Source organism: Pan troglodytes, chromosome 6 (genome assembly GCF_028858775.2).
Source record: "Pan troglodytes isolate AG18354 chromosome 6, NHGRI_mPanTro3-v2.0_pri, whole genome shotgun sequence".
In the NCBI taxonomy this organism is placed as follows: domain Eukaryota; kingdom Metazoa; phylum Chordata; class Mammalia; order Primates; family Hominidae; genus Pan; species Pan troglodytes.
In genome coordinates, this window is record NC_072404.2 from 5,886,030 (window position 1) to 6,030,208 (window position 144,179).

Sequence of the window (144,179 nt, forward strand, 5' to 3'; positions counted from 1 at the left end):
CAAGTGTGCCATGTGTGATGGGGACAGCTTCCTCTTTGCCTGTACAGGTGGAGAAGCCGAGGACAGGCTCAGGGAACCGGAGACCGAGAAGGCGCTGTCCTCTTCACTGCACGTGCCCTGGACCAGTGCCGGCCCTGATCAAGCAGCTCTTCCAGACCCACTTCTTCTTCCTGTCCACTAGGCCACAGCCGCCCTCCACGCCCACTATGCACACATCTTCCCCTCCAAGGTTTGTTCTGCCCCTGCCCTGACTCCCAGCCCTGTGGGGGTCCTGACCGCACCTCACCTGGCTCAGACTCTTGATGCTGCCCTGGCTGCCCCACCACTGCCTCTGCCCGAGAGTCACGTGAGGCTGAGAGTAGGGGCAGGGGCAACAGTGGTGCCAGTTGGGGGGCGGTCCAGTGGGAGGAGCCTCAGCCTCTTGGGCTGCTCCGTGGGACTGATGACTGCATGATCTTCTGGGAACCTCACGGATCTTCAACTGCAGGTGAAACGGATGCTGGTGGTGGGTGCAGGGCCGCTGGGAGCTGCTGCATGGTTCCCAGAGGCTGGACTGGGGCAGGTGCCAACTGAAGCTGCTGGGGCAGCATGGGCAGGATGTTCTGCACACAAACCTTGGAGAAGATGATGTGTGCATAGCGGGTCCACTGCTGCTGCCCCTGCCCTGACTCCCAGCCCTGCCTGACCCCACCTCAACCTGCTCAGGCTCTGGCACAACCCTGGCTGCCCTGCCACTGCCTCTGCCCCAGAGTTGGGGCCTTGACAGCCTGGTTGGAAGGGGACACCCCAGCCCTGCCTCAACACCTGGGGGTCTCCATAACTACCACAGGCAGGTGGGCAACCCCAAAGATCCCAGGACTCACAGTACCCCCTGAGAATATGGACAGTATGTGGGGGTAGCAATGGAGGGCAGGATGGTTATCTTCTCCCAGGTAAAGCCATTTAATCCTTTCAGTTTGGGACGGAGTAAGGCCTGCCTCTTTTTTTTTTTTTTTTTTTTTTGAGACCGAGTCTTGCTCTGTCGCCCAGGCTGGAGTGCAGTGGTGCGATCTTGGCTCACTGCAACCGCTTCCCGCCGGGTTCACGCCATTCTCCTGCCTCAGCCTTCCGGGTAGCTAGGATTACAGGTGCACGCTACCACGTCCGGCTAATTTTTGTATTTTTAGTACAGACGGGGCTTCATCATCTTGGCCAGGCTGATTTCGATCTCCTGACATCGTGATCTGCCTGCCTCCCCCTCCCAAAGTGCTGGGATTACAGGTGTGAGCCACCACGCCTGGCCAAGGCCTGCTCCTCTTATCTATACCCCCTACCCCTGCAGCTGTGCCGGGGGAAAGCTGGGCAGTTTCCCTCCTCCGAGCCCCTGTACATACCATGAATTGTGGGACCTTCAGAGCTTTTCACTTTTCGGAAAATAGCTCCTGCTGGGGCCACAAGATGGAGTGTGAAGAGGGCCTTGGGCCACAGGGAGGCGCCTGTGGACTAGGGGGAGTTCATGCACCCCTTCTTTCCCCAGAGGGGCTGGACTCAGGTGAGTATGGGGGTGGGGGCTCCTGCACTTCGACACAGGCAGCGGGAGGGTTTTCTCCCCATTCCCTCTGCACTCCCAACTTGAGCTATACTTTTTAAGAAAGTGATTCACCCTGCCTTTGCCCCCTTCCCCAGAACAGAACACGTTGATCATGGGCGATATTTTTCATTGTGCCAAAAAGTTGCCATGACCGTCATTAAACCTGTTTAACACCAAATAATAAGGAAAATAAAATAAAAAATTCGGGCATGGTGCAGAAACTCACTCCAAATAAATTACCTACCAAAATATATAATGGTGGAAATATTCCAAAATTCAATATTTTGGGATTTATACACAAAAGATAAACAAATTAGAGGCCAGGAGGCTGCCGGAAGGGAAAAATGGGGCCTGGAAAGGCCGTTGTGAGGAATGAGCTGGGCCTAAGGAGGCCACTGGCAGGCAGTAGCTGGACCTGCCGAAGTAGCCAAAAGGCAGGAGCTTTGGAATGGGGAGGCCGCAGTGAGGCGAGAGCTAGCTGGGCGTGGAGAGTCCGCTGTGAGGCCGAGGCCGAGGCCGGGCCAGTGCAGGCCTTTGAGAGGCAGGAGGCCGGGCCTGCAAAGGCCGACTGGAGATCAAGTTCTGCGCCTGAAGAGGCTGCCAAAAGTCAAAAGCGGGGCCTGGGAAGGCCGCCGAGAGCCATGAGCTGGGCTGGGCCGAAAGAGGCCACTGGGAGGCAGGAGGAGCTGGGCCTGGAGAGGCTGACTCGAGGAAGTTTTGCACCTGGAGAGGCCGCCGAGAGGACGGAGCTGGGCCCGGGGAGGCCGACTTGCTGCTCTTCCAGGCCCTCTTCCAGGCCCACTTCCAGGCCGACTTGAGGACGACTTGGGCCTGCAGAGGCCGCCGGGAGGCCCAAGCTGGGCCTAGAAGAGCCCACCAACCGGAGGCCGTTTGGGGCCTGCAGATGCCATCGGAGGGCAGGAGCTGAGCCTGGAGAGGCCACCGTGAGGCCTGAGCTGGGCCTGGGGAGCTTGGCTTAGGGAAGTTGTGGGCCTACCAGGGCCGCTGGGAGCTGGGCAGGAGCTGAGTCCAAAGACGTTGTTGGGACCTGGAGTCGGCCCAGAGTCCGGCCTGGAGATGCAGCCAGGAGGAAGAGCTGGGCCCGGAGAGGATGCCGGGAGGCTGCAAGTGGGTCGAGAGACCAATTTGAGGAGGCCTGGCCTCCGCCTCCCGCATGGCCCAGCTGTTCCTCCTGGCTGCATCTCCCGCCTCCCAGCAAACAAGCTCTTTTGGCTCAGCTCCCGCCTGCGTTTGTAGACCCCGAAGTTTCTGCAACCAAGCTCTTCAGACCCACATCCCTTCTCCCAGTGACTGAACAGTCCCAGCTCCGGCTGGAGACGGGCGTCTGCAGACCCCGCTGTTGCCTCCCAGGGGAGTCTCCAGGCCCAGCTCTCGCCCCACCGCGACCTCCCGGGCCCAAGTCTCTGCCTACCTCCCAGCAGCCCGCGTGCGACCCTGCTATTCCCTCACGGTGGCCTGTTGAGGCAGGGGCTCACGCTGACCTCTCTCAGCGTGGGAGGGGCCGGTGTGAGGCAAGGGGCTCACGCTGACCTCTGTCCGCGTGGGAGGGGCCGGTGTGAGGCAAGGGCTCACACTGACCTCTGTGAGCGTGGGAGGGGCCGGTGTGAGGCAAGGGGCTCCCGCGGACCTACCAGCCTGGGAGGGGCTGGTGTGAGGCAAGGGCTCACGCTGACCTCTCAGCGTGGGACGGGCCCGTGCGAGGCAAGGGGCTCACGCTGACCTCTGTCCGCATGGGAGGGGCCGGTGTGAGGCAAGGGCTCACACTGATCTCTCTCAGCGTGGGAGGGGCCGGTGTGAGGCAAGGGCTCACGCTGACCTCTCTCAGCGTGGGAGGGGCCGGTGTGAGGCAAGGGGCTCACGCTGACCTCTGTCCGCGTGGGAGGGGCCGGTGTGAGGCAAGGGCTCACACTGATCTCTCTCAGCGTGGGAGGGGCTGGTGTGAGACAAGGGGCTCACGCTGACCTCTGTCCGCGTGGGAGGCGCCGGTGTGAGGCAAGGGCTCACGCTGACCTCTGTCCGCGTGGGAGGGGCCGGTGTGAGGCAAGGGGCTCACGCTGACCTCTGTCAGCATGGGAGGGGCCGGTGTGAGGCAAGGGGCTCACGCTGACCTCTGTCCGCGTGGGAGGGGCCGGTGTGAGGCAAGGGCTCACGCTGACCTCTGTCAGCGTGGCAGGGGCCGGTGTGAGGCAAGGGGCTCACGCTGACCTCTCTCAGCGTGGGAGGGGCCGGTGTGAGGCAAGGGCTTACGCTGACCTCTGTCCGCGTGGGAGGGGCCGGTGTGAGGCAAGGGCTCACACTGACCTCTCTCAGAGTGGGAGGAGCCAGTGTGAGGCAGGGGCTCACGCCTCTGGGCAGGGTGCCAGAGGCATGAGTTGGGCATCAACAGGCCACCGTGAGGGAGGAGCTGGGCCGCACGCGGGCTGCTGGGAGGCAGGCAGAGACTTGGCCCCAGGAGGCCGCCGTGGCGGCAAGAGCTGGGCCTGGAGAGGCCCCTGGGAGGCAAGGGCGGGGCCTGCAGAGGCTGTTCTCCAACCAGTGCTAGGCCCGTACAGGCCACCAGGAGGCAGGAAGTGGGCCCTCAGAGCTTGGCTGGAGAAAGTTCGGGGCCTACAAAGGCGGCTGGGAGCTGGGCAGGAGTTGAGCCAAAAGAGCTTGCTTACTTGCTCGGAGGCAGGGCCGGGAGAGGCCGACTTCAGGACAACTTGGGCCTGCGGCGGTCGCCGGGAGGCCCAAGCTTGGCGTGGAGGAGCCCACCGACCTGAGACCATTTGGGGCCTGGAGATGCCATCGGAGGACAGGAGCTCATCCTGGAGAGGCCACCGTGAGGCCTGACCTGGGCCTGGGGAGCTTGGCTTGAGGAAGCTGTGGGCCAACCAAGGCCGCCAGGAGATGGATAGGCACTGAGTCCAAAGAGGTTGTTGAGAGGCAGGAGTCGGGCCTGGAGAGGTCAACTTGAGGAGATTTTGGGCCTTCATAGGCCACCAGGAGGCAGCAGTTGGGACTAGAGAGTCTGACTTGAGTAAGTTTTGGGCCCGGAGATGACGTCCTGGGACAGGAGTTGGGCCTGGAGAGGCCACCGTGAGGCATAAGCTGGATGTAGAGAGGCCAGTGTGAGGCAAGACCTGGGCCTGTCTAGGCTGCTGGGAGACAGGCAGGAATCTGGCCAGGGAAGGTTGCCATGAGACAAAAGTTGGGCCTGGAAAGGCCCTTGTGAAGCATGAGCTTGGCCTAAAGAGGCCACTGGGTGGCAGGAGCTGGGTGTGTAGAGGCTGCTGAAAGGTTGGGAGCTTGGCTTGGGGGGTCCACAGTGAGGCAGATGCTGAGCGTGAAGAATCTGCTGTGAGGCAGATGTTGGGACTGTAGAGGCTGACGGGAGGTAGAGGCTGGGCCTGGAGGGGCCACCAAGATGCAGGAGCTGGGCCTGGAGAGGCTGCAAAGAAGCATGAGCTGGGCCTGGTGAGGTCGATTGAGAAAGTTCAGGGCCTGGAGAGAAGGCTGGGAGGCAGGAGCTGGGTCTAAAGAGGCCATTGTAACGATGGAGCTGTGCCTGTGGAGGCTGTTGTGAGGCAGTAGCCTCATCTGCGGAGACTGCCATGAGGTAGGGTATGGGCCTAAATAGGCCATGGTGAGTCACGAGCTTGGTCTGTAGAGGCTGACTGGAGAAAGCTCTGGGCCTGGAGAGGCTGCCGGGAGGTAGGAGCTGGGCCAAAAGATGTAAGCACATTTGCATTTATTAGGCACTTTATTTCCATTATTACACTGTAATATATTATAAAATAATTATAGAACTCACCATAATGTAGAATCAGTGGGCGTGTTAAGCTTGTTTTCCTGCAACTGGATGGTCCCACCTGAGCGTGATGGGAGAAAGTGACAGATCAATAGGTATTAGATTCTCATAAGGACAGCGCAACCTAGATCCCTCACATGCACGGTTCACAACAGGGTGCGTTCTCCTATGAGAATCTAATGCTGCTGCTCATCTGAGAAGGTGGAGCTCAGGCGGGAATGTGAGCAAAGGGGAGTGGCTGTAAATACAGATGAAGCTTCCCTCACTCCCTCACTCGACACCGCTCACCTCCTGCTGTGTGGCTCCTTGCGGCTCCATGGCTCAGGGGTTGGGGAACCCTGCTCAAGTGCATCCAAAGCGACCCTTCCCACACCAGTCTTCACAGTGGTCAAGGGCAGCAACCACTTAGCTCCCAAGGCAATGTGCCTCAGCTGGCATTTCATCACAATCAACAGTAAGTGGTAGCTTGAGTCACTGTGAGGTCACCTACTGGAAATCACCAGCATCCCATTTCCCACTGGCAAAGAGCTCAGCACTGCCCCCTGGGAAACCAAACCTATGCCCAAATCCCATCTGTGTGGGTTTATCTCCTGGGACCCTTCCTAACATATTAGTCAGAGTCCAATCAGTAAGCATAAACCACTCAACAGTTTAAAGTGGTAAAATTTAATACAGAGAATTATTCATTTTAACAGGTGAACAGCATAATGAGAGATTGGCTAGCACAAAGTAAAGAGAACTCTAGAGAATACTGGACAAGCCCAGGCCAGGCATGGTGGCTTATGCCTGAAATTCCAGTAATTTGAGAAGCTAATGCAGGAGGATTGCTTAAGGCCAGGAGCTAGAGACCGGTCTGGACAACACAGTGAGACCCTGTCTCTATCCAAAAGAAGAAAAAAGTTAGCTGGGAGTGGTGGTGCACACTTGTAGTCCCAGCTACTCGGAATGCAGAAGTTTGAGCCTGGGAGGTCAAGGCTGCAGTGAGGCATGATTATGCCACTACAGTCCAGCCTGGTGACAGAGCAAGACCCTGTCTCAAAGAACAAAACAACAACAACCGTTTACAGACAGAAAAGAAATAGAGCTAATAAGCTGAGGAAAGATGTTGAAATGTGACAAGTAAAGTAACATGAGGTCTTTTGTCTATTTAAAATAATCAAACAAAAAATGACTTACTAAATTATAATACCCTGTGCTGGCAAAGGTGCAGTGAAATGGGCACTTTCTTACACTATGAGGAGTGTTTAAATTGTGTATAAGCCTTCCCGGGTAAAGCCTGTCAATTTTTTAAAATAATGGAGACAGGGTCTCACCATACTGCCATACTGCCTCCTCCAACTCTTGGCCTCAAGCAATCCTCCTCTCTTAGCCTCCCAAAGTGCTAAGATTATAGCTGGGAGGCACCCAAAACCCTGTCGATTTACATCAACGGTAATGAGAATGTCCATTCACCATGACTCACAGTAATCTTACTTCTGGGGAGACAATTCAATCTAAACAAAAGGTCATCTGTACACACACAGTAAAAATCTGGGAGTAACTGAAGACAGAGTTGGTAAGTGAAATAAGAAACAGTTATAAGAAATTAAACTATGGTATCAATAGGCACCTGGTATAAAAGGTCAGTTGATGTTAGCTGCTACTTTTTTGTTGTTTTGAGACAGGGTCTCACTCTGTCACCCAGGCTGGAGTGCAGAGGCCTGATCATGACTCACTGCAGTCTCAGCCTCCCTGGGCTCAAGTGATCCTCCCACCTCAGCCTCCCAAGTAGCTGGGACTACAGGAACATGCCACCACACTAGGCTAATTCATGTGTTTTTCTGTAGGGATGGTGACTCCCCCTTTCTTTCCAAGGCCTATCACAAACTCTTGGCCTCAAGCCATCCTCCTGCCTCAGCCTCCCAAAGTGTTGCGATTACCAGTGTGAGCCACCACACCTGGCCAGCTGCTACTTTTATCAATATTATTATTATTCCACTCAATTAAAAATTATTATTTTCAAGGCTATGCAACAGTATGTATCCTACAGCGTAATTGTAAAAACATATACAGTCATCCCTCAGTATACAGAATTAGTTCCAGCCCCCCATCTCTGCATATACCAAAATCCATGCTTACTCACATTTCGCTGTCACCCCTCTGGAATCCACGTATACGAAAATTCCAAATATTAGTTGGGCATAGTGGCAAGCACCTGTAGTCTCAGCCACGTGGGAGGTTGAGATGGGAGGATCGCTTCAGCCTGGGAGGTTGAGGCTGCAGTCAGCTGCGATAGCGCTACTACACTCCAGCCTTGGACAACAGAGGGAGACCCTGTCTCAGAAAAAAAATAAATAAATAAAACAGGTTAGAAACTGTAATGAGGTCTGCTGGGCAAAATTCCATATAAGCAAGTATAAATTAATAAAGCAAATCATGATAAATTAGTACAATTGACCTTCTGGAGTTTCTGACAATAAAAGTAAGGAAAATACAGAACACAAAGACAGAGAGTAAAAAGAGAAATTAGGAAAGCATTCTACATGTTGAATAGGAAGACACTGGCCATGTTCGTGCAGCGGCAGTATGTCGTGACATGACATACCTTGGAGAGAAGTTAACAGATGAGGAAGTTGATAAAAATCATCAGAGAAGCAAAATACTGGTAGCGACACTCAAGTAAACCATGAAATTTCCATAACTTATGTCAGCAAAGTGGGAATATTGTACAGTGTGTGTTGAAGTTCCTATACAACATTGTTTATCTGCTTTTTGTTTGTTTGTAAGGAATGTCGATACTAAAAGTTCTTCTTGCTGTCAAAAGAATATGTGTGAATAAGTCATTTTAACTTATTCTTCTGTTTTTCTTTTATCTTCCTGCCATCATCCCACAGTCTTACTTTAGAAATTTTTTTTTTAGAAAATTGAACAAGTGCTCCTTGTGGTGGCACATACCTCGAGGATGGGAGGCAGGGGTGGAAGGGTCACTTGAGGCCATTAGTTTGACACCAGCCTGGCCAACAAAGTGAGACCCCATGTCTACCAATTTAAAAATTAGCCAAGTATCGTCATGTATACTTACAGTCCTAACTACTCAGGAGGCTCAGGTAGGAGGATCCTTAGCCCAGGAGTTCAAGGCTGCAGTGAGCTGTGATAGCACTACTGTACTCACGCCTGTGTGACAGGGTGAGACCCCGTCTCCTAAAATAAAAAGCAAAGAAAAAAAATAGTTCAAGTAGCAAGTTGTATGTGGCTTACTCTGAATATTTCTAAACTAGAAATTCTCAATCTTTTGGGGTCTAACATCCCTTTACATTTTTTAGCTTTATTGAAGATCTCTAAGACTATTTCTTTCTGCAGATAATTATATTAAAACTAGAAAATAAGACACAATTTTTAAAATTTATTCATCACATATTAAAGCCATTACATGTTGATATAATACAAGATTTTAAAAATATTTAATATTCATTACATATTAATAATAAAACCATTACATGTTGATATAATACTTTTTTTTTTCTTTGAGACAAAATCTTGTTCTTTTGCCCAGGCTGGAGTGAAGTGGCACAATCTCAGCTCATTCAACCTCCGCCCCGCAGGTTCAAGCGATTCTCCTACCTCAGCCTCCCAAGTAGCTGGGATTACAGGCGCCCACTACCATGTCCAGCTAATTATTGTATTTTCTTAGTAGAGAAGGAGTTTCGCCATGTTGGCAAGTCTGGTCTTGAACTCTTGACCTCAGGTGATCCACCCGCCTGGGTCTCCCTAATTGCTGGGATTACAGGTGTGAGCCACCGCGCCCACCCCAATTAATATATGTTTTAAAACACTCATTAATCAGGCAACACCACCAGGCAGGGGTCTCCTCATTCCCAGGGACGCAAACCCCACTGCACGGCTGAGGGGTTGCAAGGGCTGCAGAGCCAAAAGGCTCTGACTTGAGATATTATTTTACTTGTATTTTTATTTGTATTGTGAGACAGGTCCTGCTGTGTCACCCAGACTGGAGTGCAGCTGTGCACTTACAGCTCACTGCAGCCTCGACCTCCTGGGCTCAAGCCATCTTCCTGCCTCAGCTCCCCAGTAGCTGGTAGTACAGTTGAGTGTCACCATGCCTGGTTATTTTTTTAATTTTTTTGTAGAGTGAGGGGTCTTGCTATGTTGCCCAAGCTGGCCTCAAACTCCTGACCTCAAGAGATCTGCCCACTTCAGCCTCCTGAGTAGCTGAAACTACAAGTACACATCACCATGCCTAGCTACATTTATTTCATTTTGAAAAATATTTTTGTAAAGAGCAGATCTTGCTGTGTTGTCCAGGCTGGTCTTGAACACCTGCCCTTAAAAGATACTCGCACCTCTGCTTACCAAACAGCTGGGACTACAGGCATGAGCCACTGCAATGAGCCTGAAGAGATTTCTTTAATCTAGCATCCCATACTTGGTAGGATTGGGAAAGGCAGTAGTGTTTTTTAAAATTACTTAATAATTTCAGTAACAATCAAACTCAACCTTGACCCCTGCCTTCTCTCACACCCCATATCCAGTCTGTCAGGAAATCCTGTTGACTGTCTTCGACATGTACTAAAGATCCCCACCCAGCAACTCCCTGGCCTCCTCCCCTACTTCTCCCCTCTGACCATCTCTCAACACCACCATGACCCTGGTCAGGACCACCATCATCTCCCGCCTGGATGTTGCCAAAGCTTGGCCCCCATGCTTCTATCACATCTTCCCACAGTCTTTCTCAACTCAGCAGCCAGAGAATGCTTTTAAATCGGGAGACAGATCATGTCGCCTCTCTGCTCAGAACCCTCCCGCAGTTTCCATCTGAGTCAGAGTAAAAGCCAAAGCCCCAGCAATAACCTCCCAGGGCTTATGTGATCTGTACTGATCCCCACCCAGCAACTCCCTGGCTCCCTCCCCTAATTCTCTCCCTCTCTCCATCTGCTCCATGGGCCTCCTTCCAGAGCCTCAGACACACCTCAGACACTTTATTCTATTGTTTCTGCCTACAATCCTCTTCCCTCAGCACCTTGGCCACCTCCTTCCCCTCCTTCAAGTCTTTACTCAATTTTCACTTAGGAGGCCACCACTGACCATTCTACTTAACATTGCCATCTGTCCCCATGCCCACCATGCTCACTTCTTCTTTCTTTACTTTCTTCTTTCTTTTTTTCAAGATCTCACCATCACCAAGACTGGACTGCAGTGGCGAAATCACAGCTCACTGCAACCTCAAATTTCCAGGCTCAAGCGATCCTCCCACCTCAGCCTCCCGAGTAGCTGGGACTCCAGGTTCATGCCACCATGCCTGGCTAAATTTTTTAGTATTTTATTTTATTTTATTTTGAGACAAGAGTTTCACTCTTCTTGCCCAGGCTGTAGTGTAACGGTGCGATCCCGGCTCACTGCAACCTCCACCTCCCAGATTCAAGTGATTCTCCTGCCTCAGCCTTCCAAGTAGCTGGGATTACAGGTGCGTGCCACCACGCCCAGCTAATTTTTGTATTTTTAGTAGAGCCGGGGTTTCACAATGTTGGCCAGGCTGGTCTCGAACTCCTGACCTCAGGTAATCTGCCCGCTTCGGCCTCCCAAAGTGCTGCAATTACAGGCGTGAGCCACCACGCCTGGCCAGTTTTTTTATTTTTTGTAGAGACAAGGTCTTACTATGTTGCCCAGACTGGTCTTGAACTCCTGGCCTCAAGTGATCCTCCTGCCTAAATTCCTAAAGTGCTGGGATTACCGGCATGAGCCATCATGCCTGGCTTCATGTTCATTTCTTCTTGCTGCTGCAACATAGTTTGCAGTTTCCTACATTTAGTGGCTTAAAACACCACAAGTCTACCATCTTACAGTTCTAGGGGCCAGAAACCCAAACTAGGTCTATTAAGGCTAAAGTCAAGGTGTCAGCAGGGCTGCATTCCTTCTGGAGACTCTAATATGTTCCCTTGGCTTTTCCAGCTTCTAGAAGCCACCCCCATTCCTTGGATGATGGCCCCTGACTCCATCTTCAAAGCCAGAGGTGAAGCATCTTCAAATCTCCCTCTCTTACCTCTGCTTTCATCACCACATCTCCTGCTCCAATTCTGAATCTCCTACTCTCTTTCTTTTATAAAGACCCTTGTGATTGCTGGGCATGGTGGCTCCCACCCAGAATCCCAACACTTTGGGAGGTCAAGGCAGGAGGAACACTTGAGGCCCGAAGTTTGAAACTAGCATGAAAAACACAGTGAGACCCCCACCTCTAGAAAAAAATAAAAATAAATATTAGCCCGACATGGTGGTATGCGCCTGTAGTCCCAGCTACTTGAGAGGCTGAGGTGAGACAATCGATTTAGCCCAGGAGTTTGAGATCAGCCTGGACGACATAACTAAATCTCATCTCTACAAGGACGAGGTGGGAGGATCACTTGAGCCCAGGAATTTGTGGCCAGCCTGGGCAACAAAAGAAGACCCCATCTGGCCAACATGGCCAACCTGGCCACCATGGTGAAACTCTGACTCTACAAAAATGAGCTGGGCATGGGTGACATGCATGTGTAGTCCTAGCTACTTGGGAGGTTGAGATGGGAGGATTGCTTGATCTCAGGAGGCCAAAGCTATAGTGAGCTATGATCACATCACTGCACTCCAGCCTGGATGACACAGGGAGATTCTGTCTCAAAAAAAAGAAAAGAAATATATATTTAATCTCTGTCCCTGGTTCCTGGCACAGAGCTTCTAAAGCTCTTACAAAGACCTCAGTGATAGATGTGACAGGAACATCTTTTGTTTTAATATTTGGTCTTGGTCCCAGGTTTCTAACACAAGAGCCTCTAAGAACTCTGGGATCTCCAGCATGGTAAGAATGCATTTGGGGATGTTGTTGAGATGACCGGGTGACTGCAAGCTCCTAAATTTCTTCAAGAGGAGGGCTGATTACCATGCAACCACATGGTAAGAGGCTTGGAACTTTCAGCCTCATGCACTGAACTCCAGGGGGAAGAGGGGCTGGAGACTGACTTAATCACCAACAGCCAAAGATTTTATCAATCATGCTTGCATAATAAAGCCTCCATAAACACCCTGAAAGGGGTTTGCGGAGCTTTCAGGGTTGCTGGACACAGGAGATGCTGGGAGGGTCGCATGTTCAACAGAGGGCATGGGAGCTCTGTGCCCCTCCGAACTTAACTTGCCCTGGGTATCTTTCTTTTTTTTGAGACAGGATCAGGCTCTTTTGTCCAAGCTGGAGTGCAGTGGCACAATCTCAGCTTACTGTAACCTAAGCCTCCCCAGTCCCCAGCTCAAGGTATCCTCTCATCTCAGCTTCCCTAGTAGTTGGAACTCTAGGTGCACACCACCACACCGGTTATTATTATTATTTTTTAATTTTTTATAGAGACAGGTTTTCACCATGTTGCCCAGGCTGGTCTCAAACTCCTGAGTTTAAGCGATCCTCCCACCTTGGCCTCCCAAAGTGCTGAGATTATAGGCATGAGCCACTGCATCAAGCATGCACGTCTCTTTCATTGACTGAGATGTATCCTTCACAATGAACCAGTAATAGGAAATGAACTGGCCAGATGTGGTGGCTCACATCTGTAATCCCAGCACTTTCAGAGGTTGAGGCGGGAGGATCACTTGAGACCAGGAATTTGTGGCCAGCCTGGCCAACACAACAAGACCCCATCTATACAAAAAATAAAAGAAACTAGCCAGATGTGGTGGTGCAGGCATGTAGTCTCAGCTACTAGGGAGGCTGAGGTGGGAGAACCACTGGAACCCAGACAATCAAGGCTGCAATGAGCTATGACTGCACCATTGCACACCAGCCTGGGCAACAAAATAAGACCCTCTCTCTCAGAAAAAAAGAAAATAAACTGTTTTTCTGAGTTCCGTAAACTGTTCTAGCAAATTATTAAACCCAAGAAGACAGTTATGGGAACCCCCGATTGGTAACAGGTTGGTCAAAAGTATGGTGACAACTTAGGACTTGCCATTGGCATCTGAAGTGAGGATGGCCTCGTGGGACTGAGCCCCTAACTTGTGGGGTCTGTGCTAACTCCAGGTAGTGTCAGAATAAAGTCATGGGATACCCAGTTAATATCCAGAGCACTGAAGAATTTGGTGTAGAAACTCCATACATACATTCAGTCGGAAGTGTGTGAGTAGAGACAAACATTGGCTTTTCTGTCACCTACCTGCTTAACTGCATAGGAGAAGCAATATGTGGTGCTCATGAACAAAGCAAACATTAAAGTCAGACCAGACCCAACATTTGACTCAGTCTTAATATCCAGGTGAGCCTGCACAAATCATTCATTATTCCTAAGGCTTCATCACTCCATTCATAAAATGGGGATAACTGTGGCACCTACATGTGATTCTGTGAGAATTAATGAAATATTATGCTTGGGGTTATTGTGATCATTATACCTGTTCCAAACTATTTGACAAGGACAGTGATGGATGAAGACATCAAAAAAATCAGAAACTGCAATGAGGTCTCTCAGGCAAAATTCCATACAAGCAAATTACTGTGTCTATAAAGCATTCCTGCCACACTTAATTCACCATTCCCTGAACAAAATATGCCATCTTCGTTGTTCAGGTCTGTACAGTGCTGGTTTCCCTTCCCGGGCAGTTTGCGCTATCCCATCCTGGCCCATTCCCCATCCCTCCACCTCCCCCTTCCCTCCCCACTCTCATACAACTCTTCCTCATCTTTCAGGACTTGGCTTCAATGTCACCTTAACTGGAAGCTTCTCTCTCTCTCCAGAAGAGCTTCCCATTGCACTTGATGCATGCACTATTATTTGATCATTTTTAAGTTACAGTCCAAATCTTTTTGTACCTGAATAACATGTTGCCCAGTCAGTCTCTCTTCCTGGATTCAGAAGTCCTTCATGGTAGATCCAGCTGGAAGTGACAAAAAGACATCTTTTGACATAAAGGGATGACACAGACAGACATAAGTTCTTAAATGTCTTAAATGTTATGTGAAAAACAGAATTCAAAGACTTGTGGGGAACACTTAGGAAGTTACTGGGAATGTCATAAAGGGTTAATTTGTATTTTATTTTATTTTTTGAGACAGTCTCATTCTGTCACCTAGGCTGGAGTGCAGTGGTGCAATCAGGCTCACTGCAGCCTTGACCACCTGGGCTCAAGTAATCTCACTTAATTTTTATTTGGTTTAAGAAAGTCTTGGTTGAGGGTGGTGGCTTATGCCTGTAATCTCAGCACTTTGGGAGGCTGAGAGAGGTATATTACTTGAGGCCAGGAGTTTCAGATCAGCCTGGGCAATATATTAAGACCCTGCCTCTACCGAAAAACAGAGTGAATGTGTGGAAGACAATTTTTCCACAGACTGGGAGTGAGGGAATAATTTCAGGATGATTCAAGTGCATTACATATATTGTGCACTTTATTTCTACTATTACTACATAGTAATATATAATGAAATGATTCTACAACTCACTATAACGTAGACTCAGTGGGATCTCTGAGCTTGTTTTCCTGCAACTAGACTGTCCATCTGGAGTGATGGGAGACAGTAACAGAATATCAGGCATTAGATTCTCATAAGGAGTACACAACCTAGATCCCTCACATGCACACTTCACAACAGAGTTTGTGCTCCTATGAGAATCTAATGCTGCTGCTGATCTGACAGGACATGGAGCTCAGGTGGTCGTGCAAGCGATGGGAGGGGCTAGAAATACAGATGAAGTTTCCCTTCACTCGCCTGCTGCTCACCTCCAGCTCTGTGGCCCTGTGGTTGGAGACCACTGCTCAAGTGCATTGGAAAGGATCCATCCCACGCCATTCTTCAGAGTCATCTTTACTGCTGCAGTGGTCAACTGTAGCACCCCTAAGCTCGCAGGACATATGCTTCAACTGGCATTTCACAATCAACAGTATGTGGCAGCTTGAGTCACTCTGAGCTCACTTCCTGGAAATCACCAGCATCCCATATCCCATTAGCAAGGAGCTCAGCACTGCTCCTTGGATAACCAAACCTATTCCCAAACCCCATCTGTGTACGTCTATCTCCTGGTACCCTTCAGCATCAATTCTGTATTTGTAGGAGTCCAATCAGGAGACACAAACCACTCAAAAGTTTAAACTAGAATGAGCAAGATGGCTCACACCTGTAATCCCAGCACTCTGGGAGGCCAAGGTGGGTGGACTGCTTTGAGCTCAGGAGTTTGAGAACAGTCTGGGAAACACGGCGAAACCTCGTCTCTACAAAAAACACAAAAATCAGCTGGGTGTGGTGGCACTTACCTGTAATCCCAGCTACTCGGGAGGCTGAGGCAGGAGAATTGCTTGAGCCTGGCAGGTGGAGGCTGCAGTGAGCAGAGGTTGTGCCACTGTACTCCAGCCTGTGTGACAGTGTGAGACCCGGTATCAAAAAGAAAAAACATATATATATATATATATATATATATATATATATATATATGTAAATTTAATATAAAAAGTATTAATTTTGGCCAGGCAAAATGGCTCATGCCTGTAATCCCAGCACTTTGGGAGGCCAAGGCAGACAGATCACCTGAGGTCAGGAGTTCAAGACCAGCCTGACCAGCATAGAGAAACCCCATCTCTACTAAAAATACAAAATTAGCTAGGCATGGTGGCACATGCCTGTAATCCCAACTACTCGGGAGGCTGAGGCAGGAGAATCGCTTGAACCCGGCAGGTGGAGGTTGCGCTGAGCCGAGATAGCGCCATTGCACTCCAGCCTGGGCAACAAGAGTGAAACTCCATCTCAAAAAAAAAAAAAAAAGGTATTAATTTTTACAGAGGATCAGCACAATGAGGGACACACCAGCACAAAGTAAAGACAACTCTAGAGAATACGGAACTAGCAGAGGCCAGGCATTGTGGCTCATGCCTGTAATCCCAGCAATTTGGGAAGCCTAGGCAGGAGGACCGCTTGAGGCCAGGAGTTGGAGACCAATCAGTGCTAAATAGTGAGACTCTGTGTCTACCAAAAAAAAGAGACATTAGCCAGGTGTGGTGGTGGTGCACACCCGTAGTTCCAGCTACTTGGGAGTCTGGGGTGGGAGAAATCCCTTGAGCCTGGGAAGTCTACACTACAGTGAGCCAAGATTGTGCCACTGCACTCCAGCCTGGGCGACAGAGTGAGACCCTGTCTTAGAAAGAAAAAAGAAAAGAAAGTGTTAATCCCCCTAAGGGAATCTCCTCTTCTCCTGCCCTCTCTGGAACCTCACTTGTCGGTTCTTCCTCCCACTTTCCTGTATCTTTAACCTATCCCCCACTTTTAGCTCCTTCCCATCATCATTTAAATTACTCAAACTTCTTCTGTTTTAAAAACCTCTCCCTAAACTCAGGGAGAGGTCTCCTGCACACCCATTGAGCCATCTGCTCTCCCTGGTGCCTTCTCTATAGCAGCCTGAGCCATGTCTCTAATCCATGAATCTCATCATGTTACTCCCCCATTTACATCACTTCTCCTTGCCTCAGGGATTAAGTCCAAACTCCTTAACAGCCCCTGCTCTGCCCTGCCTTGCAAGGCAGCCTCACTGCTTGCCCCTCTCCATTTCATCTGCTATGGAGTCCAACTGAGCCTCATCTGCCCCTTGAACGCACACTCTTTCTCCTCTGGGAGTCTCTGAAGTGGGTAATATCCTCTGCTTATAATATGCTTCCCCTTAAACCTCTACTCTCTTCCTAGCTAGCTTCGACTCCTCTGTCACCTGTCCGCTTTGGCATCACCTCCTCATAGAAGACTTCTTTGACTCCCGAGATTCTCAGGAGCATGGCAGGTGAAGTGCTCCTCCCATGAATGGATGGAGATTAGGGAGTGTGTGTTATTCATGCTTAATTCACCAGTGCTTAGCTGAGTACCTGGCATAAAATAGTTACTGTGGTGGCCAAAGTGATAACCCCCACCACCACCAATTGCTCATGTCCTATGTTACATAGCACAATTACATAGGAAGGGGGAATTAAGAGTGCAGATAAAATTAATGTTGCTCATCAGCTGACCTTAAAACAAGATTATCCTGGAGTATCTAGGAGAGCCCATGTAATTACAAGCATTCTTTAAAACTGGAAGAGGGAGGCAGAAGGTTAAGAACCAGAGACGGTGGGCACAATGGCTCATGCCTGTAATACCAATACTTTGGGAGGCCAGGGCAGGAAAATCCCTTGAGTGCAGGAGTTCAAGGTCAGCCGTGGCAACATACTGAGGTCCCATCTCTACAACAAAATAAAAACAAAATTCACTGAGTGTCACGATGCTTACCTGTAGTCCCAGCTACTGGGAAGGCTGACATGGTAGGATTGCTTGAGCCTGGGAGTTTGAGGCTATAATGAGCCATGATAGGACCACTGAACTCCATCCTGAGTGACAGGGCAAGGTCCTGTTTCTGAAGAAAAAAAGGACATTGGAATCAGGGTCCTCTCCATCCTGAGGTGCCTACAAGGCATCTCTCTCTGCAAACGAGTAAACATCACCCTCCAACTCCTTACAGAGTGGAGCAACAGGAAAACTCCTTCACCTCATTTCTGTGCTGCTTGGGAGGCCTGGACAGCCCAATAACCAGCTCCTTGCTGATGAAGCAATCGGGAAATGGCTCGAGTTGAGCTAAGGAGAATTTGGGTCCTTCTTTTGGTTCTCAGTAGGCAGGGTAGGGGCCAGGCATGGTGGCTCATACCTGTAATCCTTGCACTGTGGGGGGCCAAGGTGAGAGGATTGCTTGAGGCCAGGAGCTCAAGACCAGCCTGGACAACATAGCAAGACCTGGGTGGCATACACCTGTTGTCCCTACTACTTGGTAGGATGAGGTGGGAGGATTGATCCTTGATCCCAGGAGTTTCAGGCTGCAGTGAGCCATGGTCACACCACTGCACTTCAGCCTGGGTGACAGAGCCAGACCATGTCACAAAAAGTTAGAAAGAAAAAAAAAAGAGAGGGAGAGAGACTATACACAGGCACCACCACATTTGGTTAATTTTTAAATATTCTGTAGAGACAAGGTCTTGCTATGTTGCCCAGGCTAGTCTAAAACTCCTGGCATCAGGCTGGGCATGGTGGCTCATGCTTGTAATCCCAGCACTTTGGGAAGCTAAGGCAGGCAAATCACCTGAAGTCTGGAGTTCGAGACCAGCCTGGCCAACATGGTAAAACTCTGACTCTATCAAAAATACAAAAATTAGCTGGGCAGTAGTGGCGTGTACCTGTAGTCTCACCTACTCGGGAGGCTGAGGCAGGAGAATCACTTGAACCCGGGAGGTGGAGGTTGCAGTGGACCCCATCACTGCACTCCACCCTGGGTGACAGAGCGAGACTCTGTCAAAAACAACAACAACAATAAAAACTCCTGGCATCAAGACATCTTCCTGTCTTAGCCTCCCAATGCCCTGGGATTATACTGTTTCCTATAATTGAAGACACTTGTTCTTATACTGCTTTAAGGTATAAAGGAAGAAAAAAAAACAGATAATGGCAAATGTTGGTGAAGGCCGGGCATGGTGGCAGCCTGTAATTCCAGAACGTAGGGAGGCTGAGGTGGGCAGATCACTTGAGGCCAGGAGTATGAGACCAGCCTGGGCAACATGGTAAAATCCCATCACTACAGAAAAATATAAAAATTAGCCAGGCATGGTGGCGTACACCTGTAATTTTCAGCTACTCAGGAGGCTGAGATGAGAGAATCACTTGTGCCTGGGAGGTCAAGGCTGCAGTGAACTGTGATGGCATCATTGCACTGTGGCCTGAGAGACAGAGCAAGCCCTTATCTAGAAAAAAAAAAATGTCAGTGAAGATGTGGAGGAATTGGAACCCACATACATTACTGGTGGGAACATAAAATTGTGTAACCATTTTGTTTGGGTATTTCTTTTCTTGTCATTTTAATTGGATTTTTAAAAAATCAAGACAGGGTTTCACTATCTTGCCCAGGCTGGTCTTGAATTCATGGGCTCAAGCCATCCTCCTAGCTGAGACTCCTGAGTAGCTGGGATTACAGGTGTGAGCCATTGCACCCAACTGGTATAGCCACATTAGAAAACAGTCTGGCAGTTTCTCAAAAGGCTAAATGTACAGTCATCCTATAATGCAACAATTTCACTCCTAGGCATATATCCCAGAAAAATAAAAATATATGTCCACACAAAAACTTGTACAACAATCTTCATAGCAGCATTATTCATAATGACCAATACATGGAATACATGGAAACAACCCAAATATCCACCAACTGATGAACAGATAAACAAAATGCAGTGTGTCTCTACCATGGAATACTGCCATAGAAGGAATGAAATATTGATACACACTATGACATAAAGGAACTTTGAAAACACTGTGCTAAGAGGGAAAAAAAGCCACAAAAGATCACATATTGTACAATTCTCTTTGTCCAGATTAGGCAAATCTATAGTGACAAAAAAATTAATCAATGGTTGCCTAAGGCTGGGGGCGAAGGTAGGTGGGGAGAGTAGGAGGTAGTGGCTAAGGGGTATGGATTTCTCTATAGGGTAATGAAAGGTTCTAAAAGTGACTGTGGTGATCGATGCACAGCTCTGTAAATATTCTAAAACCTACTGAATTGCAGATTTCAATAAATAAAGTGAATGGTATGTGAATATTTTAATAAAGCTATTATTTAAAATAATAATAATAGGGGGCTGGGCACAGGTGGTCATGCCTGCCTGTAATCCCAGCACTTTGGGAGGCTGAGGCAGGAGGATCACTTGAGGTCAGGAGTTTTGAGCCCAGTCGGAGCAACGTGGCAAGATCCCATCTCTATGATAAAAAATTAGCTGGACATGGTGGCACATGTCTGTAGTCCCAGCTACTTGGGAGACTGAAGTGAGAGAACCGCTTGAGCCCAGGAGTTTGAGGCTACAGTGAACCATGATCATGTCACTGTACTGTAGCCTGAGCAACAGAGCAAGATGCTGTCTCTGAAAAGGAAAGAAAACAAATGCAAGTTTTTATCACTTTGTGAGTGTAGCCAAGTTGGAGGAGAAATAGACAATAATAAAAGAGCACTGAATAATGACGGTGAGTGGCTGGTTAGGCTCAGTTGCTAGCTAAATGGTTTCTTAAAAAATTCAATAAAGTTACAGCTCTGGGGACAGTCATGTAGTCAAAGAATGAATGCTAAATTCATTACAATTGCCCATGGTCTTTATTTACATGCCTTCTAGTGAAAAATTCATAAGTGCCTAAACAGCAAGTCTGCAATGATAGCAGCTGTACCTTGTACATCTGTACTCCTTGAATTTTGGGAGGCTGAGGCAGGCAGATTGCCTGAGGTCAGGAGCTCCAGAGGAGCCTGGCCAACATGGTGAAACCCCATCTCTACTAAAAATACAAAAATTAGCTGGGTATGGTGGCGGGCGCCTGTAATCCCAGCTACTCGGGAGGCTGAGGCAGGAGAATTGCTTGAACCCAGAAGGTGAAGGTTGCAGTGAGCCACAATCGCACCATTGCACTCCAGCCTGGGTGACAAGAGAAAGACTCTTATCTTAAAAAAAAAAAAAGAAAAAAAAGAAATGGCATCTTCTTCAAGAATTACATCGTGTTTCATGATAAAGAAGCTCTAATTTTGCATTTGTTCAAGTATTGATGAGATTTACCCAATATGACACCCATCTTGGATAAAATGCAAACAACACAATTTCATTTTCTCATTAACAAAACCGATTAAGTAGTCTAATATAAATTCTGATCTTATTAAAAACTGATCAGATTTTAAAAATTATGGAATTATGGAGCCAATAAGATGTTACAACCTGTACCAAGGGGAATTCCAAAATCCACACATATCTGAGACTATCAAGTATGATGAAATATATTTGATTACTATATTGAAAAATAAACTGATTACATAGCCAACAATTGGACAGGGGTCTCCTCATCCATAGCCACACAAACCCGATCATGCAGCTATATGGTTACAAGGCCTACATAGCCTAGAAGGGACTGGTCTGACTTGAGATTTCATTTGTATTTGTATTTTGAGACAGGGTCCCACTCTGTCACCCAGGATGGAGTGCAGTGGTAAAATCATAGCTTACTGCAACCTTGACCAACTGGGCTCAAGAGATGCTCCTGCCTCAGCTGCCCCCATACCTGGGAATACAGGCAAGTACCACCATGTCAGGCATTTTTTTCATTTTTGTAGAGATAAGTCTTGCTATGTTGCCCAAGTTGGCCTCAAACTCCTAGAATCAAGAGATCTGCCCATCTCAGCCACATGAGTAACTGGGGCCATAGGTACATACCATCATGCCTGGCTATATTTATTTTATTTTATTAAATTTTTTTTTTATTTTTGTAGAGAGGAGGTCTTGCTGTGTTGCCCAGGCTGCTCTCAAACTCATGGCCTTAAAACATACTCCCATCTCTGCCTCTCAAACTGTTGGAACTATAGGTGTGAGCCACTGTACCTGGCCTGACTTGAGATTTCTTTTATCTAGCATCCTTTACTTGGTAGGATTGGGAAAGGCAGTAGTGTTTTTTAAAATTACTTAATAATTCAAACTCAACCTTGACCACTGCTTTCTCTCACAGCTCACATCCAGTCTGTCAGGAAATCCTACTGACTGACTTCAACATGTATCCAGGCTCTAACCATCTCTCACCACCACCGTGAACCCGGTCAGGATCACTATCATCTCCCACCGGGATGTTGCCACAGCTTGGCCCCCATGCTTCTACCCAAATCTTCCCATAGTCTTTCTCAACTTGGCAGCCAGGTCGTGCTTTTAAATCAGGAGACAGATCATGTCGCCTCTCTGCTCAGAAGCCCTCGGTGGTTCCCATTTTAGTCAGAGTAAAAGCCAAAGCCCCAGCAATAGCGTCCCAGGGCTTACACGATCTGTACCGATCCCAGCCCAGCAACTCCCTGGCCTCCTCGCTGACTTCGCTCCCTCTATCTCTTTGCTCCACTGGCCTCCTTCCAGAGCCTCAGACACACCAGAGAGTTTCCTCCTAATGCCTTTATCCTGTTGACTCAGCCTACAATGCTCTTCCCTCAGCACCTTGGCCAGCTCCATCACCTGCTTCAAACTTTTGCTCAATATTCACTTATGAGGCCAACCCTGATCACTCTACTTAACACTGCCATCTGTCCCCATTCCCACCATGCTCATTTCTTTCTTTCTTTTTGAAACAAGGTCTTGCTTTATTGCCCAGGCTGGAGTACACTGGTGCAATCACAGCTCACAGCAACTTCAACCTCCCAGGCTTAAACAATCCTCCCACCTCAGCCACCCTAGGAACTGAGACTACAGCTGCATGCCACAACACATGGCTTTTTTTTTTTTTTTTTTTTTTTGAGACGGAGTCTCGGTCGCCCAGGCTGAAGTGTAAGGGTGCGATCTTGGCTCACTGCAATGTCTGCCTTTTGGGTTCAAGTGATTCTCTGCCTCCCGAGTAGCTGGGATTACAGGCACCCACCACCACACCTGGCTAATGTTTGTATTTTTAGTAGAGATGGGGTTTCACCATCTTGGCTAGGCTGGTCTTGAACTTCTGACCTCGTGATCCACCCTCCTCGGCCTCCCAAAGTGCTGGGATTACAGGCGTGAGTCACTGCGCCTGGCCTTTTAAAAAATTTTTTTTTAGACATGAGGTCTCATTATGCTGCCCAGGCTGGTCTTAAGCTCCTGGGCTTAAGCGATCCTCCCACCTCAGCCTCCTAAAGTTCTGGGATTACAGGCATGAGCAACTGTAACATGAAGTCCCAGCTTCATGTTCATTTTTTGTCGTTGCTACAACAAAGTACCCTACATTTAGTGGCATCAAACACCACAAATCTACCATCTTACAGTTCTGGGGGCCAGAAGCCCAACTAGGTCTATTAAGGCTAAAGTCAAGGTGTCAGAGGGGCTTCATTCCTTCTGCGGGAGGCTCTAGACAGAATCTGCTCCTTTGCCTTTTCCAGCTTCTAGAAGCCACCCCCATTCCTTGACTTACCTCGTGACTCCATATTCAAGGCCAGAAGTGCAGCATCTTCAAATCTCCCTCTCACCTCTTCTTCCATTACCACATCACTTTCTCTAATTCTGACTCTCCTACATCCTTCTCTTATAAAGATCCTTGTGATTGGTGGGTATGGGGGCTCCCATCTGTAATCCCAACATTTTGGGAGGCCAAAGAGGAAGGATTGCTTGAGGCCAAGAGTTAGAGATCAGCCTGGGGAAAATAGGAAGACCCTGCCTTTACAAAATTAAAATTAAAATCAGTTGGACATGGTGATGCATGCCTGTAGTTCCAGCTACTGGAGAGGCTAAGGTGGGAGGATTGCTTTAGCCTAGGAGGTCAAGGCTGCAGTGAGCTATGATCACATCACTGCACTCCAGCCTCAGTGGCAGAGTGAGACTCTGTCTCCAATATAAGAAAAGAAATATACATTTGGTCTCTGCCCCTGGTTCCTGGCATAGAGCTTCCAAAGCTCTTATAAAGCCCTTCGTGACAGAGGTAATAGGAGCATTTTCTGTTTTGATATTTAGTCTTAGTCCTAGGTTCCTGACACAAGGGCCTCTAAGGTCTTTCAGATCTGCAGCATGGTAAGAATGCATGTGGGATGCTGTTGAGCTAACAGGGTGGCTGCAAGCTCCTAGACTGCTTCAGGAGGAGGGCTAGCTGCCAGAGAAAGCAACCACATTTTTTTGTTAAAACAGAGTTTGGCTCTTGTAGCCCAGGCTGGAGTGCAATGGCACAATCTCAGCTCACTACAACCTCCACCTCCCGGGTTCAAGCAATTCTCCTGCCTCGGCCTCCCAAGTAGCTGGAATTACAGGGATGTGCCACAATGCCTAGCTAACTGTTGTTATTTTTAGTAGAAACGGGGTTTCACCATGTTGGTCAGGCTGGTCTCAAACTCTTGACCTCAAGTGGTCCATGTGCCTCAGCCTTCCAAACTGCTAGGATTACAGGAGTGAGCCACCGCACCTGGCCCCAACCACATTTTTTGAGGCTTGGAACTTTCAGCCTCACCTGCTGAACTCCAGGAGGCAAAAGGAACTGGAGATTGACTTAACTACCAATGGCCAATGATTTTATCAATCGTGCCTCCATAAACACCCAAACAGCAGGGTTTGGAGAGCTTCTGTGTTGCTAAACACAAGGAGGTCCTGGGAGGGTAGTGTGCCCAACAGAGGGCATGGAAGCTCTGTGCCCCTCCCCACTTACCTTGTCCTGTGCATCTCTTTCATTGGCTGTTCCTGAGATGGAGCCATTACATTGAGGCAGTAATAGAAAATAAGGTGGCCAGATGCGCTGGCTCATGCCCGTAATCCCAGCACTTTGGGAGGCAGAGGTGGGCGGAATCACTTGAGCCTAGGAATTTGAGACCAACCTGGGCAACATAAGAAGACCCCATCTATACAAAAAATAAAAGAAATTAGCCAAATGTGGTGGTGGGAACCCTGTAATTCCAGCTACTTGAGAGGCTGAAGCAGGAGAATCACTTGAGCCCTGGAGGTTGAAGCTTCAATGAGCTATGATTGCACCACTGCACACCAGCTTGGACAACAGAGCGAGGCCCTGTCTCTTAAAAAGAAAAGAAAAAAAACCTGTTTTTCTAAGTTCTGTGAGTTGTTCTAGTAAATAATTAAACTCAAGAAGAGGGTCATGGGAAACCCCGATTTCTAACTGGTTGGTCAAAATACAGGTGACAACCTAGGACTTGCAACTGGCATCTGAAGTGAGGGTGGTCTTGTGGGACTGAGCCCCTAACCTGTGGGTTCTGCGCTAACTCTAGGTAGTGTCAGAATGGAATTGTGGGATACGCGGTTGGTATCCAGAGAGTTGGAGAACTGGTGTAGAAACTCTGCACGCACATTTGGTCAGAAGTCTGTGAGTAGAGAGAAACGTGTTGCGGGAAGTCAGGGACCCCAAACGGAGGGACTGGCTGAAGCCACGGCAGAAGAACATAAATTGTGAAGATTTCATGGACATTTATTAGTTCCCCAAATTAATACTTCTATAATTTCTTAGGCCTGTCATTACTGCAATCTCTGAACATAAATTGTGAAGATTTCATGGACACTTATCACTTCCCCAATCAATACCCTTGTGATTTTCTATGCCTGTCTTTACTTTAATCTCTTAATCCGGGCATCTTCGTAAGCTGACGATGAATGTCCCTGCAGGACCCTGTGATAATTGCGTTAACTGCACAAGTTGTTTAAACAATATGAAACCTGGGCACCTTGAAAAAAGAACAGGATAACAGCAATTTCAGGGAACAAGGGAGATAACCTTAAACTCTGGCTGCCTGTGGGCCGGGTGGAACAGAGCCATATTTCTCTTCTTTCAAAAGCAAATAGGAGAAGTATTGCTGAATTCTTTTTCTCAGCAAAGAACATCCCTGAGAAAGAGAATGCATCCCTAAGGGGAGGCCTCTGAAATGGCTGCTTTGGGGACGGCTGTCTTTTACAGTCATAGATAAGGGATGAAATAAGCCCTGGGTTCGCGTGGTGCTCCCAGGCTTATCAGGACAAGGAAATTCCCGCCTAATAAATTTTGGTCAGATGGGTTGTCTGCTCTCAAACCCTTTCTCCTGATAAGATGTTATCAATGACAATGCGTGCCCGAAACTTCATTAGCAATTTTAATTTCGCCCCGGTCCTGTGGTCCTGTGATCTTGCCCTGCCTCCACTTGCCTTGTGATATTTTATTACCTTGTGAAGCATGTGATCTCTGTGACCCACACCCTATTCGTACACTCCCTCACCTTTTGAAACTCACTAATAAAAACTTGTTGGTTTTGCGGCTTGGGGGGCATCACGGAACCTGCCGACGTGTGATGTCTCCCCTGGACATCCAGCTTTAAAATTTCTCTCTTTTGTACTGTTTCCCTTTATTTCTCAGACTGGATGACACTCAGGGAAAATAGAAAAGAACCTACATGAAATATCAGGGGTGAATTTCCCCCAATATCACACGGGCTCTTCTCTCACCTGTCTACCTGCTTAACTGCATAGGAGAGGCAATGCATGGTGCTCATGAACAAGGCAAGCATTAAAGTCAGACCACACTAACATTTGACTCAGTCCTAATATTCAGGTGAGCTTGGGCAAATCACTCATTAACCCCAAGTCTTCATCATTTTGTGCATATAATGGGGATAACTGTGTCATCCACCTGTTTTTGTGAGAATCAATGAAATATTATGCTTGATGTTATTGTGATCATGATACTATCTGACAAGGGCAGTGATGCATGATAACATCAAAAAATTAGAAACTGTAATGAGGTCTCTTGGGCAAAATTCCATACAAGCAAATTACTGTCTCTACAAAGCATTTCTGCCACACTTAATTCACCATTCCCTGAACAAAATGTGCCATCTTCATTGTTCAGGTCTGTATAGTGCTGGTTTCCCTGCCTGGGCAGCTCACTCCATCCCATCCCAGCCCAATCCCCATCCCTCCACCTCCCCCTTCCCTCCCCACTCTCATACAACTCTTCCTTATCTTACAGGACTTGGCTTCAATGTCACCTTAACTGGAAGCTTCTCTCCCTCTCCAGAAGAGCTTCCGATTGCACTTGATGCATGCACTATTATTTGATCATTTTTGAGTTACAGTCCAAGTCTTTTTGTACCTGAATAACATGTTGCCCAGTCAGTTTCTCTTCCTGGATTCAGAAGTCTTTCATGGTAGGTCCAGCTAGAAGTGACAAAAAGACATTTAAAAAAAAAAAAAAAAGAGGGATGACACAGAAAGACATCAGCACTTAAAAGTTATAAATGATATGTGAAAAACAAAATTTAAGGGCTTCTAGGAGAAATGTAGGAGGGAAGGTGTTACTGGGAAATATGATAGAAGGTTAATTTTTATTTTATTTTTAGAGAAAGGGTCTTGCTCTATCGCCTAGGCTGGACTGCAGTGGTGCAATCACAGTTAACTGCAGCCTCAACCTCCAGGGCTTGAGCAATATTCCCATCTAATTTTTATTTTGTTTAAGAAATGCAGTCTTGCTCTTAGCAAAGCTAAAGTGCAATGGTGTGATCATAGCTTACTGCAGCCTCAACCTTCTAGACTCAAGTGATCCTCCAGTCTTAGCCTCCCCAGTAGCTCGGACTACAGGTGTGCACTGCAACGTGTAGCTCATTTTTTTTTTTAATTTTTAGTAGAGACAAAGTGTCACTATGTTGACCAGGTTGGTGGTGATCTCCTACACTCAGGCAGTTCTCTCACCTCAGCCTTCAAAAATGCTGGGATTACAGGTGTGAGCTGCCACACCTGGCTGAGGGGGTTAATTTTTAATTATATAAAGAGCTCAAAGCAAATATTAGAAGGAGCCTAAATGCCTCCAGCAGTTGACTGGTACTGGTAAATTGTGATACATCCATATAATAAAATATTATGCAACCATGAAAAGGATTAAGATAGATCAATAGGTATTGGCACAAATGTCCACGAAATATGAAAATATGAAGTGATGTTCAATCACCATGTACGTATCTTGAAGGATATGGCCCATTTTCTCAACTGCAATTATTTCCTGAGATAAGATTATGGGTCTAAAGAGTGAAGGACATTTTTCACTTATTTAAAAGTATTTATTATTTTTATAATTTAATAAAAGATTAAACAGATCATTGAATTAGTAAAAGACAAAGTAACTCTATAAATAAATGGAAAAGACACAGATACCCCAGGCATGGTGGCTCATGCTTATAATACCAGTACTTTGGGAGGGGGTGGTGGGGGGATTGCTTGAGGCCAGGAGTTCCAGACCAGCCTAAGAAACAAAGCAAGACCTCCTCTCTAGTAAAAATAAAAAAATAAAAATAATTGGCCAGGCATAGTGGCATGTGCCTATAGTCCCAACTACTGAGGTGGAAGGATCACCTGAGCCTAGGAGGTCAAGGCTGCAGTGAGTTGAGACTGTGCCACTACACTGAAGCCTAGGAGACAGAGCAAGACTTCATCTCAAAAAAAAAAAAGGACAATAAAGAAATAAAGCTAATAAGCTAACATAAGGAAAGATAAAATATGTGACAAATAGGCTGGGCACATGGCTCACAGCTGTAATCAAGCACTTTGGGAGGCCAAGGCGGGTAGATCACGAGATCAGGAGTTCGAGACCAGCCTGATCAACATGGTGAAACCACGTTTCTACTAAAAGTACAAAAATTAGCCAGGCATGGTGGCATGTGCCTGTAATCCCAGCTACTCAGGAGGCTGAGGCAGGAGAATCGCTTGAACCTGGGAGGCACAGGTTGCAGTGAGCCGAGATCACACCACTGCACTCCAGCCTGGTCGACAGAGCGAGACTGTGTCTCAAAAAAGAAAAAAGAATGGGTGACAAAGTAATAATATGAGGTCTTTCATTTATCACACAGAAAATAGCTTGTTAAATTATAATACCTGTGTGGGCGAAGGTGCAGTGAAATGGCCATTTTCTTGTAGTATTAGTGGTGTTTAAAATGTATATAAGCCTTCCAGCATAAAGCTGGGAAATTTTTTTTAAATCATACAGACAGTGACTCATTATACTGCCTCCTCCAACTCCTGGCCTCAAGCAATCCTCCCACCTCAGCCTCCCAAAGTGCTGGAATTACAGGCTCACAGCCACCATGCCTGAAAGCTTTGCAATTTACATCGAGGGTAATAAGAATGCTCATGCCCTGTGACTCACAGTAATCTCACTTCTGGAAATTTCACCTTTGGATATAATTCAACCTAAACAAAAGGACATATGCACAAACACAGTGAAAATCTGGGAGTAATTTTTTTCTCTTTTTTTAAAAAAATATGGAATGCTTCACAAATTTGCATGTCATTCTTTCACAGAGGCCGTGCCAATCTCTCTATTGTTCCAACTTAAGTATGTGTGCTACTGAGGCAAGCATGAGTAATTTAAGATAGAGTGGTTAAGTGAAATAAGGAAGAATTATGGAGAATTTAAAAATCTATGCTATTTATAGGCACCTAGTAACAGCTCAGTAAATATTAGCTGCTACTATTATTATTTTTAAGGTAATTTCACTCAATTAAAAACTGTCATTAAAAATTACCATTGTCATGGAACGTAATGTCTCCTACTGTATAATTGTAAAAACAGATACAATTTGTCCCTTGGTATATGGGGGGATTAGTTCCAGCTCTCCCATTTCTGTGTATACCAAAATCCACGCATACTCAAGTTTTCGAAGTCAGTCCTGTGGAATCCACATATAACACAAATGGGAAAATTAGTGAGGTGTGGTGACAAGCACCTGTAGTCCCAGCTACTTGTGAGGCTAAGGCAGGAGGATTGCTTGAGCCCAGGAGGTTGAGGCTGCAGTGAGCCATAATTGCATCACTGCACTCCAGTCTGGGCAACAGAGTGAGACAGAAGGTTGACTTTTTAATAGAATTTTTCTGTTCACTTGAAGATATGGTCAGGATTGTGGCATATGAAAATTCTTCATAAAATAACTATCTAATCCAATTAATGCTGGAATTGGGAACAGCAGAAGTGTCATCTCAGAGCTACTCACAATGAAAGGTGATGTCTGGGGCTCAGGTGTGTTGAGGTCCCCATGCCTGGACTATGGGTGCTGAGTGGGATTTACTTGTCCATCCATTTTCTATATTCCAGCACTGGGAAACTAGGGTTTATCCATCTTGATAAGATGTCATTTAAATTCCACTTCGCAAGAACCACAAATGGAAGAAAGGCCATGAAACCGCAGGACAGTACTTGTTCTCAAGGGAATCTTCAGCTTAGGTGGCTCTGTAAAAGAGAAATTACATTGTTGAAAAATCATCGCAGGTCAGGTGAGGTGGCTCATACCTATAATCCCAGCCCACTGGGAGACTAAGGCAGGAGGATTCCGTGAGGCCAGGAGTTCAAGACCAGCCTGAGCAACACAGTGAAACCTCATCTCTACAAAAAATTAGAAAAGGAACTGGGTGCAGTAAAACATTCGTATAGTCCCAGCTACTCTGGAGGCTGAAATAGGAGGATCGCTTGAGCCCAGGAAGTGGAAGCTGCAGTGAGCTCTGATCTCACCACTGCACTCCAGCCTGGGTGACAGAGTGAGACCCTGTCTCAAGACACACACAAACACACACACAAACACACACACACACACACACCCCCCCCCCAATCTCAGTCTGTCCAGCCTTGACTAATCAAAAGGGCCTTCTGGTTACAGAAGAGGTATGCTCTTTTGTAGGACAGGGAGAGAGCAGCAAGCTTGTTCACAGACTTTTCCTCATCCTCTGCTAAGTTTTCCAAGAACCCTCACCGCGGAAATGGAGTCTCTGGGAAAATGACCTAAATCTTTGGGTTACCAGGGGAGAAATATGCCTCCTTTGTCAATTAATAAATGGAACATCTGCCTTAAAATCCAGGGAGTTCTGCTAGAATGAATCACTCCCTAAGACCCTGACCAATGCATGGAACATGAAAAACTGAAGTTTAACTGGGCGCGGTGGATCACGCCTGTAATCCCAGCACTTTGGGAGGCTGAGGCGGGCGGATCACCTGAGGTCAAAAGTTCTAGATCAGCCTGGCCAACATGGTGAAACCCCGTCTCTACTAAAAATACAAAAATTAGTTAGGCATGGTGGTGGACACCTGTAATCCCAGCTACTCGCGAGGCTGAGGCAGGAAAATCGCTTGAACCCGGAAGGCGGAGGTTGCAGTTACTTCTAGAAGAATTTTCATTAGCCCTTTGAAATCCTTCAACATTCATGAAGGCCAAAGAGTTTTCACCTAATTTAATCTGATGGGTATGTAACCAGAGTCTTTCTAGGGAATAGAGACTCCCAAACAGTTCAACTGGGAAGTGAGGAGAGAATTTATTACTCAAAATCAAAGGGAAATAAAAAGAGGCCAACATAGAATGTCGTTATTCTTTCTTGGCGGGGAATGGATTCCAGAGTCATTCTGTGACCTTTACATGACCTCCTTATTAGCATCTAAAAGCTTCCAGTGTAGGATGCAGCCAGCTAGGTTCTCTTCTAATGTAATAAAATTTGCTTCGGCAAATCTTATGCAGAGCCATCTCCAGGCTCCAGAAACAATAGGCTATAAATTACTGGATCTCCCATTTGATACAATGAAGCATGAGCACGGTCCTGAATGACTCCTCTACATACTACTCTGGGTGGCTTGAAGTGAATTTGATACAAGAACTGGAGCGAGCACAAAGCAGAGCTAGATCTAGGATTAATGTGCTTGGACCCAGCTCCTCACTACTCACCTATGAGTCTAGTTCCAGAACCCAAGTAGAGGATGGGGAAACAAGGCTCCTGACTTTTTTTCCCTAATGTCTGCATCTCTTTCACATTTCTTATCTCCTTGCAAAGAAACTAAACAGGCTCAACTGAAATAACTAAATGATTAAACCCTATACAGAGAATCTCCAAAGACTGACAAAATATCATTCAAGACTGTTACACAGACAACCTTGAGGATGACTTGATGTACCAGTGATCTACAATATTTGGGATCATTCCAAATTCCCATCAAGGATCTGCCTATATCAACAAAGGAGCCAAGGACCAACCATTCAAATGGGCCCTGCTGCCAAGCCTTTTTTTTTTTTTTTTTTTACAATGCCATCTCTTCATATTGTTCCATTTAACAAAACTGCAGCCCTTCATCTATCCTTAAGTCCCTTGGCCAATGGTACAGAGCCAGAGTATGCTACTCCCTAGCAGGAAATCAACAGGATGACCTACTAAACACCATTCAGAAGATGCTAAGACCCATGAATTGCAACAGGAAAGAAAAGACAGAGAATTAGTCAGACAGGTACATGCTGTGCCAAAAATGCACTACAGCCCCCACCCAATTCTGCCTAATCCTAGCTGGGCTGACACCAACCTGATGAGACAGGCCTATAAGATCTCAAACTAAAACAGAAACTCCTGAACTGGGTTCTTTCGAGCCCAGGAAGCAGCAGTAAATCATTAAAGAACAGATAAGTTCTTAAGGTGAGGGAGAGTTTCAGATAAATGGAATGCTGGTAGAACACAGGGCCCAAAGGAGCAAAAGTTAACCTAAGCCCAGGTAGAACCTTGTTTACTAGAGTATTAGGCATGGGTTGGGGCAACTATTCTAACCAGAGAAACTGGCTTCAGTGAGGGCAAGTTGGCAATCCAAGGTATAGCATGCATAGGGCTGGCAAAATTCAGGGTGACTGAAGCAAAAGCTTCAGAACCAGACAGACCACATCTGGGGGTAGAGCACAAAACTCTCAAGAGAAGAATCTTTGTAAGAGTGAGGCAGAACTATATAGCAGTTTTAGGAGATCTGTTGGTGCCCAGCAAGAGCTCCAAATGGGCTATATGCAGGGATGCAGGCTGTAGTCTCAGGAGAGGAGGTTCACAAAAGTCATTCAGTCCAAGACCTCTTCTCTACTAAAAGGAATCAAGGTTCCCTAGAGAAATGGCTGACTCCATGTATGGTGCAGTATATTGATCCTGGAACATCTTTTTTTGCCAGAAAGGAAGGAAGCCATCAAAGTCCAACAGGATCACGTCAAAAAGACATGAAAGTCAACCTGAAGAGATAATTATTAACCTAGATGAGACAATGTAAGCATCCAAAACAATAAAGACTGCAATGGCCTGAAATACATCAAATGCAAACAATAATCTATGAGTTCATAATGGTATTCAGAAAAAAAAAATACTGGTCATTAGAGGGAAGGTTACTAGGTCACTAATTTACTACTCTGAAAAGTGACTTAAGATGAGAGGTACGGTGGAGAATTAGCTATTTATTCCGTCTTTCCTGTACAAACATAAATTTTTAGGGAGATTGAAGCAGACGAAACAAATCTGGAAAAATGGAGGTAACTGCTTAATCTGCGGGTTGGGTGCATGGAGGGTCAACATATTTCTTTTGTGTATATTTGAACCCCCTACAAAAAAAGCACAAGACAGAATGTGAGCCAAGCAGCTTAGGGTTTAGGCAAGGCTTCTGCCTACAAGAGACACTAGGACATGAGGGGTAGTTTTAGCCCTAATGGGCTGAGCCAACTGGAGGTATATAGGGAAGTGCTAAATTGCACAGGTATCATGTTGCCCAGCACTTGATCAAATCCTAGATCCTAGGTCTGCTTGGTAGCATGCTTCCTAGGTAGTGGATCTGAGGCTACCTATAGAACTTCCTTTGCAGTCATAATTCGCTCAGAAACTACAAAAGTGCTTGCTCTTGAAAATGGAGTCTTTGTCCATTTCATGCTTCTATAAAAGAATACCACAGACTGCATAATTTATAAAAAGGAAAAAAGGAAGGAAAGAAAAAAGGAAGGAAGGAGGGAAGGAGGGAAAAAGGGAAGGAGGGAAGGAAAGGAAGGAAGGGAAAGAAGGAAAGGAAGGAAGGGAAAGAGAGAAAGAGGGAAGGAGGAAGGGAGGGAAGGAGGGAGGGAGGGAGAGAGAGAGGGAGGGAGGGGAAGGGAAGAAAATGGAAGAGAAGGGAACGGAGGAAGAAAAGGAAAGGAAAGGAATAAATTTTATTTCTTAACAGTTCTGGATGTTAGGAAGTCCAAGGTTGAGGGGCCTGCATCTGGTAAGGGTCTTCTTGCTGCATCATCCCACTACAGAAGGCAGAAGGAAAAGAGAGTGCAAGAAAGCAAGAGGGCAAAAGGGGCTGAACTCTGTTTTATAATAAGCCCACTCTGTGATTACTAATCTATTACCACAATAACAACATTAACTCATTCATGAAGGCTATTTTATTAGGCCCCATATCCCAACTGTTGCATTGAGGATTGAGTTTCCAGCACATAAACTTTGGGGGACACATTTAAACCATAGCAGAGCACTTAGGTTAATTCAACTAAGAGGAGCTGGGAAAATCAAAGGCATGAGAAAGACAGCAAAAGCTAGCAGAGAGAAATGCATAGGTTAAGGAAAAAAGTCACAGTGAATCCTGTAGTGCAAGCTACTTTATCAAAAGCACCTAAAAAAGATCTCATTAACTCCCCCAGCTCACCTCCACCCACATCTAAAGAGCCACACACAGCACCACCAAAGGCAGCACAATGAGAACAGCATTCTCCTCAACAGACAAGCTGGGAGTATCTAGACACCTGACCTCAATAGCTCCAGAACAGCCCTAAAACAGTTCCTCCCTAACCACCACTCAAGTCACCAGCTTGGAAAGTATTAAGAAAACCCAAATCCTGACACACCACTATGAAACAACTTAAAACAGCAAAGAACAACCCATTTAAACAGCAATGCCAGCTGTTGGTAAAAAAAGGAACAATGAGTAGAGGAGAAACAGACCTCTCGGGGCCCACCAAGACCCAGTCTCTCAGCTTCAGCACTTTTAAATGCAGAATCCATACCCCTCTGGGGCCTGTGGAGCTCCACAAGGCATGTCGTCCTCAAAGATAAATAAGCAGGCAAGCTGGCTAGAAAACCACTAAGGGTATTATTCTTTAAAGAATCTTTATAGGGTCAAAGAGGAATGGGTCTTAACTGGCTATGTGAACTCCCCACAGATTCTGAGGATGATGTCAGTATCCCTTTCCAGATGTGTTTAACACTTTGCAGTCACTTGTATTCCTGCCACTGAGTGCCAGTGCTTTGCTAATTTGAATTGATTCCAGCTCATGCTGACCCCAGCTCCCCGGATGTTACCATTAGCCAAGACTGTCACCCATACTGTACCCTTTCAAAGACTCCTAAAAACAGCTCTTCACCTACTCTTCCAAGACAAGTAAAAATGTCTGCCAAAGAAATGGGGAAAAAAGATTCAGAGAGTGAAAACAATTAATATACTAACAAGAGAGCAAAAAGCAAAGGGGGAGGAGAAACTAGGAAAATCATATATGGGCTCTCACCTATTTCCAAAGCTGGGCTAATGTCCTTTTGCTTGTGTCTGAATAAGGCACCAATTTTAAGCTGCTAATGAAAAAAAAAGAAAAAGAGAAAGAAGCAGGCCCAGACTGGGCGCAGTGGCTCATGCCTGTAATCCCAGCACTTTGGGAGGCCGAGGCGGGTGGATCACCCAAGGTCAGGAGTTCTAGACCAGCCTGGTCAACATGGTGAAACACCATCTCTACTAAAAATACAAAAAATTAGCCAGGCATGGTGGCGCATGCCTGTAAATCCAGCTACTAAGGAGGCTGAGGCAGGAGAATTGCTTGAACCTGGAAGGCAGAGAATGTGGTGACCTGAGATCACGTCATTGCCCTCAAGCCATGGCAATGAGAACAAAATTCGGTAAAAACAAAACAAAACAAAACAAAACAAAACCACCATAAAATAACTCAGACTTAATTAAATACAACCCTAGTGGTGAATGACTAAAGATGGATTACTCATAACACAGATAACAGTCCAATAAGAATCCAGGCATCTTACCTTTTAATAACAAAAAAATCCTTTCCTTCGAAAGTAACATCCTCTCAAGGCCAGGAATTCCATTAGTAGAAAGCCTTCCTAAAAACAAAATTCCTGGCCAGGCATGGGTTCACGTCTGTAATCTCAGCACTCTGGGAGGCCGAGGCGGGAAGATCACTTGATGTCAGGAGTCGAGGCGGGAAGATCACTTGACGTCAGGAGTTCGAGACTGGCCCGGCCAACATGGTGAAACCCCATCTCCACTAAAAATACAAAAATTAGCCTGGTGTGGTGGTGGGCACCTGTAATCCCAGCGACTTGGGAGGCTAAGGCAGGAGAATTTCTTGAACCCAGGAGGCAGAGGTTGCAGTGACCAGCAAGGTTGCGCCATTGCACCCCAGCCTGGGCGATAAGAGTGAAAACTCCATCTCAAAAAAAAAAAAAAAATTCCTTTGGGAAGGCCTTCTACATAAAAATCTTCAACATGAGACTGGAAAAAAGGGTATGGGATCATCACCGGACCTTTGGCTTTTACAGCTCGAGCTATAAGAACAAAAAGAAAAAGGGATATCATTTAAACACAGTATGTAGAAAAGAATAATTATTGAATCTGTACTGGTCTTTAACTTTTACACTTTGATCTTTAATTCTGTTATTGTGATTGAGTCCAAAGAAAAATAGTATGAGTAAAATAAAAAGAACACCAAAAATGCTAATATTCTGTTTACCAAAGTCTGTAGTGAAATATCCCATTAAATCCAAGTGCAGTGACACACCCATAATCCCAAGCACTTTGGGAGGCTGAGGCGGGTGAATCTCCTGAAGTCAGGAGTTCAAGGCCAGCCTGGCCAACATGGTGAAACCCCAACTCTACTACAAATACAAAAATTAGGCAGGCGTGGTGGCAGAGGCCTGTAATCCCAGCTACTTAGGAGGCTGAGGCAGGGAGAATTGCTTGAACCCAGGAGGTGAGCTTGCCATGAGCTGAGATCATACCACTGCACTCCAGCGTGGGTGACAGAACAAAACTTCAACCTCCAAAAAAAAAAAAAACAGCTAGCAGGTGACATTTGCTATGGGGAGACTAGGGATATGATCTTGCTGCAATCCTTCCATTTTAGTAAATCTAAACAGTGTGAATCCATTCTGTTTCATCCCCACTCCACTCCAGAGCCAAAACAAGAAAACCAATTATATTTCTAGTTCTTTAAAAACATATCTAACTAAATCATCTAATTAAAAGATAATATGCATGGTTCCATACTCTAAAAGAAAACTTATGTCCTGCATATCATGGACATTTGATGAATGCTTATTCAGTTGACTGGTGTAGACTTCAATAATAACCTGTTCAATGCATTATGCCAGATGAATCTTGCATCTCAAAAGTAGAACAAATATTGTCCTTTCAGTTTTGTCTACCCATAAATGCAATATTTACTAATAAAAAGAAAATGAGTTTATTGTTCTAGAGAGTATGAGAATTTTGACAACATCAATTCTCCTGTCCTAGGACATAATTAATACTTAGAGGCATACTATTTCATGGGGAAGCTACCATTAAATCAATGTTAAGTGTTAATTACCTCACATAATCTTCTAATCTGACTTAAGACTGAAGACGTACCTCACAAAGCTGATTTATCAAGTTGTAAACCTTCACCTGTTGAATTCATAAGTTCATGTCTGAAAGGTGAGAATAAATACTTAATATTCACTAGGCAATATTCAGCAAAGTAATATCCACTAGTACATATTTAATATTTCATCATGAACTGCGGGTGTGAAGAGAAAAGACAGGCTGGGCACAGTGGCTCACACCTGTAATCCCAGCAGTTTGGGAGGCCGAGGCAGGCAGATCATGAGGTCAGGAGTTCGAGACCAGCCTGGCCAACATGGTAAAACCCCGTCTGTACTAAAAGTACAATAATTAGCTGGGCATGGTGGCAGGCACCTGTAATCCCAGCTACTCGGGAGGCTGAGGCAGGAGAACTGCCTGAACCCAGGAGGTGGAGGTTGCAGAAACCATTATCACGCCACTGCATTCCAGCCTGGGCAAGAGAGCAAGATTCTGTCTCAATCAATCAATCAATAAAAATATAAGGAGGAAGCATTTACTGTGTATTTATATGTCTGGTATTATGTGAAGCACTTTACTATCTTATCAAATCTTCGGGACAGATCTTCAGTTCTCATGACCACAAAAGAGGATACTAAAGCTCAGACAGGAGAAGAGACGTGGCCAGCCTGTGTCCCCAGGGCCTATGGTCTTACCACTAGGTTACAGTGTTTCCAGATATCACATGTGGTGAGATTTTTGCTTTAAAATGAACCAAAAAAAAACCAAAGGTGAAAAAGGCATAAGCTATTAAAAAGTGGGAGAAACACTAAGAGAACCTTAAGCATGTAACTAAAAATATTATGGAAATGTTAATGAATTCATTAGCAAATTTAGTGCTAGGTTTTCATTGAGGAGTAGGTTATATTACTCATGATGAAGAAAAATGTTCATTTTAAGTATATTAACATAAATACCATCAATATTGTTTATCATGTTTAAATGTTCACTTAAAGCAATTCAGTTAAAATTCTGCATATCATACAATTTTATAGTTTGCTAGTAGGTTACAAGTAAATAGTCACCCAAATAAAAACATCATGTTTTCCACTGGTTGTTGCTCTTTTTTAGGTGAGTATTTGATGTATACCAACAGAGAGAGGATAATAACAAATCGCTAATTTCTTTCATCACTATATAAAGGTGGCTTCAGGATAGAATAGTATCAGGGCAATGATGAATTTGAAATCTAACATCAATTCAGTGATGCATCAAGATAAAAGTAGAGATAACAGGGGCACCTTGGTGAGTACTGAACATTTTATTTATTTATTTATTTTGAGATGGAGTTTTGCTCTTTTTGCCCAGGCTAGAGTGCAATGGTGCCAACCTCGCCTCACTGCAACCTCTGCCTCCTGGGTTCAAGCGATTCTCCTGCCTTGGCCTCCCGAATAGCTGGGATTACAGACATGCGCCACCACACCCGTCTAATTTTGTATTTTTAGTAGAGACGGGGTTTCTCCATGTTGGTCAGGCTGGTCTCGAACTCCCGACCTAGATATCTGCCTGCCTTGGCCTCCCAAAGTGCTGGGATTACAGGTGTGAGCCACCGCACCCAGATGAATTCCAAATTTAACAAAGCAGACTAAGAGAAACAATTCATTTAAAAAAATAATATTTGGCCAGGCATGGCGGCTCACACCTGTAATCCCAGCACTTTGGGAGGCTGAGGTGAGTGGATCAGGAGGTCAGCAGTTCAACACCAGCCTAGCCAAGATCATGAAACCCCGTCTCTACTAAAAATACAAAAATCAGCCAGGCGTGGTGGCTGGTGCCTGTAATCCTAGCTGCTCGGGAGGCTGAGGCAGAGAACTGCTTGAACCCGGGAGGCAGAGGTTGCAGTGAGCCGAGATCGTGCCACTGCACTCCAGCCTGGGCGACAGAGTGAGGCTCCATCTCAAAAAAAATAAATAAATAATTCAATGAAATTCCTAAGATCCAGGGCTTTCCAATAAATATGTAAATAAATTTCCAATCTCCATACTGAAAGTTTAAAAGAAATGCTAACTAATAACTAAAGAAATACAACTTTTCCTCAGCTTTGCAGCAATCTAGAAACAAAGTGTGTAGACACTACAAAGCACCTTACAAGGAGAAACGTGTAAGGATGGCATGACTCGCCGGCAGCCCTGGGCTTGTCCACGATATCCTCATGATGAACAGTAACTCCATTGTGTAAACGCCCATGAACATAAGATTACAGGACTTTTCCAGTTTAGACATACCATATTTTCTTTCAGACAATTCTTCAGTTTGTTTACGTAGATCAGCGATACGATGATTCCATTTCTCTGAAAATCAAGCAAAAGTTGCTTCTCAATAACATGTCCCTATATCAGAGCAGCACTAACGTATAATGACTGATTTCATATATTTTACATTCTAACAGTCCATATCATTTTACTGCTTTCAAGAAAAAATGTCCCCTTTTTGGTGGTTCTTAGAATTGGTTTAATGGGAGACTATTAGAGAAGCTGAAAAGCAGGAGGGCAGAAAAGTTCAATCAAAATAAACACAATGACAGGGAGGTCACAATGAGGCGGTCTCCAGGGGTCTTTTAGCAAACTTCCTAAAACATGTCTCAGCTGTGTGAAATAAGACTTTACAGCAGCCGGGTGCAGTGGTGCAGGCCTGTAATCCCAGCACTTTGGCAGCAGAGGCAGGTGGATCGCTTTGAGCTCAGGGCAACATAGCCAAAACCCCCCTCCCTAGCCCCACCCTCACCCCGACCCTACCAAAAATACAAAACAGCAGGGCATGGTGGCGGGCGCCTGTAGTCCCATCTACTCAGGAGGCTGAGGCAGGAGAATCACCTGAACCCAGGAGGCAGACATTGCAGTGAGCCAAGATCACGACACTGCAAGCCTGGATGACAGAGCAAGACTCCACCTCAAAAAAAAAAAAAACAAAAACACAAGGTTAAGAGGGACCCCCGACCTTACAGATACAAGTTTAAGAGGGACCCCTAAGCAAAAAATGCCAACCCTTTTTCTCCCAATCATTGAAACACCAGGAGGGTGTAACAGTTTTGCAGCCTAGCTGTAGCAGGCTGATGCCCACAAGATGCCCATATCCTAATCCCGGGAACTGGTGAACATGACCTTATATGGCAAAGGGGGCTTTGCAGATATAATGAAGTTAAGGGTCTTTGGCTTTTGGGGTTGATGTACTCACTCGGATCCTTGTAAGAGCAGAGCAGGTGATTAGCATTGGAAGCGATGGTGTGGACTAGGTCAGTGATAGGGCATGGTGTGGATATTATTACATTAGTATTGGAAGCGATGGTGTGGATTAGATCAGTGTTAGGGCATGATGTGGATATTATTACATTAGTATTGGAAGCGATGGTGTGGATTAAATCAGTGATAGGGCATGGTGTGGATATTATTACATTAGTACTGGAAGCGATGGTGTGGATTACATCAGTTATAGGGCATCGTGTGGATATTATTACATTAGTATTGGAAGCATGGTGTGGATTAGATCAGTGTTAGGTCATGATGTGGATATTATTACATTAGTATTGGAAGCGATGGTGTGGATTACATCAGTGATAGGGAATGGTGTGGATATTATTACATTAGTATTGGAAGCGATGGTGTGGATTGCATCAGTGATAGGGCATCGTGTGGATATTACTACATTAGCATTGGAAGCGATGCTGTGGATTAGATCAGTGATAGGGCATGGTGTGGATATTATTACATTAGTATTGGAAGCCAGGGTGTTGATTACATCAGTGATAGGGCACCGTGTGCATATTATCAGATTAGTATTGGACGCGATGGTATGGATTAGATCAGTGATATGGCATGGTGTGGATACTATTACATTAGTATTAGAAGCGATGGTGTGGACTAGATCAGTGATAGGGCATGGTGCGGATATTATTACATTAGTATTGGAAGCAATGGTGTGGATTAGATCAGTGATAGGGCATGGTGTGGATATTATTACATTAGTATTGGAAGCGATGGTGTGGATTACATCAGTGATAGGGCATGGTGTGGATATTATTACATTAGCATTGGAAGCGATAGAGTGGACTAGATCAGTGATAGGGCATCGTGTGGATATTACTACATTAGTATTGGAAGCAATGGTGTGGATTAGATCAGTGATAGGGCATGGTGTGGATATTATTACATTAGTATTGGAAGCGATGGCGTGGATTAGATCACTGTTAGGGCATGGTGTGGATATTATTACATTAGTATTGGAAGCGACGGTGTGGATTAGATCAGTGATAGGGCATGGTGTGGATATTATTACATTAGTATTGGAAGCGATGGTGTGGATTAGATCAGTGATAGGGCATGGTGTGGATATCATTACATTAGTATTGGAAGCGATGGTGTGGACTAGATCACCGTTAGGGCATGGTGTGGATATTATTACATTATTATTGGAAGAGATGGTGTGGATTAGATCAGTGATAGGGCATGGTGTGGATGTTATTACATTAGTATTGGAAGCGATGCTGTGGATTAGATCAATGATAGGGCATGGTGGGGATATTATTACATTAGTATTGGAAGCGATGGTGTGGACTAGATCAGTGATAGGGCATGGTGGGGATATTATTACATAAGTATTGGAAGCGATGGTATGGACTAGATCAGTGATAGGGCACGGTGTGGATATTATTACATTAGTATTGGAAGCGATGGTGTGGACTAGATCAGTGATAGGGCATGGTGTGGATATTACTACAATAGTATTGGAAGCGATGCTGTGGACTAGATGAGTGATAGGGCATGATGTGTATATTATTACATTAGTATTGGAAGCCATGGTGTTGATTACATCAGTGATAGGGCAACGTGTGGATATTATCAGATTAGTATTGGACGCGATGGTATGGATTAGATCAGTGATATGGCATGGTGTGGATACTATTACATTAGTATTAGAAGCGATGGTGTGGAATAGATCAGTGATAGGGCATGGTGCGGATATTATTACATTAGTATTGGAAGTAATGGTGTGGATTAGATCAGTGATAGGGCATGGTGTGGATATTATTACATTAGTATTGGAAGCGATGGTGTGGATTACATCAGTGATAGGGCATGGTGTGGATATTATTACATTAGCATTGGAAGCGATAGAGTGGACTAGATCAGTGATAGGGCATGGTGTGGATATTATTACATTAGTATTGGAAGCGATGGTGTGGACTAGATCAGTGATAGGGCATGGTGTGGATATTGTTACATTAGTAATGGAAGCGATGGTGTGGATTAGATCAGTGATAGGGCATGCTGTGGATATTATTACATTAGTATTAGAAGCGATGGTGTGGACTAGTTCAGTGATAGGGCATGGTGTGGATATTATTACATTAGTATTGGAAGCGATGGTGTGGACTAGATCAGTGATAGGGCATGGTGTGGATATTGTTACATTAGTATTTGAAGCGATGCTGTGGATTAGATCAGTGATAGGGCATGGTGTGGATATTATTACATTAGTATTGGAAGCGATGGTGTGGAGTAGATCAGTGATAGAGCATGGTGTGGATATTGTTACATTAGTATTTGAAACAATGCTGTGGATTAGATCAGTGATAGGGCATGGTATGGATATTATTACATTAGTATTGGAAGCGATGGTGTGGATTAGATCAGTGAAAGGGCATGGTGTGGATATTACTACATTAGTATTGGAAGCGATGGTGTGGATTAGATCAGTGATAGGGCATGGTGTGGATATTATTACATTAGCATTGGAAGCGATGGTGTGGACTAGGTCAGTGATAGGGCATGGTGTGGATATTATTACATTAGTATTGGAAGCGATGGTGTGGATTACATCAGTGATAGGGCATGGTGTGGATATTATTACATTAGTACTGGAAGCGATGGTGTGGATTACATCAGTTATAGGGCATGGTGTGGGTATTATTACATTAGTATTTGAAGCGATGGCGTGGATTAGATCAGTCTTAGGGCATGATGTGGATATTATTACATTGTTATTGGAAGCTATGGTGTGGACTAGATCAGTGATAGGGCATGGTGTGGATATTGTTACATTAGTATTGGAAGCGATGGTGTGGATTAGATCAGTGATAGGCCATGCTGTGGATATTATTACATTAGTATTAGAAGCGATGGTGTGGACTAGGTCAGTGATACGGCATGGTGTGGATATTATTACATTAGTATTGGAAGCGATGGTGTGGACTAGATCAGTGATAGGGCATGGTGTGGATATTGTTACATTAGTATATGTAGCGATGCTGTGGATTAGATCAGTGATAGGGCATGGTGTGGATATTATTACATTAGTATTGGAAGCGATGGTGTGGAGTAGATCAGTGATAGAGCACGGTGTGGATATTGTTACATTAGTATTTGAAACGATGCTGTGGATTAGATCAGTGATACGGCATGGTGTGGATATTATTACATTAGTATTGGAAGCGATGATGTGGATTAGATCAGTGAAAGGGCATGGTGTGGATATTACTACATTAGTATTGGAAGCGATGGTGTGGATTAGATCAGTGATAGGGCATGGTGTGGATATTATTACATTAGTATTGGAAGCGATCGTGAGGACTAGATCAGTGATAGGGCATGGTGTGGATATTATTACATTAGTATTGGAAGCGATGGTGTGGACTAGATCAGTGATAGGGCATGGTGTGGAATTATTACATTACTATTGGAAGCGATGGTGTGTATTAGATCAGTGATAGGGCATGGTGTGGATATTACTACATTAGTATTGGAAGCGATGGCGTGGATTAGATCAGTGTTAGGGCATGGTGTGGATATTATTACATTAGTATTGGAACCGACGGTGTGGATTAGATCAGTGATAGGGCATGGTGTGGATATTATTACATTAGTATTGGAAGCGATGGTGTGGATTACATCAGGGATAGGGCATGGTGTGGATATTATTACATTAGTATTGGAAGCGATGGTGTCGACTACATCACTGTTAGGGCATGGTGTGGATATTATTACATTATTATTGGAAGAGATGGTGTGGATAAATCAGTGATAGGGCATGGTGTGGATATTATTACATTAGTATTGGAAGCGATGCTGTGGATTAGATCAATGATAGGGCATGGTGGGGATATTATTACATTAGTATTGGAAGCGATGGTGTGGACTAGATCAGTGATAGGGCATGGTGTGGATATTATTACATAAGTATTGGAAGCGATGGTGTGGACTAGATCAGTGATAGGGCATGGTGTGGATATTATTACATTGGTATAGGAAGCGATGGTGTGGACTAGATCAGTGATAGGGCATGGTGTGGATATTACTACATTAGTATTGGAAGCGACGGTGTGGACTAGATCAGTGATAGGGCATGATGTGTATATTATTACATTAGCATTGGAAGCAATGGTGTGGATTACATCAGTGATAGGGCACCGTGTGGATATTATTACATTAGTATTGGAAGCGATGGTGTGGATTGGATCAGTGATATGGCATGGTGTGGATATTATTACATTAGTATTAGAAGCGATGGTGTCGACTAGATCAGTGATAGGGCATGGTGTGGATATTCTTACATTAGTATTGGAAGCAATGGTGTGGATTAGATCAGTGATAGGGCATGGTGTGTATATTCTTACATTAGTATTGGAAGCGATGGTGTGGATTACATCAGTGATAGGGCATGGTGTGGATATTATTACATTAGCATTGGAAGCGATAGTGTGGACTAGATCAGTGATAGGGCATGGTGTGGATATTATTACATTAGTATTGGAGGTGATGGTGTGGACTAGATCAGTGATAGGGCATGGTGTGGATATTGTTACATTAGTATTGGAAGCGATGGTGTGGACTAGATCAGTGATAGGGCATGGTGTGGAATTATTACACTACTATTGGAAGTGATGGTGTGGATTAGATCAGTGATAGGGCATGCTGTGGATATTATTACATTACCATTGGAAGCGATGGTGTGGATTAGATCAGTGACAGGGCATGGTTTGGATATTATTACATTACTATTGGAGGCGACGGTGTGGGCTAGATCAGTGATAGGGCATGGTGTGGATATTATTACATTAGTATTGGAAGCGATGGTGTGGACTAGATCAGTGATAGGGCATGGTGTGGACATTATTACATTGGTATAGGAAGCGATGGTGTGGACTAGATCAGTGATAGGGCATGGTGTGGATATTACTACATTAGTATTGGAAGCGACGGTGTGGACTAGATCAGTGATAGGGCATGATGTGTATATTATTACATTAGTATTGGAAGCAATGGTGTGGATTACATCAGTAATAGGGCACCGTGTGGATATTATTACATTAGTATTGGAAGCGATGGTGTGGATTGGATCAGTGATATGGCATGGTGTGGATATTATTACATTAGTATTAGAAGCGATGGTGTCGACTAGATCAGTGATAGGGCATGGTGTGGATATTAATACATTAGTATTGGAAGCAATGGTGTGGATTAGCTCAATGATAGGGTACGGTGTGGATATTACTACATTAGTATTGGAAGCGATGGTGTGGATGAGATCAGTGATAGGGGATGCTGTGGATATTATTACATTAGTATTGGAAGTGATGGTGTGGACTAGATCAGTGATAGGGCATGGTGTGGAATTATTACATTTGTATTGGAAGCGATGGTGTGGATTAGATCAGTGATAGGGCATACTGTGGATATTATTACATTACTATTGGAAGCGATGCTGTGTATTAGATCAGTGATAGGGCATGATTTGGATATAACTACATTACTATTGGAAGCGATGGTGTGGACTACATCAGTGATAGGGCATGGTGTCGATATTATTACATTAGTATTGGAAGCGATGGTGTGGACTAGAGCAGTGATAGGGCATGGTGTGGCTATTATTACATTACTATTGGAAGCGATGGTGTGGACTAGATCAGTGATAGGGCATGGCGTGGATATTGTTACATGAGTATTGGAAGCGATGGTGTGGATTAGATCAGTGTTAGGGCATGATGTGGATATTACTACATTAGTATTGGAAGCGATGGTGTGGATTACATCAGTGATAGGGCATGGTGTGGATATTATTACATTAGTACTGTAAGCGATGCTGTGGATTACATCAGTTATAGGGCAGGGTGTGGATATTATTACATTAGTATTGGAAGCAATGGTGTGGATTAGATCAGTGTTAGGGCATGATGTGGATATTATTACATTAGTATTGGAAGCGATGGTGTGGATTACATCAGTGATAGGGACTGGTGTGGATATTATTACATTAGTAGTGGAAGCGATGGTGTGGATTACATCAGTGATAGGGCATGGTGTGGATCTTATTACATTAGTATTGGAAGCGATGGTGTCGACTAGATCACTGTTAGGGCATGGTGTGGATATTATTACATTATTATTGGAAAAGATGTTGTGGATTGGATCAGTGATACGGCATGCTGTGGATAATATTACATTAGTATTCGAAGCGATGTTGTGGACTAGATCAGTGATAGGGCATGGCGTGGATATTGTTACATGAGTATTAGAAGCGATGGTGTGGATTAGATCAGTGATAGGGCCTGGTGTGGCTATTATTACATTAGCATTGGAAGCGATGGTGTGGACTAGGTCAGTGATAGGGCATGGTGTGGATATTATTACATTAGTAGTGGAAGCGATGGTGTGGATTACATCAGTGATAGGGCCTGGTGTGGATATTATTATATTAGTATTGGAAGCGATGGTGTGGATTACATCAGTGATAGGGCATGGTGTGGATATTATTACATTAGTATTGGAAGCGATGGTGTCGACTAGATCACTGTTAGGGCATGGTGTGGATATTCTTACATTATTATTGGAAAAGATGGTGTGGATTAGATCAGTGATAGGGCATGGTGTGGATATTATTACATTAGTATTGGAAGCGATGGTGTGGATTACATCAGTGATAGGGCCTGGTGTGGATATTATTACATTAGTATTGGAAGTGATGGTGTGGACTAGATCAGTGATAGGGCATGGTGTGGCTATTATTACATTAGTATTGGAAGCGATGGTGTGGACTAGATCAGTGATAGGGCATGGTATGGCTATTATTACATTAGTATTGGAAGCGATGGTGTGGAATAGATCAGTGATAGGGCATGGCGTGGATATTGTTACATGAGTATTAGAAGCGAAGGTGTGGATTAGATCAGTGATAGCGCATGTTGTATATATTATTACATTAGTATTGGAAGCGATGGTGTGGATTACATCAGGGATAGGGCATGGTGTGGATATTATTACATTAGTATTGGAAGCGATGGTGTCGATTACATCACTGTTAGGGCATGGTGTGGATATTATTACATTATTATTGGAAAAGATGGTGTGGATTAGATCAGTGATAGGGTATGGTGTGGATATTATTACATTAGTATTGGAAGCGATGTTGTGGACTAGATCAGTGATAGGGCATGGCGTGGATATTGTTACATGAGTATTAGAAGCGATGGTGTGGATTAGATCAGTGATACGGCATGGTGTGGATATTATTACATTAGCATTGGAAGCGATGGTGTGGACTAGGTCAGTGATAGGGCATGGTGTGGATATTATTACATTAGTATTGGAAGCGATGGTGTGGATTACATCAGTGAAAGGGCCTGGTGTGGATATTATTACATTAGTATTGGAAGCGATGGTGTGGATTACATCAGTGATAGGGCATGGTGTGGATATTATTACATTAGTATTGGAAGCGATGGTGTCGACTAGATCACTGTTAGGGCATGCTGTGGATATTATTACATTATTATTGGAAAAGATGGTGTGGATTAGATCAGTGACAGGGCATGGTGTGGATATTATTACATTAGTATTGGAAGCGATGGTGTGGATTACATCACTGATAGGGCATGGTGTGGATATTATTATATTAGTACTGGAAGCGATGGTGTGGACTAGATCAGTGATAGGGCATGGTGTGGATATTATTACATTAGTATTGGAAGCGATGGTGTGGACTAGATCAGTGATAGGGCATAGTGTGGATATTATTACATTAGTATTGGAAGCGATATTGTGGACTAGATCAGTGATAGGGCATGGTGTGGATATTGTTACATTATTATTAGAAGCGATGGTGTGGATTAGATCAGTAATAGGGCATGGTGTGCATATTATTACATTAGTATTGGAAGCAATGGTGTGGACTAGGTCAGTGATAGGGCATGGTGTGTATATTATTACATTAGTACTGGAAGCGATGGTGTGGCCTAGATCAGTGTAGGGCATCGTGTGGATATTATTACATTAGTATTGGAAGCGATGGTGTCGACTAGATCTCTGTTAGGGCATGGTGTGGATATTATTACATTATTATTGGAAAAGATGGTGTGGATTAGATCAGTGATAGGGCATGGTGTGGATATTATAACATTAGTATTGGAAGCGATGGTGTGGATTACATCAGTGATAGGGGATCGTGTGGATATTATTACATTAGTATTGGAAGCGATGGTGTGGATTAGATCAGTGATAGGGCATGGTGTGGATATTATTACATTAGTATTGGAAGCGATGGTGTGGATTAGATCAGTGTTAGGGTATGATGTGGATATTATTACATTAGTATTGGAAGCGATGGTGTGGATTATATCAGTGATATGGCATGGTGTCGATATTATTACGTTAGTATTGGAAGCGATGGTGTGGATTACATCAGTGATAGGGCATCGTGTGGATATTATTACATTAGTATTGGAAGCGATGGTGTCGACTAGATCAGTGTTAGGGCATGGTGTGGATATTACTACATTAGTATTGGAAGCGATTGTGTGGACTAGATCACTGTTAGGGCATGGTGTGGAGATCATTACATTAGTATTGGAAGCGATGGTGTGGACTAGATCAGTGATAGGGCATGTTGTGGATATTATTACATTAGTATTGGAAGTGATGGTGTGGATTAGATCAGTGATAGGGCATATTGTGTAATTATTACATTAGTATTGGAAGCAACGGTGTGGACTAGGTCAGTGATAGGGCACGGTGTGTATATTACTACATTAGTATTGGAAGCGATGGTGTGGACTAGATCAGTGTTAGGGCATGGTGTGGATATTATTACATTAGTATTGGAAGGGATGGTGTGGATTAGATCAGTGATAGGTCATGGTGTGGATATTATTACATTAGTATTGGAAGCGATGGTGTGGAATAGATCAGTGATAGGGCATGGTGTGGCTACTATTACATTTGTATTGGAAGCGATGGTGTGGATTAGATCAGTGATAGGGCATGGTGTGGATATTATTACATTGGTATTGGAAGCGATGGTGTGGATTAGATGAGTGTTAGGGCATGGTGTGGATATTATAACATTAGTATTCGAAGCGACGGAGTGGACTAGATCAGTGATACGGCATGGTGTGGATATTACTACATTAGTATTGGAAGCGATGGTGTGGATTATATCAGTGATAGGGCATGGTGTGGATATTACTACATTACTATTGGAAGCGATGGTGTGGATTAGATCAGTGATAGGGCATGGTGTGGATATTACTACATTACTACTGGAAGCGATGGTGTGGATTAGATCAGTGATAGGGCATGGTGTGGATACTACTACATTAGTGTTGGAAGCGATGGTGTGGATTAGATCAGTGATAGGGCATGGTGTGGATATTACTGCATTAGTATTGGCAGCGATGTTGTGGACTAGATCAGTGATAGGGCATGGTGTGGGTATTATTACATTAGTATTCGAAGCGATGGTGTGGACTAGATCAGTGATAGGGCATGGTGTGGATATTACTACATTAGTATTGGAAGCGATGGTGTGGACTAGATCAGTGATAGGGCATGTTGTGGATATTACTACATTAGCATTGGAAGCGATGGTGTGGACTAGATCAGTGATAGGGCCTGGTGTGGATATTATTACCTTAGTATTGGAAGCGATGGTGTGGAATAGATCAGTGTTAGGGCATGGTGTGGATATTATTACATTAGTAGTGGAAGCGATGGTGTGGATTAGATCAGTGATAGGGCATGGTGTGTATATTATTACATTAGTATTGGAAGCGATGCTGTTGACTTGATCACTGTTAGGCCATGGTGTGGATATTATTACATTAGTATTGGAAGCGATGGTGTGGATTAGATCCGTGACAGGGCATGGTGTGGATATTATTGCATTAGTATTGGAAGCGATGGTGTGGATTAGATGAGTGTTAGGCCATGGTGTGGATATTATTACATTACTATTGCAAGCGATGGTGTGGATTAGATCAGTGATACGGAATGGTGTGGATATTATTACATTAGTATTGGAAGCGATGGTGTGGACTAGAACACTGGTAGGGAATGGGGTGGATATTATTACATTAGTATTGGAAGCGATGGTGTGGATTAGATGAGTGTTATGGCATTGTGTGGATATTATTACATTACTATTGGAAGCGATGGTGTGGATTAGATGAGTGATAGGGCATGGTTGGATATTACTACATTAGTATTGGAAGCGATGGTGTGGATTAGATAAGTAATAGGGCATGGTGTGGATATTTTTACATTAGTATTAGAAGCGATGGTGGGGACTAGATCAGTGATAGGGCATGGTGTGGATATTATTACATTAGTACTGGAAGCGAAGGTGTGGACTAGATCAGTGATAGGGCATGGTGTGGATATTATTACATTAGCATTGGAAGAAATGGTGTGGATTAGATCAGTGATAGGGCATCGTGTGGATATTACTACATTAGTATAGGAAGCGATGGTGTGGATTACATCAGTGATAGGGCATGTTGTGGAATTATTACCTTAGTATTGGAAGCAATGGTGTGGACTAGATCAGTGATAGGGCACGGTGTGTATATTACTACATTAGTATTCGAAGCGATGCTGTGGACTTGATCAGTGTTAGGGCATGGTGTGGATATTATTACATTAGTATTGGAAGCGATGGTGTGGATTAGATCAGTGATAGGGCATGCTGTGGATATTATTACATTAGTATTGGAAGCGATGGTGTGGAATAGATCAGTGATAGGGCATGGTGTGGCTATTATTACATTAGTATTGGAAGCGATGGTGTGGATTAGATCAGTGATACGGCATGGTGTGGATATTATTACATTGGTATTGGAAGCGATGGTGTGGATTAGATGAGTGTTAGGGCATAGTGTGGATATTATCACATTAGTATTCGAAGCGACGGTGTGGACTAGATCAGTGATAGGGCATGGTGTGGATATTACTACATTAGTATTGGAAGGGATGGTGTGGATTATATCAGTGATAGGGCATGGTGTGGATATCATTACATTAGTATTGGAAGCGATGGTGTGGACTAGATCAGTGATAGGGCATGGTATGGATATTACTACATTAGTATTGGAAGCGATGGTGTGGATTAGATCAGTGAAAGGGCATGGTGTGGATACTACTACATTAGTGTTGGAAGCGATGGTGTGGATTAGATCAGTGATAGGGCATGGTGTGGATATTACTACATTAGTATTGGAAGCGATGGTGTGGACTAGATCAGTGATAGGGCATGGTGAGGATATTATTACATTAGTATTAGAAGCGATGGTGTGGACTAGATCAGTGATAGGGCATGGTGTGGATATTACTACATTAGTATTGGAAGCGATGGTGTGGACTAGATCAGTGATAGGGCATGTTGTGGATATTACTACATTAGCATTGGAAGCGATGGTGTGGACTAGATCAGTGATAGGGCATGGTGTGGATATTATTACCTTAGTATTGGAAGCGATGGTGTGGATTAGATCAATGTTAGGGCATGGTGTGGATATTATTACATTAGTAGTGGAAGCGATGGTGTCGACTTGATCACTGTTAGGCCATGGTGTGGATATTATTACATTAGTATTGGAAGCGATGGTGTGGATTAGATCGGTGACAGGGCATGGTGTGGATATTATTACATTAGTATTGGAAGCGATGGTGTGGATTAGGTGAGTGTTAGGCCATGGTGTGGATATTATTACATTACTATTGCAAGCGATGGTGTGGATTAGATCAGTGATACGGCATGGTGTGGATATTATTACATTAGTATTGGAAGCGATGGTGTGGACTAGATCAGTGGTAGGGAATGGGGTGGATATTATTACATTAGTATTGGAAGCGATGGTGTGGATTAGATGAGTGTTAGGGCATTGTGTGGATATTATTACATTACTATTGGAAGCGATGATGTGGATTAGATGAGTGATAGGGCATGGTTGGATATTACTACATTAGTATTGGAAGCGATGGTGTGGATTAGATCAGTGATAGGGCATGGTGTGGATATTTTTACATTAGTATTAGAAGCGATGGTGGGGACTAGATCAGTGATAGGGCATGGTGTGGATATTACTACATTAGTACTGGAGGCGAAGGTGTGGACTAGATCAGTGATAGGGCATGGTGTGGATATTATTACATTATTATTGGAAGCAATGGTGTGGATTAGATCAGTGATAGGGCATGGTGTGGATATTACTACATTACTATAGGAAGCGATGGTGTGGATTAGATCAGTGATAGGGCATGTTGTCGATATTATTACATTAGTATTGGAAGTAATGGTGTGGACTAGATCAGTGATAGGGCATGGTGTGGAATTATTACATTAGTATTGGAAGCAATGGTGTGGACTAGATCAGTGATAGGGCACGGTATGTATATTACTACATTAGTATTGGAAGCGATGGTGTGGACTAGATCAGTGTTACGGCATGGTGTGGATATTATTACATTAGTATTGGAAGCGATGGTGTGAATTAGATCAGTGATAGGGCATGGTGTGGATATTATTACATTAGTATTGGAAGCGATGGTGTGGAATAGATCAGTGATAGGGCATTGTGTGGATATTATTACATTAGTATTGGAAGCGTTGGTGTGGATTAGATCAGTGATAGGGCATGGTGTGGATATTATTACATTGGTATTGGAAGCGATGGTGTGGATTAGATGAGTGTTAGGGCATGTTGTGGATATTATTACATTAGTATTCAAAGCGACGCTGTGGACTAGATCAGTGATAGGGCATGGAGTGGATATTACTACATTAGTATTGGAAGCGATGGTGTGGATTATATCAGTGATAGGGCATGGTGTGGATATTACTACATTACCATTGGAAGCGATGGTGTGGATTTGATCAGTGATAGGGCATGGTGTGGATATTACTACATTAGTATTGGAAGCGATGGTGTGCATTAGATCAGTGATAGGGCATGGTGTGGATACTACTACATTAGTGTTGGAAGCGATGGTGTGGATTAGATCAGTGATAGGGCATGGTGTGGATATTACTACATTAGTATTGGAAGCGATGGTGTGGACTAGATCAGTGATAGGGCATGGTGTGGATATTATTACATTAGTATTGGAAGCGATGGTGTGGACTTGATCAGTGATAGGGCATGGTGTGGATATTACTACATTAGTATTGGAAGCGATGCTGTGGACTAGATCAGTGATAGGGCATGTTGTCTATATTACTACATTAGCATTGGAAGCGATGGTGTGGATTAGATCAGTGATAGGGCATGGTGTGGATATTACTACCTTAGTATTGGAAGCGATGGTGTGGATTACATCAGTGTTAGGGCATGGTGTGTATATTATTACATTAGTATTGGAAGCGATGGTGTGGATTAGATCAGTGATAGGGCACGGTGTGTATATTATTACATTAGTATTGGAAGCGATGGTGTCGACTTCATCACTGTTAGGCCATGGTGTGGATATTATTACATTAGTATTGGAAGCGATGGTGTGGATTAGATTAGTGTTAGGCCATGGTGTGGATATTATTACATTACTATTGCAAGCGATGGTGTGGATTAGATCAGTGATACGGCATCGTGTGGATATTATTACATTAGTATTGGAAGCGATGGTGTGGACTAGATCAGTGGTAGGGCATGAGGTGGATATTATTACATTAGCATTGGAAGCGATGGTGTGGATTAGATGAGTGTTAGGGCATTGTGTGGATATTACTACATTAGTAATGGAAGCGATGGTGTGGATTAGATCAGTGATAGGGCATGGTGTGGATATTTTTACATTAGTACTAGAAGCGATGGTGGGGACTAGATCAGTGATAGGGCATGGTGTGGATATTATTACATTAGTATTGGAAGCGAAGGTGTGGACTAGATCAGTGATAGGGCATGGTGTGGATATTATTACATTAGTATTGGAAGCAATGGTGTGGATTAGATCAGTGATAGGGCATGGTGTGGATATTATTACATTAGTATAGGAAGCGATGGTGTGGATTAGATCAGTGATAGGGCATTTTGTGGATATTATTACATTAGTATTGGAAGTGATGGTGTGGACTAGAGCAGTGATGGGGCATGGTGTGGAATTATTTCATTAGTATTGGAAGCGATGGTGTGGATTAGATCAGTGACAGGGCATGCTGTGGATATTATTACATTACTATTGGAAGCGATGCTGTGGATTAGATCAGTGATAGGGCATGGTTTGCATATTACTACATTACCATTGGAAGCGATGGTGTGGACTAGATCAGTGATAGGGCATGGTTTCGATATTATTACATTAGTATTGGAAGCGATGGTGTGGACAAGATCAGTGATAGGGCATGGTGTGGATATTATTACATGAGTATTAGAAGCGATGGTGTGGATTAGATAAGTGATAGGGCATGGTGTGGATATTATTACATGAACATTGGAAGCGATGGTGTGGACTAGGTCAGTGATAGGGCATGGTGTGGACATTATTACATTAGTATTGGTAGCGATGGTGTGGATTAGATCACTGTTAGGGCATGATGTGGATATTATTACATTAGTATTGGAAGCGATGGTGTGAATTACATCAGTGATAGGGCATGGTGTGGATATTATTAAATTAGTACTGTAAGCGATGTTTTGGATTACATTAGTTAAAAGGCATGGTGTGGATATTATTACATTAGTATTGGAAGCGATGGTGTGGACTAGATCAATGGTAGGGCATGGGGTGGATATTAGTACATTAGTATTGGAAGCAATGGTGTGGATTAGATCAGTGATAGGGGATGGTGTGGATATTTTTACATTAGTATTAGAAGCGATGGTGGGGACTAGATCAGTGATAGGGCATGGTGTGGATATTATTACATTAGTATTGGAAGCGATGGTGTGGAATAGATCAGTGATAGGGCATGGTGTGGCTATTATTACATTAGTATTGGAAGCGATGGTGTGGATTAGATCAGTGATACGGCATGGTGTGGATATTATTACATTGGTATTGGAAGCGATGGTGTGGATTAGATGAGTGTTAGGGCATGGTGTGGATATTATTACATTAGTATTCGAAGCGACGGTGTGGACTAGATCAGTGATAGGGCATGGTGTGGATATTACTACATTAGTATTGGAAGCGATGGTGTGTACTAGATCAGTGATAGGGCATGGTGTGGATATTATTACCTCAGTATTGGAAGCGATGGTGTGGACTAGATCAGTGATAGGGCATGGTGTGGATATTACTACATTAGTATTGGAAGCGATGGTGTGGACTAGATCAGTGATAGGGCATGTTGTGGATATTACTACATTAGCATTGGAAGCGATGGTGTGGACTAGATCAGTGATAGGGCATGCTGTGGATATTATTACCTTAGTATTGGAAGCGATGGTGTGGATTAGATCAGTGTTAGGGCATGGCGTGGATATTATTACATTAGTAGTGGAAGCGATGGTGTGCATTAGATCAGTGATAGGGCATGGTGTGTATATTATTACATTAGTATTGGAAGCGATGGTGTTGACTTGATCACTGTTAGGCCATGGTGTGGATATTATTACATTAGTATTGGAAGCGATGGTGTGGATTAGATCCGTGACAGGGCATGGTGTGGATATTATTACATTAGTATTGGAAGCGATGGTTTGGATTAGATGAGTGTTAGGCCATGGTGTGGATATTATTACATTACTATTGCAAGCGATGGTGTGGATTAGATCAGTGATACGGCATGGTGTGGATATTATTACATTAGTATTGGAAGCGATGGTGTGGACTAGAACAGTGGTAGGGAATGGGGTGGATATTATTACATTAGTATTGGAAGCGATGGTGTGGATTAGATGAGTGATAGGGCATGGTTGGATATTACTACATTAGTATTGGAAGCGATGGTGTGGATTAGATCAGTGATAGGGCATGGTGTGGATATTTTTACATTAGTATTAGAAGCGATGGTGGGGACTAGATCAGTGATAGGGCATGGTTTGGATATTATTACATTAGTACTGGAAGCGAAGGTGTGGACTAGATCAGTGATAGAGCATGGTGTGGATATTATTACATTAGTATTGGAAGCAATGGTGTGGATTAGATCAGTGATAGGGCATGGTGTGGATATTACTACATTAGTATAGGAAGTGATGGTGTGGATTAAATCAGTGATAGGGCATGGTGTGGATATTATTACATTAGTATTGGAAGCGATGGTGTGGACTAGATCAGTGATAGGGCATGGTGTGGATATTATTACATTAGTATTGGAAGCAATGGTGTGGATTAGATCAGTGATAGGGCATGGTGTGGATATTACTACATTAGTATAGGAAGCGATGGTGTGGATTAAATCAGTGATAGGGCATGTTGTGGATATTATTACATTAGTATTGGAAGTGATGGTGTAGACTAGATCAGTGATAGGGCATGGTGTGGAATTATTACATTAGTATTGGAAGCAATGGTGTGGACTAGATCAGTGATAGGGCACGGTGTGTATATTACTACATTAGTATTGGAAGCGATGGTGTGGACTAGATCAGTGTTAGGGCATGGTGTGGATATTATTACATTAGTATTGGAAGCGATGGTGTGGATTAGATGAGTGATAGGGCATGGTGTGGATATTATTACATTAGTATTGGAAGCGATGGTGTGGAATAGATAAGTGATAGGGCATGGTGTGGATATTATTACATTAGCATTGGGAGCGATGGTGTGGATTAGATCAGTGATAGGGCATGGTGTGGATATTATTACATTGGTATTGGAAGCGATGGTGTGGATTAGATGAGTGTTAGGGCATGGTGTGGATATTATTACATTAGTATTCGAAGCGACGGTGTGGACTAGATCAGTGATAGGGCATGGTGTGGATATTACTACATTAGTATTGGAAGAGATGGTGTGGATTAGATCAGTGATAGGGCATGGTGTGGATATTACTATATTAATATTGGAAGCGATGGTGTGGATTAGATCAGTGATAGGGCATGGTGTGGATATTACTACATTAGTATTGGAAGCGATGGTGTGGATTAGATCAGTGATAGGGCATGGTGTGGATACTACTACATTAGTGTTGGAAGCGATGGTGTGGATTAGATCAGTGATAGGGCATGGTGTGGATATTACTACATTACTGTTGGAAGCGATGGTGCGGACTAGATCAGTGATAGGGCATGGTGTGGATATTATTACATTAGTATTGGAAGCGATGGTGTGGACTAGATCAGTGATAGGGCATGGTGTGTATATTACTACATTAGTATTGGAAGCGATGGTGTGGACTAGATCAGTGATAGGGCATGTTGTGGATATTACTACATTAGCATTGGAAGCGATGGTGTGGATTAGATCAGTGATAGGGCATGGTGTGGATATTATTACCTTAGTATTGGAAGCGATGGTGTGGATTAGATCAGTGTTAGGGCATGGTGTGGATATTATTACATTAGTATTGGAAGCGATGGTGTGGATTAGATCAGTGATAGGGCATGGTGTGTATATTATTTCATTAGTATTGGAAGCGATGGTGTCGACTTCATCACTGTTAGGCCATGGTGTGGATATTATTACATTAGTATTGGAAGCGATGGTGTGGATTAGATCCGTGACAGGGCATGGTGTGGATATTATTACATTAGTATTGGAAGCGATGGTGTGGATTAGATTAGTGTTAGGCCATGGTGTGGATATTATTACATTAGTATTGGAAGCGTTGGTGTGGATTAGATCAGTGATAGGGCATGGTGTGGATATTATTACACTAGTATTGGAAGCGATGGTGTGGATTAGATGAGTGATAGGGCATGGTGTGGATATTATTACACTAGTATTGGAAGCGATGGTGTGGATTAGATGAGTGTTAGGGCATGGTGTGGATATTATTACATTAGTATTGGAAGCGACGGTGTGGACTAGATCAGTGATAGGGCATGGTGTGGATATTACTACATTAGTATTGGAAGCGATGGTGTGGACTAGATCAGTGATAGGGCATGGTGTGGATATTACTACATTAGTATTGGAAGCGATGGTGTGGACTAGTTCAGTGACAGGGCATGTTGTGGATATTACTACATTAGCATTGGAAGCGATGGTGTGGACTAGATCAGTGATAGGGCATGGTGTGGATATTATTACCTTAGTATTGGAAGCGATCGTGTGGATTAGATCAGTGTTAGGGCATGGTGTGGATATTATTACATTAGTATTGGAAGTGATGGTGTGGATTAGATCAGTGATAGGGCATGGTGTGTATATAATTACATTAGTATTGGAAGCGATGGTGTGGACTAGGTCAGTGATAGCGCATGGTGTGCATATCATTACATTAGTATTGGAAGCGATGGTGTAGATTACATCAGTGTTAGGGCATGGTGTGGACTTTATTACATTAGTATTGGAAGCAATGGTGTGGATTACATCAGTGTTAGGGCATGGTGTGGATATTATTACATTAGTATTGGAAGCGATGGTGTGGACTAGATCAGTGATAAGGCATGGTGTGGATATTATTACATTAGTATTGGAAGCGATGGTGTGGACTAGATCAGTGATAGGGCATGGTGTGGATATTACTACATTAGTATTGGAAGCGATGGTGTGGATTAGATCAGTGATAGCGCATGGTGTGGATATTATTACATTAGTATTGGAAGCGATGGTGTGGACTAGATCAGTGATAGGGCATGGTGTGGATATTACTACATTAGTATTGGAAGCGATGGTTTGGATTAGATGAGTGTTAGGGCATGGTGTGGATATTACTACATTAGTATTGGAAGCGATGGTGTGGATTAGATGAGTGTTAGGCCATGGTGTGGATATTATTACATTAGTATTGGAAGCGATGGTGTGGACTAGATCAGTGATAGGGCATGGTGTGGATATTATTACATTAGTATTGGAAGCGATGGTGTGGACTAGATCAGTGATAGGGCATGGTGTGGATATTATTACATTAGTATTGGAAGCGATGGTGTAGATTACATCAGTGTTAGGGCATGGTGTGGATATTATTACATTAGTATTGGAAGCGATGGTGTGGATTAGATCAGTGATAGGGCATGGTGTGGATATTATTACATTAGTATTGGAAGCGATGGTGTGGACTAGATCAGTGATAAGGCATCGTGTGGATATTACTACATTAGTATTGGAAGCGATGGTGTGGATTAGATCAGTGATAGGGCATGGTGTGGATATTATTACATTAGTATTCGAAGCGATGGTGTGGACTAGATCAGTGATAGGGCATGATGTGGATATTACTACATTAGTATTGGAAGCGATGGTGTGGATTAGATGAGTGTTAGGGCATGGTGTGGATATTACTACATTAGTATTGGAAGCGATGGTGTGGATTAGATGAGTGTTAGGGCATGGTGTGGATATTATTACATTAGTATTGGAAGCGATGGTGTGGACTAGATCAGTGATAGGGCATGGTGTGGATATTATTACATTAGTATTGGAAGCGATGGTGTGGACTAGATCAGTGATAGGGCATGGTGTGGATATTATTACATTAGTATTGGAAGCTATGGTGTGGACTAGATCAGTGATAGGGCATGGTGTGGATATTATTACATTAGTATTGTAAGCGATGGTGTAGATTACATCAGTGTTAGGGCATGGTGTGGATATTATTACATTAGTATTGGAAGCGATGGTGTGGATTAGATCAGTGATAGGGCATGATGTGGATATTACTACATTAGTATTGGAAGCGATGGTGTGGATTAGATCAGTGATAGGGCATGGTGTGGTTATTATTACATTAGTATTGGAAGCGATGGTGTGGATTAGATCAGTGATAGGGCATGGTGTGGATATTATTACATTAGTATTGGAAGCGATGGTGTGGACCAGATCAGTGATAGGGCATGGTCTGGATATTATTACATTAGTATTGGAAGCAATGGTGTGGACTAGATCAGAGATAGGGCATGGTGTGGATATTACTACATTAGTATTGGAAGCGATGGTGTGGACTAGATCAGTGATAGGGCATGGTGTGGATATTACTACATTAGTATTGGAAGCGATGGTGTGGACTAGATCAGTGCTAGGGCATGGTGTGTATATTATTTCATTAGTATTGGAAGCGATGGTGTCGACTTCATCACTGTTAGGCCATGGTGTGGATATTATTACATTAGTATTGGAAGCGATGGTGTGGATTAGATCCGTGACAGGGCATGGTGTGGATATTATTACATTAGTATTGGAAGCGATGGTGTGGATTAGATTAGTGTTAGGCCATGGTGTGGATATTATTACATTAGTATTGGAAGCGTTGGTGTGGATTAGATCAGTGATAGGGCATGGTGTGGATATTATTACACTAGTATTGGAAGCGATGGTGTGGATTAGATGAGTGATAGGGCATGGTGTGGATATTATTACACTAGTATTGGAAGCGATGGTGTGGATTAGATGAGTGTTAGGGCATGGTGTGGATATTATTACATTAGTATTGGAAGCGACGGTGTGGACTAGATCAGTGATAGGGCATGGTGTGGATATTACTACATTAGTATTGGAAGCGATGGTGTGGACTAGATCAGTGATAGGGCATGGTGTGGATATTACTACATTAGTATTGGAAGCGATGGTGTGGACTAGTTCAGTGACAGGGCATGTTGTGGATATTACTACATTAGCATTGGAAGCGATGGTGTGGACTAGATCAGTGATAGGGCATGGTGTGGATATTATTACCTTAGTATTGGAAGCGATCGTGTGGATTAGATCAGTGTTAGGGCATGGTGTGGATATTATTACATTAGTATTGGAAGTGATGGTGTGGATTAGATCAGTGATAGGGCATGGTGTGTATATAATTACATTAGTATTGGAAGCGATGGTGTGGACTAGGTCAGTGATAGCGCATGGTGTGCATATCATTACATTAGTATTGGAAGCGATGGTGTAGATTACATCAGTGTTAGGGCATGGTGTGGACTTTATTACATTAGTATTGGAAGCAATGGTGTGGATTACATCAGTGTTAGGGCATGGTGTGGATATTATTACATTAGTATTGGAAGCGATGGTGTGGACTAGATCAGTGATAAGGCATGGTGTGGATATTATTACATTAGTATTGGAAGCGATGGTGTGGACTAGATCAGTGATAGGGCATGGTGTGGATATTACTACATTAGTATTGGAAGCGATGGTGTGGATTAGATCAGTGATAGCGCATGGTGTGGATATTATTACATTAGTATTGGAAGCGATGGTGTGGACTAGATCAGTGATAGGGCATGGTGTGGATATTACTACATTAGTATTGGAAGCGATGGTTTGGATTAGATGAGTGTTAGGGCATGGTGTGGATATTACTACATTAGTATTGGAAACGATGGTGTGGATTAGATGAGTGTTAGGCCATGGTGTGGATATTATTACATTAGTATTGGAAGCGATGGTGTGGACTAGATCAGTGATAGGGCATGGTGTGGATATTATTACATTAGTATTGGAAGCGATGGTGTGGACTAGATCAGTGATAGGGCATGGTGTGGATATTATTACATTAGTATTGGAAGCGATGGTGTAGATTACATCAGTGTTAGGGCATGGTGTGGATATTATTACATTAGTATTGGAAGCGATGGTGTGGATTAGATCAGTGATAGGGCATGGTGTGGATATTATTACATTAGTATTGGAAGCGATGGTGTGGACTAGATCAGTGATAAGGCATCGTGTGGATATTACTACATTAGTATTGGAAGCGATGGTGTGGATTAGATCAGTGATAGGGCATGGTGTGGATATTATTACATTAGTATTCGAAGCGATGGTGTGGACTAGATCAGTGATAGGGCATGATGTGGATATTACTACATTAGTATTGGAAGCGATGGTGTGGATTAGATGAGTGTTAGGGCATGGTGTGGATATTACTACATTAGTATTGGAAGCGATGGTGTGGATTAGATGAGTGTTAGGGCATGGTGTGGATATTATTACATTAGTATTGGAAGCGATGGTGTGGACTAGATCAGTGATAGGGCATGGTGTGGATATTATTACATTAGTATTGGAAGCGATGGTGTGGACTAGATCAGTGATAGGGCATGGTGTGGATATTATTACATTAGTATTGGAAGCTATGGTGTGGACTAGATCAGTGATAGGGCATGGTGTGGATATTATTACATTAGTATTGTAAGCGATGGTGTAGATTACATCAGTGTTAGGGCATGGTGTGGATATTATTACATTAGTATTGGAAGCGATGGTGTGGATTAGATCAGTGATAGGGCATGATGTGGATATTACTACATTAGTATTGGAAGCGATGGTGTGGATTAGATCAGTGATAGGGCATGGTGTGGTTATTATTACATTAGTATTGGAAGCGATGGTGTGGATTAGATCAGTGATAGGGCATGGTGTGGATATTATTACATTAGTATTGGAAGCGATGGTGTGGACCAGATCAGTGATAGGGCATGGTCTGGATATTATTACATTAGTATTGGAAGCAATGGTGTGGACTAGATCAGAGATAGGGCATGGTGTGGATATTACTACATTAGTATTGGAAGCGATGGTGTGGACTAGATCAGTGATAGGGCATGGTGTGGATATTACTACATTAGTATTGGAAGCGATGGTGTGGACTAGATCAGTGCTAGGGCATGGTGTGGATATTATTACATTAGTATTGGAAGCGATGGTGTGGACTAGATCAGTGATAGGGCACGGTGTGTATATTACTACATTAGTATTTGAAGCGATGGTGTGGACTAGATCAGTGTTAGAGCATGGTGTGGATATTATTACATTAGTATTGGAAGCGATGGTGTGGATTAGATCAGTGATAGGGCATGGTGTGGATATTATTACATTAGTATTGGAAGCGATGGTGTGGATTAGATCAGTGATGGGGCATGGTGTGGATATTATTACATTAGTATTGGAAGCGATGGTGTGGATTAGATGAGTGTTAGGGCATGGTGTGGATATTATTACATTAGTATTGGAAGCGACGATGTGGACTAGATCAGTGATAGGGCATGGTGTGGATATTACTACATTAGTATTGGAAGCGATGGTGTGGACTAGATCAGTGATAGGGCATGGTGTGGATATTACTACATTAGTATTGGAAGCGATGGTGTGGACTAGATCAGTGACAGGGCATGTTGTGGATATTACTACATTAGCATTGGAAGCGATGGTGTGGACTAGATCAGTGATAGGGCATGGTGTGGCTATTATTACCTTAGTATTGGAAGCGATCGTGTGGATTAGATCAGTGTTAGGGCATGGTGTGGATATTATTACATTAGTATTGGAAGTGATGGTGTGGATTAGATCAGTGATAGGGCATAGTGTGTATATAATTACATTAGTATTGGAAGCGATGGTGTGGACTAGGTCAGTGATAGCGCATGGTGTGCATATCATTACATTAGTATTGGAAGCGATGGTGTAGATTACGTGAGTGTTAGGGCATGGTGTGGATTTTATTACATTAGTATTGGAAGCGATGGTGTGGATTACATCAGTGTTAGGGCATGGTGTGGATATTATTACATTAGTATTGGAAGCGATGGTGTGGACTAGATCAGTGATAAGGCATGGTGTGGATATTATTACATTAGTATTGGAAGCGATGGTGTGGACTAGATCAGTGATAGGGCATGGTGTGGATATTACTACATTAGTATTGGAAGCGATGGTGTGGATTAGATCAGTGATAGGGCATGGTGTGGATATTATTACATTAGTATTGGAAGCGATGGTGTGGACTAGATCAGTGATAGGGCATGGTGTGGATATTACTACATTAGTATTGGAAGCGATGGTGTGGATTAGATGAGTGTTAGGGCATGGTGTGGATATTACTACATTATTATTGGAAGCGATGTTGTGGATTAGATGAGTGTTAGGGCATGGTGTGTATATTACTACATTAGTATTGGAAGCGATGGTGTGGATTAGATGAGTGTTAGGGCATGGTGTGGATATTATTACATTAGTATTGGAAGCGATGGTGTGGACTAGATCAGTGATAGGGCATGGTGTGGATATTATTACATTAGTATTGGAAGCGATGGTGTAGATTACATCAGTGTTAGGGAATGGTGTGGATATTATTACATTAGTATTGGAAGCGATGGTGTGGACTAGATCAGTGATAAGGCATGGTGTGGATATTATTACATTAGTATTGGAAGCGATGGTGTGGACTAGATCAATGATAGGGCATGGTGTGGATATTACTACATTAGTATTGGAAGCGATGGTGTGGATTAGATCAGTGATAGGGCATGGTGTGGATATTATTACATTAGTATTGGTAGCGATGGTGTGGACTAGATCAGCGATAGGGCATGGTGTGGATATTATTACATTAGTATTGGAAGCGATGGTGTGGATTAGATCAGTGATAGGGCATGGTGTGGATATTACTACATTAGTATTGGAAGCGATGGTGTGGACTAGATCAGTGTTAGAGCATGGTGTGGATATTATTACATTAGTATTGGTAGCGATGGTGTGGACTATATCAGTGATAGGGCATGGTGTGGATATTATTACATTAGTATTGGAAGCGATGGTGTGGATTACATCAGTGTTAGGGCATGGTGCTAATATTATATGGGTGTTAGGGCACGGTGTGGATATCATAGTAATGTAGAGCACAGTGTGATTATTATATTAGAGGCCACTGTAAGAATATATATTAGCAGCCACTGTGTCTTGGACGTTGACAATGATACTAGGGTATACTCCAAACAGTGAGATTTGGGGGTTTTATTTTTCTAGATTAATTTCTTCCTCTGCTAAGTACTCTAAAGACTCACTCCTTGGCACTCAGGGCCGTGGACAGGAGCTTTTTACTCACCAATGAAGAACACCAAATTAACATGACCCTCGTGCTGCCCTGAGGAAGTTGAAGCTCCTCGATGCTTCTGGCACCTCAGCGGGAAGTTGGTTGGGGCGGGATCGCGCGCCCTCTGGTGGCGCCATGGTTCAGCACAGACGGTCTTGCTCACAGTTTCTCGGCGGATGTGCGCCCCCTCCTGGCTGTCCTGAAATACCTATAAAATTCAATATTCAGTTTATTCAGTTTCATAATTTTGGAAATTCAAACCGAAATAAAGGCCACTATATCCATACCCTTCCCATAAATGGTGATGGAAGAATTATTTGGAAGCCATATAGAATGAAATGACTCTATACACAAATTAAAACACAAAAACCTACTCAGAATAGTCCAGAGACTACAACTTCAAATGCAAAACTATAAATAATCTAAAAGAAAACCTAAGAGACATTGGATCTTGTGTTGAGTTTTAACACACAGCATGAAGTGCCAATTCGTGAAAGTACTGAGAACAGACTTTATAAAACTAAATTTTCTACTATGAAAAACCCTATTCAGAGAACAAAAAGACAAGACACACTGTGAGAAGATATTTACAAAATACAAACGTGATTTTAAAAACTGTATTGAAAATACACAAACAACTCTTCAAACAAACACTAAGAAAACTAAAAACCCAAATAAAACTGGGTAAATATCTGAACAGACATCCAGCCAAATAAAATATATACATAGCAGGCCAGGTGTGGTGGCTCATGCCTATAACCCCAGCACTTTGGGAGGCTGAGGCGGGTGAGTCACCTGAGGTCAGGAATTTGAGATCAGCCTGGCCAACATAGTGATACCCCCTCTCTACTAAAAATACAAAAAAATTAGCCAGGCATGGTGGTGAGTGCCTGTAATCCCAGCTACTTGGGAGGCTGATGCAAGAGAATTGCTTGAACATCGGAGGTGGAGGTTGCAGTGACCCAGGATCACGCCACTGCACTCCAGCCTGAGTGACAGAACGAGACTCTATCTCAATTAAAAAAAAAGAAAAAAGAAAAAAAAAGAAAATATACAGATAGCACATAATCACACAAAAGGATGCTCAATATATCTCATTAGGAGACTGCAAATTAAAATAATGCTGAGATATCACTGCACACCTAGAACAACTGTGGGACTCTTAAAAAAGCTCAACAGTAACAACTGGAGGTTGAAGAACAATAGGTACGGCCATTCATTACTGGCAGAATGCATGAATGGGTACAGCCACTTTGGGAAATAGTTTCACAGTTTTTCCCAAAGATAAACAAGTCTTACCTTACAATCCAACAAATGCACCCCTAAATTGTGTATGTTTAGACAGCTGCTTTGAAAAATTATGTTCAAACAAAAACTAGCATGTAATTATATACAAGCCACTCTACTCATAATGGCCAAAACTTGAAGTAATCAAGAACGTTCTTCAATAGCTGAATGCATAATCAATTTGAAGTACAACCATGCAATGGAATACCATTCACCAACAGAAAGGAATGAACTGTCAATCCATGAAAACAAATGAATGAATCTTGCATCTATGTTGCTAAGTAAAGGGTGGCAGTATGAAGATGCTATACATTATATGACTCCATTCATATAACATTCTGGAAAAAGCACAACCAAAGAGATGATAGTCAGATCAGTGACTGTCTGGGGTGGGGATTTGAAGTATTCTGTATGCTACTTCAGTAGTGGATATCTGACACTATGCATTTGATAAAACCCACAGAATTTTAATGCACAAAGAACAAATCACAATCTACACAAATTAAATTATTTAGGATGTGGAAGTATCTAAGGACAAAACACAGAGTGCAACCAAGAATCTAACTGTATTACCAATGTATGTTGCAAGTGGTGGGCCAAAGGTGCTGAGCTGGAAATGAGTAGAATCCATAGACTAAAAACAAAACGTACTATATACACGAACAGTGGACTCTATAAAGTTATTTCCCATAGGGATAATAGTTAATTTTGAAACTACTATATCTGTAAAAAGAAAAATAACCATGATTTTCTTCTATACTATCAACACTCCACTTTTAACAGCAAATTGTGGGGGGTGGTGGGTGTTTCCCACACCAACCAATATTCCAACTCTCTGGAAAACAATTGGGTATCCTGTAATTCAACTGTGACACTGATTACCTGGAGTTAGTATACACCCTACAGGTTAAGGGCTTAGTAACACCAGACTGTCCACAACCTCAGATGCCAATCACAAGTAGTGAATCCCCAGTTTACCCAAACTTCTATATGACTTGGCTAGAAACTAGGCATTCCTACACCCCCTCTTCAGGTTTGACAATTTGCTATGATGGCTTATGGAACTAGGAAATACTTACTTATGTTTACCAGTTATTATGGTCAATGTGTGTACACCCCCACCCCAAATTCCTATTTTGAAATGTAATCCCCAAAGGGATGGTATTCAGAGGTAACCGAGAGGTGATCGGATCATGAGGGTGCTGTCCTCATGAATGAAACCAGTGCCCTTATAAAAGCATCTAGGAGCCCGTTTCCCCATTCTGCCATGTCACGACATGCTAGAAGGCACTATCTATGATAGATGAGCCCTCACTAGACATCAAATCTGTCAGCCTTGATCTGGAACTTTCCAAATTCCATATTTTAGGAATTTTTATGGAAGCTTCATCATGGAGACATGACGGATTATTAACTCAATTTCCAGTCCCTTCACACCCTCAAAGGATTGCATGTTAAGCTAAAAGTTACAACCTTCTTATCATGGCTTGGTCTTCCTGGTGACCATCCCCATCCTGAAACCATCCAGGAACCCACAGAGTGTCCTTATTAGAACAGAAGCCATTCCTATTATCCAGGAGATTCCAAGAGATTTAGGAACTCTGCGTCAGGAACCCGGGCCAAAGACCAAATATTAGAACACAAGATGCTCCTACTGTTCAGGAAATTGTAATAGTTTTAGGAGCTCTGTACCAGGAACTGCAGACACAGACCAAACATATATTTCTTATTAAGTCCCAACCTGGAATCTTGATCAAGAATGAATTCCTTGTTCCCAATGGTACAAGGGATGAAATAAATGGCAGATAGATAGTAGGAGCCAGGTTCCTCACTATTACAGTGAGAAGTTACAGATAAAAAATAGGGAAGCCTAGAATGATCTCGGTCATAATGAGTCAGAATATATATATACAACATAAGTATAAACTCACATTTAGCTTAACATATACACAGATGGTTCCACATAGAAACCTTTATAATTAAGTGGGTACATATAAGTTAGAAGACACACATATATTTCTTTGCACTGTCAGCTGTAAGTGTCATGATGCAATGACCACATTTAGTGGCCAGATGTAAGTTTTTCATACCATTCTCTAACAAAAGAAATCAGGGCTATTAGAAGAAATAGCTGAAACTAGGACTGGGACAGAAAATATATGAGCCAGGGTACTTTTGAAGTAACAGAAATACATTATAAAAAAAACATGAAATTATGTAAAAGGAGCCAGTGGAAAGAGCTACCAATGGCCACAGGTATGAACAAAGAGCAACAAAATACTGTAGAATTAGATAACAACCAAAAGATTAAAGTAACTATCTGTGGATACATACTGGTATAAATAAATGATTAAACAGATATGCAAATGGGCTGAATAGAAATCTCTTATACAGAAGAATTCCAAACACCTGATATAGACACTCAGCCATCAAGGAGGTGGGGCTAACTCCCCACTCCTTAAGTATGAGCTCTGCATGATGACTTCCTCCAAAAGCATACATACAATATAGACATGGGAAAAAAGTAACTTCACAGTGAAAAACCTGAAAACACTGCCTCAACCACATGATAAAAGTTAACACTAATGGTGATAACACATCTTGAGAGCATGAAGTGACTAGACTAGCACTTGCAAACCAAAAATAAAATTCAAAGATCTTTCCCACAACCACCTCTCCACCAGGGGACACCAAAGTTAACCTGGAAGACTGGTTCAGGCTATGATGGGAAAGAGGTGGTCAGACATGCCTCAGTATGCCCTCCTCCCTTTTGGAATTCAGGAAAAGCCAATCAGCATTTAACATCAACACGACCTTAAATCTGATAAGAAACATTTACAATCTATTCTCTCTGAAGCCTGCTACCTGGAAGCTTCATCTCCATGATAAAACCTTGGTCTCCATAACCCCTTATCATAACCCAGACACTCCTTTCTATTGATAGTAAGTCTTTCAACAAACTGCCAATCAGAAAAATTTTAAATGTACCTATAACCTGGAAGCCCCACCCCACCCTAATCCTTTGGGTTGTCCCACCTTTCTGGACCGAACCAATATATATCTTAAATACACTTGATTGATGTCTCCTATCTCCCTAAAATGTATAGAACCAACCTGCACCCCAACGACCTTGGGCACATGTTCTCAGGGTCTCCTGAGGGCTGTGTCATGGGCCATGGTCACTCATATTTGGCTCAGAATACATCTCTTCAAATATTTTACAGTCTTTGACTCTTTTTGCGGACACACTACACATCTGCTCTGCTTCCCCCAAACCCCTAAACCCAGGCTGATTATGAGAAAAACCCCAAGCAAACCACAATGGAGGACATTCTACACAATACCTGACCAATCCTTCTAACACTGTTCCAGGTCCTCAGAAGTAAAGTCTGAGAGACTGCCACAGCCAAGAAGAGCCTGACATGATGACTAAATGTCCTATGGGATCCTAGATAGGATCCTGGGAGAGAAAAAGGCAGAACTAAGGGAAACCAAATAAGATGTGAGCTTATTTAATAATATAGTAATATCCAGTCATTAACTATGACAAGAAATGATATAAGATGTTGGTCAGGAGTGGTGGCTCATGCCTGTAATCCCAGCACTTTGGGAGGCTGAGGCGGGCGGATCACCTAAGATCAGGAGTTCAAGACCAGCCTGGCCAACGTGGTGAAACCTCATCTCTACTAAAAATACAAAAATTAGCCGGGCGTGATGGCAGGCGCCTGTAATACCAGCTACTCAGGAGGCTGAGGCAGGAGAATCGCTTGAACCTGGGAGGCGGAGGTTGCAGTGAGCCGAGATCACGCCACTGCACTCCAGCCTGGTTGAGACTCTGTCTGAAAAAAAAAAAAAAAAAAAAGATGTTAAACCTATCTGATACATGTTGATATGTTAAAAAGAGGGGAAACTAGGTTGCGTCTACATGGGAAATCTGCATTTTCTTTCCAATTTCTGTATGAATCTAAAACTAATTTAAAATAAAACCTCTATTTAAAAATTGTAATTTTTTCAGATATCTGCTAAATTATTTCTACTAAAAATTAGTAATCGGCAGTAACTACTCCTACTTTTAAAAATAAGAGCATTCATGATACTGCAAAGTAAATTATACAGACTAATACATACTTTCAAAGAAATGCCCCTTTTACATGTTTTATGTTAAGATAACATATATGTGTAAACATGGTCGTATCATTTTTCTTATGGTGTAGTTCACTCTCTAAGAAAGCTAGCCATCTTAGAACCAGGTAAAAAAATTCACATTTTGGAGACTATTTCAATTTGCGGCTGGATGTTTTCAAAGTATGACTTTGTGAAAAAAAAAAAAAAAGTTCAAATTGATTCCTTGTGACTGGATCACTTATTCTAATGAATGCTTGCCTTTATTTTGTTTCCCAGCATTTCTTTCAGCTACGATACAACAGAAGCAAATATTTGCCACTGGAAAAAATATTCAAAGACACTCTTAGGTTAATCTATAGCTGATGACAGTCAGTCTAGTCTACATAGCAAGCAGCTTCAAGATATGATTATTTAGCTAAGCGGGAAATGGGACGTGACTGCTGCCTCATTCCCACGTCTCTCTGGACCTGATAATTTAGAGGAAGCTCACATTTGCAAGATAAAAATTTTCTTTTCCTTCTCAGTATTAAATATGCTGTCACAATAGAAGAAAGCTTTACTGACTTCTTAAATGATGTGTTGAGACCGGAAACCTAAAATGATAGTTACTGAGAATAGTGCTAATGCCCTAAGTTTTTAGTCACACCCTCACCTAGGTAGGAACCTAACCAAAAGGGGAGAACTGTTGAACAAATTACGGGAGGTCATTGTTTTGGTCACAACTCCTGCATTAGGCCACACTGAGCAGGCAAAACCAGAATGGAGACACTCACGCTGAATGACACACAACGAAGCTGAAACTTTAAGGAAGCAGATAGATCCCAAAAGAGCTCCCTTTTTCCCTGAAGAGACTCCAGTCTACCTGAGTCAGCATAAAGAAGTCCCCTCTGCTTTAATTCTTACCAAAACAAGTAACTTGAAGTAATCTGATATTAACAAATCAGTTGTTATTTTCTATTGCTCTATTTCCGCCTTACACAACACAGTGTTCTGCTATTGCCCAGAGGGCACTGAGACCAAATAAAACTTGAAAATGCCACACTGAAAGCAAATAAGTCCTAATAACTCAACTTACAACGATAACAAAGAGCGACACCAATGCCCAAAGTTTTGATCAATATCTCAAAATTGAGAGGCTGACCAAAAGGGAGGAATTCTTACATCAAACAACATTTGGGCTTTAGAAGCCTCCCAAGGAGTCCTTGTAAAGAGTCGCGGCCGGGCACCGTGGTTCACGCCTGTAATCCCGGCACTTTGGGAGGCCGAGACGGGTGGCTCATGAGGTCAGGAAATCGAGACCATCATGGCTTACAAGGTGAAACCCAGTCTCTACTAAAAAAAAAAATACAAAAAAATTAGCGGGACTTGGTGGCGGCAGCCTGCAGTCCCAGCTACTCGGGAGGCCGGGACAGGAGAATGGCATGAACCCGGGAGGCGGAGCTTGCTGTGAGCTGAGATCGCGCCACTGCACTCCAGAGCGAGACTCCGCCTAAAAAAAAAAAAGAAGAAGAAGAAGAAGAAGAATCGCAACCTAATTTACTATAGAAACAAACTGAAAACCTGACTTGGGAATGTATCATTGTAACAAATAGCGGCGGTTCAGCCAATCACATCAGCCGAGTGTCAGTCAATGGCCGGCAGCCAGCTGTTCAAAACAAGTTCCAAGAAGGCAAATCCGGGCTGTAACCAGGTCTGTAACCAATCCAGCCACCTCTATACCTCACTTCTGTTTTCTGTATGTCACTTTTTTTCTCTGGCTATAAATTTAACCTGCACATATTGTGTGGCAGATCATTCTGAACCATTTTTGGTCTGGACTGCTGCCTGATTCTAGAACCACAAAAAAAAAGCCAATTAAGATCTGCAAACCCACATTTGTTGTAATTTTGTATTTTAACAGTTGTGCCCTACAAAAGACATTAAGCTGAAATTAATCAAAAATAATTTACGGTCATGATTAGGTCATAAAAAATTGTCAAACATAACAATTCTTCAAAAAAAGCTAAAAAGTATTTTTTAAAAATATTGTTGATGGAAAAAAGAGTGCAAAAGTTGATAGGAAAATTATGTACAAAACTAAAAACAGAGGAGAAATTAAAAGTCAAATAATTGCATCAAACTGGAAACCTAGAAAAAATGGGTGATTTCCTAGTAAAAATACACATTAACAAAATGGGCACTGAAATAAGGCAACTATGAATATACCAATTAGCATAGAAAAGCTAAGAAAGGTCCTTAAAGATCTCCCAGTGGAAAAAGGCCCCAGGACCATCTGGGTCCATAGCTTAGTGTAAGCTGACTTAACTAAATGGTGATTTTACACTCATGCATTGCATACATATGATGGTGGTCCCATGAGATAAAAATGGAGCTGAAAAATTCCTTCCTAGCCATCTTGTCATAAGCTCATGGCTCAAAGCATTACCTTTTCTCTGTTTTGATACCATGAAAGGAAAATAAATCTCAGGACCCCCAAATCACTAAGCCAAGGGAAAAGTCAAGCTGGGAGCTATGTCAGGCAAACCTGCCCTCATTCTATTCCTAACTAAGATAGCTACAAAGATAAAAAGCTACATACCTCACTCACAATTTGCCCACAAAGAATTTCCTTTTGGACAAAGGACAGACAGCACTCAAAGTCATCCCTCACCTGAGACAGATGCATATCTGATTGCTTCCTCTGCCCTATTATTTATGTAAAAATGCAGATTCATTGAGCCAGACTAAATCGTGTATTCAGTGGAAGGCTGATCAAGGATTCAAAAGAATGCAACCTTTTGTCTCCAACCTACTTCTGACCTGGAAGCACCCCCACTTCCTGCTTCCAGTTGTCCCGCCTTACTGGGCCAAATGACTGTATATCTTACACGTCTCATCTATCCCTAAAATGTACAAAAGCAAGCTCTACCCTGGCCACCTTGGACACATGTCGTCAGGACCTCCTGAGGCTGTGTCAAGGGTGTGTCCTTAATCTTGGCAAAATAAGCTTTCTAAATTGACTAAGACCTGTCTCAGATATTCTGGGATCACAATCTACAATCACCATGGTGTTATAGTTGACTGCAGCATTCAGTACAGAGACATGCTGTACAGGTTCGTAGCCTGGGAGCAATAGGCTATACTATGTAACTTAGGTGTGGGGTGGGCTACACCATTTAAGTTTTATAAGGACACTCTACAGTGTTCACACAAAGATGAAATCACCTAAGGATAGATTTCTCAGAAAGTATAACATCGTTACGAGATGCCTGAGTGTACTTTAAATGGTCAAAGCCTAGGAGAAAAAAAGAAACTTAACTCTTGTTATGGGTTAATAACAAAGCTTAAGAGAGTTAACATAGTTCATCTAATCTAAGATGCCAATGATTAAAAAACATTATTTTATGCACCATCACAAATAGGTTGCCAATTAAACCGACTTTCTGAATAACACACAAATGTGAATTTACTTCTATTAATGCCAGGAAAGTAAAATGAAAAATAAATTATGGTTTTGACATGTTAAAGCAAATAAGGCGGGGGTTAGCCTGAGGCCTTCCCTAAGCAAACAGAAACCGAACTTGGAGGCATTTGAACTGACTTAAAAAAATTAACAAACCAACCACAGTCAATGCCAAAAAGCTCAGCAGCCAGTTGGCTGTATGACTAGGGACGCTGAGGGAACCATCCCCACAACAGGTGGTCGCCTAGCTGGAGCCACTGAGGAGCCTCACTTAGGGGCCACCCTAAGAGCTCAAAGCCCCAAGCCGATTTCCGTTCTGGTGCTTCCTGCGTGATTCATGAACCATTCCTTTGCTGAAATAAACTCCGCTTAAATTTATTTTACCTAAAATCCTTTTAACAGACAAAGTCCAGTATTTACACTGAAAATACGGTTGTGAAAACTCACATCTACATCTGCTCTTCAATATTTTTCAAGTACTTTAACACTCTAAGAAAAACGAGCCACTGGAACGCAAATAAAAGCAAGTCGTGGGGTGCGCGTCTCCCTGGGGCTCTCCATGTTGCCCTCAGGGTGTCTCCCTTCTCTGTCCCAGATCCACCCCAAACAAACCCAAATTGGTCAAAAATTAAAAAATGAAACAACTCAGGTATGCTGTAATAATGAATAACAAAGCCACTTAATGATGGGCCACTTTGTAAAATAAAATAAATACAACTTGAGAAAGTGGAGCGCGAGGCAGCGCGGCCTCCTCAACACTGAGCCGGGACAGAAAGCTTTTTCCTCACCTTTCCTCGGGCAGCCTCGGGGACCATGAAGCCACAGCTTCCCCAGTCGTTCCTGAGGAGCTGAGGAGAAGGAGGCTGGGTCGTCCCTGGCCACGGTCCCCAGGTGTTCCTATAGAGCCAGCGGCGTCTCCCGAGTGGGTCCTGAGGAGGAGGAGGCTGGGTCCTCTCAGGTGTCCCTGTAGGGATGGAGGCGTCTCCTGCGTAGGTCCTGAGGAGGCGGCTCGGCTCCGCCCCCTGGAGCCGCAGGGCGTCTGTGCCGGAACCCGGGCGCCTCTTGAGGTTCTGTGAGGCGGCATCGCGCCCCCTGACGGCCGTCGCAGGCGGTGCAGGATGCTCAGGTGCTCGCGGTCGAGCTGTGGCCTCGCCCCTCCGGTGAATCTCCGAAGTTCACTGTTCTGACAATTACACGCCATGGCTTTTGAAAAACCAGCTGAGGCCGGGCGCGGTGGCTCACGCCTGTAATCCCAGCACTTTGGGAGGTCGAGGCGGGCGGATCGCGAGGTCAGCAGATCGAGACCATCCTGGCTAACACGGTGAAACCCCGTCTCTACAAAAAAACAAAAAAAAAAAAACAAAAAAAAATTAGCCGGGAGTGGTGGCGGCGCCTATAGTTCCAGTTACTCGGGAGGCTGAGGCAAGAGAATCGCTTGAACCCGGGAGGGGGAGGTTTCAGGGAGCCTCCTCTAAACAGAAAAGACCGACCCCCAGTCAGTGTTTTATTTTCCCTGATGACCGCAGGCCATGAACTCATGGAACAATAACGTAATTAGGCTCTTGGACCCAGGGAAGTAGCTCCATGCCACCTGCCCTCATTTGCTGAGCATTTTGGTTTCTCGGATCTGCTACTCAGTTTCCAGTCTCTTCCTCCCTGCCAATGCTGCCAGCGTGCCTCTTCTGCAAGCAGCAACCGCCTTCCACCTTCCATTCTCTCCTCTTTAGCCATCATCTGGCTGGACTTTTCAGAATGGACTGCAAAGGAGAATAAACTGGCTGAGTCTGAGGGTGCACTCACGTGCAAAGTTGCAAGCTTTAATGTACCCATCTTGGCAGATTTTGGCTCCTTAGAGTTCTTTCTCATTTGGGGATCTCATGTGCCCTCTGATGAGGTGGGCTCACTGACTGTCTGCGCTGGTGGCATCTGGCAGCACCTTGTCACGTGCACCTAGGTAAGAACCTGGCTGCACCTGATGCTTAGCCAAACGGGGAGCCCACAGTTCTGTGTATCAGGTGATGTTTAATCTCTGGAGGTTAATGAACGTGAGGGAGCGATACTGTCTGGGACTGTCCACATATTGCGTCTGAGTCACTGAAGGAAAAGAATGTGGGGTCTGTTTGCTGGAACTGGACACCTCCATAATCACATGCTCCGTGAAATGCAGGCAGGACTCGCTTTCTACCTCTGGGATGGGAGTGTGCAGTTTCAGAATGAGACTAGCCCACACAACTGACTATTTGGGAAAGAGAAATGAAATCAGATGCAGCAATTTAATATCCACTAAGATGATATCTTAATCACAAACACTCTTCTGGTTTTTAGAAATGTGAATGTTATTTACACTAGGTTAAAAAACCTGAATATCCAACAGCATGACACCGACTAAAGAAATACTGGCGCACTCTGGAACCTTGCACACCACTTATTGACATGGGAACAATGGGAACACGCCTATACAAAGATGTGCATGGAAATTAGAAGAATGCAACACTGTAGAACAGATGTGACTAGGTGCATGATCAAGAGCACACAAGACCAAGCCTGCCTCTGCACACACAAGACCGCGCCTGAGTCTGCACCACGTGACGGGACCATTGTGGAGCAAGCCTGGGAGATTCTGATGTAGGCAGCAGAGGCGTCACTTAGGGACCAGACTTCCGTGGGAAACCACCATCTCCTTCCAACCCAGATGCACTTCGTGGGAAACGCGAGCAGATGAAGGTCATGTAGGAGACGAAAGAACTCGCTCCCCAAGCTCATAGGCCTTTGTCCTCCACCCATGGACCGAAGCATCTTGTTAGATGATGGCCGCCCGCAGCCAGGGCCGGCGGAGAACCTGCCATGGAGCAGAGGTCCGTAAAGAACTGCTGACTGTCACTGTCCCTACTTGGGGGCCACTGGGGGATCTGATGCATCTCACTACCCTTTGTAAAGGAATTATTGAAAATGTCAGCCCTCTAACAAGGCATAGGTTGATTAGTTACAGGATTTAACATTTCTATTTTAAAAGGCAGCATTGAAGAATGTCTTTACAAAGGCTGTACAAAACCTGCCATATTCTTTGTCACACAGATTGACTCATGTGCAATGCAGCCATTTAATGAAACACTGGCATTTACCAGATGTAAACTTATTAGCAGACGACAACTAGAAATAATGTGCTGGATGTGCCCGTTTATTTATATGAATATAACCATCTCTCTAGATGCATCGAAAGATACACAACATGAGATCCACTTTATTTCTACAAGTTTATGATCAGGTGGTCAGGACAGGGAAAGAAGAGGAAAAAACTTTAAATCATGGACCTTTATTCTTAGACACCTTTATTCTACATACACAAGGGACATGCATGGTTGAAATAATGGAAACAAGGTGGATAAAAGTGAAAGTAACTTAAACTGCTTTACCCAGGAATGCCCAATTCAGGTGCTGCAGAGAAGAGCATGAGAACCGGGTGTCTTCGGGACAGGTGTGCCTCTAGGAGCAGAGTGGCCGTTCATCAGCAGGGAGGAGCAAGGCCTGGGTCGGGGGACACTGGGGCTGCTGTCCCAGAGGCTGGCAGCGTAGCCCTGAACCCCCAAGGCTTCACTGAGTCTCCCCTCAACCACCTAAACCAGAATAAACTGATGTAGCAGGACTCCTCAAACACTGTGCAGGGTCTCCATGTCCTCGATGGCCCCTGATGAGCCACAGTACCCTCAGGTCCTGGTGAAGGAGCTGGTGCTGCCTCCTGCCTTTCCCCACGTGGGGTCCTGCAGCTCATCCCACACAGCCTCAGATTCCCTCTACAGAACCTGCCCACAGATGTCTTCCGAGACCGGCAATACTGGGAGGCCTGTGGCCCAGACCCAGGAGGAACCAGCTGAGAGGCTCCGTGGAGGTATCGCTGATGGTGTAACCAGAATGAAAATGCCCACTTCTGTTCTGCTCCCTGAGAACAACTGTCAAGCCAGCATGAGTTTCCAGTCGGAACTTTTCCTTTTCTCCCCATGTTTGTCGCTGTTTTAATGGACATTGCCTGGCTATTAAATCCCCCGATGAACTCACTTTGAAAATTATCTATTGCACTGGGCACCCTTTCAGGAATCACTGAGTGTTAATTTTCTCAGTCTGAGTGATAATTTATGAGTCAGACAAGGACAGATCTGAAGCCAGAGGCTGCTCCTGTTGGAAAATCCCTGAGGATGATGTTCCGGGGAAGCGTCCAGCCTTGGGAGTCCCGTGGAACTGAGCCAGCCCAGGTCATGAAGGGAGCTGGTGCCAGACACTGACTGGGGACCTGCTGGCCTCTGGGCAGACCGCTCTGTCCCTGCACCTGGCCTGCCAGGTATCCCTGTGCAGTCATACCAAGTCCTGTGCTCAGAAGGGCCCCAGAGTAGTTTAAAGTTCTGCTGCCGCCCCTGGAAGCTCATGATTTTGAACAACAACAACAACAAAAAACCCACGTTTTCCACTCGGCCCCACACATTATGTGGCCTGCGCAGCTGTCAGGCTGTGGCCACAGTGCTGGCATCTCTCACACAATGAAGGCTGCTGGAGTCCTGGCTGACTTGTTTTGACTCTTTTGTGAGGCCCACACCTAAGCTAAACACTCACGTGCCCCCACGCTGACTCCCCACACTCTAAAGCATGAATCTGCCCCTTCAGCTGGGAGAGGGTCCTCGTGTCATCTGGGTTTTTGGAGAGAAGGTCAAAGGAGCCTGGGTTCTAGTTCTTCAGTAATCAAGAGTAAGGGTCTTACCTGTTCACAGGTCCGCGTGGCTGCTTTACAGAAAGCAGGAAGTGGCCACTTCAGCCACATGGCTGCATTTCCAGCTCAGTCCAGGCAGAGCTGCACCCTGCCTTGCACCTCTGCAGATTCTGAGGGGAGTCCTTAACTGAGCCAGGGCGAGTCCTGGGGTCACTCTGCCCCTGTGGACACTGCCCCTGGGCAGGCCATGAATCTCCTCTGCTCCCACACTCTAGAGTTCAACAGGTCTCAGGGGCTCTGCCTGAGGACTGCCCTTCAACCAGGTATTCGTAATTTCCCCAAGACCCAGGCTTGCTGAGTCACTCAGTTACCTGAATGCCTTTTTCACAAAGGGATGACTGTGCTGCTCCGTCTTCCTTCTTTTTTGTTTGCGAGGCCACAGGGAAATCTGGATCCTCTGGTGAAAAAGCAAATCCAGTTTCTGCTGCTGCTGCTGCTGCCGGTTCTTGTAAATGTCCTCACTTGGTTTCTGGGCAGCAACTTCCTTGACTTGCCTGGGGAGCGGATCTGAGCTGCATTTACCAGGCCATGCCCAGGGGAAGTGATCAGTGTGGGACTGTGAAGCTGGATTTCCCCAGGAGCTCCCTCCAAGCTTCTGGGATGATGATAAGACTCGGGATGAACCAAGGATCTCGAACCATGGGACAATGTGAAGTCTAGACCCAGTGGAGGAAGAGAAAGGCTACGGGAAGGGCAGGCTTCACGTTACTGAGCATCCGCTACCTGCCACACACTTTCACGTGGCCTTATTCTGTGTGTTTCTCACAGCACCCTTGAGAAATAGAGACTACGATCACATCTTTTACATAAAAGAAAACCACCATCCAGGGAGGCGAAGTCCCTTGCTCACAGACTGTCATGTGGGAAGCTCTCTGGATGCAATGATGTCCTCCAGTTGCAGTACCAGGCAAGCTGTCCCAGAGTTCATGGAGCGGAAAGGCTCGAGAAGCAATTGAGGATGCTCGAATCACAGGTTTATAAAATCCATTCGTAAAACACAGCAAGAAGCTGAGGGAAGGAGATGGGAGGGCCGTATGACCTGATTCCTGTGCTGTCAACAATCACCGGTTCTCTTCTTTCTCTGCTAGTCAACCTCACCCCCTCAGGTGTGACCACGAGGACCAGACCTGGGCAAGAGTGCTCACAGCTGAAGGGCTTATGACACACACCAGCTCAACGGGACAGACATGGGACAAGTGTGCCTGATCATGGTGGAGTTGCCAAGAAGCAGCTGTCGCACTGTCATGGGTTCTACGTGTTTCTTGGGCAGAGGACGCATGGGACCAGAATGGGCACCAGGAATGGTGGTGAACGAAGGCCCCATGGTTCTGCATGTTTAGGTGTCTCTTGTATAAAGGCACATTGTGAATTGAACATTTAGTGCCCAGGAGCCTCATGCATATTAAGTATCTCTTGGCCCTTGTGTCTCTTCCTTCCCACATGTGACATACCTGTTCTCTGTAACTATCTATTCTGAACGTATCTAAAAACCATGTCTTGCCTGTGTTATACAAACCACATGCATACTCATGTTCTCTGATGTAGCTGAATGTTTCCTAAGGCCAGGGCACATTTCAGGGTCACATACAGTGGAGAGAGGGACCAAAATAGCCTTGCTCTGTTTGACTCCCAGCCGAGATGTCTGCTGGGCAGCACTGCCTCTGTAGGCTCTAATAGGGGAAGGGAGTTCAGGGGAACCTCTGGGGCTGGGCAGGCTACCAGAGGGTGTGGACATTTGGGTGGACCCTGACGGATGACTTGGGTTTCCTTGGGAGGAAGTGTCAGGAAGGGCATCTGGGGCTGAGAGCACTGTGTGAGCAACAGAAGGAAGGAAACTGTGGCTGGCTGGGAAGGGATGGTATGGGGGACAGGGTGAGACTTCTGGCCCTGGGTGCTCAGATGAAGACCTGGGGTTGCCTAGTGGCTGGAAACACACACCAGCTGTGGCAACTTGACCTCTGGGATGTGAGTGTGCAGGCAGCTGCTGAGAACGGCTGTGGGTATGGAGATGTGGCTACAGGGAATGGGCAATGGATTCATCTGGGAATTCTGCAGGCAGTGGCCCATAGAGGAAACAGCCTGGAAATGAGACTGCAGATACGTGCTAAAGAGGCTGGAGGAACAGTGACCCCAGTACAAGTTTATGGATCTTATCCACAATCTAAAGAAATGGAGGCCAAATGGCTTTTGAAACTCTAAAATACATGCAGAGGAAGAGTAATGCTTCATGGGAGAGCCAGACTCTTACTGGCAGTGACGCTGCACCGTAGAGCTCCGTTCCTCCTACCCATGTCTGTGGTTGGGGCTGGGGTAGTGCGTAAACATGACGCTGATGAGGCCCAAGCATTGTTGGAAAAGAATTCAGCAGCTGCCACAAGAATCTTGAATCCGTGGGTGAAGACCTTGACTTTCTCTGGGACCAATGTGGTCAAGAACAAAGTAAAATCATGACAACAAACATTGTTCAGTTTTCCAAATATAAGCTATTTTAAATACTCTAAATTTACCCTCAAAGACTGACATAACTTAGAATAACTTTTATAACAGCAAGGATGAGAACTAAAACTTAAATTGTAAATACAATTTTATTTATAAAAACAAAGTTAGCTTCAAATATTTTATGAACTAGTAGAATTTTAACCTTTTGTCACATTTCCCAACAAAGTAAATAATTCTTTTTTTCACTTCTAGTCTGTCAGAAGAAAAGTCTTAGCTGAAATGGCCAGAAACTCTGAGGCACACTCCGGAGGCTGCTTCCGGGGCACCTCGGCACGGCCGCTTTTCCATCCCGGCCCTCACTTGATGCGGTCCAGCAGGGTTGAAATTGTTTGACATGCTTGTTCCCAGTGCGGTAAAGAAATAGCACTTGAATGTAAATTTAATTTCCTCAGCAAGGCCATTTTTATTTTTTTTTAATTTCTGCAGAAAGGGTACACTCGCCAGCAGTTTTGCCACAAGAGTATACCGAGCAAAGGAGACAGGGTCATTTATAACCTGATGCATCCACCCTACTGCTGTGTCCAGTTTCCAGTGGCTGGAACGGGACCTCACATTCTGTATTTGTCCCGATTGGCTCGCAACTTAGAACTTTTTTAGAGAGGAAAAGGCAGAGGAGAACAAAGGAAGGAGGAAGTAACTGGTGGAATGCTGAGAAAGGTAAAAACACCTTCGAATAAAGAAGAGGAACAGGCAATGACCTAAAGCTTGCTTGGACTAGCATAAGCATGCCAGGGCAGATATTTAGGCTAAATTGTGGGAGCTAAGAACATAAAGTACATTGATTTCTTTATTAGGGCTAGCAGATATTTAAGAATGTTAGCACAGGTCTTTGAATAAATTTTGCTTCTAAGAGAAGTTACTATTTATTTCTAATGAGATGGGAAGGAAAGTCTTTGAAGAGGAACCCCTACTTTTTACAGAAGTAGGAACTTAGACTTACAGTTTGCACATTGACGAACTTGTTTTCCTTCCGTACACGAGGGGTTTATGATCCTCTGTTGCAACTGATTTGTCTTATGTAACTTCAAGAGTTACTCGTCAACCTACTTACTATTCTGGACTTTTCGGGAAACGGCAATTTGCCTTCCTATTTAGTGGGAGGGATACTGAGACTGCACTTTTTCTTACTCCAAGAAGTGCACAGTGTCATTGCAATGTCAACATCAGGGAGATCTCAGCCAGTGTGAAATAATAAGATCGTCCACTCAAAATTCTTAGTTACACCTTTTTAATATTTTCTTCACACTTCTTAAAAGCAGCTTAACAAGAATTGCATTAGTCAGGGTTTTCCAGAGAAACAGAAAAGAGAGGAGATGTCCAGAATTGTCTCGTGTGATTACAGAGGCTAGAATCCAAGGAAGAGTGGCTTGAGTCCAGGGGCAGAATTCCCTCTTCCCCTGGGAGGTCAGTATTTCTTCCTGTAAGGCCTTCAACTGATTGGATGAGACCCACCCACATTATGGAGCATAATCTGCTTTACTAAAAGTATACTGGCTTAAATGCTAATTTCATCTGAAAAATACCACAGAATAATGTTGACCAAGTACTGGGAGAGGCCTTTTCCTTCATCTTTTGGTAAATTGCAATCCCTGGGTATATTCACATTTGAAACTCAAATGTGGGCATTGGCTACTGCAGGCCTTTCCCGGCTCAATGGAGTGCAGACAGGGGAGGCACAGGAGTGACTCCACTGTGTGAAGAGAAGACTGATGAGGGCCCGTGTGGCACCTCAGGTAGGGTCTGCACTGTCTGGACTATGGTCAGGCCCCTGCCTGAGCCAGCCCTGCTCTCCAGTGTCTCCAAGGAATCCCTGAAACTAGCAGCTCATGGAGGAGACAGACGATGCAGGAGGTCCCCTGTGCCCAGAACAAATGGTACAACAAGGCCCCTCTGTTCCCCAAACTGGTCTCAGCAAACTTTCCCCACAGCTTGGATCTGGGCAGGTCACAGGGCCCAAACCTCATGACCAGCAGTGCTGGACCAGGGGGCTAGAAGGGCAGGTGGAGCTCTCTGATGACATTGTGGAGAGGAGGGCTGCCGGGCAAGGGGTGTCCAGTATACTGTCCTGAGAGCCTCTCCAGGGACAGATGCCCTTAGGGGCAGAGAAAAAGGCAACCGGGGAGACCAGAGGAGTCTGATGCAGATAAGGAGGGGCTCTGTCCACTGATGTTTCTCCACAATGAGCTCTCCCGAGGACAAGCAGCCTGCTTTATAGGCGAACCTCATTGCACAGTGAGAAGACGAAGACTTCGGAACTCAGTTCCCTAGAACCTCTTCTCTCCCTGCATAGTCCGGCCCTATTTGTCCCTTCTGGTCTTGAAGGTCTTTAATGGAAACAAACCGCAAGGCCAAGGCCAGACCTGCCTGCCCTTCATGCCCATCTCTACGCAGCAGTTGAGTGTGGACTCTGCCTCCCCTGTCCCCCGAAAAGTGAGTCCCCACCAGCCCCTCCAGGGACACAGTGCCAGCTCTGCAGCCCTCCCATCCCTCTGTCCATTCTTCTGCAGGCAGGATGGGCACTGTGGCTGGAGGAAGGCTCCTGATCCACTGCTTTGGGGGAATCTCTGATTTAGCACTCCACAGGGAACCCAACAGAGATCCAAAGCTGAGTATTGATTCAGAGAAAGAACATTTCTGCTAAGCTTAGGGCCTCAGGGAGGACAGATAATTATCTAAAGTTGACAGAACAATCAATTTTCTGGGTCTGAAGTTTACAAACAAAATCCCTCTCCTTTGAAGGCAGATTAGCCATGGAAACACCTTCTACATTGCCTGCCTAAATGGTTTGTCTCTGCAAACAATCTCTCTATTCTTTAAAACAGAATTAGGGTAATTTGCATAATTGTTTCTTGTCTCAGAGAAATCTTACCGGGAGGCTGTCTCCAGATAACCAGCAGCCTGGGCTCCAGGCTGGGTTGTTTCCCGACGCCAAACCCACAGGCAGCCTTGCGGTAAGGCTCCAGGCTCTAGAGCCAAAGGCTCTAGGTCAGAGGCTCCACCTGGGGCTCCTGCGCCCTCCCTGCCAGGGCGGCAGTGGGAGCCACATCCCTGAAAGCCTCTGGCTTAGGGACCTCAGAATTCCCACCTCTGATAAGGTAATGAAATGAGCCAAAGTTGGTAAAAACCTGTGAACAAACTGGCCTACAGTGGCTAAAACCAGAGGGAGAAAAATAATGTGATAAACCCCCAAAACCAGCCATCCTGGGAAGTTTCAAGGGGCTGCTGCGCTCCTGACTCCTCCCCCGCCTCCTGGAGCTGCCCAAGTGAGCAGACAGAGTTTTGAGAGCTGGTACTGAGACTCTGTGCCTGGAGACAGACACTGGGCAGGAACCCTCAACTTTCCTGTCCGTTTTATGCAGTGAGTCAGAAACAGATGCTGGGGAGCAGCCAGCAAGCAGAGGGCTGCCTGTCTCAGGCAGGAGCATCCATCTCAGAGGATGCCAGGTGGGGAGATCCTGGACTGTGCCACCCCCAGGGAGGGCACAGGCACAGCAAGCCTCTCAGCAGGAGCTCGGGGGTGGAGTAGAGACCAGGGATTCCATAAGACTCCCCACTGCTCCCCATTCCCTAAGGCGCAGCAAAACGTCTCCGCTTCTATGAGGACAGTCCAGACGTCCCCAGCTTCCCCTAGAGCAGACAGAAGGCCTGAAGCCCTGGGAAACCCACGTGCCCACTGGAAGTGGGGAGTAAAAAGACAGAAGGGACCTGTCTGGAAACAAAACCAGTCAAGAACCAGACTCACCACTGCTTCAGAAAATATGGGGAAATGTGAGCGTGAATTTCATAAAGCACAGTCAGCAAGCCACGAGGAGGGCCAGCGTCTGATGGACAGGGAGACTGCAGACCCCAGGAAGCAGCAGGAGACCAAGGATTCCCTCTATGATTTCCCACGGCTGATGCTCCCGACCTGGTTTCCCTTCACAGGTGCTCCTCCTGTGTTCCACACTGGATACTATCCTGCCAATCCACGCCCCTTGCTGGCCTTCAGTGAGGTGGAACTCACCACACTCTGGCCTCTTTCTCCACTTCTCTTGCTACTGTCCATTTGCAAAGATCTCAGATGGCTGCACCATGTGTTCTGACCAGAGAAAGACTGCAACCACCTTTGCAAAGCTTATGACAGCGAGGGAGGTCACGCATGACTGACTCCACCTTACCTCTAGCCTCACAGGCGGGCTGTCCTGCTCATGCTTGGGCAGAGGCTAAACTAATCCAGGGAGAAATTTAGTTATAGAACAATACTAGTCCCTCTCTAAAACTAAAGCCCTACTTCCTTGAGGACCAAAAACGAATGAAAGGCCACGTGATTAGGATTTCGGGAGGAGCCCGAACTCTGCTAAAATGTAGACATAGTTTCCGTAATTCCTTATTGTTCAGAAGTCATATGGCTAGAAGTCACACAATTTGTGCCTTCTCCAATTGCTTCTGTAGATAACAACACTATTGTAGAGCCTGAGTTTGGTTTTTTCAGCTGTTTTCCAGATTTTTGCATTCTGCCAACTGACTGACCCTACCCAGACTCATGGCTCATGACTCAACTGGTCCTATGCACTCCCACCTCCCCATCCGAGGCAGACTCCGTGAGAGGATCGTTTTCTACACCCTATGATTGCATCCCTAACCAATCAACCGCACCCACTCCCTGGTCCTCTGCCCACAAACAATCCTTGAAAAACCCAAACCTCCCATTCTTCTGGGAGACTGATTTGAGTAGCAGCTCCTTCTCCCACGTGGCTAGCTGCATCAATTAAACTGTTTCTTTAGTGCAGTACCACAGTCTCGGTGAATTGGTTTTGTCTGTACAGTGGGTGGGAAGAACCCATCGGGCAACTGCAAGACAGTTCAGCGTGCTTGCTCATCGTACTGGAAACAAAACCTATTTGTAGGGTCAAAGGGGCAAAGTTGTCCCATGTTATTCCCTTTTGGGGAGTTATCTGTTGGGTGTTTCTAGCCTGCTGCAAGCTAGGATAAAGCAGAGGTCCTCGTGCCTCTCCTCCAGGACCCCATACAAATACCTTGTCCTCCATGAAGAACCCGGGACCTGCAGCCCTCCTCTCCTGTGACCTTCCCAGTCACTGTGCTCCATGGCCAAGGTGTTGCCTCCTACTGAACGATTCTGAGATGCCTGAACACCATGTGGTTAATCCCACAGGAAAGTTTCACCGTTGGAATCCAGGCCCTGGCAGGAACTCAGAAGGGGGCCTTTGTCAGCTGCCCTCATCTCCCTTTGGTGAGAGAGCACATTAAAGGCCGAGAGTCCATCCATGAGAGCAGCGCCGGGCGACACACGTAACTGCTAAATGAATGAGTGAACAATGAACAAACTCTGGAGGGAGAGTCCTTCGGGGCTGGTCCGGTCTCCGAATTTCCCTGTAAACTCTGGAGGGAGAGTCCTTCGGGGTTGGCCCCGTCTCCAAATTTCCCTGTAAACTCTGGAGGGAGAGTCCTTCGGGGTTGGTCCGGTCTCCGAATTTCCCTGTGCTGTGAGTGCTGGCCCCCAAGAGGGTTGTGCTGGGCCTTCTCAGACCTCCTCAGGCTCAGCAGCGCCGGATCATGACATCACCACTCATTCCCAGCTCTTCCTTGGATAGTCTCTCAAATGATTAGTGCCAACAATCCTTGACTCCAGCTCTGTTTCTTGTGTAATTCAAAATAAGCACAAACCTTAAAGTATATCTGATTATTGTCCCCATTTTAACAGGAGGAAACAAGCACAGATAGGTTTAGTTACCTGTTCAGGAGCACACAGTGAGCACTGGCAGAGCCAACGTATTTTTCCCCAGTCTGACTCCAGAGCTGGGCCTCTACCCAGGGTGCCACACGCGGTGCAACGCGGTGGGGACAAGGGTCTCTTGTGCAATGTGAGGATGGCTGGGGTGAGCCAGGCCCAACACACAGGCCACGTGGAGAGGCCCAATGCGAGGCCACAAGCTGGACATCTCCAAGGAAGATCAGCCCCAGACTCCATCCCTGTGCCTCCTGGTCTTCCCAGCCCTCCCCAGACACCCAAGGCATGGGAAGGCTGTGACTGATCATGGCAGGCTGGGTGCTGGGGGCCCAGGGCAGAGGTGGGGGCTGTACCTCCACACAGCCCCCATAGGCAGTGGCCTTGGAGATCTCTCCCTTAGCAGCGGCAGGGCTGTGTCCCTCCCTACACACCCACACTTCTCTCTGGGCACACAGTGACTGGGCAGGCAGAGGGTCTCTTCCTCTTGCTGGCCATTCCTGGTATTTCCCCAGTGCCACTCTCCAAGCCTCTCTGCCTGGGTTTCAGAAGGGAGGATGGTGTTACCGCAGTCTGGAGGCCCCTGTGCCAAGGTCTTTCAGGATCCATAGGATCATCTTGGAGAAGAATCGTCTGTGCACACACAGCCACATGGAGGCCAGATGACCCCAGGTTCAAGAGATGCCTCTAGGGATGCATCAATCTCCAACGATTTCCCAGTCGTTTCAGAGCCAGGATGAGAATCCAAATGCTTGTTTACTGCAGTGAGCTTTCAGTTTAGTTTCTTATTAAATATAACTATGCATAATAGGCAACCCCATTCCCACACCAAAGCTGCAAGCATATTGCAAGTACCAGTTTATCTGTTGGGTAGGCAGAGGCGTTTAGCAGCATCATTTCAGAAGCGGAAGGAGAGTTTCCCCACACTATCCTGCAGGAAGCTTGGCAGAAGCCCAGATGCACATCCTGGATGCTGCCCAGCATCATGGCAGGAAAACGGGTTCAGAGCCACAGGCTGAGGCCTGGGGGACTCCACAGACAACTAGGACAGTTCTGACATTTGCTTCCCTCTTGACCACCTGCTTTGCCTGCTTTGCAAGGATGGACAGAGAACAGCACTAACATGCATGAAAATGAACCACACCCTGTGGTGGTGTCCCACTTAGCTGGTGGGGTCTACGGTGAGAGAATTGGCATGTATGTGTCCTGGGCCAGCAGCTGTCCTCAGGATGGACACTGAGGTCAGGTCCAGAGCAACTAATTGATGTCAGATCTGTGAGTTGCCTCTGATCAGGCAATCTGAGTAGCATGTTTATTAGAACATTTTTGCATTTGGGGGAACCAGAAGTGAGCTGATCTGCATATAGGCCAGCCTTTCTGCATAGGGCACAGCGTATGTGCAGGCAGGCTAGCTTATGTACAAACAGCCCACTATGTGTGACATGGAACAGTCACTCTGCAAATAGAGCAGCTGTCCCCACATGGGCTACTACTTAGACCAAGCTTCTCCAACCTGCAGTCTGCGGGCTGCGTGAAGCCAGACACAGCTTCCAATGGGACCCAACACAAAATCGTAACATTTCTTAAAACTATGAGAATTTCTTCACGATTTTTTTAGCTCATCATCAGCTATCATTAGTGTTAATGTATTTTATGTGTGGCTAAAGACACTTCTTCTTCCAATGTGGCTCAGGGAAGCCACAAGATTGGACACCCCTGATCTAGATGCAAGATGCTATTTTGGAAGATGGTGTTAGTGGTAATTATTTCGATCCCTGGCAGGGGGGCCCTGAACAAGCGACTCCTCTCAGAGTTCCTGCAGTCTTCCTGGGGGTGGCACCTTCAGCTTGTTCTGTGCCCATCAGCGTTATCAGCCCAGTGCTTGGGCACCTGGAAGGCATCTCCTGTTCATTCCAGGCTGCCAGGGTGACAGAGCCTTGTGTTTTGCAATGTACCGATGGTTTATTTTAATTAGGTATGATAAGATGACAAACATGGAGACAGCTGTCTTGAAAGGAGAGTTTATTACTTAAGGTTCCCAAGAGGAGGGGGCATGGCATACCAGGCAAGGCCATGCGGGAAAGCACCAGCTCAGCCAGGAGGCAGCAGGAGTGAGGGGTGAGCAGGCCCAGAGCCTTTATCGTGGGAAGGAGCTGGGGAGGTGTGGTGATCAGCTGAGCAGGCCTAGGGCTGGGCGTTTCAGCAATTTTGGAGGGCTCTGGGCCGCAGGTGTGGCCTCTAGTTGTCTGGTTCCTGGCCCTGGGTGATTTCGGGTAGGGAAATACTGGCCTGGGAGTGCAGGAGCCCATATAGGAGGTGGCTGGAGCCAAGGGCTTGGATTGGGCGGTTTGCACATGAAAGGCACACTCACCAGGGAGTTCCTAGGAATTAGCTACCCCTGGGAGAGGCAGTTCCTTCTCTGGTCAGTGAGGCCCCAGGATGTCAGAGCATCATAAAATACAGAAATTAAAAAAATATGATTAATACAACTTGGAGGAAGCATATGGGGTTTTGGGGATGCCGTTCAGACCTCACACTGGTCCAAGCCTTCTGCCTTCCTGGGACTTCTCCACCTCTCCACGCGGTGACAATGGGCAACAGAGACTGGGCCATGCGGCACGCTTCTTCCCCCGCACCCCTGACCCCACCAGAAAACACCATTTGCCGTATGATCTCTGGGCAGTTGAGGTCGTACTGTGGGAGGGGCAGCTCTGTTCTTGAGCTCCTTCTACCGGGAGCCCTCAGGCTCCGAGCCCACGTCCCTCCCACCTCCCATCTCCATACCTTTTCCTGTCATTATTTAAATGAGAGTATTATGCAAATGTAATGCAAAAATCGAGTTCAATAAATCTGTTCTTACCCACACAGGGGCAGCTAATTTATGGAGCTCAGACTCAGTCTAGGTTCCTTCTTCGGGTAATGCTGTTTTTGGAACCCCAGACAAAGTAACAGCAACTCCAAGATTTTCACAGAAGCTTCCTTTGATGACTCCAAGCTCCCCCAGACCTGGTGGAAACGCAGACTCCTTGGCTAACGCTGCCATGGGAGTAGAACCCACCAGAAGCCCCCTACACTCCACATGGGGAGAGCTGGGACCCATGCCCTACTGGCTAGAAAGTGGTCCATCCTGAGAGACCTGAGTCAACAAGGATGCCGGGGCTGAGCCAGGCCCTGACGGGCACCCGGGACCTCATGGGGGAGCATCTGAGCAGGGCTGGGATGAATGAGTAGACACCAGCAAAGAGGATGTTGAGAACAATTCCTGGGGAGAAAATTGTGGTCTCATTACCTCATTCGAAGTGGCCTGATCTCGAGGAAGCAGGGAGCAGAGAAACATAATCGGAACATCTCTGGGCATCAGGTTTTCGTACTGACCGTGAAGCACCAAGCGGAAGCAAGCCTCGCGTTGGGAGGACAAGGCTCTCGGCGTTTCCTTGTGGATTTATTTGCTCAGCATGAGTGCCCTGTCAAGCCACCCAAGGGACAGAGCTTCTGGCTCAGGGACCACGGTTGGCTCAGCACAGGCAGCCTCTGGAGATGAGAGGGAACCAGTGGATACCCTTCTATCCCTGCTGGCCACGAGGAGTGGCAGTGTCCCAGGTGGAGGTACTTAATAAAGAGGTTGCTGGTTTTATTTTTCTCTAAATTATTTTTCGAGGAGCTTTTGCATAAGCCCAGGCCCTGGGTTCACACCATCACTGGGGCAGAAGCCTCATCCCTGCCTTGTCTGATGGGGTCTTTACACCTTCCTCGGTCACTGATGCCGGGTGCTGTTGTTCCTGCTCAGCCAATGTCTGGACTGAGTCCCGAGCCTCATTCCATGGGCAGTGGCTCTGTCTCCAGGTGGGGCACATGGAGGCCAAGTCCCAGGGCAGGGCCCACGGTGGGCCTGGTCTTACGGGTGGTGAGTCAGCTGGGCCGGCTAAGAGAGAAGAAAATGTGCGGAACCAGGAGCAAGACAGGTGGAGGATGGGCAGGAGACAGGGTGGCCTCCTCCGGTGGAGAGATCTTGAGGGCCATTTCTCACGCCACCTCCCTCCACAAATCTGCCCACGGCTCCCGATAGCCACGCTCTCCAGCACCTGCCCTTTCAAACTCCAGGGCAAGCTCCAGATATCACCACACTGACCATCTAAAGGGAGCTTGGTTAGCAGTGAATACGTGCCCGTGACCCTGTGGGCTCAGGAGACCCCCATGGGGCTTTCCTGCTCCCTTGGGTAGGGGAGGCTCACGCCTGTGGGTCGGCACCAGTCTGCTTCCCATGTCCCTCCTCACCTCCCAGGCCCCTGGCCCTGGACAGGATAGGTAGAGGCATTTCCTCTTTTCTGCCTTGACTCACTTCACAGAGAGGGGCCTCCCCCACGTGCCTGGCCCCACTGCCAACCCACCATGTGCCGGCCTTGGAGTATGGGGGAATGTGCTTTGCTGCCATTTCTGAACCTGAGGGAGCTTATCTTTCTTCTGAGAGCCCTGTTCTAGGTAGGCAAGCTCCTGCATACTTTACTGCCATTTGTTCAAGTTCCAGTTATGGAAGGGACCCTTAGTGAAAAGAGCTTGGTGCTGAGGTGTAATTCTCTGAGCACACTGGGCCTGAGAGCAGCCTTGCAATGACCGGGTTTTCTGGCTCGAAGAAGCTGTCCCCGAGTCCTTTCCACTGGTCTTGGAAGGGAAGAGTCTGTGTCTCGGCGACAGAGGGTGTCGTTGTGGATAAATGAGGCCTCTTTGTGCATGGCCTGCCCAACAGAGGCCACAGGCCGGAGACATGCTGACCTTGGACACCTTCCATCTCTGGGGTCAGGGCTGGGACCAGAGGAGATGCCGAGGCCAAGACTAAAGCCCCCCAAAGGTCTTCTGGGCAACTCCCCGTTCAGGGCTAAAAGTCTCCCTGTGATCCCTCCCAGAGGGTTCTGCTTGCACCCCCAGGGCCAGGCACAGCCCCCACACTCTCCTCCTCCCCACACCAGTTCCTCTGCCACCCTCATGGGGCCCAACCACTCTCTGCAGCTTGGGGAGTCCAAAGCACCCCCTTCCCTGTGGGACAGGAGGGGCCCCTGAGCCAGGGCCCTCTAACAGCCATCCCGGGGCCTGGGGTCTGTGGAGGGGTCACGTCCTTGCTCTTTCCTTTCTGCGTTCCCACTTCTACGAGGAAAGGGGTGGAGACTCTTTCCAGCTCTCCAGCTCTACCTCCACACAGCCTTGGAGGGGCGTCCTGGGGGTAGATTACGAATAGGATGGGGCGCTGCTGTCTTTGTGGAAGCCCAGGCCTCCTCCTCGAAGACCCTATGATCCCGTGTCTGACTTGTAGGTGTCCGTGTCCCCTTCCCCACCAGGCTGTGCACTCCTCGAGGGTAGGGGTCCCCCCTCCAGCTCCTTTCTGGGACCCAGAGCTCACTTCAGGGCTCAGCACAAAGTAGATGGCCTGAGATAAGCAGACAAGTAGATGGCACCGCTGCCAGGCCCACGGGGATCACAGGGCTGCCCACGTGCTCCACGAAACACACAGGCACTGACATGATGGCAGGGCACCACCAGGGTCTTGCAGGAGGGGACTCAGAGTGCTGAACTACCCCATGCATGCAGTCGTGAGGAAAGAGCTGGGCCTGCTCAGCTTGTCCTACATGTGCAGAGAACACAGTGATCAGAGCTCCTGGCAGTGCCCACCTGTGGTCAGCCTGGAAGAAGGGGGGCCTTGTCCTCGATGACAGTGGTTCATGTGCACTGCTGTTTCTGGAGTTAGCAGAAACAAATCCATTCTTTAAGTAACGAACAGAGGCGCCTCTGCTACTTGACACAGAGCAATGCTAGGTGTTGGGTAGTCAGGGGCCAGGACCTGGGTCTGGGGACTGCGGTGCCCAGTCTAAGACAGAGGCCAGGCTGGCCATATCAGTGAGCAGCAGAAGGCCCCCGAGAAAGCTGTCTCTGGTCCAGTGGCGAGGAGCCCCCACAGGTAGGAGCCACCAAGCGCAGTGACCGCGTGCTCTGCTCTCCAGCCCGTGTCAGATCCGAGGGGCACTTTGCAAACTCTCCGAGGCCAGGAGGCCATGCATCCTCTTTACCTCCTGCCCTGGCCATGACTTCCATCATCCCCGATCTGACCCTCACCACTATCAGGCACCCTGAAAGGGAGCGCGTTCGTGGATGGTAAATGCCAGCCCCATGGGCAGGGGCTTCGTGGCCTGTGCCATGTGACCCTCCCTGACACAGCTGCCTGGACCTCAGCCAGGATTTTGGACTCGGGGAGCAGGTCATCAGTCACACCCTTGGCAGGACCTGTCCTGGGAGCCCTCTGTGTGTGGGGAGCTGCCTCATTCCCCTGTGAACACAGTAGGGCATCATGGGGTACGACGGCGAGCACTGGGGCTACCCTGGGGGCTGGGCTCAGTCCTGAGGTCAGGCCCAACCTAAGCTGGGCAGCCTGGTGTCAGCTGCAAGAACCCTCTTCACCTTCCTCATTCCTACGTGACTTTCCGACGTAGGCCATCGGGTGGGATGGGGTAAAAAAACACAGGCCCCATTCTACCCCTCTGCTGATCCGCACATGGACATGTGTACACCCAGGCCTCCCTGCTCACAACCATGGCCAGGAAGGCAGGCTCCAGCCAGGGCTCTGAGATGCCAGGAGGGTGTAGAGAAGACAGGTGGCCCTCTGCCCCTGCAGTCAGGCAGCACCTGCCCATCCCGAATGCTGCAGCCAGCTGGTTACAGTGTCTGTTACTCAGCTAGTGCATTTGCCAGTGCTCTTCAGTGTCACCATCGTGGCAGCCTCTGTCATTGAGAAGGGTTTAACACAGGAGAAAGAAGTTGCAGGGCCCTGCCCCGGTAGAGGTCTGTCTTCCCTGCCAGCTTTACCCAGCGCGGCCGTGGGAACTGCAGGAACCAGGCTCCCAGGAGGATGCAGAACAACTGACCGCTGCTCCCCGGGGAAGAGGCGCTTTCTAGCATTTCCTTCCTCCTCCTGCAGCCCTCTCTTACCTTCCTGGGGAAGGGAAGGGATGCTGATGTGCTGAGATGGGGTTTTCTGCCTGTTAGAATTGCTGGGGAAAACAACTTACTGTTTTAGCAAGGAAACAACACGCTTCATGGCAGCAAATTGTGTTTTCAGGGGCTCCAGAAAAATAGCAGTCTGTTATAAAATAATCAGGCCAATGCTCAGGACCCATCACTAAGGAATAAACCAGCAGCTCTCCACGAGGGGGCACAGCTAGCTTTCCTCTTCACCTCCAGAGGCTGAGGCATCTTGCTGGCTTGAGGCAGCCAGGCACCAGGTGGGAGCTGCAGTGCAGGGGCAGGCCTGGGGGCCTGATTATCACAGGAGGAGAAATGCATAGTATGTTCATCCCCCCAGAGTGACGCTGGAGAAAAGAAGCCCCAGGTCTCTCCCTTGCCCCTCTATTCCCCACCAACCCAGCTGCCCCAGCAGAGGGACAAAGGCCTGGTGATGCCTCTGTCCTGGGGACAGTGAGTGATGGGAAGGGGGCCCAGCGGGTTTGTCACCACTGGGATCTGACACATGCAGACTCCCAGGTATCCAATAATAAGTCTCATGACCAGCAGGGGCTAAGGGGTGTTGGGTGTGTGTTTCTGTGCTTGTGTGTGTGAATTCCAAGAATCTTTCTTAAATTCTGGACATCTAGGGGCCAGGGCTGTCACTTTCCACCATTTCTGAGAGCACAGACGTGTGCACTGCCCCCTCCTCTCAGCCCCCCTCCCTTCTTCTTGCTCAGTGCTCCATACTCCCAGTCCCTTCAGTTCAGGCCTGGAGGAGTCGCCCCTCCTGGAACTGCTGAAGGTGGGGAGGCAGCTTTCTGGACAGAGGAGCAGGCAGGGAGGGTGCTCTCCCTTGCAGGCTGTTCTGAAGGGTGGATTCTTCTTGCTGCTTCTTGGGAGACTGCAGGCCCAAGGGAGCACAGCCATGCCAGCCTCACGTGACTCGTCTGAAGTCACAGCCAGCTCTGTAACCTGCTCCGTTGTCGTGAGGCTCTGTCCTTGCTTTGTCCCCACCACTCTGAGCTTGCTTGTCCTGCAGGGTGCACACAGCTCAGCCTCACTTGGGCCCCACTTTCCAGAGAAGCCAGGAGCAGACATTCCTCTCAGAGCTCTCAGCGCCCGGTGGGGCAGGGCCCTTAAATCACGCCATGAAAGACAGCAAGGACATGAGTCTCTGCTTAGTTACTATCTAGGTCTCTGTGGTCCAGCCGGGTAAGGGGTGGAGGCAGCATGTTCCCTGCTGTGGCCAAACTAGGCCGCTGGGCCCCGGGTGCTGGCCGGCCAGGTGCTGTGGGGTCTGCCCCGTGCATCTCGTGCAGAGGCGCTCCCCAGGCCCCACTGGACCACGGCTAAGGCTGAGCTTTAATTCGTTTGTATAAAAGCAGATTTCAGGCATATTAACTGAACAAGACGATGCTTTTAAAAATCAAGAGTGGCAACAAAAGAGCAAGGGGCCACGCCCCAAGGTCCGACCTGAACACCTCCCAGTAAGTGACGGCAACACAGGAGACTTAAGGGATTCAACGGACACGTCCTTTAGCCAAGATGTGGCATTTCTGTCTGTAATGTGAACACTTCCTTATATGATGGGGGTTAATAAACATCCCCCATTCCTCAGGTGGGGACAGTCACATGCTTGCAGGAGGATTTCCCTATTACGGGGCTGAGACCAGTGAGGCAATGATCTTGGAAGCTGCCGTGAGTCACCATCTGGGGAAGCAGCTGTTACAGTGTGCAGTGTTACCCTTCAGCTCTGGGGTTCTTTGAGCCCTGCCGGCGTGACCTTGCTGACCGTCTCTGATTGGGGCCAGGCTGTGGGTGTTCCCGGCCATCAGAGCTGCCGGGGGACCCTGGAGAGCAGCTTTCCCAACTGTGTCGTCATAGAGAAAAGGAAGCCGAGGCCACTGTCCACAGCTGGGGGCACAATCAGGTGAGAATTCTAATTCCTTGAGCCTTTCCCCACACTCTGGCCTGAACCAACCCTGCTGACTCGCTGGTGAGGTCCCCCCACCCTGACCACCTCAGTTTCTCTCCCTGCTGTGCTGGTGCCCTGAGACAGGTCGCTGCTGCATTGAGTCATAAGTGCTTCTGAGCACAGAGAGGACTTCCAAGCACTGTGCGGAATCACCAGCAACTTTCAGAAAACAGACAAATTGCTGGGGAAGCAGCATCATTCATGCCCTCTGGTTGAGGGAGGCTAGGGGCCATCCAGGGGTCTGGGGAGACTCGGGGATCCAGGCCCAGACAGAGCCTGTTCCCAGACAAGAACCATGGGTGGCACCCTTCACTCTCTCTTCCCATGGAAACTGCATCCAAAGCAAGAAACTTCCATTTGAGACCACACTGAACAAGAAAGCGCCATTACATTTTATTCTGAAATGGCCCCTGGAGAAAGAATGGAAGCAAATTGCACAAGTGGGCATCCATCTCCTTCCACCCGGCCACGGTCACCGTGGTGCTCGGCCAGGCTCCTGGTGACGTGAGGCAAATCTCTCCATTGGCAAACCAGCCCACACACTCCCTCCATTGCAGACTGTCACCCAGAGCTGGGAGAAGCACCAGGGCCCTGAGCCCGGCCTCTACAGGCACAATGAGTATCATTTTATATCTCTGACCATGTCTTATCTTCTCTCCAAGATGCGCTCTAACACTTGGTCAAATTAACAGTAAACAGCGTCTTCCAAGCTGAAAACAAATGCATCTCACTTGACATTCCGCATCAGCACCATCCCTCACCTCAGCTGTGTGGGGGCTGGACTCTTCAGAGAGCAGTGCTGCTCAGAAGAGAGCGAAGGCAGCGGCCAGCCCCTCTCCTGCCTGTGCACTCGGGGAATCTGCCGGTTGTGAACTGGCCTGGCCACAGAAGGCGCCTTCCTCTGCTCTGACCACGGTGGAGCGCGGGATCTCCTGGGATGGGCATTTCTCTTTTCCTGGGAGGTCATGGGGCATGAGCTGCACTGAGCAGCAGAGGGCCGGTGGGCTGAAGCCCTGCTCTTGATTTCACACACCTCTTCCAAGACTTTCAAAGTGCTCCTGGCAGGACAAGTGCCCACTGGAGCCAAGGCCCGGGCAGGGGAGAGGTCTGCAGAGCAGAGCCCGGCCCTGGGTTCCCACAGTTCGTCAGCGAAGCCCCCACCCCAAATCTCCCACAGTCCTGCTCATGCCCAGGGCGGCAGGTGTCCTTTCTAATGGGTGAGAGCCAGGAGCTGGGGGCTGCGTGCGCTGTGGCCCCTCACCCATGGGGGCCTTCCAGGACCCCAGCAGATGCCTGAAACCGGGGAGTGCCCGACCCTGGAGAGTGTCTCTTCCTATACACACATATCCACCTGTGTGGGTGTGTGAATGTGTGTGGGTGCGTAGCTGAGTGTGTATGTACACCTGTGTGTGAAAATATCTGTGTTTGCATTGGTGTGTGTGTCCATGAGTTTCTGTGTCTGTGTGGTGTGTGTGCCCATGAGTGTGAGCGTGTGAATGTGTGTGGGTGTGTAGGTGAGTGTGGATGTGTGTGTGCAAGTGTGAATGTGTGCCCCTGTGGGTGTGTAGGAGAGTGTGTCTGTGTGTGAGTGTGCAAATATGTCTGTGTTTGTACTGATGTAAGTGTCCATGAGTGTGTGAGTGCTTCTGTGTAGGTGTGTGGTGTGAATGCATGTCTGTGTGTGCCTGTGTGTGTGTGTCCATGAGTGTGTGAATGTGTATCTGTGTCAGTGTGTGAGTGTGTCAATATGGGTGGGTGTGTCCTCCGTGAGTGTGTGTGTGAGTGAATGGTGTCTGTGTGCAGGTCCTCACCATGGGCCGTGTCTCGAGCACATGTGCCCCTGCCTCGGTGGACCACACGGCCTGCTGGGAGACACAGCCCAGGTGCAGGGCACTCCACCTTCCACGGCAGGCCTTGCTCTCAGCAGGTTTTCTCCCAAATCTTTGTCTCTGATCTTATCTGGGCGGAAGGTTTTACCAATGAGAAGCAGAAAGGCATTCTTTTCCTCCTTGCTGCCTGCTGACAAGAGGCAGCCAGCCGACCACTTGAAAGGGAGCCGGTACAGTCAGGCTGGGAGGGAAACTTGGATCACAGCCTGGAGATGGTGCAGTGTCCAGCCACTCTGCCGGGAGCTGGGCACTGTGTCTGACACACCGTTGCTGCTGGCCACTTCTAGTATTATTATTTCTGCTCTTTCCTTTCCTTCGTCACATGCTCCTGGAAGGGGCTCAGAGGTGTCCCCACCTTGCCTGTCCTGGAAAGTTGCCTCAGAAGGCCCTGTCCCAGTGGAAAGTGCTGGTGGCTCTGGGTGTCTGGGCCTGAATGGTGGGGTGTGGTCTGCTTTGCTCTGAGCAGAGCCCCTCCATGACAATGCCACAGTGTGCAGGGAAATGGGGGTGGGTGTGGGGGAAGCTGGGGGGTACCCCCACTCCTACTACCTTGAGCTCAGACCACCCTCTGCAACTTCCCTGGGGACCCCCACGGCCATGGGCCCTGGTCCAGTGGTGGGCTCTGCTCAGCCCAAGGGCTTTTGGATTAGAGTGTTACCAGCTTCCTGAGCCCATCCCCACCGCCTGACCTCGGCCTTGGCCTCCTGAACTCATTCTCAGCCTCCTGAGCTCGTCCTCAGCCCCCTGAGCCCATCCTCATCCTCCTGAGCTCCTCCCCAGCCTCCTGAGCTCCTCCTCAGCCCCCTGAGCCTGTCCCCGGCTTCCTGAGCTCCTCCCCAGCATCCAGAGCCTGTCCCCAGGCCCTGAGCCCATCCTCAATCTCCTGAGCTCTTCTTCAGCCTCCTGAGCGAGTCCTCAGCCTCCCAAGCCTGTCCTCAGCCTTCTGAGCTCCTCCCTGCCCTCCTGACCTTGTTCCTGGCCTCCTAAGTTCATCTTAGCTCAAGGAGAAGGTCTTGGCTCCTCCTGCCTCCAGCAGCCCCTGGACTAGATGCCTAGTTTATCAGCAACCCAGATCTGAGCCTCCTATCTCAGACCCTGGACCATGGAACTGTGGGCACCAGGGAAAGCTCTGGGGCCTGCTTGGCTTAGATAGGACCATCGGCCCCAGTGCTGAGCCTGGCTTAGGGCCACCCAGGGACGTGTGCTCTTCATCACTTCCTTCAAGCCAGTATCGCAGTGTCAGGAAGACCCGCTCTGTCCTGGTCACAGCTGTTCCCTCCTGCAGGACCCTCAGAGCCACAGGGCAGCAGAGAGACCTGAGCAGATGGTCCTGGTTCCACGGGGCTCCCCTATGTCACCCTGGACCCAGTAATTAGACTCTTCGGGTAGAAAGCTCCAAGGATCAGTGAGGTCTTGGGGGGTAAAGAGGCGCACACAATGATTGCTTTATCTCCCTCAAATATGCAGAAAATGAACTCCATCAGCATACACGGGCCGCAGGGCTTTGTGGGTCCCCAGGGCCCCCTCTGAATTACACTTTTGCTTTCCTGTGGGAGCAGCTTGTGCTCATTAGGGGAAGGCCAGGTGCCAGTTCATCTGGTCAGCCCCCATGCAGCCTGTTGGAGCAATGGGCAGGTGGCCACGAGTTTGCCCCACGTGTTTCTTTCTGAGTCTTCTGTCCAGCTGAGAACTTTCTACTTGATCTGTGCAGGATATCTGAGCAAGGCTGACCACTGCCCAGGCCCTGCATCTGGGCCCACAGAGGCCTCGCTGCCCCAGATGCCACATCCCCAGTGCCCCGAGCTCCACCCGTGGTGTCCCTTTTAGCTTAAAGCTGTGATCCTTCCCTCTGCCATTGCTGGCAGATTTCCAGCCAAGGCCCAGACAAATTTCTATCAGGGGGTTTGAATGGGGTGTGCCTGGAGCAGAGTTTTGAGCAGGACCTGAGGAAGCACAGGGTCCCCCACAACACGGGTGCTGGGAGGTGCTTCCTCTAGGCTGCATCCTGATGGGGCCCCAGTGGGGATGCTCCAGCCAGCGGGCACTTCAAAAGGTCCCTCTGCTGCTCTGCTGAGGACAGTGATGATTCCTCAGCGTGACCACTCAGGTCCTTCCTTTTCCCCAGTGCCCAGAGCCGTGTGCTGCCTGGGGATTCTGCTCTGTTACTTGGGACCCACCAGTGCCCATGGCAAGAGCTGCAGGCTCAGTGCAGCATCGGCCTTGGGACCTCGAGGGAGGGCTCAGCCACCCACCAGGTGACCCACCTGCCCCAGGGCCATCAGGCCACCAATGGTGGGGAGAGAAGGTGACAGAGGATGCAGGTGGCTGTCTGGGCCGTGTCTGCCTGGGGTGTGGGAGATGTCAGGGAACACAGGCCCCAGTCGGATGCAGACTCAGCTCCTAGTTGCTTTCGTGCTGATGGAGTGGTGGCCATGGACGGCACTGACACCCAGAACAGGATGTGTGGCCTTGCCTGGGGCACACAGACCCCAGCATCTGAGCCCGCCTGTCGCTGGTGGGGGAGAGGGTACCGCAGGTGTCTAACGGGGGCAGAGGGTAGACAACAGCTCCCTCCAGAAGTCACTGCCCATCCAAGTCACGAAGCTTCCCATCAGTCCCCTGCTGCCATTATAACGGGCATTGCTCAAAACAATGCCTTCGCCCTCTCCGAGCTCTGGAGGTGAGCGGTCTGGAGCAGGCCTCACTGGGCTAAAACCAAGGTATCAGCCAGGCCTGGCCTCCTGGAGGCTCCAGCTGCGTCCCCTGTTCCACTCCTAGAGGCCCCCACGTTCAGCCAGTGTTCCTGGGCCCTCCAGCAGCTGCCTTCCTAGTCACGTGGGCTCCCCACTGCAGTCAGATCCCTCTCGGGACACGTCATTGCCCCGGCCTCACTCAATACTGCAGGATGCTCTCCCCATCCCCAAGCCCTTAATTTATCCACATCTGCACAGATCCCAAGGATTCTGACGTGGACATCTCCAGGGCCATCAACCTCCTACCACAGCATTCCCTGTCCTCAAGGGCGGACCAGCTCAGCGTGGGAAACGCCAGGGTCCGGGCCGGCCTCATGGCCTCCAGGCACCCTCTCCCATCCATTCTCCATCAGGCACCAGGCAAATCTCAATCCCCAAATCCCTTTGGCGCCGTGGCCGTAAAGAGAAAACCCAGCCTGGGCGTGGCCCCCACCTCCACGGCTGCAGCCCTGCCCTCCCCGAAGGCCGCTCCCCCTCCTGCTGCCGAGCCCAGGTCACGGCCTCAGCTCCAGCTTCTCACCGTTCCCAGGTTTTGCAAACTCTCTTGGGCCCTGTGTCTCACCTGCTTCTCCTAATTCTTACGTGGAGTCATGGAGGGTCCCCATACTGGGTTTTAGGGTTCAGAAGCAAACCCAACCCAGCAGGCTCCTCTCCTAGGAAGACCCCTTCAGGGACCCCTCCCTTTCCACTGCTCTGTGAGCCTGCAGGGCCCAAGGTGGCCCTGATCTGACAGCATCTCTGTGTGGTGGGGAGGGAGCTGCGGGTGACCAGCCAGCAGCACTCGTCTCACGCCCTCCCCAAGGCCATGTGTGTCTATGTCCACGTGTGTCTGTAGGTGTGAGCGTGTCTGCACATGTACATCTGGGTGTAGACATGTGTGTGTCCGTGTGTCTGTGTGTATGTCCCTGTGTGTCTGTCTGCATGTGTATATGCGTGTCTACATATGTGTCTCCGTGTCAGTGTGTGTCTCTGTGCATATGTACATGTGCTTCTGTGTGCATGTCCATGTGTTTCTATGTGTCTGTCTGCATGTGTCTAAGGCTCACAGGACAGAAGCCACAGCCCCACTTCTGTCAGGGCCATGGGGAGGTCAGTGTTCTGGAAAACACGTCCCCCAGGGGTCTCTGACTCACAGAACCACTTCCTCATGCCCTCTCTGCCCCCACAGTTGGGGAGCACAGGCGCCCACAGCTCAGACCCACAGCTGTGACTCACCCACCTGCTGGTCTCCAGCTGGGCCACTGCCCAGGAAGGGTAGCTGAGGACAGAGAAGGAGCCCACAAGCAGGCAGGGTCCCAGGCAGGGTCTCTCTGGGCCTGCACACAGCCTGCTGAGTGGCCCTGGGCAGCCCTTTTCTCACAGGACAGGAGGCCTCCAAAACCCTTTGTGCCCGAGGCCCAAGAGCACTGGGAAAGGCCTGTGAGGCTGGGCGGCCACGCGGGCCTCTCACCCCCAGCCAGTGCTGGCCAACAAGTGAGCCAGATGGCATTTCATTGGGTCTTGATCTCCACATGTCCAAGTCTGCAAACACTGCTTCACATCTGCTTCTCCTGAGGGAGATGCCCCTTCATGTCTCGGGGTCTTTTCCCCATTCTTACTGATTTATAGAAATTCCTTACACATTCCTGAGGCCTACCCTTCGTTAGTTATGTCCCCGGTGAGTATCTTCTCATTTTTAGCTTCTCTTTCATTTTCTTTGAGGTTATTTTTGACCAATAGTTTTTTAAATGTGCTCACATTTTATCAGACTCCTATTTTATAGCCAGGGCTTCTTACAGTGTATTTAAGAAATCGTTCCCTACAGCCAAGGTCATAAATTGTCCACCTACATTTTCCAGACAAACTTTTAAAGGAAAACTCTTACATAAGTTCTTGCCCCATCTGGGGCTTTGTGTATGTTGGGAAACAGGGATCTTATTTCTTTTTCCATATGGAAAATCATTTTCCCACACCCAGTGATTGCTCTGTTCTTGCGGGAAGGGAAACTCCACAGCAGAACAGGGCAGCAGGGCCCCAAGGAAGGACGAGTGAGGCCCAGCCCAGCTGCCTGCCCCAGGAGTTGTGAAACTCCAGGATGAATTCAGCATGGAACAACTTTAATCCATTCTAATCTGAGGATAAAACTCAGAGAAGTCTTTGTTCCAGGTGAGGGTGCAGTTTGCACAACTAGCTAAATGCTGTCAGTACCAGGCTTTGGGATTTTCTGTTCTCCTTTCAGAGAAAAGGGCAGGGCAGGAAATGTGGGCACCAAACTGAAGTGGGTGTGCATGTGTGTGCTTCGCTATGGGTGTGACTGTGTGTGTCTCTGTATGTGTGTCTGTATGTGTGTCTGCGTGGACATTCAAGCATGTGTATGTGTCTTTCTGTGTCTGCATGTGCACACGTGTGTCTACGTGTGTGTGCATGTGTGCCTGTGTATATCTGTATAGCTGTGTGTGCATGTGTGTCTCTGTATGTGTGCCTGTATGTCTATATGCATCTCTGTGTGCACATGCATCTCTATACATGTGTGCCCCTGTGCATGTGCACGTGTGTTCATATGTGTATGTGCGTGCACACGCATGTCTGTATGTGTGTGTTTCTGTATGTACATGTGCACATGTCTTCATATGCATATGTAGCTGTGCCTGTGCATGTCCGTGTCTATATGTGCACATGCATGCATGTATGTGTGCACGTGTGTCTCTGCATGTGTGTGTGTGTGTCTGTGTATAAGTACGTGTCTACATGTCTGTATGTAGGTGCCTGTGTGTACATGAGTGTATGTGTCTCTGGGTGTGTGTGGTACATGAGCAGGTATAGGTATGTGCATGTGTATGAGTGTCTGCATGTCTGTATGTGTGTGCCTGTGTGTGTGTGTGTGTCTGTGTGTCTGTGGTTGTGTGACGGGCTGACTTGGTGCTGTGAGGATAAAGATGTGCTTCTCCAGGCCCTATGAGGCCCCACCCCCTGAGCATAGGGAGACCTGCCCTCACATTTTGTGTGGAGAACAGCAGGTGAGGGTGGGCACTGGAGTGCAGATGGCGGGAGGGCGGCCTCAGCCTGTGGAGTCTGCAGAGGGGATGGGGGTGTCTGCTCCCAGAGCTGTGCTCTTTTCCTTTTGGAGGCAGATTCCGTATCCCAAGCTGGAGTTCAGTTCTGAGGCTTTGGGTCCAAAACCTTCTCACTTGTAGGGTCAGGAGCAGGGGCACCAGGTCTGGGGACAGAACGTCGGCAGGTGGCTCCTGTCTCGTGCAGATGTGGTGCCTGCCTCACCCCATTCTCTGCCAGGACCCTGCAGGTTCGGATGCACATCAGGGACTGTGGCTCCCACCTTCCCTGCTCCTAACTCTTCTGTCCTCCCAGGCACGCCCCACCTCCAGCCCTGGGCTCACCCCAACCATCACTTCAGGCAGGAGAGTCCCCATTTGTGGCTACTAGTTCATTCATTCATTTAGAAGGGCCCCGGCCATCAGCCACCCTCAGAGCGGAGTGCAGCTCCACCACTTCGGCCAGGTGACCCTAGTCACGTTCACGAATCTCCCAGCCTCTGATCCCACCTCTCTCAGTGGGGCAACAGCACCCGGTGCGCAGGGTGGCGGCCCAGGGTGGCCGTGGAGTGAGTCACTGGGGAGGGCTCCTGGGTCCTGGGCATCTGAACTGGCTGCACTCGGAAACCGCAGTACAAATGGGGCAGAGCAACAGTGCGTCTGTGGCAATGGTCCTGGGAGCAACGGTGCGTCTGTGGCAATGGTCCTGGGCCCACAGCACAGTCCCAGGCGTTCACTGAGTTCTCAATTAAATCAAAACCCCCTTCCACAGAAAGCCCCTCTCCACACTCAGAGGAGGCGGAGAGGCTGGAAGTGTCTCTTAATGAACTGTTTACTGCGAAATGCCTTTCACCTTCCAAGCTGCAGTCTTAGAATTAAACCTGGCATTTGAATGCAATCATGAAGAGACGGGAGCTCCTCTGTCAGCCAGCAGGACACGATGAAAATCCAATTAAGTTGTGCATGTTAATTCCCCTGCCTGCCTGGGCTCATTGCTGGATGAGGGAGTGGGAGCACGCAGTTTTCTATAGTTTATCTGCACAGCCCAGAGGCAGGTGTTTTACCCGCTGACAATAAAACCCAACAGAGCTGTGACCAAGTGGGTGAAAATAGCAAGTCATTAAAAACGAGCATCTTGAATGCCCATCTTTCAATAACGTAGACGGAAAGTGCTGGAATGAAGAGATTAGGGAATTAATTGTATTGAGGATCCTCTCACTAGCAGACCCCAGGGCAGGAAAAGTGTCTGGCCACCTGCCAGGACCATACAATGGGATTATGTGGGCCCCAAGAGAAGGAACCTGGCTGGACAGCCCTGTTGGTTCAGCAAGGAACCAGCCCAGATTTTTGGAACCTGAAAGCACTGAGGTCTTAAATCATGAAACTGGGCTTGAAAGAAAGGCACAAAAATAAGAAAATAAAAGAGAAAGAAAGAAAAGAGAAAGGAAGAAAGCCAGGGCCCTCGTAAGGTTCTTGGTCTTCCGGGGAGAACAGGAAAATCCACCTCGGTTCATTTCTTGGAACTCGATGAGAAAACAGAGGTACTGTCTTCACTTGAATTAATTTTTACATTTAAAATCTGATAGTAAGAAGGAAAGGGTACGTTAGAACTGCAAGAAAATATATGCAGTAACTACAGATTTTATCATCCAGTAACCTGGGACTCTGAGGGCAGGACATGCCTAGGACAGCAGGGTACGAGCACCCTGCAGAGCGGGCTGCCTCCTGAAGGGCCACCCACACCAGGCACGGCGGGGGTGGTCAGGATCCTGTGCCCTCACTCCTTCTCATTCCCTGGGAACTGGCAGGACCATCGCTGCTCTGGGCCGGTGCTGGCCTGGCTCCTCACGAACGCAACACTGCCAGCTCTGTGCCCCTCAGACTGCTGGAAGCATCCCGTAGATCAGAGGATTCTGATCCCTGCCTCCAGGGATGGGGTGTCCACGGCACGTCTCCAGGTATGAACACACACAATTTGGCATGAACACATGCCTTTGGCGTTCTCTGGGACTAGACTGGGCAGATTAACAAGGTACCTTTAAACAGGGGTGCCCAACCCCAAGTGTGGACAGGTACTGGTCCGTGGCCTGTCAGGAACTGGGCCGCACAGCCTCCCGTCGGATCAGCGGCGGCATTCGATTCTCATAGGAGCATGAACCCTGTCGTGAGCTGTGCGTGTGAGAGGGATCCAGGTTGCGTGCTCCTTATGAGAATCTAACTAATGCCTGAGGATATGAGGTGGAACAGTTTCAACCCAAAACCATCCCCCCAACCCCACCCTCATCCCACAGTCCGTGGAAAAATTGTCTCCCACGAAACTGGTACCAAAATGGTTGGGGACGGCTGCCTTAAAACACAAGGTTGATAGTAAAGGAGCAACAGGCACTGAAATTCACACCCAGGAGAGGAGCCGTGCGAGCTAAAGGAACACAGTCCGTTCCCGTCCTGCAGGAAGCAATCAGTGCTTCTCAAACGTGACGCAGTTCTCACCTAGTCCAGCGGCTATTTCTCCTCCCACTTTCCTGCAGGAACACCGCTGCTAGGCCCTAGGTTTCTGACAGCTCAGCCACTTAAAAGTAGGAAATCCAGCTGCCTAGGACCCATCTTGGTCTGTCCTTCACTCAGTGTGACCTGGAGGTTCCTTCGCCTAGTTATGTGAATGTTACGGTCTCACACCCAGAATGCAGCAAACATGAAAACCTGTCGTTATGAATGTGGATTCCTCCACAGAATAGATGCCTAAATCATGGTATACGGTCTAATTAAATGGAATATTAAAATGAATGAGCTAGAATTTGTAAATCAACATAGATAATCTAAGAACAAATTAAATACAGGGACACCAGCAAGATGGAGAACTAGGAAGCCCCAAGGAGTCCTCGTTCCCCCACCGAGACACTGGTTAGCAATAATCTATGGACAGAACAGCCGGTGTGAGAACCCCAGAATCCGATTAGGAGGTTGCAGCACCCCCTGTGAGTGCAAAGCCCAGAAGGGCCACATCTGAGCAGATAAGAAAAAAAGTCACAGCATTTTGTGCCCTGGTGCCTACTGCTCCCTGGCATGATAGGAGCCCTCAATGCCCTCAATGCTTGGCTGCTCTCTAGAGAGGGAGAGTGAAGAGTGGAACATGCATCCAATGTTCTCGCTTTTCAGGGGGCTGCCCATGGGACTGGTATCTGCCTCACCTGACTCAGAGCACTGAGGGGGAACTTGCAGAGCTTGAATGTCAGGTGAGGGGCTGCTGAGAGCAAAGACAAGCACCTTCGCTCAGCACAAAGGATCCTGCGGAGCCACAGACACCAGAGGACAGAGGCCTTCTGAAAAACACGGGCAAAACTCTAACTGGGAAACTACTTACACAAGCCCAAAGAAGATGCATCCCCAGAAAAGGCTGAGAAGTTCCAGAATCTCTACCTGGGCTGATTAGTGAAAGTACAAAGCAAGTTAACAAAGACTGCGGGAAGCACAATGTATTTGAAATGCCCAAATATCAATACAAGGTCACAAGGCATACAAAGAAACAGGAAACCAAGGCCCAGTCAAAGGAACAAAATATATGTCAGGAAATGACCGTAAAGACACAGAGATGAATTAACTGATCATTCAAGGTAACCATCTTAAAGATGCCCAGTGAGCTAAACAAGAACAGAGACAACTGAACGAATTCAGAATACGACTTATGAACAAAAATGAGATATCAACAGAGATAGAAATTATAAAAACCGAACAAAACAGAAATTCGGAAACTGAAGAATAACTGAATTTTAAAATCAATAGAGGAGTTCAACAGCAGACTTGATCACGGAGAAAGAACCATCAAATTTGAAGAAAAATTATCTGAAATTATTGAGTGAGAGGAGGGTAAAAAAGCATAAAGAAAGTAATGAGAGCCTGTGAGGCTTACGGGAAACCATCAGGCAGAACAATGGAGGTTTTTTACCCCAGAGACGCTGTGGGTTTGATCCCAGGCCACTGCCATAATGTGAATACCACAGTAAGGTGAGTCACAAAATATTTTGGTTTCCCGGCGCATATAAAAGTCATGATTATACTATACTGTAGCCTGTTAATTGTGCAATAGCATTATGTATAAAAAAGTATATACCTTAATGAAAATACTTTCTTTGGCTAAAAATGCTAATGATCATCTGAGCCTTCAACAAGTCATAATTTTTTCATGATGGGGGCTCTTACCTCAGTGTTGATGTCTGCTAACTGATCAGCGTGGCAGTTGCTGAAGACTGGGGTAACCGTGACAATTTCTTAAGACAACAGTGAATTTTGCTCTTCAGTGGACTCTTTCTTTCACAAAAGACTTATCTGCGGTATGTGATGTCATTTCACAGCATTTCACCCACAGTAGAACCTCTTTCAAATTTGGAGCCAGTCCTCTCAAACCCTGCTGCTGCTTTATGTAATATTCTGAATACCTTGCTGTCACTTCAAGAATGTTTGTCTCTACCAGGAGTAGATTCCATCTCAAAAAACAACCTTCTTTGCTCATTCGTAAGGAGAAACTCCTCATTCATTAAAGTTTTACCCTGAGATTGCAGCAATTCAGCCACATCGTCAGGCTCCTCTTCTCATTCCAGTTGTCTCACCGTTTCCACCATCTGCAGTTCCTGCCTCCATTAAAGTCTTGAACCGCTCAGAGTCACCTGTGAGGGTTGGGATTAAATCCCTGCAGACTCCTGTTCATGTTGATATTTTGCCTCCTCCCATGAAACAGGAATGTTCTTAATGGCATGTAGAGTGGTGAACTACTTCCAGAAGGCATTCCATTCGCTTTGTTCGGATCCAGCAGAGCAATCACTATCTACGGCAGCTATAGCCTTAAGAAATGTATTTCTTTCTTTTTTTTTTTGAGACGGAGTCTTGCTCTGCCGCCCAGGCTGGAGTGCAGTGGAGCAATCTCCACTCACTGCAAGCTCTGCCTCCCGGGTTCACGCCATTCTCCTGCCTCGGCCTCCCGAGTAGCTGGGACTACAGGCACCCGCCATCACGCCCAGCTAATTTTTTGTATTTTTAGTAGAGATGGGGTTTCACCGTGTGAGCCAGGATGGTCTCGATCTCCTGACCTCATGATCCGCCCACCTCGGCCTCCCAAAGTGCTGGGATTACAGGCGTGAGCCACTGTGCCCAGCCAGAAATGTACTTCTTAAATAATAAAACTGAAAGTAAAAATTACTCCTTGATCTATGGGCTGCAAATGGATAGTGTGTTAGCAGGCATGAAAACAATATTAATTTAGTACATCTTCATCAGAGCTCTTGGGTGACCAGCTGCATTATAAATAACCAGTAATATTTTGAAAGACATTTTTTTCCTGTGCATAGTTCTCAACAGGGGGCTTAAAATATTCAGTAAACCGTGCTGTAACAAATGTGCTGTCATCAAAGCTTTATGTGCCATTTATAGAGTGCAAACAGAGTAGATGTGGCATAATTCTTAAGGGCCTTAGAATGTTCAATATGGTAAATAAGCATTGGCTTCGACTTAAAATCACCAACTGCGTTAGTAATTAACAAGACAGTCAGTCTGTCCTTTGCAGAATTGATGCCAGGTATTAACGTCTCCTCTTCAGCTCTAAAAGTTCGAGATGGCATCTTATTTCAATAGAATGCTGTTTCATCTACATTGCAAATCTGTTGTTATTGTAGCCGCCTTCATCAAGCAGCTCAGCTAGATCTTCCGGAGAACTTGCTGAAGCCTCCACATTAGCATTTGCTGCTTCACCTTGTGCTTTTATGTTATGGAAATGGCTTCTTTTCTTAAGCATCATGAACAGCTAACTTCAAACTTTTCTCCTGTGGTTTCCTTACCTCTCTCAGCCTTCACAGAATTGAAGAGCGTTAAGACCTTGCTCTGGATTGGGCTTTGGCTTAATGGAATATTGTGGTTGATTAGATCTTCTACACAGACCACTACAACTATCTTCGTATCAGCAACAAGGCTGTTTTACTTTCTTATTTATGTGTCCACTAGAAGAGCACTTTTAATTTTCTTAAATAACTTTTCCTTTGCATTTATAACATGGCTAACTACTTGGAGCAAGAGGCCTAGCTTTCAGCCTATCTTGGTTATTGACACACCTTCCTCACTAAGCTCACTAAGGTCACTTCCAGCTTTTGACCTAAAGTGAGAGATGTGTGACTCTTGCTTTCACTTGAACACTTAGGTCATTGTAGGGCTATTAACCTAATTTCAATATTATTGTGTCTCAGGTAATAGGGAGGCTCAAGGAGAGGGAGAAAGGTGAAGGAACGGCCAGCTGGTGGAGCAGTCAGAACATACATAACATTTATCGATTCAGTTCACCATCTGATATGGTATGGGCAAGGCGCATGGCACTCCAAAACAATTGTAATAGTGACATTAAAGATCACCAATCACAGGTCACTATAACATATATAACAATAATGAAAATTAAAATTATTATTATAAATTGTACTAAAATGTGACACAGAGACAAGAAGTGAGCACATGCTGTTGGAAAAATGGCACTGGTGGACTTGCTGGATGCAGAGTTGCCACAGACTTTCCATCTGCAAAACAAAAACACAATGTCAGTTGTGCACGGTGGCTCATGCCTGTAATCCCAGCACTCTGGGAGGCCGAGGCAGGCAGATTGTGGGAGTCCAGGAGTTTGAGACTGGCCTGGGCAACATGGCAAAACACTGTCTCTACAAAAAATAAAAAAAAATCAGCCAAGCGTGGTGGTGCACACCTGCAGTCCCAGCTACTTGGGAGGCTGAGGTGGGAGGATTTCCTGAGCTTCGTAGGTGGAGGTTAGAGTGAGCCAAGATCATGCCACTGCACGCCAGCCTGGGAGACAGAGCAAGACCTCATCTCAAAAAAACAAACAAACAAAAAAACCCACAATGTCTGTGAAGTGCAATAAAGCAAAGCACAATAATAAAAGATATGCCTGTGCACACATTATGGGAGTTCCAGAGTAGAGAGAGAAAGAGGTGAAGGCCTATTTGAAGAAATCATGGCTGAAAACTTCCCAAATTTGAGCAAAAGAATGGACATAAGAGTACAAGAAATTCAACTAGAATAAATCCAAAGAGACCCATTATCATCAAACTGCCAGAAGTCAAAGACAAAATAAGAATCTTGAAAACAGCAAGAGAAAAGCAACTATCAGTGCAAGGGAGCTCCCATAAGATTATAAGTGGGTTTCTGAGCAGAAACTTTGTAGGCCAGAAGGGAGTAGAATGATATATTCAAAGTGCTACCAGAGTAAAAACTGTCAGCCAAGAACACTATATCCAGCAAAATTATCCTTCAAAAATCATCCCAAATAAACAAAACCTGAGAGAATTCAACACCACGAGATATTTCCTACAAGAAATGCTAAAAGGAGTTCTTCAAGTTGAAATAAAAGGACACTAGACAGCAACCCCAAACTACATGAAAATATAAAACTCTCTAGAAAAGGTAAATATATAGACAAATGTAGAATTCTGTACTATCATAATGTTAGTATATAAATCACTTTTAATTCTTGTATAGAATTTAAAAGATGAAAACATTTAAAAATAATCATAGAACTCTGTTAATGGTTACACAATATAAAAGAGATAATTTGCGACATCAATAGCCAAGTGTAGGGGAGTGAAGATGTAAAAGAGTACAGTTTTTGAGTGCAATTGAGGTTAAACTGCTATCAGTTTAAAATGGATCATTATAAGATATTTTATGTAATCCCATGGTGAATATAAAGAAAATATTTATAGAAGACATACAAAAGGAAATAAGAAATCAAAGCATGTCACTATAATTTTTTTTTTTTTTTGAGACAGAGTCTTGCTCTGTCACCCAGGCTGGAGCACAGTGGTGCAATCTCGGCTCACTGCAACCTCTGCTTCCCAGGTTCAAGTGATTCTCCTGCCTCAGCCTCCTGAGTAGCTGGGATTACAGGTGTGCACCAGCATGCCTGGCTAATTTTTGTATTTTTAGTAGAGATGGGTTTTCACCATGTTGGTCAGGCTGGTCTCAAACTCCTGACCTCGTGATCTGCCTGCCTCAGCCTCCCAAAGTGCTGGGATTACAGGTGTGAGCCACCACACCTGGCCTATAAAAAATTTTGAAAGTACAAAGGAAAGGAGTAAGGAGGAAAAAGGGAGACAAAATAGCTATAAAACATACAGAAAATAGTTAACAAATTAGCAGTAGTAAGTCTTCCTTACCAGTAATTTCTTTAAATGTAAATTAATTAAACTCCCTAATCAAAAGACAGATTGAGTTGATTAAAAATGAAAAGAAAAAAAAAACAAGATCCAACTATATGCTGTCTACAAGAAATAAACAGGAACGCAACAATGGTAAGAGACCTCGATACTCGCCTTTCAACAATGGATAGAAGAAACAGATAGAAGACCAGTAAGGAAACAAAGGACTTGAACAGCACTATAGACCAATTGGACCTAACGGACGTATATAGAACACTCTACACAACAACAGCAGAATATATAATACATTCTTCCCAAGGGCACGTGGAATATCTTCCAAGAGAGACCATATGATCGGCCATGAAACAAGTCTTAACAAATGTAAGAGTTTGAAATTATAGAAAATATATGTTCTGATCACAAAGGAATGAAACTAGAAATCAACAGCAGAAGGAAAACTGGAAACTTCACAATTAGTGAATGTTTAAAAACAGACTCTTAAGAAACCAAAGGATCAAGGAAGATACCACAGGGAAAAAAGAGAATATCTCAAGACAAATGAAAACAAAAACGCAACACACCAAAACTTATAGGATGCAATGAGAGCAGTATTAAGAGGGAAATTCATAGCGGTAAAAACTTACATTTAAAAAGAAGATGGATCTCAAATAAACAACCTAACTTTACATCTCAAGGAACTAGAAAAAGAAGAACAAGTTAAACACGAATTAGCAGAAAGAAGGAAATGGTAATGATTAGAACAGAGATAAACACAATAGAGAATAGAAAACAATAGAAAAATCAACAAACTGAAGAGCTGGATTTTTGAAAAGATCAACAAAATTAACAGAAACTCTTAGCTAGATTAGCTAAGAAAAAAAGAGAGAAGACTCAATTAAATCAGAAATGAAAGAGGCCCCTCACAACTGATGCCACATAAATAAAAAATATTATAAGAGAATGTCATGAACAACGGCTATACACCAACAAATTGGGTAATCTGGAAGAAATGGAAAAATTCCTAGAAATATACGACCTACCAAGATTGAATCATGAACAAACAATTATCTGAAAAGACCTATAACTAGTAAGAGATTGAATTAGTCATCAAAAATCTCCCAAAACAGAAAAGCCCAGGACCAGATGGCTTTACCGGAGAATTCTACCAAGGATTTAAATAATTAACAGCAATCCTCCTCACATTCTTCTGAAAAGCTAAACAAGAGGAACACTTCCAACCTCAATGTATAAGGCCAGCATTATCCTGATACCAAGCCCAGACAAGAAAGCTACAGGAAAAGAAAACTACAGACCGATTTCCCCGATAACTGTTGATGCCAAATCCCCAACAAAATACTAGCAAACCATATTCCGTAGCACATTAAAGGATTACACTCACTGACCAAGTGGGATTTGAAGGATGGCTCAAAATATGAACATCAATCAAGATAATCTGCCACACTGTCATAATGAAGGACAAAAACTACAGGACTGTCTCAATTGATAGAGAAAAAGGACTTGAGAAAATTCAACACCCTGTTATGAGAAAAACTGTAACTCTGCATGGTTGTGTCCTGTTTGCACCCTGAAGTTCTCCAGACCTACTTTCCCAAAGGACCCGACAGATTCAAGCCTCATCTGCAGGAGAATCGAGTCTCTTCCATCTCCGCGGGCCTGGGCAGGTCTGTTCCCTCTCTGGGTCTGCCATTCCCTTCTGACCAGGGATAGAGATCAGCCTAGAAAGCTGTAAGCTGCACCTGCCTGAGGAACTGAGGTGTGCCCTTTCCCTGTGACCCTTCCCTGAGGGTGTTCCAAAGGCACATGGCAAGGCTGCTTCACCCCAGTCATTCATGGGACCCTGGGCCCTAGGAAGCCAGCTCCAGGCCTCTCCCAAGCATCACTGATCCAACAGGCTTGAACACACACCCTCCTTAACTTCCCTCCTTTCTCTGCATTGGAAACTAGGGGAGAGTTATTTGCCTAATTATGCAGGTTGTTTAGTGCCTTTGCGCATCAACATTTAGTGCTATGCTCCTGAGAGGCCAAGTGCTTTACAGCATTTTCTTCAGTATTATATTCCATGTTAATTGCAAGCAGGCCTATTAAAGGCAGGGCTGACTTCACAAACAGCCAGCAAAAGCACAGAGGGGCCGCACTTGGAGGCAGCAGGCCTCAGGCTCATTAAGGAGGCCCAGAAAGCTGAGGACTCCTTGCCCTTGAAAGGCCCTGTGTACAGCCAGCATGCCGGAAAGAGCCTCGGAGCTCCGTGGATTTCAAGGCAAAAGGGAGCCAAACATGCACGGATGCCTCTTTCCTGTGCCTGGGGGTTTGTTTCTTCAGGAAATTCCAAATGGGTCTCATTCCCTGGAATTTCAATTGCACCATTGCTTAGTCACTCAACAGTCATCTGTCACTCACCAAAGTCGCAGAGTGGGGCCTGAGGGTCACTGGTGTCATGGATACACTTGCTGATTTGTGACCCATGTCAGGTCTGGATTACAAAGGGCTTTGAATGAATGACTGAGGTTTTGAGGCCAGATGATAGAGAAAGGCAGCCATGGGGGATTTTGGAGAGAGGCCAGGGTGAATGGTGGGAAGACCAGGCAGGAGAGTCCAAGGGCATCCATGGAAGGGCACCTGGGGTGGAGAGGACTCGTGGTCCAGATGAGGCACCACTGAGCCGCGTTGGCAGAAGCCTGCAGATGGGAGGTCACTTGGCTGTGAGCAGATCCACACCTGGGAGGTGGCAGAAGCCAGATGGGATACCATAAAAATCCACATTTAATTTTTCCATTGGTGAGTGCGCTTCTGGAACTCCCCACACAGCAGCTTAGGAGTGGGTCCATATTCCGACTACTTCATCTCTGGTGTAATCATGACACTCTCTGGCTACCCCAGGGGGGCATGCACCAACATGGAGCTGGGCATAAATTTGAGACTGAGCTGCCTTAGGTTCGAGTCCAGCTCTGAGCCAGCCAGCTGTCCTCAGCAGTGCTCTGGACCCCTCTGCCCTTCAGTTCCTCATTTATAAGGTGGGAGTAATGGAAGCATATCTGAAGCGTGAAGCCGGGGCCTTGTCTGCTCTGAGCTCCCTCAGGATGTTCCAGGCATGTAATGGAGAGAGCAGAGGCTGAGACCTGAGAGCCAATCACATGTTTCCCATCAAGAAGTTTCGACACAGATTCTAAGTCTGAGGAAAAAGGCAAGACTACAGTTCAGCAACAAACTGGGGACTTCAATAACACACTTTCGTTATCAGTAGAACAAGTAGGCAAAAGATCAACAAAGTAATGTCAGATTCGAACAGTTGGCCGGCATCTGCAGAGCATGAGAGCACGCCACCAGCAACCGCAGAGCACTCCACCCAGCAACCACATCTGCAGAGCACTCCACCCAGCAACCGCATCTGCAGAGCACTCCACCCAGCAACCGCATCCGCAGAGCACTCCACCCAGCAACCGCAGAGCACTCCACCCAGCAACCGCAGAGCACTCCACCCAGTAACCGCATCCGCAGAGCACTCCACCCAGCAACCGCATCCGCAGAGCACTCCACCCAGCAAGCGCAGAGCACTCCACCCAGCAACCCCAGAGCACTCCACCCAGCAACCGCATCCGCAGAGCACTCCACCCAGCAACCGCATCCGCAGAGCACTCCACCCAGCAACCGCAGAGCACTCCACCCAGCAACCGCATCTGCAGAGCACTCCACCCAGCAACCACATCTGCAGAGCACTCTGCCCAGCAACCGCAGAGCACTCCACCCAGCAACCGCATCCGCAGAGCACTCCGCCCAGCAACCCCATCCGTAGAGCACTCCGCCCAGCAACCACATCCGCAGAGCACTCCACCCAGCAACCGCATCTGCAGAGCACTCCACCCAGCAACCGCATCCGCAGAGCACTCCACCCAGCAACCGCAGAGCACTTCACCCAGCAACCACATCTGCAGAGCACTCCACCCAGCAACCGCATCCGCAGAGCACACCACCCAGCAACCGCATCCACAGAGCACTCCGCCCAGCAACCCCATCCGTAGAGCACTCCGCCCAGCAACCGCATCCGCAGAGCACACCACCCAGCAACCGCATCTGCAGAGCACTCCACCCAGCAACCGCATCTGCAGAGCACTCCACCCAGCAAACGCAGAGCACTCCACCCAGCAACCATATCCGCAGAGCACTCCACCCAGCAACCGCATCTGCAGAGCACTCCACCCAGCAACCGCATCCGTAGAGCACACCACCCAGCAACCGCAGAGCACTTCACCCAGCAACCACATCAGCAGAGCACTCCACCCAGCAACCGCATCTGTAGAGCACTCCGCCCAGCAACCGCAGAGCACTCCACCCAGCAACCATATCCGCAGAGCACACCACCCAGCAACCGCATCTGCAGAGCACTCCACCCAGCAACCGCAGAGCACTTCACCCAGCAACCACATCTGCAGAGCACTCCACCCAGCAACCGCATCCGTAGAGCACTCCACCCAGCAACCGCAGAGCACTTCACCCAGCAACCACATCCGCAGAGCACTCCACCCAGCAACCGCATCTGCAGAGCACTCCACCCAGCAACCGCATCCGCAGAGCACTCCACCCAGCAACCGAAGAGCACTCCACCCAGCAACCATATCCGCAGAGCACTCCACCCAGCAACCGCATCCGCACAGCACACCACCCAGCAACCGCATCTGCAGAGCACTCCACCCAGCAACCGCAGAGCACTTCACCCAGCAACCACATCTGCAGAGCACTCCACCCAGCAACCGCATCCGTAGAGCACTCCGCCCAGCAACCGCAGAGCACTCCACCCAGCAACCATATCCGCAGAGCACTCCACCCAGCAACCGCATCTGCAGAGCACTCCACCCAGCAACCGCATCCGTAGAGCACTCCACCCAGCAACTGCATCCGCAGAGCACTCCACCCAGCAATCGCAGAGCACACACACTTCTCAAGTGTGCTGGAGCTTGCTCCAGGAAGAACCACATGTTGGGCCACAGAGAAAGTCTCAATAAATTTCAAAGGACTGAAATCATACAAAGTGGGCTCCATAACCACAATGGAATTAAGTTAGAAATCAATAACAGAAGGAAATTTGAGAAATTCACCAGAATGTGTAAAATAAACAACACACTGTTATATAACCAACAGATCAAAGAAGAAATCACAACGGAAATTAGAAAATACTTTGAGATAAAAGGCATTACAAGAAAACCACAGACCAATATCCTTAAGAATATAAATGCAAAAATCCTCCACAAAATACTAGCAAATCAAATCCAGCAACATATGAAAAGAATTATGTGCAAAACCAGATGAGATTTATCCCAGGAACACAAGGTTGATTTGATATCCAAAAGCCAATCAATGTAATACAGCATATTAATGGATTCATACAAAACTACTCTTAGAAGGAAACATAGGAGGAAATCCGTATGGCCTGAGTTTGGCAATGATTTCTTCAATATGGCACCAAAAGCACAAGTGATAAAAGAAAAAAGAGATAAATGACACTTCACTAAAATTAAAAACTTCTGTGCTACAACCAATGCCATTAAGAAAGTGCAAAGATAACCCACATAAAAGGAGAAAATATTAGCAAATCCTCTAGAGTAATCCCCTCTTATCTGCAGGCAATACATCTCAAGGCCCCCAGTAGATGGCTGAGACCACAGAGATTACCAAACACTGTATATACTGTTTTTTCCCATATATATATACCTGTGATAAAGTTTAATTTATAAATTAGGCACAGGAAGAGATTATCAAGGATAACTATAATAAAATTGAACAATGATAAAAATATGCCATAATAAGACTTATGTGAATGTGACCTCTCTCTCTATCTCTCTCTCTCCCAATAACTTATTGTACTGTACTCACCCCTCTAAATACCTTATTGTACTGTTCTCACCCCTCTTTGTTGTGATCATGTGAGATGACGGAATTGCCTCCGGGAGGAGGTGAGGTGAGGTGAGGTGAATCACGCAGGCATTGTGACATTGTCTTAGGATGCTGTTGACCTTCCGATGAATGATCGGAAGGAGGATCACCAAGCCATGATGAGCAATGGCTGGATGTCAGGAGCAGACAGTGTAATGACTAAGGAAGGAGCAGTCTATACAGTGTGGATACACTGGACAAAGGGATGGTTCACAGCTGGGAGGGATAGCTTGGGCTGGCGCAAGGTCTCACTGTGCTACTCAGAACAATGCACAGTTCCGTGTCGTATTTTCAAGCCATGGCTTACCACAGGTAACTGAAACTGTGGAAACCAAGACACCAGGTAAATGGGACCTGCTGTATCTGATAAGGGACTCATATCCAGAATATGTAAGGAACACTTAAAACTCAAATAAAATAAGGGTTATTAACCCCATTTTAAAATGGGCAAAGGATTTGAATAGGCACTTCTCAAAAGAAGACGTACGAATGGCCAGTAACTGCAAGAAAAGATGCTCAACATCATTAGTTATTAGGAAGAAGCAAATCAAGACCACAGGGAGATGCCACCTCATACACTAGGAGGGTGATTCTCAAAAAGACAGAAAATAGTCTTGACAAGGACTTAAGAAATAGGAACCTTCTTTGGGAAAGAAAATAGTGCAGACAAAAACAATGAAAAGGCGCTGAAAATGAGTTCAACATAGAGTGACCACATGGCCCAGCAATCCCCTCCTAGGTGTGCGTCCCAGATAATTAAAACCATACATCCAGCCAGGCTAAGGGGCTCATGCCTGTAATCCCAGCACTTTTGGAGGCCGAGGCAGGCAGATCACGAGGTCAGGAGTTCGAGACCAGCCTGACCAACATGAAGAAACCCCATCTCTACTAAAAATACAAAATTATCTGGGCGTGATGGCACATGCCTGCAGTCCCAGCTACTCGGGAGGCTGAGGCAGAAGAATCGCTTGAACCCAGGAGGCAGGGGTTGCAGTGAGCCGAAATCGCACCACTGCATTCCAGCCTGGGCGACAGAGCGAGACTGTCCCAAAACAAACAAACAAACAACAAAAAAGTACATCCAAATAAAAACTTGAACACAAACGTTTGTAGCAGCACCACTCATAAAGCCAAACAATGGAAACAGCCCCGATACACGTGACTGGCGAATGGCTACAGAAGATGTGGTGTATCCGTACAACAGGATGTTATTTGGCCATGAAAAAGAATGAAGAACTTATAAAAAAAAAAAAAAGAAAAAGAAAAAAGAAATGAAGTGCTGACACAGGCTACAAGGTGCATGAGCCTGAAAACATTATGCGAAGTGAAAGAAGCCAGTCGCAAAAGACCACGCACTATATGTTTACATTTTGAGAAATGTGCAGAACCCATAGATACAGAAAGTGGATTTGTGGTTCTTTAGGGCTGGGGGTGGGGGCAGGGCTGGTGGCTGAGAGTAGCTAAAGGGTGTGGAGTTTCTTTTTGAGGTGGTGAAAATTTTCTAAAATTGACTGTAGTAATGGCTGTAGAACTCTGTGAATATACTGAAAACCATTGTACACTTTAAATGGGTGAATTGCATGGTATGTGAATTATAACCCAGTAAAGCTGTTTAAAAAATAGTGGGGGGCGGGTGGAGGGAATGAAGAGAAGGTGGTTAATGGGTACGAATAAATGGTTTGGTAGGAGGGGTGAGTTCTAGTGTTGATAGCACAGTGAGGGGATTATAGTTAACAACAACATACTGTATATTTTGAAATAGTGAGAAGAAAAGATTTGAAATGTTCCCAACATGAAGAAAGGATAGACGTTCGAGGTGATGAACGTCCTAACTACCCCAATTCCATCATTACACATGGCATGCGCGTATCCAAATATCTCATGCACCCCATAAATATGTAAAATGTTATGCATCAATAAACAATTAAAGGTATAAGCATTGCAGAGTGTCTTCCTTCCAAATAATACAGTATGAAAAGGGAAAAAGAGCAACTTTACAGTGGAGAAAACTGGAAACCTCTGCCTCAGCCACATCGCCGAGGTTGACATCACCGGTGACAAGTCACGCAGACAGCAAGGACCTTGGTGTGATGCTGTGGGAAGGTCACTTTCCATCCTCCCCACAACCCGTGAACCCAAACTAATCACAGGAAAAAGATCAGACAAGTCCCAAATGAGGGACATTCTACAAAATACCCAACCAGTCCTCCCCAAAACTGTCAGGATCACTAAAAATAAGGAAAGTCTGAGAATCTGTCACAGCTGCGAGGGCCCTAAGGAGACAGGAGGGCCAACTGTAACATCATACTTTGGATTCTGAGGTAGAAAATGGATATTAAAGGAAAACTGAGGGAATGTGAATAAAGTATGGACTTTAGTTCCTACTACTGTATCGACATGGGCTAATTCACTGTGACAAAGGTACAGTATAATGTGACAGGGTAAGAGTAGGGGAACCTGGGTGTGGAGTATACAGGAACTCTGTGCTATCATCACAATTTTTCTTTATATCTAACAATGTTCTAAAATGAAGTTTATTTTAAAAATAAAAAATAAAGACAGGGGTCCTTGATATCAATAAACCCCATGAAAATACATTCATTAATAATCAGGGAAGCACCTCCCCCAGCACATGTGCATATGACACCCATGCACACACTCAAGCCAAGCACATGTGCACATGCACACCTGTGCACACACACTCAACCCAAGCATGCATGCATGTGTGCATCTGTGCCCACAGTCAACCCAAACACGTGTGCACCTTACACCCATGACACACCCAACCTGAGCACATGCACACATGCTCAACACAAGCACGTGCACACATGCATACCCATGCACACACAATGCAAGCACATGCACTTCTGTGCACACACAATGCAAACACATATGCATTGCATGCCCATGCCCATGCAGTCAACCCAAACACGTGTGCACATGCACATACTCAACCTGAACACATGCACCCATGCACACATGTGCACACACACTCAACCCAAGCACACATGCACATGATACCCATGCACACACACTATGCAAGCACTTCTGCACATATGTGCATGTACACATGCACTCCATCCAAGCACATGTGCACATAGACACCCATGCATGCTCAACTCGAGCACATAAGCAGATACATACATGTGCACACACACTCAACCCAGGTATGCATGCACATGCACGTCCATCTGCACACTCAACCCAAGCATGTGCACACACGCACACTTGTACACACACTCAACCCAAGCACATGTGCAGTTGCACAAATGTGCACACACAACCCAAGCACACACTCAACCCAAGCACGTGCACACAGGCACACCCATGCATACATACTCAACCCAAGCACAGCTCACCAGGGACAGAGGCCCAGGAACAGACTCTGACAAAACAATGAAGAGAATCCAAAAAGCAATTACACTGCCAAGTATTACGCAAACACAATTATTGGAATTGCTAGTCAAAAACGGTTAATAGAATAATTAAGATAGATTGACCTAAAAGCTGATTTTAAATTAACCTGACATGTGCATATACTATCTAAATAATTACTCTTTCCTCTGATTTAGTCTCTCATTAAAATCAGATTTCATTGGGAGAAATTATACATTTGCACCATCATTGGGAAGAACAAGCCATGTTCACTCACCCACTGATGAAAATAGGAGATTATTAGAGGAAGTAAAATGGGAATATATTTTCCTGGCATTCCCTGGCACAGTGTGATCTGTCCCTGTAATAAACCACCGCTTCCTCCTAGCCTGCCACTCGGGAGGTGAGGGAAGCCAGCTAAGATGGCCTCAACTAAGGACCCCAAACCACTAGTGTCTGTGTGTCTGTGAAGCTCGCTCACGGGGGAAGGGCCCGTGGGGTGGTCAAGGCAAGGAAGAGAAATGAGCACTTGGAGACACCAGGCAACCAGGAAGACCCAGAGGAAACTCGGTACGTACCGTCTGCATCGAACACGTCTTCATGGGTGAGAAAACTGCAGCCAAGGAAGGAGAGGGATTGTTTCCAGGCAAACAGCAAGCCCTGGCAGAGAGAGGCAGGGACAGAGGCTGTTTTCAGCATCCAGCATCTCTGTTCAGCTCATGATTTCCTGCCATACCCCAGATAAAATGAACCCCTGTGGGGGTTTGTCTGTGCACGCGTCCAGGGCCTATCCTGGTCTGTGTGAACAGACTGGCCCCGCATCCCAGCACAGAAGCCTGGGCTGAGCACCAAAGGCCCCCCACTGCGGGAGGCAGGTCCTGGTCACTGCTCCCTCCACGGCCATGGCTCCAGTGTGCAGATCTCAGCTAGTGTCTAAAACACGAGGGCACTGGGTCACTACAGCTATGGGCCTCCTTGTTCATTGAAACCCTTGGAGTTACCTCGTTAACACTTTTTAAATGGATAGCCACTTCACATTTTTTAAGATAAAGAATTTCCCCATTAAAATTATTGAGATTCAGTAATAACACATTATTAGGATAAGCAGGACATGTAAGATGCTACAAAATGATCTATTACTTGGAGGATTTTAAAACCCTAATGAGAAAAATGCTCACTACCATTTATTCGTTCTCTTAGCCTTCAGCACCATTAGTCTGAGGAGCAGCATAGGGCTGGGGCTGGCTGCATCCACTCACCCCTCTGATTGCTCCAGAACCTTTTCTTCAAAGAGAAATCTCTGCACTCTGCAGGGACGGTAAGTGGCGACCCTTAGGTAGCTGAAAGCACGGGGAAAAGAGCAGGAAGAGGTGGGAACATGGAGATGGAGAACACGGGGAGCAGCATGCTCAACGCAGGTGGAGTCTGTGTCCCCTCCAGCGATAGCCAGAACCAGGACCACCAGGGATCCGACATCACTGGCCCCATCCCGTAGGGTGGGCTGTGGGCAGGGAACAGCTGAATCGCCAGGCCACTCTCAGACCCTTGGCAGACACAAGGAATAACAGCTGTGGCCGCCGCTGTGGCCGCAGTCCCGAAGTTTGGAGAGAAATAGCAGCAAGTAGCAGCACCACTGTCCGTCAGCTTGAGTGCTTCTCGGACAAAGGAAGACAGTTCTCCTGTTTCCCAAAGACTTGCAAAGGCTGTGTGTTCCTCAGGCAGCTACTGCGCCATCGGCCTCTGAGTGATAAGGAAAGGAACCAGGGCTCAAACCTACTCCTGAGTGAGTCAAAGCAACTCCGCACTCCCTGCCAGCACTGAGGGTGACCCCCGAGCCCTGCTCAGGAGCTGTGGGGCCCGAGATCTCCCCTCCGCCCCGTGGGCAGGGAAAGGGCAGCAAAGGCTCTCTGCCACGCCTGTGTTCGGGCTCCAGAACTCTTGGCCTGGTGTCTGGAAGATGGGATTGCTGCCTTGGACAAGCCTCTCCTCCTTGCTTTTCCCTTTTTCCCACAGTGGGGTTTAAGCTAAGGTCCTATTCCTAGATCATCAATAATGATAGCAGGTGCCATTTATGAACACCTACTGTATCCCAGTGCTGCTCTCAGTGCTGTACCTGTATTCTCTCATCTCATTCTCTCAAGGGCCCAGTAAGGTAGCCACTTCATTAGCCATCTTTTACTAAAGAGCAGACTAGGCACAGAGACGGTAGGTCACTTTCTGAAGGTCACACAGCGAATGCAGGTGAGAACCAGGCTGTCCACGAAGGAAGTCTGACCCCTGATTGGGCTGTAATCACTGTGCTGTGCAGACACCCTCTCCATCAAGACCCTTCTGTGTTGCACCCCCCACCCCCACCCCCTTCTCTACTTGGAAATGAAGTAGCTTTCAGGGGACTCTTATGAGGCTCCCGCCTCCCCAGGCTGGCCCCACACAGCCCCAAGACAGGAGCCCCCCAGTGGCGCCTTGGTGGGCTTCTTGAGGGTTGCCTTAATCTTCCCCAGCCACCACGGGAGACACCTGAGGTTTGTGGCTTGTGCCACGCGGCTCCAGGGCCTCCAGCACCCACCTGCAGACACGGCTTCAGCCGGCCCATGCTCCTTCTGTTTCTTTCCCTAGCTTGTTTAGGTTTCATTCACAAACAGTAAAGCCCATTCATGTGACAATTGTATACAGTCATGTAACATCTACCACAGTCAAGATGTGGAACATTTCATTCTCCTAAAAAGTGTTCTCCTGCCCCTTTAGATTCCCTCCTCCAGCTCCCAGCCCCAGGCAGACAGTGATCTGATTCCCGTCCCTGTAACTTTGCCTTTCCTGGAAGCTCATAGACATGGAACAGTACTCTATCTCTTCCACTTAACTTGATGATTTCAAGACTCATCCATGTCGTGTAGGCTTAATATTTTGTTCATTTTTTATTAATGGGTAGTATCTCATAATATGCATGTACCGTAGGTTACCAACTTGCCTGTTGATGGGCATTTGGGCTGTTTGCAGTTTGGATGTATTACAAATAACACTGGTGTGAGCACTTGTGTCCACGTCTTTGTGTGGACATATGTTTTCATTTTCCCGGGGTAAATATTTAGGATTGGAATTGCTGGGTCATGTGGTAAGTGAATGTTTTACCTCTTAGACAGTGTCAGTCCATTTTCCAAAGTATTTCCATTTAAAATTCCAGCCAAATTTCATGCATTCCAATTTAAATTGTATGTAAACTCCCATTGTTCTATATCCTTGTCAACACTTAGTATTGTCAATCTTTTTAACTTTAGACTGCTTTTAATGTGTACTCCTCTGATGGCAAGTGATGTTGATCATTTTTTCATGTGCCTATGGGTCATATATCTTTTTTGTCATGTATTTGTCCAAGTCCTTTTCAATTTTTAACTGCAGTTTTCAAATTATTGATTTATAAGATATCTTCATATATTCTGAGTACAAGCCCATTGTCAGATGTGGATTTTGTAAAATTATTCTGCCAGTTTGTAGTCTGCTTTTGCATCCCCTTAACTCTGTTTAATTTTAAGCAACCTTTTCAATTTTACTGAATTTGTTTTATCATTTTTTATCATCTGTGCTTTCACATCTTGTTTCTAAAAAATGTTTATTCTAGCCCAAGTCATAAAAATTCTTCTCTATGTTTTCTTCTAGAACTTCAAAAGTTCTAATAATTTTCAGTCCATGATCCGTCTCAAGATAATTTTGCATGCGGTGGGAGGTAAGGCTTGAAGGTTATTTTGTTTTTCCATATAGATATCAACTTATTCTGGCACCATTTATTGAAACAGCTAGTTCTGAAAGAATTAAATTTTTACCTTTACCAGCAATCAAGAGACTATATAAATGTGGGTCTTTCTGACTTCCCCTTCGGCTCAATTGGCCTCTGTGTCTTTCCTGATGCCAAAACCACACTGTCGTGATTACCATACCTGTATAGTAATTTTTGAAATCAAGTAGCGTGGGCCCCACAACCTTGTTCTTATTTTTCAAAGTTGTTTCTGGATATTTTAACCCTTTTGTCTTTCCATGTAAATCTTAGCATCAGCCGTCTCATTTCTTCAAAAGGACCATAAGTGGCACGGTAGTATATTGATGAGCAAAGACATACAATCGATTTTTCTATGAAAGTTAAATGCTGCAACTTGGCTAAACTAATTTTATTTGTACTAATAGTTTGGTTTTTATGGTGGTAAAATTCACATATTATAAAATTCACTATTTTCACAATTTTGAAGTGCACAATTCAGTGGCATCCAGTGCGTTCACCACGTTGTCGGCTCCAGGACATTTGCATCACCACGAAAGGAGACACCACATCAATCAAGGTGTCACTCTCTGTTCCTCCCTTCCCCCAGCTCCTGGCACCACTAATCCGCGTTCTGCCTCTTTAGATCTGCCCATTTCGTATAACTGGAATCACATAACATGCGGCCCTTTGTGTCCGTCTTCTTTCACTCATCATGTTTTCAATTTCAAGGTTCATCCATATTGTGGCATGTTAGGGCTTCATTCCTGTTTGTGGTTGATGAGTAGATCACACTTTCTCAGTGCCTATGCTAGTTGTTTGTAAGTTTCTTAAGATACTTCCTCATACATGATTCATGATATCTGCATAAAGAGGCAGTTCTTCTTCTCCTTTTCCAATGTTTATGCTTTAACTTTAATGTCATTTAAAGCTACCTGTGTCTCTGTTCTTCAAGTGCAATTTTGGAAGACAGCATGTGTGTGGGTCTTGTTTTCATATCTATTCTGACAACCTCTGCGTTTTACCTGAAATCTTTGGTCCACTCGTATTTAAATAAGTATTGACATGGTTATGTTTGGGTCTGTAATTTTATGCCTCGCTCTCTATACATATACTCCAGTTTCCCCTTTGTTTCTCATTTCTTAACTTTTTTTAGGGTTATGTGAATATTTAGTGATTGATTTTTCCCCTCATTATACTTTGTGAATATACGTGAATATTTATTGATTGATTTTTCTCCTTATTAAGCTTTTTCAGCATGGTATCACCTCAGTAGTGGAGCATAATCAGTCCTAGACTAATTTAGGCCCCACCCAAAAAAGCTTAAAATCAAGCCTCAAATATATCAAATTGTTTCCAAGTAAAGTAACTTCATCCCAGAAAAGTTTTAAAATAATTTTAGGAGTGCAAAACTATCCAGGATCTAACAAGGAAAAGTACATGATGTCTAGCATACAGTAAAAAATCACCAAGTATGCAAAGAGGCAGGAAAACACATCATGTCATGAGGAATATCAACAAATTGAAACTAATTCACAAATGGCACAGATGAGGGCATTCCTAGACACAGATGAACTGTAGTTATTATCACTCTATTCCACATGATAACGTTAAGTAGAGATATGAAAGACATTAAAAAGTCCCAATTCTAACTTTTAGAGATGAAACCATTTCTGAGATAAAGAAAATTCACTGGATGAGATGATGAGATTAGACAGACACTACAAAAGGAAAGATTAATGAACTTAAAGGTATATAATAGAAACCATCCAAAGTGAAACACAGACAGAAAATAGACCCCTTCAAAAGGAGCAGAAAGCTAATTGGGGGGCAACTTCAATTGGCCTAAAATTCATACATTTAGAGTCCCAGAAAGAAAACAAAGAAAAAAAACAGAAAAAAAAGGAAGACATAATGACTGAAATCTTTTGAAATTTGCTTTTTAAAAGCTACATATCCCAGTCCAAAAAGTATGAAGTACGAAGAAGGCACATCTTAACCAAACTGCTTAAACTGGGTAAGAACGAGACAATCTTAACAGCAGGCAGAAGAAAAGAGACGTGCTGGGTACAGAGGAACAAAGACAAGGATGACGACAGGTTTCTCCTTGAAAATGAGGCGAGCTAGAGGACAGTGGAACAAGCTCTGCAAAGTACTGCCGGGAAAAGCCTGTTGATTTGTGATTCTGTACCTGGCAACAAAGGTAGAAACAGGGTGAGATATCAAGTTTTTCAGACATATAAAAGCTAAAATATTAATCATACCAGCAGATAAGCACTAAGAGATATTAAAGAAAGTCCTTTGGACAAGAGGAAAATGACATTATAGGAGACCCGATAGAAGCACAGGAAGGAAAAGCATGTTTTGCTGGGTATAGAACATGTAGAGAAATAAAATATGTGCCCACAAGGACATGAAGGAGGGCAGGGAATGGAAGTGTGCTGCTGTAAGGTTATTAAACCATCATGATGTAGTGTAATATTATTTGAAGATAGATTATGATAAGTTGAAGGTGCACACTATAAACCCGAAAATGTATACACACACACGCACACATACATATGTACAAACAGAGTTATGGGGAATAAGCCAACAGAAGTGATTAAATGGGATGATTAAAAAATACCCAGTCCAGAAGAAGGTTGGCTAAGAGGAACAGGAAACAAAGAGTAGACAGGATAAATAAAACGCAAATAGCAAGATGGTGGTTTAAGTCCAACCATTATCAACAGTGATGGTAGATGAAAATGATCTATAACCATTGGTCTAATTCAGTGGCAGTTTGTCAGACTTAATAATAAAGCAAGACCCAACTAACTGCTGCCTACCCAAAACCCACTTTAAATATAAATTCACAAATACATGAAAACTAATGGGATTTTAAAAGATACACTGTACTAACACTAGTCAAAAAAAAAGGGGGGGAACAGCTATATTAATATTGAACAATGAACACAACCAGCATTATAAAGAAGGTCATTTTGTACCAGCCTTTAGCTGGGCTTCTTTTATCTGCTTTGGGTGTGTGCAGTTCAGGGCCAGTCGGAAACATGAGTAGAGTCTGCCAAGTTTCCCCTTCTGGACGCTCCCCCCTTCCACTGGCCACAGCTTCCCCAATTTCGTTCTGCTCCTGTTCCAGGCCATGAAGACTGTGGTCTTCCCTGAGGACCCCCAGCTCCTCATGCCCTAACTACATAGTGCCCAGGCTAACAGCCACGGTCAAAGAGAACGTGCTTCCTGCAACTCCTTTATCCCCCGTGTACACCCCAGGTCCGTCTTGCTGTTCACTCTCCAACGCCCACAAGCAGCCTGTTTGCATTGTGTACAGATTTTGAAGCTGTTTTCTGTAAGGGAGTGGGTTTGGTGTGATCTTACAAAATCCTTACAGGAAGCAGAACCAGCAATTACCCATCCACTTTTAGAACTGCCTTGTGCATGAACCTTTTGTCCTTTGAGTCACACTTGGAAAAAGTGTAGGCTTCGTCTGTTGCAAAGGTCATGGTGGCTTCACTCCAAGAAACTTGAGAAACAGTTATTGTTTTAAACAGGGCACAACTGCAGTGTCCTGAGGAGCCCTGCATGGCCATGGAGTTTGCTGGATGAGGGATATGGACGGGCTCCTGCAGCGAGAACAGAGACAGAGAGGGAGAGGGAGAGACAAAGAGGGACAGAGAGGGAGAGGGAGAGACAAAGAGGAGACAGAGAGGGAGAGGGAGAGACAAAGAGGAGACAGAGAGGGAGAGGGAGAGACAAAGAGGAGACAGAGAGGGAGAGGGAGAGACAAAGAGGAGACAGAGAGGGAGAGGGAGAGGGAGAGACAAAGAGGAGACAGAGAGGGAGAGGGAGAGACAAAGAGGAGACAGAGAGGGAGAGGGAGAGACAAAGAGGAGACAGAGATACAGGCAGAGAGAAGTGGGAGAGACAGAGGAGAGAGAACATCTGGCAAACGCATTCCACTTTCGGATTCCTGCTCTGGACATGGAGGCCTGCTCTTCTCCATAAGCCCTCTCCCTTCCTTCAACGTCCTCGGGAAAAAACGAAGCAGACCCTTTTCCCTCCCTCGCCCTCCTTGCCCTCCACAGGGGCTCTTTCCCATAACCTGCTGGCTGGTCTCTGTGGCTGAGTTCTGGCCATCTAGGAATGGACTCGCCAGTGTCCCGGTCCAGCCCCATCTCCCCTCCACACTCAGGAGCTCCTCGGGTGAACTCGGTGCTGGCCAGGCACTCAGCACCAGCCTCGCAGGCTTCTTCCCAAGACCTCCAGCCTGTGCCCCACCTGCACCCACACCCATCATTCTGCTCCGGGCTCTGCCCAGAGGCCCCCAGTTCCCTGAGCTCGCCCATTCTCTGGCCTTCACCCACACTATGGCCTCTGCCTGGCCTGCCTCAGCCATGTGGATGCCTCCTCTCAGCATCTAGGATCTAGGCCCATCTCCACGCCTCCTCAAAGATGCTGGGCTGCTGCCCACTGTGAGATAGGAGCCCCCTCTCTGTTCCACACCACCCTTGACAGACACTTACCAGGCCCGTCCACCTCATCTGGTGGGTCGTGTCCGTCCTTTCATCAGATAGCAAGTCCCTCAAGGCCCAACTCCCTGAGCCCCCATCCCCCTCTTTGTCTCTCCTCCAGGGATTAGTGTCACCCCTGATCCCACTCCGGCTTGGCCTCACCCACAACAGCTGGCACCCACCTTGGCCCTCCTGGCTGTGGCCTTGACCCCTGGTGTTCATCCTGGCTCAACCCCTGGCCCTGGTTCTCTTGGTGCCACCTAAACAGTCTGCACTGTCTTGTGTTCACCTTTTCTTTAATTATTTGTTTAGCAGAGCAGAGCTGATTTTACAAATATAAATCGGCCGGGTGTGCTGGCTCACCCCTGTAATCCCAGCACTTCCGGAGGCCGAGATGGGTGGATCATGAGATCAGGAGTTCGAGACCAGCCTGACCAACATGGTGAAACACTGTCTCTACTAAAAATACAAAAATTAGCCAGGCGTGGTGGCGCGCGCCTATAATCCCAGCTACTCAGGAGGCTGAGGCAGGAGAATCACTTGAATCCAGGAGGCGGAGGTTGCAGTGAGCTGAGATCATGCCATTGTACTCCAGCCTGGGCCACAGAGCAAGACTCTGTCTTAAAAAAAAAAAATATATATATATATATATATATATATCATTGTTTGACCAAATGCAGTGATTTCTCCCAGTTTGAGAAATAACTCTTCTTTATAAAGTCATGTTTTGGTGAAGCAGGGCTGGGTAAACCTGCGCTACAATGGGTGGGAGCCCACAGGAGACAGACCCTCGTCCAGCAGTGTCCAGACAGCTGCATGGAGCAGAACACGCAGCCCTCACCCTAGAGCCCGGACTTGGGTCATGGGGGCTTAGAAAAAAAGAAAGGAAAAGACAAGACTGGATAAGAACCGGGTTTGCTCAAGGAAAGGAGGGGTGGATGTGCAAAGCCCTCCCGTGTGGGAGCCCTGGGACGGGGGCACCATCCCACAGCCCCCTGGCAGCCGCCGATCCCCCCGACAGTCCCCCGGAGCCACCGATCCCCCCGAGACTGGCCTGCACCTGCACATCTGGGGGGCGGGGCCCCGAATTGTCCTGCCACAGTGGCCCCGCCGGCAGGGAGATCAGAGGAAGAAATAAAATCCTCAGGCCTCACCTGGGATCCAGATTCGAGGCCGGAAGAGCAGACTTTGCCGGGGGCACTCACGCAGATCCCCACGTCTCAGGGCACCGCAGTCCTATTACCATAAGTGATCATGCAAAGGTGTGATAAAAGCCATCTGTCATTCATAAAATGTGATGATGCCTTTCTGCAAAGACATGAGCCACCCCGGGGCTCAGCCAAGAAATGGCCATAAAATCCGGCATAATGACCTCAAAGCACACTTTCCAATATAAAGGTTATTCTAGGCAGCTGTTTCCTGATTATTTACGTGCAATAATTTTACACCCCCCAGACTCTGACACGCTCACAGCCTGACGCCCTCTCTCATCAGCAGCACTGAAGCGTCTGTGCGGAATTCTTACGATGTCGTGTTCCCTCAACACCCATTTGGGGCTTTGTCCTCCCAGAATCGGGGCTCAGTCACCCTTGACACAGTTTCCAGTTCTCTGCCTCCCCCCAGTATCTCAGGGTGGTCCCTCCAGACACCTGCCTTACTCAGACGTCTCCTGGTGACCACCCCGCTATGGGACAGCCCACAGGACTCGCCCAGACCCCACACCCTGCAAGGACTGTGTAGCTGTCCCACAGCAGACCCCTCCCAGTTCCAGTGTGACCTCGTGGGGCTGTGGCCCACTGGCTGAGTGCACCCACCAGAGCTTCCTGTGGGAACCTGCTTGGGCAATACCCTGGACCCCAGTGAAGGCTTTGACCACAGCCCCTGTCCCTCTGGCTGTGTGCGTCCAAGACAGCGCCCCGTTCCCACCACCAGCCCTGCAAGGGGGCTGCCCTCTTCTCTCTGGATCTGTGAGTCACGCTGTTAACTCCAGCGTTTTGTGGAGTTGCCACCTGAGTCTCACCTGACTGGCACACCTCAACCCACCTCTCCTCCCGTCAGCGTGGTCCTTTGGCGTGGCTGTCTTGGTTGGAATAAACTGCATGCAGGTGTCAGCCAGTCTCCTGTGACAGGGACACTCGGTCCCGGGTCGCACACCTCGGCCTTAGGCCGTCCACCAGGACAAAGAAGGGCCGACCTCTGGAACCCCAGGTTAATCGCCTGGAAAAGGGAGGAAAGGTCACCACGACACTGCCCCTGCCCCCAGCTTAGGGACGTTTCGGAGGTAAACAAGATAATGGTTGGAGTGTTGAGCACAGTCTGGCCACAGAGAATGTGAGAAGCCATTGCCAGTGTCATCATGTGGTAATTGGGAAGTTTCCGTGAACCGCTGCAGCAGGGAGTTTAAAGAAGATCAGCAGAGGCCAAAGACTCCTTAGCGGCAGGGAGGGGAGGGCAGAGAAGAAATCAGGTGGGGGAGGTCGAAGGGAAGTGGGAACGGCGGGCACAGACGTCCCTGAGCCCGGATCCTGGTGGCCCCACGGGGGCCAGGAGGGCAGCTCGAAGGGCCATTGGGTGCCCTCACCCTAAGCCAGCAGCCCACCACCACCCAGAGGCCAGGAGGCCCCCAGAGCCCCCAGCACCCACGGCTCCCTCCAGTGGGAAGAGTAGGATCAGCCCAGAGCCCCTGCTGAGCCTGGACAAGGGGAAGGAAGGGGAAGCTCAGCGTGGTCACCCGGCAGTTTCTCCACTCTGAACCGCGTGCTGGGGGTCACGGGGCTCCCGCTGCTGACGAGGAAGCAGGGCCCACCCCGTCCGGCCTCGGCCTCTGCAGACCTGAGCGCAGCCCCACGTATCCCCACGATGGTAGCCGTCCCTGCGTGGGTTTTATTTTCTCCACTCAGCGTCCTGTGACCACAGAGATGGCATGAGGTAGGAAGCTGTACAGCCTCAGCACGGGGCCCACGAGAGGAAGTCTCCAGCAGCAGCTAATCCTGGGCGGAGATGACAGCCCAGAGCCTTGGGCTGTTTAAACTCCAGCTGCACGGAAAGCCTCCAGCTGAGAGTTTCCCAGAGTCTGTCCCCGGGGTCGAGCCTTCGGGGGCCAGGCCATGGGAGCTGGGTCTTCCTGTGCCTGGAGCCTTGTCCCCTGCGGACCTGCAGTGTGGCCAGATGATGAGTCTTGCACTGAGCAGAACTCCTTGGGCCTTAGGGGGTTCTGCCACCACCCAGCCATCATTGGCAGGGCAGGGAAGGCCGGCCCACACCCAGGTCTCGCTGCCTGGACCCTCTGGGGGAGCGAGCTTTGAGCAGGAGAGGGGCCAGGAGCCCCTGAGGAGCAGGAGCGAGGGCTCAGAGCCACAGAGAATTCCTCAGCCAGGCCCGTGACAAACACAGCTGCCACTCCTCTTCCAGCCCCACTGCCCCAGCCACATCACATTGGTCCTGGTCACTCGCAGGGAAGGGCACTCACTGTCCAGGGAGAAAACCCATTCCTTTCCTCCGGTTCTCTTCCCCAAAGACATGCAAATACTTTTTCTAGGAATTTTCTAACAGCAATGATGCACGGACCCTTAACTTTAAACTGACCTAGAGGCCCAGGAGAGCCCAATTATTTCTGGCACAGGCACCTGGGCACAGGGTCTGGCCTGGTTCACTCTGGAGTGCCTGAGTCATGGTGGAAATTCAATATTTGTTAAGTAAATTGGCAAAAGGATGAATGAAGAAAGAGAACATTGCACGGTGTGTTCAAAATGTCCGCAGCGACATTCCGCTGTGAATTCATGAGCTTGTTCCCTGGTGTGTTCAAAACGTCCGCAGCGACATTCTGCTGCAAGTTCAGGAGCTTGTTCCTAGGTGACTCCGGCACATAGGCTGGAAACACTACACTCACCGGGGGCTCAGCCCCGCACACCTGTGTGGGGAGGGAGCGGGGAGCGTCGGGGAAGAAGGAGGGGCCCGCCCCGTGAGACTGCGGCCAGGTCCTGCCCACGTGGCTGCTCTGCTGGGCTTGCAGCCAGGCCACCTCCCTGGCCCGGACCCCTCAGGGCCTCTGGACAGGGGCTGCAGGCTGCCTCTGGACTCTGCTCCTGGACTGGCCTCTGCTGGACGGCGGCGCCCTGCACCTCAACAGCCAGCCACACCAGGCATGGCCGTCACCTACAGGTGAAGCTACAAATTTAACCTCATATAAGGGAATATAACCATGGCCAAGGAGCGAGGCAAGGCTTTTTAAACAACATGTCAACAGCACAAATCAGAGGCAAGTGAGAACCAAGTTTTAAAAAGATGAATGTGGTATAATCAGCATTAAAGTTTCCTGTTCGGTCCGGGACTCCTTGGACCAAGCATTACTGGGAGGCAACCTGAATGCCCTCGGTGTGAGCGTGGAAAGATGGCAGCTTCAAGGCTGGGCTCCACAGTGGGGCAGGCCCCGCCCTGGACGAGCACGCGGCCACACAGAGGGTCCTCTCCAGCACGGTGACTCCCGTACCCGTAACAGTCAGGCCGATTCTTCAAGAAAACATACAAACTAAAAGATGTCAAACACAGCAAATTGGCTGCCCATGGAGAAGGGTGGGAACCAAGAGAGGCACTGGCAGGAAAGGGGACCAGTCAGTGAGTGGAGAGAACCTGAGGGTCTGTGGGGCCAGCTTTCCCAGGTGCTAAGGAACAGGACCTCAGATCTCTGAAGCTAAGGGCTGGGGGAGCAGAGGAGGGAAGATGGGAAAGAGGGAGGGAGGAGTAGGGAGGGAGTGGGAGGGGGAGAGGAAGGGAGGAGGGAAGGAGAGAAACGGAGGGAGGGAAGAGGGCGGAAAAGACAGGGAGGAGGGAAGGAGAGGCAGGAGGGAAGGAGGGGGGAGGAAAGGAAGGAAGGAAGGAGAAGGAGTAGGGAAGGAGAGAGGACGGAGTAAAAGGGAGGAGAAAAGGAGAAGGAGGGAGGGAAAGGGGTGGAGAGGGGCAGGGGAAGGGCAGGGAAAGGGGGTGATAAGAAAGGGCATGCGAACCTGATAAAGCCAGACCGGGGTGTCCGATGGGCCTGCGAACCTGATAAAGCCAGACCGGGGTGTCCGATGGGCATGCGAACCTGATAAAGCCAGACCAGGGTGTCCGACGGGCATGCGGACCTGGTAAAGCCAGAACGGGGTGTCCGATGGGCATGCGAACCTGGTAAAGCCAGACCAGGGTGTCCGATGGGCCTGCGAACCTGATAAAGCCAGACCAGGGTGTCCGATGGGCATGCGAACCTGATAAAGCCAGACCGGGGTGTCCGATGGGCATGCGAACCTGGTAAAGCCAGACCGGGGTGTCCGATGGGCATGCGAACCTGATAAAGCCAGACCGGGGTGTCCGATGGGCATGTGAACCTGGTAAAGCCAGACCGGGGTGTCCGATGGGCATGCGAACCTGATAAAGCCAGACCGGGTTGTCCGACGGGCATGCGGACCTGGTAAAGCCAGACCGGGGTGTCCGACGGGCATGCGAACCTGATAAAGCCAGACCGGGGTGTCCGACGGGCATGCGGACCTGGTAAAGCCAGACCGGGGTGTCCGACGGGCATGCGGACCTGATAAAGCCAGACCGGGGTGTCCGACGGGCATGCGGACCTGGTAAAGCCAGACCGGGGTGTCCGACGGGCATGCGAACCTGATAAAGCCAGACCGGGGTGTCCGACGGGCATGCGGACCTGATAAAGCCAGACCGGGGTGTCCGACGGGCATGCGGACCTGGTAAAGCCAGACCAGGGTGTCCGACGGGCATGCGAACCTGATAAAGCCAGACCGGGGTGTCCGATGTGCATCCATTTCCTCTGATAATAGGCTCCTCCCCAATAGCACAAACAATAAAGAGGAAAAACACGATACTATTTTAGGAATGGAGGTAAGTACGTGAGTGGAGATTCCAGCATCATTTGAAGATGACCAGGCAGCCTGCAGCAGTGGGGACCTCAGTGGCCCTCTGTGAACCCAGGGTCCCAAACACGCATCGGGAGACCCAGGAGTGGATCCTGACAGGTACATCACACCTGGAGTGGGAAATGCCTCTCTCTTCAAGAAGCCGTGAAACCTCTTCTTTAACTTGAACTTATGTCAAATCCCAAGAACACTTAGACCATATTCTCCAGCCAAAATCCACAAAAGGAAGAAAATAACAGCAATTGTAGAAGCAGAAACCCTAACATCCTGAATAACAAGTAAGCAAACAAAATGCCTCTTGAACAATTCTTGGGTCAAGTGGGACAACAGAGTCCAAATTTCAGAACCACCACAAATAACAATTATGGAATATGATCTATCAGAACCCGAACAATGTGACTACAACAGTCTCAGAGAAAAATTCACAGCGATAACAATTACGTTAGCAACAACCAAATACAAACAAGTAAATTATTCATTCAACTGACAAAATTAGACTCAAGAAAATAAAAAGAACAGGATAAATGTAAGAACCAAGAAGAAGAAAATAAGATGGTAAAAGTGTGTGATTTGAAGCAGGAGACTCAAAAGCGTGCTCGTGTGGAGGGCCTTTGAAATTCACCAGTGAATGAGCCTGTGTCTACCCTAATTCAGGAACTACGGGGACGGCACGGACACACACATGCACATGAGTCTAACAACGTGGGAAGCAGTTACGACAGAAGCACACACAAGTGCATAATTTACAGATTCCATGCAAATACTTTAAATTCTAAATAATATGGGTGATTATCCCAGGCACATATGAATTGCCCCAACTCACCAAAAGGAAACAGAAAAGTAAGCAGACTATTATTAACTGCAGAAGAAATTGAGAAATCTATTAAAACCCAGCCCACTCACCTCCGAAATTCTACGCCCAGATAAATCACAAATTCACTAATTCAAAATGCTGGTGCACCAATCTTTACAATATGATTAAAATTTCCTATTCATGAGCATAAAGAAAGAAAACCTTGTGTTCTTCTTAGGATTCCAGCATAATATTTGCACCAAAACATTGAAAAGTTGCACATACACATGAAATGAAACATACCAGCTACGGTAATAACGTCCTCACACATTACTTCATGTGGCAGATTAAAGACTCACACGTGTAACGACCACCTCTCGGCTTCAGTTGAGGTTTCCAAGCACTTTAAAACAAGCTCAATATTAGGAAATGTACCAATATAATTCAATGAAATAATACATCACAAAACAACCACTTCACCAGGGCAGGAAAGGCAGACAGCGTGAGCCACAGAGCAGCCAGCCATGACGGAACCATGTGCCATCACACTTCTGCCCCTGGGGGACCCCAGAACCCCAGAAATAAACCCTAAACCAGGCCCACCCATCCCAGCAGCGCCCAGGGAGGCCTGGACGGTCACCACACACCCACAGCCACCATGGCAGCAGCCAGCATTCCCCTGCTGGGGGCGGGCAGTATCCGCTCCTTGGAGGGTGAGATGCCTCAGACCTGGGTGGGCCTCATCCATGCACTTCCCAGCAACCGTGCATCTCGGCTGGCAGCCTTCACTCCCGGAGGGGTGGGTACCAGAGGTGGAGGGACGGCATAGGGTGATCCGCAGCTGCCCTGAGGGTGCCCCAGCCTGGCTGTTTACCTGAGCCTGTTCCTTTCCGCAGAAGACCAAAAAATCATGAAATAAGAGCTACAAAGATGGGAAAGAGGCAAAATTCCCATATTTTGCAGATGGTTTGAGATTGATCTGGAAAACACAGAGGATCAACTGCAAGGCTGTAAGAAACAGGAGCACTTAGCATAACAAAATGAACACTAGTCAATAGTCACCGATATCCACTTAGAAAACAGGAAAATAAAGGGGGAAAAATCTCATTCACAATAGCAGAAAGACACATAAAATCCTGATGGTGGGGAATTCAGTGAGAAAGGTAGAGTTGTTGAAGGAAACGGCAAAACTCTCCTGAGGAGCATTTTAGAAGCAATAAATGGAGACTTAGATTTTAGACTAGAAAACGCACATTGCAGAGTTGGGAAGACTGGATTTTTTTTTTTTCATTGAGCATCTGTATTTCTATACATGGAAAAGGACCATAAAGTTATTTTCAATGAGTTACTATTATTATCATTATTACTGTTACGAGAGGCGAAATCTTACAGCTGATGATTTCAGGCAGACTCTAGTGCCGGGCGGGCCTCAAGTCACAGGATCCTTCTCCCCCACCTCCTGGCCTGATCCTTTTCCCATCTCTGAGCCTCAGTCTCCTCCTCTGTGAAATGGACACAGTGATGGTAACTCCTTCGTGGCCTGAGGACAGGTGCACACGCATGAAGAGCCCCACCTGGCGGGCGCCAGGAAACCGCAGCTCAGGTCCCACTGTCAGGTGTGTCCTCCGGTGGGAAGGGGCAGGTGCAGGCGGGAACAGCCCCTGCTAGCTGGGGTTCAGCAGGGCCATGCTGTGCAGGGATGGGGACTCCTGGCTCAGGGACCTGCTTCCTGGGTCCTACACAGGCTTTGTGCTAGTTTATAATATGACTTGGGGCAGACACCCCCCTGAGGCTGGGAGGAGGCCTCAGGAGATGGGGATCACTGGTGATGCCCGGAGGAGGCAGCTTGCGAGAGAGTAGGCTCAGCAGCATGGGAAAAGAGGGGCCAGGGTGTCCTTCAGCTAAATGAGCTGCTTTTTCCCAGGGCAGCAGTGGTGCAGCCTTTGGCACCCAGCTTCTCACTGTTGGCACCAAGAGAGCCTCTGGGCAGTGCGGGCTGGTCCATAAAGACAGGGGCCTCAGCTCTGGGGCTCAGCAGGCCTCCGCTCTTAGCCCCATGCCTGGAATATGAGCTTCCCATGCCTGCCCCTTGAGGTCCAAGGTCAAAGTCAAGGTCAGCCTGCAGACGGTTGGGCTCAGGCTTGCTGGTGATCCTTTCTCACTGGCCACAGGGGAAATAAATGCTGAGGATAGGGCTGCTGTTCCCACTCACACACCGGGGCCATCAGGCCTCCCAGGGGAGACACTGGCAAGAGCGGATGTGATTCTGGGAGAAATCCCTCTGATATCCAGTTCTGGCCTTGCACAAAATAAGGGAAATTAAAGGTTTCAATAGTACTGATTAGACGAGAGTTCTGCACGGCTGACTGTGGTGAGAACATTCCCATGTAAGCTGGCTGCTCTGTTTTCCAGGCCTGATGCGATCATTTGTGCAGAACCGCCTTTAATATTAATACTGGCGGTGGGCCCCGTGGCCTCTCTGACTCTGCCTCCCTGGCCCCTCCACCCTGTGCTGGCATCCACCAAGGTCTGCATCCTGCATGTGTGGGCCACTGTCCCAGGGGTGGGCTTCGAAGAGACCCTGCTCCCCTCCAGGCTCCTGGCAGAGTGCATTGGTAACCCCTCTTAAAGAGACACGGTGGAAAGAGGGCCTCCACCCTCCTGGACATCAGGACAAGACGTAAAGTCTCCGTGCTCCTTCTGCTGCACGCAGATCGTCACTTTGCAGATGTGAAAACTGAGGCCCAGAGGGAGAAGGGGGCTGTCAAAGATCACATGAGGAGCCTCACACAGGGCCAGGACTGCAACCCTTTTCTCTAAACATACTTTTAAATTAAAGTGTGTGGCATACCCAGGGATTATAAAACACAGATATTATAAATGTAGAGCTTCATAAACTGAAAACACTGGTGTAAGCCTTACTCAGATCAAGAAATAAAAAGCTACAGGCCCCTGGAAGTCCCTCAAGTGCCTCTTCTCATCACCATTCCCCAAAGAATAACCACTGTCCCCACTTCTGAGAACATGACATCATGAATTCTGACATCAGGGCTCTGGCATCATGGCTCTTGACCTCATGACATCGTAACTTCCTACATCACGACATCATAACTTCCTACATCACGACATCGTAACTTCCTACATCATAACTTCTGACATCACGACATCGTAACTTCTGACATCATGACTTCTGACATCAGGTCTTGAGGCATCATGGCTTCTGGCACCATAACCTCTGAGATCAGAGTTTTGGCATTATGACATTATAACATCTTTTTTTTTTTTTTTTTTTTTTGAGACAGAATCTGGCTCTGTCACCCAGGCTGGAGTGCAGTGGCACGATCTCGGCTCACTGCAAGCTCCGCCTCCCAGATTCACGCCATTCTCCTGCCTCAGCCTCCCGAGTAGCTGGGACTACAGGCGCCCGCCACCATGCCCGGCTGATTTTTTTGTATTTTTAGTAGAGATGGGGTTTCACTGTGTTAGCCAGGATGGTCTTGATCTCCTGACCTCGTGATCCGCCCGTCTCGGCCTCCCAAAGTGCTGGGATTACAGGCATGAGCCACCGTGCCCGGCCTCCATGATCTGTTTTTAATGGAATCACTTGGTGTGCATTCTTTAGCGTCTGATTTCTTTCACTCAACATTGTGTTTGTGAGATTAATTCATTCTTCTCATTTACTCCCGTTGTTGTATTTGATGGTGTGACCAGACCATGGTTTATCCATTGGTGGACATGTGGGTTGTTTCCAGTTTGGAGACTGTCATGAATAGTGTCACTCTGCGTATTGCACATGCCTTTTGGTGAACTTGTTTGTGGATTTTTCTTGGTTATATACCTAGGAGCAGAATTGTTGAGTCATAGGCTAGGCATACATTTAGCTTTAACAGATATGAAGAGACAATTTTCCCAAATCATTCTACAGCCTCACAGTTCACATCCACTCTGACCAACAGAAGCAGTTTTGGTTGATCCGCATCTCTGCCACCACCTGCTATTCTCAATCTTCTACCTGTAGTCATTCCGTTCATTGTGCATTATATTAATTTTCCTAGTTATTACCTGATTCACAGCAAATGCTTAGCTTACTAATTATTAGGTTTTCTGACATTCTAATTTTTGCATTGAAGTCACAAATTTCCATCCAGTTACGTCCTTACCTGTATCCCTGAGTGCAAGCTCTGGGCCCGGCTCTGCCTGGGAGAGCTTCCCTGGGTGCCTGGAGACCCCTGTCCCCCAGAAACTGGGTCTTAGATCTGACAAGGAAGTGTGTCCCTCCCTGGGCCCAGCTCCCACTATAAAAGATGCAGGTGCCCATTCTGCCAGGGGCAGAGGGTTCCTCCCCGAGCCTGGGCTCCTGTGGGAGCCTGGGGACCCCTCTAACCTGCCACCATCCAGGGACACATCCCAACTCCACTGCCTGGCTCATGTGTCTGAGGAAGGGAAACACTCTCGTTTCGAGGATCGCAGGGTCCACCCTGTTCTTGCTCTAGACTGGGAGTGGGTGAACTGCTGAGGCACCGGCCCCAGCTCTGCTCCTCAGCTAATCCACCCTCCCTGGACGTGTCCACCCTCTGCTGCCAAAACGCACAATAGCAGCACAGCCTCTCTGTGGCACAGGGCTGACAAGATCCAGTGATGGGGACTCCCCCCAAGAGGAGTGGGCACCTGGGTGTGTGCCGCTGCAGGTCGTCCGTCTGGGTGGGCACCTGGGTCTCCTCACCCAGCCCTGCTGAATCTGTGGATGTTGATCCTTTAGAAAGTGGCCAGTCCAAAGGGTAGTTGGTGACACAGCTCCAGACCCAGAGTCCCTCACACGACCCACACAGAGTGGCCCTGGGCAGAGAGCTCTTCCCTGGGGCCACCCAAGGGCACTGCCTTCATCTGGGGCTGGGGGAGACCATTCATTGGAGTTGTTTTCTGGGCACCTCCGGAGTTTGTCATATTTTAAGATGAGATGAGAAGACCTAATTTATTGTACATATTTTATTTTTATCACAGATCACTGGCTGAATACAGCTTTCTCTAGAGATATGTGATACCATTAACCCCTGCTGCAAACACATACAATTATTTCATAAATTCCAATTCTTTCAAGAGTGATCTATGTTTTCCCTGATATAATTCATGATTGCAGTTGTGCCACGTGTTTTCAGTGATGATAGCTTCACACTGTGGTTTAATTTCTGACAGGGAATGCCCCTCCTAATATTCTTCTCTTCAAATGGCTCGTGCTTCTTCAAGCTCAGTTGCTTTCCAGATAAGCTTTTGAATCCCATTAGCGTGTTTTAAGAGGGCCAAATATAATTTTGTTTCGACTTTATAAGTTCTTAAGTCAGGGGAGGATGAGTCTATTTGCTCATCAGCCTTTGTCTCCAGGGTGATGACATGTCTCTACACAGGTAAATTGTCTTAACCTCAGCAAGCCTGGGACCTTTCCCCACATGAAGCCTCTGCTTTAATACTGTTCTTAATACAGTTCCCGGCTAAGTTCATGTGTGGGTTGTTAGTATTGAGAACAGAACTAAGTTTGTCCGTATTACATTTTCTAATTTGTTACTGACTTTGTAGAGGAAATGTGTTCACTTTATGCATTTATGTTGTCATTGTTTTTACCGTGTATTTCCTTTTCCTGTCGTATTGCAGTGCGACCCGCTGGGTGCATCACTGAAGGAGATGAGACCAGCCTAGCCCTAGTGACTGCACAAGGCAAGAGGCTCCCCTCGATGTAACAGCAGGTGTTGGGAGGGTCTCCCCTCAGTCCCAGTTGGGAGGACTAGGGCTGACCGACTGTGTACATTTGTGCAGTCCAAGCCGTATTTCCAGCACTGCGCAGATTCACTGGGGTCGAAGGGCATGTCCCACCTCTCTGCCCAACCTCCTGGCTGTGTGGCCTTGTGGGAGGCAGGCATGGGTCTTTTCCAGCCACAGACACCACTCCCGCTGCCCTTCTAGCCTGGCCCTGAATCCTAGGAACTTCACTCACAGCCAAGCATCAGCCCGGTGGTAAGTCTTGGATCCTTGGTCCAGGGTGAGTGCAGCAAGATGGGAAAGGGCACGGCCTGGCAGCCTCAGGAGAGAGCTGACCCGGAAAACCTGCCGGTGGCCTCGGAGGAGGGTGTTCCTCGGAGGGCAGGGTTGTCCTCTGATGCCGTGCTCAGCCCTGACCCTCCCATGACCCACCTGCTCTGTGCTCACTGGAAATTCCCCAAAATGCATCTCTGTGGGGCTCACTCAGTTAAAAGGGAGCAAGTGAGCATCACGCAGATGGAAGGCTGACACAAACACCTCCCTCTGTTGGCCGTGCTTGGCCGGGGTGAGGACAGTGCTGAAAGCTCAGGGAAGGCAGAGCCCTGGACGACCACCCTTGCTCCTGTCTCAGGACACAGAGCCCTGGATTGTCTTAGCCAGTGGCCTTTCCTTGCACAGGAAACAGGCCATGCAGAGACCCTGGCAGGCCACTGCTCCTCCCTGGCCTGGGTTGCAAGGGACAGGGGGCCCTTGAGGATGGCATTCCTCCTATGGCCCTCGGCCTCGGACCCCCAGGGAGCTGTCTCCTGGCACTTCTTGGCAAGTCCACCCCATGGCCATCTGTGTTGGCTCAGGGCTTTCTTTCCCGTCATTCTTCACATCTGGTGGCCAGGAGTTCTTCCCTGAAGATCTGGACCTGCCCATAGACCTGGGCTGGATTACAAAAAAAGAGGAAGCTGGCAAAATCCGCAGTGTGTCTTTTCCTCCAAGGACATTTTAAAAATACATGTGGGAAAAATCAGAGTTTCAAAAATGGCAAGTGTTACGAAATAAAGTGCACACGTCCTCTTTTCTGCATGAAACAGAAAGCACGCGGTTATTTTCAGCTCCCGGAGCTCCACTGGGAATAGGGTGGTAGAGTTGCCAATGTGTACACAGAAGGGTTCTTTTTTTATCAGCTGCTGAAGGCTCCAAGGATGGAGTGCGATTCTAAAGGGTGCATTAAGGCAAACATTGAGCTAACAGAGCGAAGGCTGCCAGCCAGCGGCGGAGATGGGCGTCCCTGGAACGCCTCCGCTTCCCCGGCTGCCCCGCCGCACTCCCAGGCTCCGCTGCCTCATGCACAAGGTCAGGATGCTGATGGGAAGACCCTGGGTTCCTAAGGAGGATTTGATGAGAAAACGCACAGGAGGTGCTAGCACACTGCCTGCCACACTCAACAAAGGCCACTGTTATTATTGTTGCTGCTATCATTAGTGTTCGTCTGCAGATTCCAGGGTGAAATCGCTTGACTCATTTTTTAACTGTGTATTTTGAGACAATTTTAGGCTGACAGAAAAGTTACAAAAGTTGCAAAAGTTACTTCTCCAGGGACCAACAGCCTGGAGGAGACCCTGTTCCTTGTGGAAACTGGCCGCACACCTCCTGCCTTGCACAAGATGTCAGGGAAGGGCGGTGGCTTTGGAGGCTTCAGGGAGTGAATGTCGACGGGGTCTGCAAGAGCTCCCAATGCCCAAGCTGGAGAAATTCTAGGAACAAAATAAATAATCGTAGCCCAGATGCTCCTGGACTGGTGGGGCCACATCCTGACAACCCATCGTAAGTTTAATATACCCCAGGGACGTGGATGAAGCTGGAAACCATCATTCTGAGCAAACTATCGCAAGGACAGAAAACCAAACACCGCATGTTCTCACTCATAGGTGGGAACTGAACAATGAGAACACTTGAACACAGGAAGGGGAACATCACGCACCGGGGCCTGTTGTGGGGTGGGGAGAGGGGAGGGATAGCATTAGGAGATATACCTAATGTAAATGATGAGTTAATGGGTTCAGCACACCAACATGGCACATGTATACATATGTAACAAACCTGCACGTTGTGCACATGTACCC

At 46.9% G+C, this 144,179-nt stretch overlaps 1 protein-coding gene, 1 non-coding gene and 1 pseudogene across 7 annotated transcripts; all 3 read right to left on the minus strand.

Annotated features, from left to right (window-relative positions):
- Positions 1–1,680: 1,680 nt before the first annotated feature.
- LOC134810511 (putative uncharacterized protein FLJ44672) lies at positions 1,681–15,064 on the minus strand (annotated as a pseudogene).
- A 532-nt stretch (positions 15,065–15,596) lies between these two features.
- Positions 15,597–79,528, minus strand: LOC104008153 (putative protein FAM157A). Of its 6 annotated transcripts, none has more exons than XR_010158745.1 (12): positions 79,304–79,526; positions 75,025–75,571; positions 65,395–65,590; positions 40,002–40,155; positions 39,492–39,557; positions 37,276–37,334; positions 35,670–36,191; positions 29,834–30,069; positions 26,947–27,011; positions 24,529–24,718; positions 17,623–17,746; positions 15,597–15,730 (listed from the first exon to the last, which is right to left on the minus strand). XR_010158745.1 is itself a non-coding variant. In XM_063815129.1 (6 exons), exons 2-5 carry the CDS (start codon positions 75,049–75,051, stop codon positions 37,321–37,323), a joined length of 303 nt encoding a protein of 100 aa, XP_063671199.1. In that variant the 5' UTR covers positions 75,052–75,571; positions 79,304–79,528; the 3' UTR covers positions 36,035–36,191; positions 37,276–37,320. The 6 variants fall into 6 exon arrangements, 1 of the variants encoding a protein (XP_063671199.1); XR_010158744.1 differs by having other exon boundaries at positions 17,364–17,746; positions 79,304–79,523; XR_010158747.1 differs by lacking the exon at positions 15,597–15,730 and adding an exon at positions 15,778–16,118.
- Positions 29,100–29,203, minus strand: LOC112207072 (U6 spliceosomal RNA). The gene has a single exon (XR_008536561.1). It is a non-coding gene; the product is annotated as a U6 spliceosomal RNA (small nuclear RNA).
- Positions 79,529–144,179: the final 64,651 nt, after the last annotated feature.

Coding starts and splice junctions, on each gene's coding strand:
- LOC104008153 (XM_063815129.1), bottom strand. CDS start 75,051: ATGGTCCCCGAGGCTGCCCGAGGAAAG. Junction 65,591..75,024: donor CCGAGGCTGCCCGAGGAAAG/GTGAGGAAAAAG, acceptor TGAATTTTATAG/GTATTTCAGGACAGCCAGGA. Junction 39,558..65,394: donor TAATTTGGTGTTCTTCATTG/GTGAGTAAAAAG, acceptor CTTGATTTTCAG/AGAAATGGAATCATCGTATC.